The 102,933-nt window shown below is 42.6% G+C and overlaps 3 protein-coding genes across 8 annotated transcripts in view; 1 reads left to right on the top strand and 2 right to left on the bottom strand.

The window, feature by feature from the left end:
- The first annotated feature begins 13,223 nt into the window (after nt 1-13,223).
- Nucleotides 13,224-83,631, top strand: samd4a (sterile alpha motif domain containing 4A). Of its 6 annotated transcripts, none has more exons than XM_080438916.1 (13): nt 13,224-13,390; nt 15,051-15,925; nt 51,783-52,370; nt 57,133-57,411; nt 60,205-60,314; nt 62,141-62,227; nt 66,853-67,111; nt 67,424-67,509; nt 67,685-67,803; nt 68,526-68,730; nt 75,151-75,277; nt 80,458-80,541; nt 82,851-83,631. In XM_080438916.1, exons 2-13 carry the CDS (start codon nt 15,730-15,732, stop codon nt 82,877-82,879), a joined length of 2,169 nt encoding a protein of 722 aa, XP_080295042.1. In that variant the 5' UTR covers nt 13,224-13,390; nt 15,051-15,729; the 3' UTR covers nt 82,880-83,631. The 6 variants fall into 6 exon arrangements, with proteins under 6 accessions (XP_080295042.1, XP_080295040.1, XP_080295041.1 ...); XM_080438914.1 differs by having other exon boundaries at nt 60,205-60,338; XM_080438915.1 differs by having other exon boundaries at nt 57,133-57,426.
- A 9,595-nt stretch (nt 83,632-93,226) lies between these two features.
- Nucleotides 93,227-102,933, bottom strand: part of gch1 (GTP cyclohydrolase 1) — a 25,179-nt gene continuing 15,472 nt past the window's right edge. The window contains exons 3-6 of the mRNA XM_080435682.1: nt 99,297-99,352; nt 94,828-94,859; nt 94,606-94,690; nt 93,227-94,093 (exon numbers count right to left, since the gene is read on the bottom strand). Coding sequence (XP_080291808.1) covers nt 93,967-94,093; nt 94,606-94,690; nt 94,828-94,859; nt 99,297-99,352 — 300 coding nt within the window. The 3' untranslated portion in view covers nt 93,227-93,966. The remainder of the gene's footprint in view (nt 94,094-94,605; nt 94,691-94,827; nt 94,860-99,296; nt 99,353-102,933) is intronic.
- LOC308090473 (DNA polymerase beta-like) overlaps nt 102,632-102,933 on the bottom strand; it is a gene marked incomplete at both ends in the record, with an annotated part of 1,008 nt that continues 706 nt past the window's right edge. The window contains one exon of the mRNA XM_080435670.1: nt 102,632-102,933. This exon is cut by the window's right edge and continues 706 nt beyond it. Coding sequence (XP_080291796.1) covers nt 102,632-102,933 — 302 coding nt within the window.

Genomic DNA, 102,933 nt, shown 5'->3' with positions numbered 1-102,933 from the left:
CATCCTGATACATTATAACTAATAAGAGAAAATGCCCACAGATCGGATTAACATGCTTTTTATTGAACAATACGGAATATACGGGCACTTCTGTGGGGTCGTACATAATTGTAACATCCGTGGCCATGGGGTAAGCACTTTATATTTGAAATCTGAACGTTTATGCAGATGTACGGACCAAAAAGGGAGAAAGTGCAAACACTGTTTGAAGATCATACAAGACGTCTTGTGATCCAAGGGTAGGCATGTTATAATAGGTGAACATTTGACAAAAATAGTCGATCTACAAACTCACAAGCTTTGAGATCGGGTCTTTTCAGTGAAGAGATTTGGAGTAAAGGGATAAAACAAGGCTCCCTCGTAATAAGAGATCTTGTATCTCAATGGGATTTCTCCTGTAAATAAAGGTTAAATAAAAATAAAAGGAGGGTGTCATATGTACAGTATATATGTGGTTAAACTGCCATGTCCAACGCTTTGATAGTTTTTCCTTCTTTCTCCCTTTCTACAATGTTTTTCTGAAGAAAACATGGGTTCATGTTTCATGCTAACCACTTCTAACCTGGTATAAAAAAGTTAATAAGAAATGTACAAAAACAATAGAGTAGGGAGACTACTGTATAATGCAAAAGTAGTTTTAATGCCTTCAAACAGCTATACAACTTTCTGTTTTATGTAAATGAACCTTACAGAGTACTCAGTCACGTGTTTCGAGTGCTGATCCTTGTATTGATGCTTTGACTGCTATATGGATGTGTATTATGCTGCATATCGATTATTTTCTTAGTGATTATTCTGTCGATTACTTTTTAGATTAATCCAATATCTGAAATAATTATAATAATATATATATAATATAAATTATGTTCTATATTGTAATGTTTATATATCAACAATTCAATGAATCACTTAAGCATTATGTTGTATACTTCATCGCACAATGGTGTCATGCAAAAATATTTCAACTATCAATCACTGATTGTTGGAACACTGTATTGTCGCTTTTTTTTTTGCCTTTCCATTAGTACTAAAGTACCTGTTAGTAAGGGGTACTTTTTATTAGCACTCATGTTTGGAAAGGGCCTGGGTTGATAGCTAATAGTGATGTGTAAATGATACTGACCTGATATAACTGGTGTATTTGGCCCCACATACAGAGGCAATTTTTATGAACAGACAAAGCACCTGGAGCCAGTTGCACCACCTCACATTAAGTTCAAACTTGGCCTAGTTATAGCTTAACTCATCCGGGGACGCAGTCATTTTAGATTTCTTTGGCTATTCAAAAATGTTCATGTCTGGTCTTGAAAACTCACAAATTATGATATATATAATGCTCCATTCTGCCACAGTTTTTACAAACTACTTGCTTAGTACATGACTAGACTGGTTATCTAAATTCATAGAAACCGATTTCACATTCTTTGTGATAAATTGAGAGCTTTTCAGCTAAACACAAGTTCAAGGTACACACAAATAACTTGTCTCATGTGGTTGATATCAAAACAGAGACAATGAGTGAAAGATGGAGAGAAGAAAGGTCAAAGGTAACAGTACTATTCATGGTTTCTTACATCTGATAAAATAAGTATTTTCCATGTCACTTTTTTATTTAATTGAAAATTGCATTGCACTGCAGTGCATATATATATATATATATATATATATATATATATATATATATTTCATATATATAACATATTTCGTGTAATGTTATACATGTTTATGAAAATGTTTTATTAACTAAATCAATAGCCAAAAACAATACATAGCCAAATATTTTTCCAGTACGCTTGATAAATTCCAGGACCCTTGATCAATTCCAAACCGTTTCCAGTACTGGATTTTTTTTCACAGGCGCAGTACATTTCTTTTGCTGCGAGCACTGCCTGGGAGATTAGTGGGCATCTTGGAGTGTCGAGCAATGCGGGGCGTAACCTTTCGGCAGGAGCTAGAGCCGTGGAAAGGTTCCTTGCAGCAGGTGCAGACTTCGAAGCCGCAGCTGGCATGCATGCATGTCGCCCTCTGAGTCGCCGCCAGGTAGCCTACTTGGCAGGCGAGCCGCAGAGTTTACAAGAACGCAGAGACTCGTGCTTCTTTAGACTGCCGGCCGCCTGTCAGGGGGGAAATGACCACATATGTTAAAAGGGAGTGAAACGCTCAATGAATGAAACGCATTTCTTTGCTTGAACAAGAAGATTTGTTTTACACTGTGCCATAAGACTACCAAACCAGGTTTGTGATTGGTTGCCAAATTCACACTTATTGTCAATGTCATGTGTCGAAATTAGCCGACATGAAAGCCTACAATGCATTGCATCCGAAAGATGCAATGCGAGCTTGTAAATCGGCTATTTTTGCTGAACGTTCACCTAATGACATGCCCAGTTTTTAAAACATTGGCATAATTGCCTAGCCTGGTATCCAGCCTGCTTCGCTACGTTCGGCTGACTTTTTTCTCTCTCTTCGCTTCTCAGTCTGGAAAGCACCCTATTGACTCGTTTTGCATAGATAGGGTGCTGGGAAGCGAAGAGAGAAAAAAAAGTCAGCCGAACCTAGCGAAGCAGGCTGGATCCCAGCCTAATAATTGCCCTCATCAGTTAGGGCCAGATATCCCACAGATGGGGCTTTAAAAATAAACAATAGGCCTACTGACGCCATATAAACAACAACTCAAACCAAACTCACCTGCATGTATTCACTGAAGTGAGAATCATTGGACTTGTAGTTCGGGGTGGCTGATGTGGATGAGGAAGGGGTGGGGGACGCAAGAGACTGCATGCCTGGATCTCTAGTCCGAAGGCACCAATTCTCCTTTTCTATTTCTATTTGCCAGTTTCTGGACTTCTATGGAAAACAAATAATCAATGAGGGGTGATGAACACAGTGTGGTACAGCAATCAGGAATTAACAGGTGCCAGTTCAAAAGAAACAAAACAGTATGGAGGAATGTTGATGTGAACATTGCATGTTGGTAGTACAGTAGAGAAGCAATCAGTACTTGGTCTGTCCTGAGTTAAATATAAAATGAAGGTCCAAAGCATAAAGGGTCAGAGTTTAAGTTTACATAAGTAGAGGAGGAATCAAAGCAGTTAAAAGCAAGATAGTTTATTCAGATTCAGATGGATGTTTGACAAAGGGTTTTACAGGACAACTGTGCGTAAAATTTGAATTTGAATTTGAATTTGTGTCCTTACCTTCTGCATCGCCTGAGCCTGTTGACGCCTGTTGTGAGCAGCTGTATCTTCATCAATTATTTTCCTCCAGGACTTGCTCACCTTTCTACACCTGGGAAAACACACATGAAAACAAAAACATTACATTGCAGTACAAGATGTGGATGGACCAGGTATACAAATATGCACTATTAGCTAAACAGGATGATTCACAAGTCAAAACACCGTTCAAAGTCGGGGTTGTGGGAAAGTAGGAGACATTCGTTTTCCCCTGGTCCGGCTACAACAGTTGTAGTACACATTTTTCTGACCTCAATACAGCTTATACAATGAAATGAAAGTACTGCATTAGAATAAAGAATATACTTCTAATAATAAAGAATACATCTGTACTTAGTTTATCGACTTATTCTTGTTCTGCACGTTGAACATTGGCTGATAAATAACTCAAATTCAGGTTCCATAAAAAGTCTGTCAGCTAGCCAGATTTTCCACTCAAGCAACTAAACCTAGATTTCCAGTTGCCCCGTTACCTGATGAGGTCCTTGCCTCCCAGCAAAGCCAGTACGTCGGTCAGTATCACCCTCATGTTCATGGACAGCAGAGAGTCTAATACATCCACATAGACACTCCCCATAGGGCCTCCAATTACTCTGTACAATAAGTGGTGCTCTGCAACCTTACCTACCACACTACAGCCACCTGTAACATCACAAATAGAGAGCAGCAGGGTGTTAAAAGTTAAATAAAACCACAACTTTTTAAATGTGATTTATTTTATGCCAGTGATGATGACATGCAAGATATGTTGTTGCTGTTGCTGTGAGTGATGCAACTGTACTTCTTTCTTTTCTGAAATCCCTTTCCGAGCTCTTCACACGCAGTCTGCTGGACCTTCACTATGGGCAGCAGCAGGTTGTGGTCCAACTCGGACAGAGCAGAAGTGGATGCCACAGAGTTTTGTGACGGCTTCTTAAAGTTGCAGAGTGTCACGGGTGTGAACTGGGGTTTGGCTGGGATGTGTTCTTTCAATGGGGAGGTTTTGGTGTGAAGGATTTGATTAGCTGCTGTAGCTGTAGCAGACAAGTCTTTCTCCATGTTGCTGCCTCAGAACTAGATGCACAAATCATGAAGTCCACCCCTATAGGAAAAGCAAACAGAAATTGTGTATTAGGCTATTATACGCGACTACAATACTTTTTCAGTCTTAAACGATTTTGAAATCTGGCATCATCACACACTACAAGATAATCTTTCAAGATTCTCTTATCAGATTATCTTAAACATGCACACACTACACGATTTAAAGAATCGGGGGAATCTCACAGAAGATTATATCCAGATTCTCGGGCTTGCCCGAACACAGCAATAATAAATAATCAATAATATGTATGCATGTTTATGACACTTTTGAACGTATAGGCTACTATAACAAGTAAGAAGACTATCTGTGGCATTAGATAAAAGACTATCATAGATGTATTTAATCGATTTTGACATTTTTACATCTTATACATAGATACTAAAGTAAAAGTCAGACTCGATACAAATAAACACATCTATGATAGTCTTGATTACAGGGCTAATAAAGCAACATCAAGCTTATGTCATGGTTGCAGGTTCATTTGAATTTGTACTTCCATGTACTGTTGTTCTCATGTCTTACTATAAAATAAAGTACATCAATCAATCAATCAACCAATCAATCAATCAATCAACATGAGGCTCGTCTGTCATGGTATCATACCATTGGTATGACAGGCATGTCATGGCAGCTGTACGTTCTATAAAAACCTCTTACCTCGTCTTTATTAAAACAATAGTCTCTTAGTTCTTCATGTAACAACAGGCTCTCTGGTCTGCTGACTGAGCGTGAGTCCCGTTTCTAATCCAGCGCTGAAAGTCTGAACCAATGACAGTGTACCACACCCAGCTGCACGGGGTGCCAGATTTTGCGAGAGAAACAAGCAACCAGGTCTATGAAAACAAGCCCAAAAGAAGTGAGCCCTTCGCCCTAAGTTCAAACATTGGTTATTAGAACATAGCAGATCTACAAGATCTACCAAATCTACCAAAAAAACGTGGAATATTTTAACACAAATCTTGTATGGGGGTCCCTGGCTTATAATAGTAGCTTATAATAAGCGGACATGGCAACACTGCTAAACTTCTCGTTTATGCCCCCTTAACACACGCTGGCCGTGTTATTCTGGTGTAACACACGCTGGCCGTGTTATTCTGGTGTAGATCGGCCGTCATACTGCGCAAGCGTCAAACCCATTCTGTCAGGTCTCGCTAGGGCGCGCCTCACTAGCCAACACACAAGAGGGGGGGTTGTTTTTTCCGTTTTTTGATTGATTGGTGTACTTTTATTTAGTAAGACATGAGAATAACAGTACATGGAAGTACAAATTCACAATACAAGGTCTACTTAACTGGAAGACTCATTAAGCACTGAGCTTGTTTAAGATGAGAACCCCATGCACACAAATCATGATGACATATAAGAGACAGACAGATATACACACTACTATACAGAATGTCATACAATCAGCTTACAGGTTACTGGTATGAAGAGTGAAAAAATCACACCCAGTGTGAAGTGGGCGGTGTGGTCATCACAGTGGTCATCATAGTGATGGAAGCTCACTTCCCCAAAAAATGGATTTTTGGAAGTGCATAATCCTATTTATAGGTTATTAATGTCATCATGTGTCTCGCTAGCCAATCACAGTGCTGAATAGAGTCAGCCAATCACAGTACAGCTAGGGGTCTACTAATGGGCCAATCACAGTGCAGGAAACTAATACTAATGAGGTGTCCCAACCCCACTTATAGGGGCGGCTACACCGCCCAAAAATATATATACAAAAGAAGAAAATGAAAAAGGGGGGGGGGTAGTGGGGGGGTAGGTTAAGACTTAGACAGGGGCCATTTTCGAATTGCAGCCTCCTGAAGGTGTATCTTTAGGGCAGTTTTGAAAGTGAGTAGGGTTTTACACTCCTTTACTCCTTTTGGTAGGGCATTCCACATTTTTGATGAATAGCATGAGAACGAGTTCATTCCCTTAGTTGAGCCAAATCTGGGTTGAACATGATTTGTGGAGCTTCCTCTGGTGTTATGATCATGGACTTCATTAACATTTTGGAAGTATTTTGACAAATACAGGGGGATCCCAATGTTGTGGTGTATCTTGAAGACCAGGCCCATAGCAAGTTGCTGTACTCTGTCCTCAACCCACCTAAGCCATCCAATCCTAGCAAAATGAGCAGGGGTTATATGGGTTTTGTGATTGAGGCCAAGAAGTAGCCTTACAAGTTTGTTTTGGGATGTTTGGAGCCTTGTTTTTAAGGCCTTGGAGGTGTTGTGATACCATGAAGTGCATGCATAATCATAATAACCTAATAACATAATCATAATAACCTTTTAATAACCTTTAATCCGTGCGCCTCATGCAATAAACGGAATTTAAGTGTTTTTTTCGTTTTTTCGTTTCTGTTCTTCACGCAGGACCCGAATTATACTTTAGTACCCGACAGCGTTGAGAGGTTGAGAATTGATTGCATGAAACAATCACCTGTGCATCCAGTCTCAACGTTAGTAAACAAATAATTGGTCTATAAAGGTATAATATAACTAGAGGGCCCCCAGGCCCCAGCTATCATTTCAATGAATGTGCAATTTGTCATGACTATTAACAGCAGAACAAAATCTGTGAAGTCTGGTTTTTATTGACCATTTCTTCTCTCTTTTTGTGTTAGATTTGCATGATTTGACAAATTATTGTTACACATGATTTCACACAGAATTTTAAACATGATTTTAAACATTACGTAGAAAATAGTAGGCCTACCTGGCGCAAAACAATAAAAAAAAAATATAGCCAAAGAAATCTAAAATGACACAGATACTTTCCCGGCTAAATGGTTTAAATGGCTTTTTTTAAGCTATTGATTGATTGATTGATGTACTTTATTTAGTAAGACATGAGAACAACAGTACATGGAAGTACAAATTCACAATACAAGGTCTACTAAACTGGAAGACTCATTAAGCACTGAGCTTGTTTAAGATATATAACTACGCTAAGTTTGAACTTAGTGTGAGGTGGTGCAACTGGGTCCTGAGGCCCAGGCTGCTGTGTGAAAGTTGGTACTTGTGGTTGGTTGGTGCAAAATTCTATAAATATTTGCATATAAGTGAATTAAAAAGTAAGAAAAGATATGGCACTGGAACAACTTGTAGTATTCACTTTGTGCATTGGAGGGCGACAAAGACGGTTACAAATAATTTAACTACTTGAACATGAGTGTGCGTGTGTATAGGTGTAGGTGACTATAGGTACGTGATTATATTTATAACAGCTTTTGTATTCTTTCTCTGTTTTACTTATGCATGTCTTATGTTTTTTGATTCTGTGTAAGGGACCACAGTGGAAATGAGTTTTTTTTATTTTTTTATTCCTCGATTGTCTTTAAACCTTCTGTGTATAAATGGTGCATTTATATAGCGCTTTTATCCAAAGCGCTTTACATAGATTGTGCATTACATTCACCCATTCACACACACACACATTCATATACCGATGGAGGAGGAAACCAAGGCACCAACCTGCTAATGGAGCAGTTAGGGGTTCAGCATCTTGCTCAAGGACACTTCGACACTAACTCTGGGAAGCCCGGGCCGGGATCGAACTGGGAACCTCGCAGTACCCATCCGGACGCTCTACCGGGCCACTCTACCCCTGAGCCACCGCCGCCCCGTGTATGACGGAACAGGAGCCTCTACTCTCAACAGTAAAAAGTCGTAACCTGGCCTGGTATGGTCATGTCACAAGTCAAAGACCATCTTACAGGGGACAGTAGAGGGAAAGCGAAGAAGAGGCAGGCAGAGAAAGTCCTGGATGGACAACATCAAGGAATGGACTGGCTGCAGCTTCCAAACCCTGCTACGCACAGCAGAAGATGGAGATCCCTGACTGTCCAAGCATCCACCATGACACCCCTACGCCCCCCTAGGCCATGGGATGAGTGAGTGAGTGAGTGAGTGTATGACGGTTGCAAGCAATTAAATAAATACATCAAATCAAATCAAATGAGGGCCAGATGTCCCTGTCTAGCTATTTAGGAGGGCAGGAGTTTCTCACTGACAATAGGCTAAAGATTTCTCACTTGGTGAGAACTGAAAATAGCCCACTTTTAAGTTCAATTGCAAGGGCTCTAGTGTGAAAGTCCCCCAACTTTGTCATCGGTGACAAAAGCAAACATGTCTGACTGAAATCTGTGGCGGCCATCAAGCGGTTTAGGACTGAAATGTCTTTGCCGCCAATGAATTGAACAGTCGTCAAATGGAAATGACCATAAGTTTTAAATTGCCAACCTTAGTTAAATATAAACCATAAATAGCATATTAAAAAAGTTTATTTTATCTGTTTATTACCATAGTTTGCAGGGTTTACTTTTACATTGTTATAGCAAATAAAAAATTGTCTGATAAATACAATGGTATTTATTTATATTTTTAAGTATTCTAAAAATAGGTGTTTTCTGCTGCATGCCATGACAATATAGTATGACTGAAATAGATACTAATTTGACACACTATTGATACCTAACCTGATTTCTGGATTCTTGAATAAATGAAATCGTTAAATAGGATGCAGATCTTGTGTTACTTTCATAACAGCACTTGACCTGGGGTATGACATATATGACCTTTCTGCAGGAAGGTTTCCAGTTCGATATCCTGGACCAGCAGGAAGAATCTGGGCAGCGAAGTAAATGAACAACACTCACCCCTCAATGAATATACCTGCTGTTGAAGTGCCTTTAAGCAAGGCATCTAAACCTAACCGCTAAAGTGGAGATGCTCAGTGTGAGTGTGAACCAGGGCGTTGCTGAAAAAGAGCATTTGTGCTCAGCGAACCTACACTGGATAAATAATGGTTAAAAATATGGCAAAAGATGACTGTTTGACAGCAAGCCTGTTGGGGACGGAAACAGGACAGGTGGGCACCAAAACCATCTGGGCACTAGGGACAACTGGGTACCAAAACCATCTGGGCACTAGGGACATATGGACACCTGGACGAGCAGGCACTTAGGGGTGGAAATAACTGGGCACCTGGAGAGGTGGGCACCAGGACAACTAGCCACCAAAACCATCTGGGCACTAGGGACATGTGGGCATCTGGACGAGTGGGCACCTGAATTAGGATTTGTGTCCACAAGTGTTTTTTTCAAATAAACTCTTATATTGTACCACTGGCCTCGTTGTTGTGTTGTGTTTGGGGGTTTAAAGAACTGTGGGTTAAATATCACTTACCAACAACAAAGCAGCATGCTATATGTAAAACACTTGTTGGACACAAATCCTAATTCAGGTGCCCACTCGTCCAGGTGTCCACGTGTCCCTAGTGCCCAGATGGTTTTGGTGCCCACCTCTCCAGCTGCCCACTCGTTCAGGTGCCCAGTCAGCCCAAAAATATGGTGGCCAGGTGTCCCTAGTGCCTAAGTTTCTTGTATTCGTTGGGGACTATAGTATTAAAATCTGAACCAAAACAGCAGCCTAACATACTGTACAGGAGCCCCCTTCCCCTTTGTTGTCAAGGTGGGTGAAGGTGGCATTGTCAGCGGATCTGTTGGGATGGTAGGCAAATTGCAGTGGATCCAACATGCTGGGCTGAGATGAGCAGATGTAGAATAACTGGACTCAAAGCACTTCATGCTTTGAGAGACTATACAACATTGGAGGGCAAGCCATATCTGGCCCCTGGGTAGCCATGGTTCACATGACGCTTGTATACAAGCGTCATGGTGCCGAGTCCACCTGGTCTAAAGTTGTGTTCGATTTTTTCACATTGCCATCTCTCACATAAACATAAACGTTCAGATTTCAAATATAAAGTGCTTACCACCGAGCCACGGATGTTACAAGGCGATGCGGACCGCCATGAGTACTCGTATCTCCCGTATTGTTAAATAAAAAGCATTTTAATCCCATCGCCGGCCATTTTCTCCAAATTGTCTCCGATACTTTCAACCATGCGACACTAATGGTTGGGAGGTGTATTGCACTCTGATACATTACAAAACCAAAATTAAAAAAAAAAGAAAATGGCCGGCGATGGGATTAAAATGCTTTTTATTGAACAATACGGGAGATACGGGTACTCATCGCGGTCCGCATCGCCTTGTAACATCCGTGGCTCGGTGGTAAGCACTTTATATTTGAAATCGGAACGTTTATGTTTATGTGAGAGATGGCAATGTGAAAAAATCGAACACAACTTTAGACCAGGGGGACTCGGCACCATGACTGTCATGGTATGACAGTCATGTTTCAGGGCTAGCCCCTGGGCTGTAGTTTGGGGACCCCTAATTTAGCCGAACGGTAGGCCCATCACTCAACACTGCATGCATAAACTAGCTCACACACTGCACTAAAGTGTTTTACCGGTTCTGCAGCAGTCATGATGACTGTAGCAAGAGTGTGTTCCCCAATCCCCACCCTGTGATGATAGTTGACAAGACAGACCGACTGTACATGGCAGTGGTTTACTTAAGTAAAAGTATCAATACTGCAATGTAGAAACACTCTGTTTACAAGTAAAAGTCCGGTAATCAAAATTTACTTGAGTAAAAGTACAAAAGTATTGGTAATTTGGTATCAAAATATACTTAAAGTACAAAAACATGCAAAGTACTCTGTACTAAAAGTATTATGCAGAAAGTCCCATTTCACAAGTTTTCAAATGTATAGAAATCTTTTGAAAATAGTTGCGTTTGTAGATCGGCTATTTTCAAATGGACGAAATGTATAGAGCTGAAGTGGGTAATGCATGTTTTGTAATAATAATCTAAATATACAAAGTAACTAGTTACTAAAGTTTTCAAATAATTGTAGTGGAGTAAAAGTATATTTGCCCCTGAGATGTAGTGGAGTACAAGTAAAAGTACTGAAAATTGGAAATACTAAGTAAAGTAAAAAAAAATACCGCAAATTTGTACTTAAGTACAGTACTTGAGTAAATGTACTTAGTTACTTTACACCACTGCTACACGGTCGCCCTCTGTAGGGTGGAATGCACTCTGTAGCTGAGTAAACACACCGTGAAGAACTTCAGACAGGGAGAGCCGAGAAGGGCGTCACACTGGCTTCATTGATAGAAAATATGAAACACACTACATTTTTCCCGTTTCCCAGCATTTATCAAACAACTGGCCATAAATTGTATATTTTCCCCACCTTAAAGATACTTATTTTGAATGACACGTGTGTGTGTGTGTGTGTGTGTGTGTGAGAGAGTGATTGTGTGTGAGAAAGAGAGAGAGAGAATACCACCACAAGCCTACATTCGAGCTTGTATCCTTGTTTTGATTTCGAGTTGTTTGCTATGGAGACCTAGCTTGTTATAAAAAAAAATCTAAAAGGGAGGGAGAAGAAAGAAAGAAAAAACTTTCCTCTGTAATCCCTCTCTGGGTCGTCTCTTGTTTCTGGTTAGGCTGCTGTGTCCCTAAATTCTCCATTCTCTATTTCTGTGCTTCCTTGCTGCTGCCAAGCCCCTGACGTAATGCTCCACGTTAATTATTAGCATGTGGAGAGAGCAACGGGTATAGTCTAGATCCCATAGACTGGAGGTACGAATTTGTCGCGTTGTGATTGGCTAGTGTATTGTCAGGCAACCGTTGGTAGAACCTGTGTGATATCTACGAATGTATGAGTTTATTTACACCATCTCCCCTATTCAAGGATGTGTGACATTGTCTGTATATACAATGTTGGGTGTGATTCAACATTGACAGAAACATTAGCCAAGGCTAATTATTGTGGCAAATTATTATTGTGATAATAATATTATCACAATAATCAAAATATGCTTAAAACTCAAAATACCACTTTTGTTAACCACTTGAATCCCCAGCATTCCTATTCTGAGGGAAACGTTTGGCAAAAATAGCCGATGTACAAGCTCACAATGCATTGCGTAGATCTGCTATTTTGGCGATCTCGATTTCTGTAGTGTAAAATAACAGCATACCAAATGCACTCTTTACAGGTCCGTTTTATCAAGTATAGGGGGTTTATAAGTGGTACTGAATTTGCAGCTCAACAAAAGCTAATTCATCCTAGTGTATGAAGGAGCTCAATTTAACAATAAATTAAAATCTCCACGATACGATTATTGTGAGTGTTTTTTTTTTATCACGATAAATGATAATAACGATTATCGTCCCATCCCTAGAGCTCATCCTCATCCTCCACGGTCAATTAAGTATGAATCACACAGAAAGTAACATTGACAAACCTAAACTGTTACCACACACACACACACACACTGGACACGCTACACTCTCCAGAACATTGGTTCTTTAAGTGGGGTCCGGGGACCCCAGGGGTCCTTGAGGGGGTTCCAGGGGGTCCCCAGCAAAATGTGTGAAAGTAGCATCACAATAGTTTAAACCTTTTATACTTTGGCTATTCAAAAATAGCAGATATACAAGCTCATACCGAGTGCCGCGCTACGAGCTTGTAGATCTGCTATTTTTGAAAAATCTTGAAGATTTGTGCAAATCTTTGAATATATTTATTTTAAAGCACATTTAAAATATTTTAACACAACTCTTTGCTTCTGGGGGGTCCCTGGCACAACATATTTTCAGATGGGGGTCCCCGGCCAAATATATATCAATTTGGGGGTCCCTGCATTGATTGATTGATTGATGTACTTTATTTAGTAAGACATGAGAATAGTACATGACAGTACATAACAGTACATGGAAGTACAAATTCACAATACAAGGTCTACTAAACTGGAAAACTCATTAAGCACTGAGCTTGTTTAAGATGAGAACCCCATGCACACAAATCATGATGAAAAGGTTTGAGAAGGTTTGAGAAGCACTGCTCCAGAAAGTGTTGTCTCCCCGCGTCAGTTTGGTGGTTGCTCCGTCAACCAACCGAACAGCAAATCACGGCGCTGGTGGCCGCTCCGGGCTATGGGATGTGGATCCCACCAAAGCAATGCCTGTGCTCTGCTCTCCTCTGGTGGTTATTACTAGACGGAGAGAGTGGAGGAAAAGTTAGTCAAGATGGCAAACCCCACAGAGTCGTGAGAGTGAAGGGGCGCCGACCGCTGCCCCGTGTGTGTGTGCTGCTTCTTGAGAGTCTCCAGCCTCTAAAAGACACTACGGATGCATTTGAGCCAAGAAGAAGTAAGTAAAAAGCCTCGACTTTACTTTTGTTATTTCATATTCGCAAGTGAACTATTCATTCCAGCAAAATCTCGGGATAAAGCCAAGCCTCTCTTTTTTTTGACTCAAATGTTTACAGATCTTACAAAATATGACCTTTCGGGGCTATATTTTATCATCAGACATTAGACCTTAGGCTGCTTGCCTATCCCCGGATTCCGCATTTCACACGTAAAAAGCTATTTTGAGCTCCCTAAAAACGCAAGGGAAGGGAGGGAGGGAGCATTGAGTTTGAATTATTATAATTATATGGTGTATATTACCATGGTATAACGGGTTGGCTTGTATTATTCTAGACGGGGAGGTGAGATACGGTGGTGTTTTTTGTGCCTTCCTTCACGGCATGTAAGCACATTTATTGTCTCTCTGCTGATGAAGGCAAGTGACAGTTTTAGACAGCGGTTTATGCTGACTGACGGTCTTGGAGCAGCGTTGCCAGATTCTGTGAGAGAAACAAGCAACCAGGTCTAGGAAAACAAGTAAAAAAAAGAAGCGGCCACATGATGAGCACTTTAAACATAATACATCGGCTATTTGAAAATAGTCGATCTACAGGCTCACAACGCGTCGCATCGTGACACGTTGTGAGCTTGCAGATCGGCTATTTTCAAATAAAATCTTTGGGGAAAATTTACAACGCAAATCTTGTATGGGGATCCCTGGCACAAAATATTTTTAGATGGGGGGGTCGGGTGAACAAATACATATACATTTTGGGGCCCTTGACATGAAAATATTTTAGAGCCACTGGTTTAAACAACATTTAGGAAACAATTAAGCCCAAATAAGCAACTTTACAGGAAAAACAAGCCCAAAGTCGCTTATAATAAGGGAACATGGCAACACGGTCTTGGAGGTAACATTTCGATAGGCGAGATCCGTGGGCTGTCCTTTTTGTATTTATTCGATTAAATCCACCAGTAGAATGTCCGTGTTTACAAAATATGACTTATATAAGCCGAACCAGTTTAAAAATATATATACATACATATCGAATTGAAGTTTAGTGCTAGTCGAGTCACATGAAAGCACATACATAGTCCCTCCAAACGTCGCCATCTGTAGCCAGCAGCGACCCGGCGTCGTTCCTTTGGAAAAAATCCTGAGATGTGTAGAATCTACACACAGTATTTTTTTTAGGAATGGGGTGGATACGAAACGAATAGTTTTCATTTGGTCTCGGTGGTTAACGCCACAGGCCCCATGCATATGCGACAGCGAGGAGGTGACCTATAAATGCAAGTAGGACGGTTCTACTTTTTTTTTGTGTGCTGGTTGGGCTTTGGCTGAATGCATTCTTTTAAAACGGCTCCATTGCAGAAGTGTGCAGTCAGTGGTTGGTGTGTGTGTGTGTGTGTGTGTGTGTGTGTGTGTGTGTGTGTGTGTGTTTTAAGCAACAGGGACTGTCGCATTTCCATTACCTTAGGATTGTTAGCAGACAGTCAAAGTAGACTCTTAAAGCAGAAGACGTGTGTGTGTGTGTGTGTGTGTGTGTGTGTGTGTGTGTGTGTGTGTGTGTGTGTGTGTGCGTGTGTGTGTGTGTGGATGTGAGAGCCAGAGAGGTAATTGGTTTTGAAACACAATTTTATTTGTATGCTTTTTTTTTCTCCTAATTTTGCAGGCCTAGGGGGAATCCCTGAAGAAAAATGCCAATGTGGGTGAAACTGATGTGACAGGGCGTGTTGGAAGGAAGCTGACTCATCATAAATCAAGCCTTCTGGTGCAACTAAGTACCTGAGAGCAGCTAATATCACCTAATGCCAAGCTAGAAGAACACTTACAAGTGCCCTGTTGGAGACTATCAAGCAGTGGCTACTAGGCACAGAAGACACTGATCGCCTGTAGCTCACCCAACAATACATACAGGTCAATAACAACCACAAAAACATATCCAAAGGGCCTAGCAAAGGCTGTTCTTCTGCTGTCCCGCCATCACTGAAGGAGAAAACATGACACCCATCAGCTGAAACCCCTCGCAATCTTTAAAACTTCTTATGAATAAACAGCTCGACAAACAATCGGCTAGTAAGACCTCCTTCGCCCGGGCCTCACCGACAGCATCCTCTACTCATTTCGACCTGACAGCTGGTAGGCGACCAACCAGCCACCTTCTACCACTGAGATACAGCAACTGAAGGGAGGTCACTCTCTGAGGTCACTTCAGAACAGCACCAGTTCCACAGGTGGAAGGGACAACTATCTTCCACCTTATAGTAGGTCTCAGCGTAACATTGATCAGCAGGAGGAGGGCGTCCACACGCTCATAGTTGCTCCCCTACCCGTGCCAGTGCCTGCAGACCATGATGTTTCGTGACCAGGTGGGCGTGTTGGCCAGCTGGTTTAAGGGATGGAACGAGTGTGAGCAGACGGTGGCTCTGCTGTCCCTGCTGAAGCGAGTCAGTCGGACCCAGGCTCGCTTCCTGCAGCTGTGCCTGGAGCACTCCTTATCCGAGTGCACCGAGCTTCACGTGCTGGAGGGCGAGGCCAACAACCCAGGTAGGTCAGATGCCCTGCTGCTGTCCATCGTGACTCTTGTCTGATAAACGGGTCATGCATTTCTGTGCATACAGTACATGTACGGAGACATACTGCATGGAGTGCATGCACGCATACACGCGGATACGTTAAAACACACTCATTTGTGAACACCTTTTTTAGAATGTGTGCATAAATACATTACATGGACAGACGAGCAAAACATGCAGGCGCGCGCACACACACACACACACACACACACACACACACACACACACACAGACACACACACACATTTCCTATTTGATGCCCTCCACTAGATCTAACGTCATGTTAAGATCAATGGTAGCACAGCCTCCAAAAAAAGTCAACATTTCCAGATTGCTGACTTATTGATGATGCACGCTGCATTTAGGGACATGCTGCTATTTTTAGCATTGCGTTAGATGTAATGTTTGTGGAAAACCACTCTTATTTGAACACTGAGCACCCTTTTCATCCCATCACTCTTTATCGGATCCTACTATTTCAATTAAAAGCTCTGATCACCGGTTGATGAAACCGTGTCGGGCGAAAATTCAACACAGTCCCGCAACCGGATGTGGAGAGTGTCAATACGTCGTGTTGTCTCAGCTGGCACTGTGGCGGTGCTAGAGGGGTCAGTCCATCAGGCAGCCGGAGTGAGTGTCTGGCTGTTGCTCTGTATATGTACCAATCTCCAGGCTGGTAACACTTTCGAGGCACCAAGTGGGGTCTGACTGGGGTTGTTGCATCAGACTGCAGCGTGGCCATGGAAACGGGAAACCCTGGCAACTGACCTGGCTCATGAAAAATAGAAATACTTCTGCCGACGCCACCGGTGGCGTGGCGGAGGGCATTACTCCTCTGTCTGTCTGTGAGCGCCCATGGTAACCGCTGCACCAACACATCTGTCCACTCCTACAGAGCTTTCAAAGGAATTGGCATTATTATTAGTGATGAGGAGGACACAGAAACCCTCTGCTGCGGTATCTGTTACACACACACACACACACACACACACACACACACACACATACACACACACACACACACACTGCATGGGATTCCCACCGGGGTTACGGGGGACAGTGGCTACGGTTAAAGCAGCTTCGTCTTTATTATGTTTAGTACTTAAGGAAGTACATTATGAAGTTCATTAGCCACTTAAACCCTACATACTTCGGTCTATCCTTGGTCCCCTCGTTTTCTCTCTCTGTACGAAATGTCTTAGCCGAACATAGATGATCTGCAAGTAGATGTTCTATTCTTGCCAAATGTTCGCCAATTATATGACATGCCGAATAGGGACGCTTGGATTCAAGTGGTTAACCCATTAAGACCCATTAAAATGTAAGAAGCAATTCTTACATTTATTTTCTAAATCCTAACAGTTTTTTGAAAAAAAATCTGGAAAATATTTTTTCAAGATTTTTCAAAAATAGCAGATCTACAAGCTCATAGCACGGCACTCGGTGCCGTGCTATGAGCTTGTAGATCTGCTATTTTTGAAAAGCCAAAGAAATCTAAAGTGACACAGATGCGTTCCAGGTATTAATGGGTTAATTGTGTCCTACCCAGACTACTGTCAGTGAGGCTGATATCTACTGACAGGGATCAGATCAGAGAGTCAGTAGTGAGGGGCTGTAGATGTAGAGGAGATGCTGCAATGAGGCCATTTACAGCTTACCAACAAGTCTACAGGAAATACATCTTTTTTACACTGGCCACTGTGTGATTGGTGGACACTGGTTGGGTTTCTGTGGTGTGTTTGCCATCATTCCACCAGAGGAGATAACGCAGTCAAATTGTATGAATGTTTTTTTCAGAAATAATTTGCATTAAGGTGACAACTGGAGGAAACAGGCTAAGGCAAGCTAAGGCAAGCTTTACATGTGGAAAGCAATTGGTATCTAAATCTGAATAATATATGAGTCGTATTACTGCATTTCCCGTGAATGTTGTTCAGTAAAATATGTGAACTCAGGTATTTTTTTAATATTTTTATTCTGTATGTTATTATGTTTAACCTGGGTAAAGGGGAATTGGGGAGGGGTGATGATTGAAATTTGCTGAGCTTGAATACATTTATTTATTTGCGTTGATCTGTAGGCCTGAGACATTTCATAGCATCAGGATACTTTGTGACACTGCCTGCAATATCTCTCCTTCTGTAAAACAATGAAGCAGTGGACATTGTTGTAGTCAATATCATTTTTTATACACTGTATACGGTATGTGAGATCGTCATGCAGCCATACGTTAGTAGTTTATTTACAACGTGATGCCGCAAATTGAATTATTAACACTATGGCAAAAAGCTGAATGAAACACCCCATACCTCATGATTTGCCTACTCATTGTAAAACAGTGTAGTGCCAAATGATGTGGCATGTGGCATTTCTTTATCAATTAGTGAATTCAATTGTTTTCACGTGGATAGCTTTCTCCCCTTTGCATTTAGATTTCACAGTTCACTGAGTTCAGGAAGCTGGGAGCCTGACAGTGATGGAGAGGCACAGGACAGAAGGTCCTGATGGGATTCGATTCTAGGTCACTTTGGGGTATGTGTGTGTCTGGAGGTAGAGCTCCTAACCACTCAACCAATAACAGACATACAGTAGGCCTAGTTAATTCTATTTTAAACAGGAGCTGAGTAGCTGACCAGCCCTTGCTCTCCAGTTTTGAGGGACAGGCAGGTTTAGAGAGTAAGATCAGTCTGTGGTTTTAATTGTTTTGTAAAAAAATATCCATTGTCTTGGTTATTATTATTTGTTTAGGCATCTCTGCTTTAATTGACAGGTTGAACATTGATCCATCCTTGTCGCCCAGTGATTGCACACAGTTGGCCTTTTATCCACCTCATTTTGTCATTATCAATCCATGAAGCCTGATAGGATGGTGCAGATCAAGATCAATGCATCATATCGTGTGATTTAACGGGCGCAGGCGTGACATATACTAACTTTACGCTGCATATATTATTTGCACTGACTGCACTGTTATTTCATCCAAATGTGTTTGTCGAAATCGTCCCACTTCACACAAGTTGTCAGCAGCAGTAACTTGAGAAAAATGAAACTCCTGTAAGAGCACACATGACCAAAAGACATGCACTCACAGATGCACACTGTTTCCTCTGCCGTTTGGAAAACCTTGTCTACTGTAGTTTTTTATGTTGAACATTTTGAGTTAGCTATGCTGGAAGGTGTCACGGATTCAATTCATTTTGAGTTTGTATATCGGTTATAGAGAGAGCGACTGTCATACTACAAAATATAAATCAGGCTTATATCTGCCAGTCAACAAGATCAAACTGGACTGCAGGAAACAAGAATTTAACAAATTGATATAGACCTGTCAAAAGAGTAGCAATAAATTGAATGAAATTGTAAATGATGGATGCAAGCCAAGCGGGGAAATGGAAATGTATGTATGATGATTTTCACAGTCTGTGTAGCAAAGTTGCTAAAACGCATGATGATAACGTGATGCTTAATTTATTTTCCATCACGGGAACAGATCTACAAACTAACAACGACGCGTCACAATGCGACACATTGTTAGCTTGTAGATCTGTTCCCTCTGGCAAGCGACACCATCGTACTACGGAGTGTAGGCTAGATGGGGCATTACATCAGAGACAGACAGTAGGATCTTTGTTTATGTTTTGTGATGGATTGTTTGTGTGTGACACTGTGTGTGTGTGTGTGTGTGTGTGTGTGTTCTGTGCCTCCCCTAGCCATTTAATATTGCAGTTATGGACATTGTGGTGATCAGGCTGCTTTGGTTTGCATTATTGTCTCCACCAGGCCGAAGGCGTGGCCGAGACAATGTTTTCGCCCCTGTCCGTCCATCCGTGCGTGTGTGTGTCCGTCTGTGTACAGCGAACCTCCGGCACCGTTGGCCCGATCGACGTGAAACTGTGCGCACAGTCGCATACACACTCCTTGGATGCCAGAGCAGAACCTCTGCCCTAAAGGTTTCACATCGGCCTGTTATAGCGCCACCAGGAGGCCAATTTCTGCTAAATAAATACACACATTAGGGGTGATTTTAGGTTTACTTGTCTGGCTGATCATTCTGTGTTATTATGTTTCCTGTGCTTATTGATGTAAACGAAGCCCTCAGCAGCAACGATACAAAAGCCATACAGCAACTTTCGTTGTCCTGTGCCACAGCCGCCCTCATACCAAATGAAGCATGGATTGGCACATTCACATTGAAGACAGGGAAACAACCTTTTCTCTTTAAGCAACTGTATAGCCAAACACTCTTTGATTGATTGAATATTTAATTAATGTAAAACAGCACAAGTACAGTTATAACACTTTGTCTAAAAGGTCCGTCCAAAAAAGTCCTTGCGGTCTTGTTTCCATTGAGGTCCTTGTATTCATTTTATAAACACATAAAATAGCGCCAAACAGTTCAAAATCATCACAAAAAATACAGAAAAAAACGGGGGGGGGGCACTCTGACGTTCCCACCCCTAAAGTGTTTAGAAAATGGGACAAAATGTTTTTGCATTCCTGGTATACAACTCAATCATCCAAATATGAGATAGACTGTCTGAAATTACAGCAAACCCTTGCTGTATTTAACCTACTATTTACTGTACATTGTGGCTGAATCTCCTTTTATCAGTCTCTCAGATGTGCACTGGCCAGTCTGGCCACCAGAAAGGGCATAATGTTAAACAACCTTTGGCTGACCTGTGCATACCGAGGCATACATTCCCCCGTTTTGGCTAAAAGCATCAGTCTGGACTTTTGGTCTACGTCAAAGTTCCAATTCTCAACTTTTAATTCTTTGCAACAACCTTCATCCCAGAGGAGTTGAGCTATATTAATTTAGAAGATTGAAGGGACAGCTAAAAGGCAGCATTGGGGGACACACTGTGGGGAATCGATCCCAGCCATCAGGCATATTATGTGGTTCAGGAGACAGTGGTTTGAACCACCACAGTAACTCGCTAAAAGAGTCTTTGAGTTTTTCTACCTCCACGCTGACTGAGAGCCACACCTTACGGTCCTATCCCACCTGTGTCAGCTTGCGGTCGTTCCCCTTCACGCTGACTCAGCTAGGCAAGTATGACAGTATCAGCAGCCCTGTTCCAGCCTCTGAGAATAATTTACATTAGGCCTAATGCTCTTGAAATGTAGCAGAATGGTTGTCTGGTTACATGATCTCTCTGGCACAAGGTTTTCCGTTAGCCGGTAAATACCGGCCATGGGATGATTACAACTTTACTTGACCCGATAAATAAAATGATCCTCGGACACGTTGGCCAGCTGCTGCCTTGCTCCACGATATTAGTATGATTATTTGTGCAATTATTATTATTATTATTAGGCTATTTGGATATTAAATAAAGTAACACATTACAATTCCTACATTTTCAACAATTAAAATCACATTTAAAGTTTTTTTATGAGCAAACATTGACTGGTGAATCATCAGTGTTTTATTCTTCCTGCACAGCTCCTCGCAATAAACACAACACACAGAGACTCACACGGGACCTTTTGCCTGATATATGCTTCGTCGTACCACGTGGCTAACCAGCCTGATCTCCAGAGAATACCGTAACATTGCACGGAACGAGTGCACTTCATTCCGTGGATAGTCGCCTCGGAACTCCCAAATTGCGTGCATATGTACGGCGAGTCCCACGGTGGGCGTAACCAGTCGCAACACGGAAAAACCCGGAAGCAGAGCAGTCCGCACAATAAAATTTACGATTCTGTGCCTATCGGTACATAACTCAAACGGCGCTGAGTAGGCACAGGCGAATGTCACACCGTTCAGGACGGCAACTCGGTCGCCTTAGCTCCCTCGGTGGTCCTTCACGGGGTGACAATTCGCCTGTGACTGCGCGCCTCCGAAATGGTTTTGTCACAAGGCAGCGCCGTACCATATGCACGCAATTCGGGAGTTCCGAGGCGGCTATCCACGGAATGAAGTGCACTCGTTCCGTGCAATGTTACGGTAATCTCTGGAGATCGGGTTGGGCTAACAGAGCCGATCTACAAGCTCACACTTGTATAGTGCGTATGCTAGCTGTGTAACACCATCGTGCAACTAAGTATAAACCATGCTTGAGCTGGCTGCACAGTGGCATGGCTCCTACTTTCCTTGCAACATTGTGCAAAATGAATGGATTATTAATATCTGCTGTGTAGGCTACTCATATCGCTGGTGCAGCTCAAAAGTTGTCACAAAATGACAGTATTCATCAATTCATTGCAATAAGCGAGTCGCTACAATCAGTGTTTTGGAAAGTGATGGAAGAACACAGGCAAGTGACTAACTATGCTGCCATCATGTAGCAATGAATATGACAGTATAAGAAAGCGTATTATGTACGTTACTAGCCTACTTACATATTAATCAGCCGTTCATACAACCTCTTTGAACTTTTAGTTGAACGAGGTTGAGATGCATAGCCTGCCCTGAAACATATATAGCCAGTTTGTTTATTCTCTTTAATATTACAGCACATGATGCGGTGTAGCTTGCAGATATATCACTTGTCCATCCCAACCACTTCATGTTCTTTTTGGCAAGCATGATCGAGTAGATACATTATGCTTTTTGAAGCTATGGACAGACGCAGGAACAGCGCAGAGTGCAGTGCATCTGTGGTTGAAAAGAGCACGCAGCGCTCACGGGCTGTAGCGATCAGTTGGGTGGTGCACACTCACGTAAACACGTACGTGACGTGTATTAAATTACGGACGATTTATTTAACACCTGACCGGAATTTAAAAAAATCTGTTGGTCACGTTGGCCGGCCAGGAAAATGCCTAGCGGAAACCCTGCTCTGGCATGCTGGCAGCTTGTACCACTGTGTATCTGTTTTCCCGCATTGTTATTCTTTAAGTTGTAAAGACAAGCTGTTAATCACAGAAATAGTTCAGAAAAAATAAAGAGCATGACAACAAAAACACATAAATTACTCCTGAAAATGAACCAGCAAGACGTCTCCCCTCATTGAGAGATTGAAAGAGCATTTCTCCGATTGTAACCTCATGTCTTGTTTTTCTGAAGTGAGCAGACCAGAACAGACCAGACCAAGCAAATGATTCAATTTTCCAACATCAGAGATCACAGAGGGGAAAAAGGCGTTATAAGATCCTGAATCTTGGTAGAGGTGGAAACCCACTGGCACACACAGTGAAATCCTCAGTGTTCATTTATCCATAGAGTGTACATTTGTGCACTTTCTTAATTACAAATGGACGAATGAACAGATTGAACAATAAGGATTTTAAGACGCAGTTGAAGGGTTAACATGCAGCTGGGAGTCTTGAGTTGAGTGGAAAAGCGCAACTATTTGGAAAGTGGTGTACAAATGAATGGAATCCTCAATGACCTACTTCTTTCAGTGCCTGAAGAGGCTGCCTTGTTTCTGGGAACCGGCAAGTGATGCGACTTATTTGTTGGTTAAGACAGTGTTTTAGTCAATGGGGACACTATTGAAGTCAAAGACAGACACTGCTGAGTCATGTAGGATATGTTTATTTATTTTCTGTGAGTGTGAGCCTTTCTGTCATTTTGAAGATGTGACATAATGACAGTGGTGTACATTTACTCAAGTACGGTACTTAACTCCAATTTTGAGGTACTATTACTTTACTGGAGTATTTCCAATTTTCAGTACTTTTACTTGTACTCCACTACATCTCAGAGGCAAATATTGTACTTTTACTCCACTACAATTATTTGACAGCTTCAGTTACTAGTTACTTTGTAGATTTAGATTATTATTTCAAAACATACATTAACCACTTCAGCCCTATATACATTTCGGCTATTTGAAAATATCCGATCTACAAGCTCACCCATTGTGAGCATGTAGATCTGCTATTTTCAAAAGATATTAAAACGTTTCATACATTTGAAAACTTGTGAAATGGACATTCTGCACAATGAGTACTTCTCCTTTCGGTACTTTAAGTACATTTTGATACCAATAGTTTTGTACTTTTACTCAAGTAAATTTTGAATTCCTAACTTTTACTTGTAACATATTGATACTTTTACTTAAGTACAAAGTTTGAGTACTTCTTCCACCACTGCATAATGATTACCGTATACGATTTTGTTTATGAGAATAGCTGTTTTTTTTGTCATATATTTTAGCCACTGCTCTCATTATGATCATTTGTCAATGAGGAATCCCTACTTACTCTAGATCCCACACACTTCCTCCCAAACTATCCCAACTAATCCCACACTGTTATTATTTCAATAATGTTTTTTATCATTTGGATTTTTGTGTAATGGACCAACATTTGTATGAAAGCTGCATTTCTCCTGACTCCAAATGTAGGGGTCCCTTTTCCCCTTCAACAAAACATCTTTAAAGGGACATGAAAAGCAGACACACACACACACACACACACACACACACACACACACACACACACACACACACACACACACACACACACACACACACACACACACACACACACACACACACACACACACACACACACACACACACACAGTCAATTTCCAATACTTCTACTCCACTACATCTCGGAGGCAAATGTTGTACTTTTACTCCACTACAATGATTTGAAAACTTTAGTTACTAGTTACTTTTTAGGTATACATTATTATATTATAAAACATGCATTAACCACTATAGCCCTATTTTATACATAGGCTATTTGAAAATAGCCGATCTATGCGACGCGTTGTGAGCTTGTAGATCTGCGATTTTCAAACATTTTAGTACTTTTACTTTTGGTACTTTAAGTACATTTTGATACCAATACTTTTGTACTTTTACTCAAGTACATTTTTAATTCCGGACTTTTACTTGTAACAGACTACTTCTACAATGCAGTATTGATACTTTTACTTAAGTAAAACATTTGAGTACTTTTTCCACCACTGACACACACACACACACACACACACGCACACACACACACACACACACACACACACACACACACACACACACACACGCACACACACACACACGGTCAACACAACACACCACACGCACATAGACGTCTGGGAGGTGGAGTCCAGGGCTCAGTGTAAGAGGGGTGGGGTTAGCAGAGGACAGTGGGCCTGGTGTTCTGAATGACTAGCTTCTTTGGGATGTGGTGTGGTGCATGCACTGCTGACCTGGCTCTGCCTGCCTGCCTGCATGGCCTGCTAGGAAGACTGGTAGGAGGAGGGGTGTGGTGGAGGGACAGAAAAGGGAAAGGAGAAGAAGAAAGAGAGAGAGAGAGAGAGAGAGTCTGTCTACACTACAGGGAGTCTGTCTACATGTACAGGCAGCTGTTTTTGTGGGCCTGAGCAGAGGTCATCGATCTCTGTTTTAACTGGAATTATTCACAAATGTGACTCGTTGACCAGCAAAACATCAAAATAATCTCATGAAATAAAATGTGACAAAATGTTAAAAACTAATTTCTGAATAGAATCACCTTAAATTGATGTATTAAGTCAATACTGCTAACATTGGCTCCTTTTGGAATATGTGCAGTAGGGCTTAGTAGTTTCTTCCCTACTGGGGGGGGGGGGGTTGTACAGCTAATTCTGTTGTACTTTCATTCAACAAGAACTGCCTCAGCCTAAATGAGCATTCCAAACCAGGGTTAGGGAGTGCAAGACAGTCAAAAGTAACATGGAACTGGTTTAGAGTGATCTAATTACAAAACTGTATATAACTGTATTGGTTAGTGTAGCAGCAAAACAATCCAAAACTACCGTGAATCAGATTGTGTTTTTCCAAGGTTACTGATTACAATTTCAAGTAGCAGAGCTCCAAATTGCGACCGTGGGGTCACATATGCGCCCCAACATTCAATTCAAGTTATTGTTGTGGTGCGACCATAACAGGAAATCAAGTAAACGAAAACGAGTGCTCCTCTTCCCCTGCCATGTACGATCTCACCGGTCCGTGTGTCAGAAAGTATGTTTTTTTTACTTGAGAAACGAGACGGGTCAATTGTGTATAGAAAGTATCTCTCACTGTGAATGAGAGGCAGGGCTACTCTGTGTGTGTGTGTGTGTGTGTGTGTGTGTGTGTGTGTCTGTGTGCTCGTGCGCCAGAGCGTGCTGCTGTCAGAGCTGTTCCTCTTGTCAGAGACGCGAGTCATAGTAGATCGCACGGCTGGTAAATTTATGGTAACGGTGTGGGGGGGGATTTTGAATTTGAATAATTTTGGTGGGGTTTTTCAAAAGTTTTTTTTGGGGGGCTTTTATGCCTTTATCGATAGGACAGTAGACTGACAGGAAATGGGGAGAGAGAAGGGGGGTGACACACAGCAAAGGTCGTTGGCATTGGGAGTCGAACCCACGACGCGCTGTATAGCTGGATTACCAGCATATGTGGTATGCGCATGGACAGCTAGGCCAGCGGGCGCCCCATAATTTTGGTGTTTTGATCAACGTAATGACCTTCAGCTACTGTGAGCTAACACAATCATATCGTGAACGTCAGGCATTTGGTTTAGAGGCCTACAGTGGGAGATCATAAGTAATAAAGAAAACTATATTACTGCGTAGTCTTCCGTCTGTCAACAAAATGAGTGACAGACAGAGAAAGTGGGGGTGTTTGTAATAATAGCCTACTATTACTCTGCGGATTCCTCTCTTTGCATCTCACAGAGAGCTGAGCCGGGGGCCTCTGATGAAAACCTGGGCTGGAAATCAGCATTCCTGGCCGAGTCGGTAAACGGTTCCGGCGTTGGAGGGATACTGTCTAGGAATGTGGGCACGTCGGAGCGCACTGAGTCAGAGTCGCTCAGCGGGAATTGGAATGGAGTGTGTTCCCAATGAGCGGAAAAAAAGGCCAAAAAGACACAATGGAAAAGAAGGGAAAACCGATTCCGCCTCGAGTAGAGCAAAGGTCCCTGGAGTGTGTCTCGGTATGGGAGAGTGGGTGTGTGTGCGATGACCAGAGGGGTGGTGGTGGGGGAGGTAGTTTTGACTCGCATTCTCTCTGCTGCCAGACTCATTAGTTGAGTCGGCCATAGTGAGAAGGATTAAGGTTCAAGTTTTATCTGCAGGTTACAACGTTTTGCTTTGCGGTTTAGCAGTGGGAGAGACAGGTGATCCGATACCACATGCCATGCCTCGTCTAAAAGTCACGCTGCCTGTCCCAGCCTGTCTGCTTAGAGAGAGAGTGAAACATGGAAGGACAGAAAGAGAGGAGATAAAGAGACATAACGAGGGAGGAAGAGAGAGAGAGAAAGAAAGCTTGTCTCTCGTTTGGGTGTCAAACTATTTCATCGCACCCACGCATGAGCAAACAGTTTATTTCTGGAAGTCAGCGGCGTGTTCCGTGAACTCATACTGAACCTCAGGAATGGGGACGGCGAAGGCTGCCAAGACAACCGGGGGAAAAACCAAACGGTTGCCTCCTCCCAATCGCCGGCACTTTCTCTATTCAGCTTTCCACCGTGACGTAAAATGGACTCTTGGTCCATTTTTACACTTAGTTAAATTGACGAATTGGATGCTCATTGTGTGTGTATGTGTGTGTGAGAGTGAGATAGGAAAGATGTACTGGGAGAGCCCTGTCTCACACTCATGTTAGTTTAGTGGGGAGACAAGCTGCCGAAACGGACTTGGTGCTTCTTCTGAGATCTGTGAGGCTCTAGGTTGTATCGGTTGAGAGAACGGGTCGGGTGGTTAAAAGGATGGCGGTGGTCTGTGCAGTGCAAGTCGGTCAAGCATGTCCCAGAGAAACCTTGAGAAAACCTTTTTGTGAGTCAGACTGGTTTTAATTCTCCTCACACGTACTTGGACGAACACCGTGTGTATGTCTGTGTTTTTTACCCTCGACCACAAAATGAAGAGCTGCCCAGAAGAGACTGATTCATTCAAGTGGCCGATTCAATTGTGCACGGAGGAAGTGTAGACAGAATCCACGGAAATGTGGTAAATGCATTTTTTATTCTGGTCGATTGCTTTGCTATAGCAAGTGGGCCAATGAGTGCCAGCTGATGAAGCGACGTGTGTTCCTAAAAGGCTGAAAACGAGGCAATTAAGAAATATTTAGATCTTCTCCTGTGTTGTTTGGACACACGTCTGTCTGCCCGTGTGTCTGGACGATTGTGTCCGAGCGTTTCCTCTTTCGTGGGAACAGGTGATGGGGAGTGCAGATGCCAGCCTGTCTCGCCGATGGCCAGTTTGTCTCTCCAGACTAGACATACAGACATATAGTGTTTCATCATATATTATCCACCCTCCCTTCTGGCCCAGCCCTGCCCCCCCGTCTCTCCCCCCTCTTTCAGCCAGCTGACTCTGCTATACTGTGTGTTTCATTGTATGGAGGCTGGTTAGACTTGGGTGCCATCCAGGCCCAACTGTGCTGCAGACTGAACAATATGAGGTTGACTCAGGACAGGAAAAACATCATCCTATGGATTATATTCAGTATTTACTACTGCATTTCATTTTGTTGTATATGTATTATAATAACATATACAGTATATATATACCCATGGTAATGAATGACATAGATTCATGTGTACCTACACTAATGCTGAACTATTCCTGGCCAATATGACTTAAAGGTGATATCATACTTACTGCCCTAGCATCGATATTCCATTAGTCTGGCAGTGATGTTGAACCATTTTTAATGTAGTGAGTCACCCTGGGACCCGTGGGGGTCATTCAAGTGCATCCCAGGGAAATTGAGTGTGTCCCCTATAAACTCCATAACATTTTGACAAATTCTAATGTTTAACTCATGTTTGATTTAGGGCTGCACGATATGGACAAATTGCATATCGATATTTATGCAAATTATCTCGATAGTAATATAATATGACTTCAGAAAACAGTAAATAAAAATGTTTACTCTCCTATGGCATGATGAACGCTCTTATTTTGAAGGCCCACCGAAGCTAGACCGGCAAGACACATGCCGCGTACTCGTAGTGCTCACCATCACTTGTCTCAACATTGTATCAACACTATACCTGTATTGTTTCAGACTTAAATAACACGAAGAAAGTGAATGATAATCTCAAATTGTCATAATGGCTAATGTAGTAGAATATACTGTAAAATCCCCCATAAATAAAGAGTTCAAATACTAGGTCTTACAGCTGTGGTGAATATTGAAAAAATAATTTGTACATGCTGTTCATCTCTACCAAGCCATTCTGTTCATGTTTGGGAACCATGACTCACAAAGCAATATACCAAAGAAGATTTCAATGCTTTTTTTGGAAATCAGGCATGATTTATTACCATGTTTATTGGGTGCATATATATTTGAAGTTTACGGTACTGACCGATTGAAGAAAGTTAGTATATCAAAACATCCCTTGCAGGGCTACCATTCAAATGTCAGGATTCAATTCTAGAATCAGGACACTGCAGCATACATACATTCATTCGGACAATAGAATACGCAGACAACTGTATTCACTGTTGATTTGAAGAATTTGATGAGAGTAGATCAAATGCATTTTAATTACAATGTTCACGAGAAATGTTCTTGATGGCTGTAGGGACTGCTCACATTGAGAGTTGTCTCAGCTAAGGAAACAGCACAGTTTCAGCTGGATTGTCTTGGAGTCTTGCCTCTCCCCTGTCTTCACATGAATGGGGCTGACAGCAGAAGGACACAGCAAGGCGCCATCGGTCGGACAAGCTCACCGACCTCTGATTGGTTGACAGGGCTGGCCAGGAGGACTTGAATGACACCAGCGCAAGCAGCCGGTGAGACGGAGCTCTGTGGCAACGGTTACCGTGACTTCAGTTAGAACACAGGGGTCTTTGAGTGGGTGGAAATGACCTCATGTCGACTGTGTCCAGGAAGTTGTGTTCAACCATCCGCTTCCAGATGCAAGGGCTTCTTGCCTTCTGGCCAAGCTGCCTGCTGGATCGTTTGCCCCAAAAAAGTGAATTAAATGTGAACCATACCAGTGTGAAATGTTTTCCTGTGTGGCTTACCATGGATACCTGGATGTAGTATTTAGCACCAAACTTTTTATTTTGTGTTTTAGATTTTGTTGAGGCTTGAATTTAGTCTTCCTTCTATTGTACTTTTAATAATATCCTATTTCCTGGCACCTGAAATGACCCAATTTCAAGGAAGGCCAGTCTTGTCATATCTCATCACATCATGAACAAAATGGAGGTCATTGATTATTTTTGGAGAAGTGAACGTTAGGGATGGGCGATAATGTCACAATATTCCCGTCAGCCACCGTCAGCCCAAATATCGGCAATCGATCAATATATTCACGCGTGAAAGCAATTTGACGTGAGAGCAGCTCCCCAGTCCCGAGGGGCTCCCCAACCCCCGACACGTGCAGTGCTACTGTGGGTTACTATAGTAACGTGACGTTATCAATGTGAGGAACAGAGATGAACACAAATGGTACTCGTCATGAATGTTGAATTAATAGTGTGTCGAAGCAAAGTTAAAGCAGTATAGGTAGACTAGATCTTGCACCATTGACGGCAAATACGCTGAAAAAAACGCAGGCATTGTCTTTTTAAAAAGACAGACAATAATAAATCTGCGGGCTAATCACGCAGTTCTCTCTGTCTCTCCATCTTTCTCTGTCTGATGTCAGTATTTTCTAGTAGAAATGTTATTGTCGCGTAAAGGGGTCACTTGGATTCAGAAATCAGGGGAAGCGGCTTCTGATTACTGAAGCCAAGAAAGTTTGAGAACCACTCTAGAGCTAAGCCCTTTCAGGACCTAGCTCCGCCCCTGAGCCCTGGGCCCTCTAATGTAATAGGCTAATTGTAAAGCACTTGTCAACGTGAGCGTTTATTCACGAATAGCAATTTCTTATTGTGTCTAATAACCCATGTTGTCTATCAATGCATTCGCACAATACGTGGCATACGTTGTCTTTCCAGTGCACGTCTTCTGGTTTCATTTTGAGCAAAGAGGGATGTTGTACCATGTGCCACTGCCTCTGCTGGTGCTAATGAATATTGATTATAATGTTTTGTCCCCTGCGTGGGACAGAGGAGTTCTGCAGATAGGAAGGGAGGAGGTGTGGGAAAGCTGTGTAAGGAGGAGAGGCATCATTTCAACGTGGAAAAGCCTCCAAATCACAAGCGTTCTTGCCAAAAGCAGCAGTGGCCTAAAAGGTTAGAGAAGCGCACTTGTTTGCCGGAAGGTTGCCGGTTCGATTCCCCGTACCGGCAGGACAAATCTGTATGGGGAAGTGAATGGTCACCACTCTCCCCTCCCCCAACACCACTGAAGTGCCTTTGAGCAAGGCACTGAACCCCCAAGTGCTCCAGTGGAGCTGCTCAGTGGCCACTGGCCAACAGTATAAAACTGTGGTTGGGCTGGTCAGCTCCCAGGTTTTAATGTGTGTCTGTCTGCCTGTCTTTGTGTGTCTATGTGCAGGGCGCTGCTGAAAACGAGCACTTGTGCTCAGCTACTACCCTGGGTAAAATAAAGATATTAAAAAAAAGACAAAAATATTGGTTGTCCTGTACTGGACATCTGTCAAGAATCCAGTATTTGTGCAACTGGACGTTGTCACATACTTTGTGTAAAGATGTCATTCAGAAAAGTGTGTATCGAAGTAAAGCTATCTTGATAGGAAAATAATTATCATTCTAGTACAAATGAGGAAGGGGTTCTAAGCACAGAGACGAACAGAGAGAGAGAGAGAGAAAGAGAGAGAGAGAGAGTCAGAGTCTGATGGGCCCCTGACTGCCATTTCCTTAAATAGAGCTGTGGGCTTCTCCAATCCCACCCTGGCAGAGTCGAGGCTGACATTCCAGTCATAGCTGTGACTGCCACATACAGAGCCTCCTCAGCACTGGAGAGCTACACGGTCTTCCACAGGTACACTAGAATTCCTGCACTCTCCTATAGGCCGGCGTGTCTCTCTTGCCTATAATTGAAAAGTGATGACTTGGTGGTTTGGACTTTGGTCCATTAGTTCCAGGTCGATGTTCTGTGCGATAGCGGGGGGCATGTGTCTATAAGGATATTTATGGTGGACGCACTCATTTAGAATGGACAGGTGCCATCCTAGCCACCAAGACCTCATGTTCACTGTAGCTATAATAATAATAATGTATTTATATTTACTTAGGGCTGAGCTGGATGACCGTAAATCGTGCGATTGGCGGTCATCGAGACGCACGCAAAAAGACCGTCATAATCACCATTTCATGTTTTGTTTATTGGTTTGCCTGTTCGCGTGTTAAGCGATTCCCACCACTGTTCAGCTCGTTTTAATTCACTCAACGTCTCGCGTATGTTACAACAAATGCATGGCGACAGTGAAACACTAGACGAACACTAGACTTCTCTGAGTTTAATGTAGCTCACAGGTTAGCAGGCGCCAAGCTAATGATTGGGCTCCGTTTCACCCTGGATAGTAGGCCTATGACGTTCAGGAAAATTCCTGGAGTTGTTGGTAGATTGAGTCGAAAGAGTTTGGAGGTGGAACTAGAAAAATATGCTCCTCGAAGCACAGGTCAGCCAGGGGTAGCTTATTGTGGGCCAGCAATGTTTCACTGCAATCGGATGTTTCACGGCAATCAGATGTTCATGATTTGAGGCATTTTGTTCTAAACGGGCCACTCCTGCAAAGGAAGCCAATCTTGGAAGGCATATGAAAGATTGTACAGATCCGTTTTGACCCCATGACTATAGAGATAATGTGTACCGATTGGCGTGATGTTTGGACAAAATCTGTAGGAGTAATATATTTAAAAAGAAATCGGCCTCCTGGTGCCGCTATAACAGGCCAATGTGAAAAATTGTGTGTGTACAGTTTCACATCGATCAGGCCATCGGCACCAGAGATTAGCTGTACCCACACAGACAGACGGATGAACTCACACACACACACACACGGACGGCCGGACGGACGGACGGAACTACATTACGGGGGAGGGGTCACACTTTCTTTTGAGAAATGGGTTAATCTTGATCTATTGTCAAATACATGATTATGACTACAGAACCATGACAGATGTCTGTTAAAGGTGGTGTAAGTGATCATTTATGTTGAAATAAGAGCTACATACAGTAGCTCTTAATAGTATTCACGGCTATAGATAGAGTGTTTGTTCAGTAACGGGTGTCTCTCTCCCTGTCCAGCTCTTTAATAAACAGAAAATACATTTTCAGGTCAGGATAACAATCCTGATAACAATAATTAAATAACATTCAGCATTCATGACAAATTCTGTGTAGGCTATACACAACATAGTCATACTGTGATCAATATAGATTACACTCAAAGGTGATGGGCACAGTTGGGAGGACACAGTATCTGGATCACATAGGAAGGGCCTAAACGCCCGAAGGGCGCTTTTTTCTAGTCATGTTGAATTGGAGAGAGGCACAGGTCTTGTCTTGTCGCAGTTAGACGAGACGTAGGGTTGAAAAATAAAAGGCCAATAAGAATATTTATTTTCCTGTTCGAATCCCAATGGGATCAAACAAAGCATGTAAGCTTTGAAGTATTTGGGTCAGCCCTAATCAAATCCATAACATCAGCTACTCTTACGGAGCAGAGAGCAACGTTTTGGTGAGCAGACATATGGAGAACGGAGATGCAGTGTTTCAGAATAGATCCATGGAAAAGAGATGGCAAACTGGTTTGTAATATGTCACTCATGCCAATCAACAGGGCTCTGCCAACAGAGAAATGACTAAGAGTAATGTATTCACTGACATAGGCTACAGTGTACACACAGCACACTGCTACATGCACAGATATACTGTTAACTTCATGCTCTCAACCTCACCATCGCACACGCTCTCTCTCTCAACCACACACAGCATGCACCTACTCATACTGTCCATCAGGAGAAACCAAGGTGACATGAAGTGTGTTCGTTTGATTAGTTCCTCTTCCGCTAAACATACGTAGCTTTTCCCTTAATGTCGTTCATCTCCACAGCACTGCTGACACAATTGTTTAAGTCATTATGTTAATGTATTCAAGTCGTAGTTCACTTGACACCGAACTACTGACCAAGTACATGGACATATGGGACTCACACAATGATGATCAGTGTGATTGTTGAGAGTGGATGTTGTGGGCTGACATCAGGAAAAGCACTCTGCTGTGACGAGACCATTAAGATTGGACAGGAACGTGTGTAAGGTAGCGTTTCCTCTTCCCGTGGAAGTTGAGGACCCTCACTGAGCAACAAATGTGTTAAACTCATCGTCAGTGACTCAACAATGGAGAAGCAGTCGGACTTGCACGACGCACGCACACACACACATGTAAGCACACACACACACACACACACACACACACACACACACACAGACGCACACGGTGCCTGGCTGACTGTGCCAGGGCTACTGACAGAGGCAGGTGTTTCCCATGTTTTATTTGCCTGTCCAGCTGAGCTCAATAGTGAGCTACTGCAGCCTCCATCTCTCAACCACCTCCCACCCTGCATTGCCTCTATTTCCAACACAGACCTGGATTATATAAATATATAAAAGGAGCAACCAAGAGTAACACATACACTCTCGCTCACTCACTCACTCACTCACATGCACACAAACACGCACACAGGGGGGGTTGTCTGGTGCTCATAATACCCACTGCCTCATTTCCTCACTGTCACACACACACACACACACACACACACACACACACACACACACACACACACACACACACACACACACACACACACACACACACACACACACACACACACACACACACACACACACACACACACACACACACACAGAGTTGTGGGACAGATGATAGCAGTACTTTGTGTAATGTTCTATAATTTGACTGGTTGCTGGACTGCTATGAAAAGGTGTTCCTCTTCCGCTCTTATTATGGCTCACAGGACTCTCTCTGTGTGTGTGTGTGTGTGTGTGTGTGTGTGTGTGTGTGTGTGTGTGTGTGTGTGTGTGTGTGTGTGTGTGTGTGTGTGTGTGTGTGTGTGTGTGTGTGTGTGTGTGTGTGTGTGTGTGTGTGTGTGTGTGTGTGTGTGTGTGTAAATCAAACGTGATTGGTGTTGTCTGACAGTATGACTGCTTGTTTCCTGTGTGTTGGCCATACCTGTCTGTTACGTCCCTGTCTGATAGACAGAGGGAAGCAGGCTGTCTCATTAAGCAGGCTGTCTCACTAATTGTCTGGAGAGGAATGTTCTTACTCTCTTTCTTTCGATCTTTCTTTCTTTCTTTCTTTCTTTCTCTCCAGTATAGCTAATTGCGATATATATAATTATTCATTATTACTCACCTCTTCTGCCGTCCTCCATTCCTCTGAGTGTGTGAGTGCGCGTGCGTGCGTGCGTGTGTCACATACATAACGGAACTCACCAAAAAAGCATCCGCACACGTGCTTTATTGTGCGCGCAGGTTTGAGTGTGTCAGGGCAGATTGAGTCCAGGGGTCAGTCCCACTGTTTACTGTATGCATCTCTCTCTCGCTCTCGCTCTCGCTCTCGCTCTCGCTCTCGCTCTCGCTCTCGCTCTCTCTCTCTGTCTCTCTCTCTCTCTCTCACTTTCTTGTTTTCTTTATGTTAGCTTCCCTGTATGCTGCTGTGCCAGAATTGTCTTTTGTTTAGCTCTCCTGTTTTTACAGGTTCTGCCTAAAGAGGGTTGGTCTGTGTGTCTGTCGGTATGTCCGGAGCTAATCTCGCAAAAAACACTTGACCAATCAGCGGCACATTTCTATATGCTGTATGTACAGTATTATATTTTTTCACGTACGTTTTATACTTTTATTCTAATTACATTTTATAGTTGAAATGAATGGAGCTCAGATCTAACCTTGCCCAAATTTGGATTCATTCATCATTGATATGTCAGACAACTGACGTCAAGGCTGACCAGATTTAAGTCCGGCTTTGTAAAAAAACATCACTCCCGGAGTTCCCCACGACCCGCGAGTGAATCCAGCTGGTGTTGCTCGTCAAAAGCAGCCAATCCACAAGCGTCACGACTAGGGCTGTGAATCTTCTGCTATCTCACGATTTGATTTGATTCCGATTCTTGGGGTCACGATTCCGATTTTTTTCAAAACAAACGATTCTCGATTCAAAAACGTTTTTTCCCGATTCAAAACGATTCTCGATTCAAAACGATTCTTGATTCAAAACATAGGTTTCATACATTTCAGGATCTACTCCAGTCTGCTGGCATGAGAGCAGAGTACATTTACGTAGCTTTTATAATTGTAAAGGTTTTATCAACTAAACACACAAAGGTAAATCCAAGATTTAAAAAAAAAAGAAATAAAAAAGAATATCGAATATCGTGACCCCTAGTCACGACACATTGGGAGCCTGTAGATCGTCTATATTCAGTGGGCGACACCATCGGATTAATAAATTAGCATATTAACGATTACCCTACCTGACGTTGTTGTTGTCCTGCCACTCGTAGCAGAGCTCATTAAAAGTTGTTATTTCTGTCAGACCACTTCCAACAAAATACCCCATGACTGATTGTAGATAGGAACTCTTCTTTAAGCGTTGTAAGAATAACATCCTTATTCCTTATGTAGTGATTAAAATACCAGTGTTTAATTGCCGTAAACTAAACTTTGAAATGGTGTTATTCTTTGTGACAGTATTTCCCCGCTTCCCTGCACACATGTGAGGCATAGTGACATAAGGTGCATTTTTTTGCCTGGAGCATAATAATGAAAGTAAAGTCTGAAAATAATGAAAGGCAGAGAATACTGGAATGTGTCTGAATAGAAAACACTTGAAAATATTTCCTTTTTTTTACTGTACCGAAACCGTGAACCCAAAAACCGAGGTTTGAAGCGAACCGTGGGCTAACTGAACCGTTGCACCCCTAGTTGTTACTATAATGATTATACAATGAATATTCAGCAAGTGCAGAAGGAAATACATTCTCTAGCTGAAGCCAGTGAGGTCAAACCAGATATTGTACTATCTGACCCCGACTTTCTGTAACATGCCTGTTGTACATCCTTCACATCTGTCTCTCCTTCCTTAAACCCCCCCCACACACACACACACCTACACACAACACCTCCTCTAGGTGTGTGTGTGTGTGTGTGTGTGTGTGTGTGTGTGTGTGTGTGTGTGTGTGTGTGTGTGTGTGTGTGTGTGTGTGTGTGCTCAGGGTCCCTGGCCTGTAGAGGCCTGTCTATATACTACTTGTCAGGGCCTAGACCTCTACTGAGTAGAGTCTACTCTCTCTCTCTGTCAGTTATATTCTTTCCACTGGGGAGGGAGGGTGGGGAGCATGAGCTCATACAGGGCGCACACACACACACACACACACACACACACACACACACACACACACACACCCCCACCCACACACACACACACACACACACACACAACACACACACACACACACACACACACACACACACACACACACACACACACACACACACACATCTCTGTCTGTAGTAGCTCCTCCTCAGCCGTTCTTTCTTTTTTCTTTCTTTCTCTATTTCATTATTTGTGTGTATGTGCGTGCGTGCGTGTTCTCCTTAAATCTGAAGGCTGTCAACAAAAAAGGCTGTAGCTCTGTGTTGTTAGCTCTGTAGTCTTATAAATCAGTCCCACCCTATTCTTTGGAGTAGAAATGTGTTGGGAGGACACACTAAGGAATTATTTGTTAGGGTGGGGCTTGATGTTGACTAAAGGCCAAGTAGAGGCTCCAAGTAGAGAAGTATGTACAGTAGGACTGGGATTGCCTGTTTTCTGAAAAGTTACTTTGGTGTTTTTGAAGACATTTTGGGCCTCGATAGGGGGTGACTGATAGGGCAATATGCGTTGCATTCTTCAGTACGATGGAGAACATTTAATTGACATAATAAAAAAAAACAAAGGTCTGATTGATTTCAATGAGTGACGATGTCTAAAACTTAGCTGAATGGAAGGATGTTTAGAGAAAGGGTTTAGTTCTGATTAGAATGATCTTAGCTCAGTTGGAGCTCGGTTAGCTGCCACCGCTGTCAGTGTGTTAAGGCTTAACTCCTGGTATTCTCCACTTAACGTCCACGAGCTCCCCAGATGGGATGTCCGCAAACCAGTTTGACATCTGCACAAAAACTCCAGTACTTCAGTGTTCAGCTGTATGGAAATTTGTCCCAATACTTTCACCCAGGAACCATTTAGTGTCTGAACCCTGTCTCAAGAGGCTGAGCACTGACTGTTCTTGTCTTTAAAGTTTCGAACCATCAGACCACTCTGAGTGAAAGAGCTACAATCTCCAGATGGAGATTGAAAGCAACTGATATAGGACACAATAGACACTTTTAGCAGTGACGCTCTAATTCGCTGAGAGAAATGGCTTCCCTTGTCAAAATGATTTCTGAAAATCAGACCCACACAACAAATAAAGCAGCCTAAATTGAATGAGTTCTAGGGTGCGAGAGGGAAGTTGCTGTTTTGGTTTGTGTTTGAGATGAATGATGAGACGGACCGTCTTGAGTGAGAGAAAAAACAGTGGCCAGAAAAACAAGAGAGAGACATAGCTTGAGGGAGAGACTAGGTGAGAGATGATAATCTCTTGTGTGTACGTGAGAGGAAGAGAGAGACAGAGAGAGGAAGACAGGGATGAGGGAATCGGCAGAAGAGAGAGTAAAACCTTATTTATACTCGTAAGATGTAAGAGCCGATCTAACAGTACAAGCTAACAATGCGTCATGATGTGATTAGGCTTAACTCCAGTCGTGTAAAGTAACTAAGTACATGTACTCAAGTACTGTACTTAAGTACAATTTTGAGGTATTTTTTACTTTACTGTAGTATTTCCAATTTTCAGTACTTTTGCTTCTACTCCATTACATCTCAGAGGCAACATTTTTTTTTACAATTATTTGAAAACTTTAGTTACTAGTTACTTTGTATTTTTGGATTATTATTGTGAGCTTGTAGATCTTTATTTATACATTTGAAAACTTGTGAAATGGGACATTCTGCATAATGAGTACTTTTACTTTTGTACTTTAAGTATATTTTGATACCAATACTTTTGTACTTTTACTTTTTTAAGTACATTTTTAGTACCGGACTTTTACTTGTAACAGAGTGTTTTTACATTGCAGTAATTGATACTTTTACTTAAGTAAAAAATGTGAGTACTTTTTCCACCACTGCTTAACTCAGCGTCTGCGGGGCTCCAGACCGACACTGTGCTGCAACACAGCTCTGTAGAGAAACCATCCATTCTACAGCAGCAGTGCAGCACGCTGCCAACGCATTCCCCACTGCTGAGCTGGACAATCCACACGGAAAAAAAGACTTTCTCCTCCCCTACACTCCCCTGTCTTTCTTTATACTTTCTCTCTTCTCAAGTCTCTCTCTCTCCTCCCTCCTTCCCTTCTTCCACAACTTCCTTAACATAGTCCAAAGTTGTCTTTCTTCTCGTTCCCTCTTTCAAGTCTGGTCTTTTCCTTATGTCTGGAAACCTGTGTGCAAGTCTGTCTGTCTGTCTGTCTGTCTGTCTGTCTGTCTGTCTGTCTGTCTGTCTGTCTGTCTGTCTGTCTGTCTGTCTGTCTGTCTGTCTGTCTGTCTGTCTGTCTGTCTGTCTGTCTGTCTGTCTAAAACGCCTTCTAAATCCTGACCTAAGTTTTCTGAAAAACTTCAAATATTTATTCAAAAACTTTAAAAAATATATGTTGCTATATACTGTACATAGCAACAAGAACCCCAAAAGGGGTTCCCGTCCTGAAAGGTATAGTTACAAATAGGGGTTCCCGCCCAAAATACAGAGTGTGATGTCTGTCCAGTCAGTGTCTCTCTTTTAAAGCGTCGTCATCCATTCAGTGTCTTCTCTCTGCTCTCTCTCTCATTCTGAGTAAACACTACTCTATTTCTCTCTCTGTACCCCGCCTCTCCCATTTCACCTTTCTCTCTCATGTACTCTCTTGACTTACACATAGGACTTTACTGTCCACTCCCTCCTCTCACTAGCTTATAGTATAGTATGCCTCTTAACTTTATTTTGAGGCTCTCTTCCTTAGCAAACCCCCCCCTATTGTTGGTTATCCCCCCTTTCTGTCCCTGTCTCTCTCTCTGTCTGTCTGTCTGTCTCTCTCCCCCCCCCTCTCTCCCCCCCCCTCTCTCTCTCTCTTTCTCTCTCTCTCTCTCGCTCCTGGTAGAGTGGGACCAGTGGAAACATAGATCACACCGTCCAATGTTATGTTGACTCAACAGCTATAGAAAGTGCCGGTAGTGGGCCAAAGTGGGACGGCCACATGTTTGTTTTGCTAACAGGAGAAACACAGCAATGGGGTTTAGAGTCCCCCCCCCCCCCCCCCCCCACACACACACACACACACACACACACACACACACACACACACACACACACACACACACACACACACTACCACAGGCATATCATGCTGCTGCTTTATTTATACATATATATATATATAAAATATCATATGACCTTCATCTGCGTTCATACTGTATTTGTAATATGTTATCACTGGACCACTGGAATGTTATTCCAGTGGTCCCATCCATGTAGGCAGTGTCCCCCAGTGTCATGGTTTATACAGAATCTTATCATTTGATTCATATTGAAGGTCCAGCGTGATATCTTGTCACGGGGACCAACATTCCAACTTCCAAGCAGCTCCCCCCCGCTTGTGTGTGTGTGTGTGTGTGTGTGTGTGTGGCTGTGAGTACGATCTGACCAATTATGTGCTCCTTATCTGAATGTGTGTGTGTGTGTCCTGTTGACCGGTCTATATTTAGAACAAGGGGAATCATGTGTCCAACAAGCACGCCTTGTGCATTTGTGTGCGGAGCAGTGCCCGAGCATGTGCAATTAACCAATGTTTATAAGAGATTTGCTAAAACAATGGCATTGTTTTTGAATGTGTCACCCAATGTCAGCATACCTGCGAGTTCGTTGAGTAATGCTAGCATTTTATTTCTTGCAAATCCATTTTTGCTATCATAAAACCGTTGATGATGAGCACTCGGAAGCAGTCAGGGGTTCGTGCTCAGGGACAGTTGAACACAGGGACAGCCCACGTTCCCCGGGAGTGTCTCAGGGCTGGGAGGCGAACCGGATGACCTTCTGATTATCAGATGGCCTCTCTACCCAGCTATGGCCGCCCAGGTGTTCATTTGTGAAGATTATCTTGTGGAACAAGAGCCACGGAGCTTATGATCGCAATAATAAAACTAGAAAAGTGCACTCCTCGGAGCGCAGATCTCCGCCTGGCTGCGTTGCCTATCTAGGCCTGTGTCAGTTGTTGTGGGGTGCAGCTGTCAAGACACGGGGGAAGATGCGGAGGGCAAATAGAGTTTGTACGACAGACAGTGCAACTTTTCATGTTTGTGGCAGCACCTGTGGACAAAAGTGAAAGCACGTTGGAGGTTACTAAAGAGGGCACTCAACATGCAATTCCAATTTGGGTATGATTGATTGGATGTTGAGTTCATATAGCGTTTTTTTGTAAGAAGTAGAGTAGACCCTGCCCACAAATGTTTGAAGGCAATTACAGATAAATGCCAGTAGAGTATCAAAACCCTTAGACGGTCATTGTCACATGACAATAGTTGTCACATGACAATAGTTCCCAAGCTTTTCTGCTTGGAGCCCCCCTGCTTACTTCTGACAAAAGCTGAGGCCCCCCCACATGTGTGTGTGTGTGTGTGTGTGTGTGTGTGTGTGTGTGTGTGTGTGTGTGTGTGCACACACACACACACGCAAGGTTAGTGAAAACGCTCGGAATCGCTGACAAGGGCAGCTATGGATGATGTTTTACCTCTGGCGGTTAATGAGTTAAACAACTACTACGTCACTGACGTACCCTTTGGGAATATAGCAATATATATATAGTTTTATTCTCTGCATGTATCGTGTTTCACCTTTTCACAATAGCAGTGTAAGCCTTCAGGTTTCTTATCTCCCTCCGTTACGTACGTTGTTTTCCTTTCAGCTGGATAAAGCATGTCCATACATCGTTTCTTCTTTTCCGACCACCGAACCATTTAGTTGATGTTGACGCTGCCGCCATGGTCATCGCCAATCAGATGATTATCTTTTATTCTCCTAATTAATTACGTGCTCGAAGGCAACTCTTTTCATAACAACAACAACAACAACAACATCACATGTGCAATACACGACGCAAGCCGGTATCCTAACTAATCACAGAGCTGGATGTTGCTATGCGTCCCAGAACCCTCCCTATGATTGGCCACTAATCCCCCATAGAAATACACTGAAACACAGGGTCGCTATAATATCTTTAGCTTTTCGTACATTTATTAAACGTCTAATAGACCACCCAATAACGACCGTCTCGTCTCGTCTCGTCAAAGAAAATCAAACATACGTCTCGTTATATTTTCGTCATCAAAGAGCTATATTTAGCCATGGCTCGTCATCGTCATGAAAAAACGGGTCGTTAACTAAATCATGTCGTCATCTTCAGCGTCAACGAAAACAACACTGCTTCACAACGACGTTACATGCGGGAGTTGGCTATGTTAAAGTAACAGGATAAGACATTCTGTATACTGGACTGATATCACATCAAGAGCATATAGGCACAGACAGTGGATGGAAGCAAATGATTGCTTATACTTAAAACTTGTTGGACTACCTACCTACAAGGTCTCATGCACCCCCCCTGTGATCGCCCCCATTTGTGGTGCTCCCTGTGGCTGGTAGACTCTGCATTGTTAGAGCATGGGTCCTCAACAGGGGGTCCGGGACCCGCAAGGGGTCCTCGGTGTAACTACAGGGGAGCCTTCAAATCTTTGTGTGATTCAAACTTCTTTTATCTACAAGCACACAATGCGCAAGGCGTAAGGCGCAAGGCGCCTGAAAAACGTTGAAGACCCCTGGTTTAGAGGCCCCAATATATAAATGTGATTGAAATGTAGGATTGGTTGGACACTGCGTTCATGATTTTTTGGCATTTCTTGAAAAACGGACCCCTCTTGCAAACTTTGGATGCCGATCATAGACATGGAATGGGATATGGAAAATGTGACTGATATGTGTTGATCACATGACTCCAGAGATCATGTATACTGATTGTGATGTGTATGAGTTTTAGTTGCAAAAATGATGAATGAATCCCATTCAAGAGTTAAAGGCCTGTTATAGCACCACAGTGCGGGTGGGGGTCCTTGGCCTACTAGGAGTGTGCATGGAAAGTTTCACACTAAATCAGTGTCTGAGATTAGCTGCCCACAGACTGACAGATGGACTGGGGCAAAAACATAATCTCCGGCCCTCCCGGCCTTTTGGCCTGGCAGAGATAAAAATCCAATGCAAAATCCCATAGATTTTTGTCAATAGAACCAGGAAGCTGCTGACTTGCTTCCGACTACAGATATACATGATCCCTGGACCACTCTATAATTCAATCATACTCCAATATTATGCCAATTATGGAAGTGTTAGTGTAAACACATTTAACCCCCTGGGATTATCTTAATTAGGGTAATGGTCTTAATTGCAGCAAGTATAATCTTATCTAACACAGCCAATGTAGATACCCTGACGGGGAAAGGAGAGGCTACTTGTGTGTGTGTGTGTGTGTGTGTGTGTGTGTGTGTGTGTGTGTGTGTGTGTGTGTGTGTGTGCGTGTGCGTGTGCGTGTGTGTCAGGCAGACACATTTGGACACTCAAGGAAGGTTGAAAGTGCCTATAGCTGAGCTGGTATTCATTATGAAGGGGATGGCACATGCATGACCAATGAACAGGGACATACAGTATGTAACTATTACCTGTGCTATTTAACAATGAGAACCTATGCAGAGATTAAGATGTAAAGAAGTCTCCCCCCCTCTCTCTCTCTCGACTAGCTTGCTCCCACTCAAGACTGCAGAGACACCTGGTATCTCCCACTCTAATTAGTAGCCTCGTTAAATAAATTGTGCAGTTGTGAGGAACACGGCAATTTCCCAAAAGAATAAAACATACGCTATAAGTTCAATCATTTATTACAGTCTACAACTAATTGGTGTGTGTGTGTGATGGTTATCTGTGTTTTCTTCACTTTTTTGATGGCATTACTTGACTGCAGAACTGGAATCATCTGATAAAGTTAGGGAAGCTCAAATTTAAACCTGCCAATTTACATTCTAATGAACTCAATTGGTGGTCTAGTTTTAAATTGGCTTGTTCATTATGGTGCATTTACACATGCGCTGAGCCTTCTCCACTCAATGTTTGCTACTTGTGGGGTTGTTGCTCCGACTCTCTGCGTAGGATAGGCTTGTCAGGAACAGAAAGTGAAACGGTGAAACAATAATATGGGTGACTGTTTTACACAAAGTTGAATAAGACTATTAAACTAACCTATGCAACACAATTGTTACTGTTCTAAATGAACATTTCATTCAAAATTGGTTATTATTGGTACGTTGCACCAATAAAGACTTCTCTTGAACGTGCAAGTGGCAGTGTGTGGGTATATCTCTCCAGATTGATACTGTTTGTCGCCTACTCTGAAACTGACAGGGTGTGTGGAAGTCTTTTTCACTAGAAGATATTTTACATTAGGAAAGAGAAAAGTATTAAATAGGCTAAGGATCAGGATTTGAATGGGTCAATCATGAAGACAAAATGTCAGTGATTATATTGGGCCCACAAATCCTGATCAGGGCATCCCTACATACAATTAATAATAATAATATAATGATAATAATATAATAATAATAATGATAATAATAATAATGCAACGAATTGACATGGCACAATCCTTAGTGTTAGGTTAAAAATGTACCTGCAAGGGTCAATGTTTACACTCAGATTCAAACTAACACAGGACTTTACTGTGTGCAAGACATTAATATTAACCCATTAAGACCAGGAACGCATCTGTGTGTCATTTTAAGATTTCTTTGGCTATTCAAAAATAGCAGATCGACAAGCTGCTATTTTTGAATAGCCAAAGTGTAAAATTATGTTTTTTAGCCCCAAATCTTAAAATGACACAGTATGAGTTCCCGGTCTTAATGGGATAAGGAGCCATCTTGCGCCCCATCGGTTTGAATGGGCACAATGCCAGTCCTTAGCATGGGTGATGAGTGTGAGCGGGGTAGTGCCAGGGCAGGGTGGCACGGAGAGTTCACCATGCGCACATTGTTCGCATGAGGGAAATGCCTCGTCAGCCTCTGTTGCTCTCTCTCTCTCTCTCTGTCTCTTCTTGTTGTCTCTCGCTCGCTCTCTCTCTCTCTCTTGCTCTCTCTCTCTCTCTCTCTCTCTCACACATCAACACACACTGGCTGACATTGTCTTTTTCTTATACTTTGTTCCATTTCAATGTCACTGCACACAGCACCATGTCATTAGCTTGTTGCTAATACACATTACACACATGCATGCACTCACGTGTGTGTGTGTGTGTGTGTGTGTGTACACACACACACACACACACACACACACACACACACACACACACACACACACACACACACACACACACGTTTGTATTACTATTACTTGAGGACATCGAAATTTTAGGACAGCACTTTTATGAATGCCATTTAAAAAAAAAATTGGGGCATTTTAGCCGTAAGCCTAAAGCCAAAAAATAGCAGATCTACAAGCTCACAACGTGTCGCGCTGCGACACGTTGTGAGCTAATAGATCAGCTATTTTTTGGTGCATGACACTGGCAAACAACAAGTATATAATATGTATAAATCATGTTTAACTCTAATTCCAACCTCTACATCTAACCTCTAAATGTCTAATCCTGACCCTATAACCCCTACCTGAATCTTTTCCTTATTGTAAACATATCTCTAAAAACATTTCACACACACACACACACACACCAGCCTGATCTCCAGAGATTACCGTAACATTGCACGGAACGAGTGCACTTCATTCCGTGGATAGCCGCCTCGGAACTCCCGAATTGCGTGCATATGTACGGCGAGTCCCACGGTGGGCGTAACCAGTCGCAACCCGGAAAAACCCGGAAGCAGAGCAGTCCCCACAAAAAAAATTACGATTCTGTGCCTATCGGTACATAACTCAAACGGCGCTGAGTAGGCACAGGCGAACGTCACACCGTTCAGGACGGCAACTCGGTCGCCTTAGCTCCCTCGGTGGTCCTTCACGGGGTGACAGTTCGCCTGTGACTGCGCGCCTCCGAAATGGTTTTGTCACAAAGGGAGCGCCGTACATATGCACGCAATTCGGGAGTTCCGAGGCGGCTATCCACGGAATGAAGTGCACTCGTTCCGTGCAATGTTACGGTAATCTCTGGAGATCGGGTTGCACACACACACACACACACACACACACACACACACACACACACACACACACACACACACACACACACACACACACACACACACACACACACACACACAGTTGCTTTATGGTTTGCTGTCCTGTTGTCAGTGTACACAGTAAGGGTGCCTAGTAAACTGCATCAATTTGGAATTTGTAAAATGATTTTATGGCCATAGTAAAATTTTATGAAGTAATGCACTGAAAATAAAAGTGATGAAAACTCGATGCTTTTAGTATCAATTGTGGTCTAGCCTATTTTCCACTAATACAGAGTAAATCAGTTCATCCTGTCTAATTTTTCAATTCAATGTATTGTACATTTTTTTATTGATTAATCATGTAAAAAATAATCAATTGGAATTGTGGTAAATTAGAGATTTCATGATGCATTGAATCCTTTCTGAAAGAATCATAATTGAATTGAATCAAATGGCTTTGAGGTCACTACTATTACACAGCAAAATCATGAGTGTGAATTTACAATGGACTCTTTTGATTAGATTTTTACACTCTCAGATTAAAATCAACTCTCATAGTTGTACAGTGTATGTCTGTGCTGTATGTCAGTGTCTCATCATCTCACCGCCTCACTCTTGTATTTTCTCCTCTTATCAGCCTTCCTTTTCGGCTCCTCTCTTCCTCTCTTTTCTCTCACTGTGGCTCACTATCTTTCTTGCACACTCACTCAGATGTTTTCCCTTTGTTAGGTTTCTGGTGGTGCTAGCGGCTAACGTTTATTCGGCAACGTAATTGATCGGTTTAGATGTTTGACTCATCAGTGGAACGGGTACAGCTGAGACTAAACAGGCGTACGGTGGAGCTCCACGCAGCGCATCTTGAAAATCGGTGCCCTGTATTTGGCAAAATCCCTGCTTTTCTCTTTTGTGGAAACAGTTTTCCAATGAAGTGTGTGGATCTATCAGGCTTGTTATTTGCAGTGGACATCATACAAAACAAAAACATAACACATTCTATCAATGTCCAGCTAACTAGAACTATTTTTGCTTGATTAGCAACCTACCAATGTTGATTTGGACAGCAAATTTTGATTTAGTTTTAGTCATAGTCTTTTGAATAAATTCCATTTAGTTTGAGTCATATTTTAGTCATCTGAAATGTTTTAGTTTTCGTCTAGTTTTAGTCGACTAAATATCATAAGATTATAGTCTACTAAATCTACAGTTTGATTTAGTTGACTATACTGTATTTTGGCGGTGCCTTGATGGCATCGTAATGGCTGATTTTACACTTGGTTGCATGCTGAAAATAGCCGATCTACAAGCTTGTAGATCTGCTATTTTCAGAGTGCAACACCCGAGCGCAACCAAACAAGAAAATGACTTGTCTTTTAGTTCTACTGGATCTCTTCTCCACTAGTCCCTCACTAACATTTTAGTCTGGTTTTTATTTGTCGCCGAAATTGTCAATATATTTAGTCTTAGTTTTAGTCATCGTAGCTTAGTTTTTATCTTGTTTTTGTCAGTGAAAAAAGGTAGTCGACGGACATTTTTTGTCATACGTTTTAGTCGACGAAATCAACACTGCAACCTACCCATAACACCTTCACTGGGCCAAACTTCCAAGCGCCGCACTGCATCCTATGTAGGGGCGGCAGTGGCTCAGGAGGTAGAGCCGTCCCAAGGCCGTCTTGGATTCGGAAGGTTCCTGGTTTGATCCTTGGCTCCTCCTGGCTGCGTGTCGAAGTGTCCTTGAGCAAGACACCGAACGTAGAACTTCTCCCAATGAGCAGAGTGGTGCCTTGCCTGGTTCCCTCCGCCATCGGTGTGTGAATGGGTGAAGGTGAAATACATTGTAAAGCTCTTCGAACGGTCGGAAAGACTAGAAAGGTGCTATATAAATACAGTCTATTTACCATATCTGTAAAAAAGTATGGAATCTCAGCACTGACGGTAGGTAGAGTTTTTTCATGTACTAATGCAAGTTTATCACCCGCAAACTAGAGCCCCCAGGGTGCAAGAGTAGAAAAGCTTTGTTATAGGTCCCAGGGTGTTGAGGGTGTTTGACTACCAACCTAGAGCCCAGATTGGACAGGTGAGACTTGGCTCAAAGTACTTTAAAACGCCTTGTCTCTGGGAGCAGTTGGCTCTCATAAATAAATAAAACATCACGTGGATGCACCTGGGACGTATCATCAGTGTTGTAGCCTGGGGTCAACGGGTGTTTCGGGTCTCGCAACATACATCCTCGCCCAGGTGACCCAGCCGGGGTTGATCAAGAGCCCCGACTTACGTCCCAGTAGCCCTGTCTTGCCCTAAGAGGACTGACCGTGGGGGTCAGTCCTCTTAGGGCAAGACAGGGCCCATCAGTCCGCTTCTACGGAACTACTCTGGGACCGGGGGAGGCTCTGGCACGTGGAGGGACTAGGCTCCGTGGATGGCCTCCTGTCCGGGCCCCTCCTTCGTCTCACCAGGTCCAGGACATAACCTTACAGTGGCCGAGAGGGTGTGCCTCTCACAGACAAGAAAGCAAAGGTGTGTGTGTGTGTGTGTGTGTGTGTGTGTGTGTGTGTGTGTGTGTGTGTGTGTGTGTGTGTGTGTGTGTGTGTGTGTGTGTGTGTGTGTGTGTGTGTCTGTGTTATTTGCCGTTGTACATGTTTCTGTGTGTGTCAGTATTTGTGGTTGTGTGTGGGCGTGCTGCAGGTATGTGTGTATGAATGAATGTCATTTCAACATCATGAGGAAGATTTGACCTGTAATACTTAGTATTGTTCACACCTCTTCTTGCATGGATTGAAAAGACAAGAAATGTTCTGCTCCGAGACTGCAGAGCAAATCCAATAGAAATGTTTACCTTTTTAGCGCGGGGTGGGAGGGGTGTTGGGTGCACAAGCACACAACTGCTGCTCTGAAAACGTGGGTGACAGCAAGACGTAACAGTTTAAGACCGCAGACCGAGTCCATTACGTCCAATAATTTATATTCTCTCTCTGTGTGTGTGCTGTGTACCATAACGTGATGTTCGTTGTCTTCGTGCCATGATTTGTTTGTAGGCTATAACAACTAAGCACTTCTTCTGTCCACCTGGCATGTCCTGTCTCAGAAGGTTTAGTAGGCTACTTAGGCAGAAATGTGAGTTTGGCTAATCAGTTCAATTCCTCTGTCCTGTAACCCGTAAAGATGGAAGTTAGGTTTCAGTTCGCCTACTGCACGTGCGTCGCCTATACTGACCAAAAAGTGGGGCAAAGAAAGAATAAAAATGCAATTGCACACAAAGTAGACGATCCGAAGGCCAGACCCATGATCGATTTTCTTGTGCAAAATCCGGAGGCAATTGGACTGTGGTCTGCTAGGACAGTGGTTTTCAACCAGTGGTCCGGGGACCACCAGTGGTCCTTGGGGGGTTACCAGGGGGTCCCAAGCGAAATTAGTTAACATCACGTCACAGTCATTTGAACCACGTAGCTTTGGCTATTCTTTCAAGAAAAATCTTGAAAATGTGTGCATATCTTTCGATATATATATTTTTAAAGCAAACATTTTTAACTCAAATAATTGCTTCTGGGGGTCCCTGGCACAAAACATTTTCAGATCGGGGTCCGCGGCCAAATGTTTTCAATTTTTCAATTTCAATTTAGGGGTCCTTGACATGAAAAAGGTTGAAAACCACTTTGCTAGGAGATAGGAGAAGAGTATGATGCGTGCCACACAACATTCTCCAATTGTATTGTAAGATATGAAAGTCCCCATCAGAGTTGATGAGTTTGCTTTATGGTTTGCTGTCTTGGACGACATCATTGTTGCTCTTCTTCTCTACTGTAAACACGGATTAGATGGTATACGTATGCCTGTATGGATTCAGTACTGTGACATTGGTGTATCATTGGATGGTGAGAGCAACCAATCTATTTCTTGGTCTCACCTCTTACGGTTGGATTTAGAGACAAGGCCCTCGCAGCTGAATTAGTACACACTGACAGCTATGGTCACTGTAACGGCATGACCGCAGGGGTCACATGCAAGTAGGCACACACACACACACACACACACACACACACACGCACACACACAAATACAACCGTGGATCCTCAACAGGAAGTGCGGCCTGGCTGCGTCCTGTTACATCTATATTTGTGTCCCCGTCCAAAACCGTTGCCCTGACCTGGAGGTATCTATAGCTGGTGGTCCAAGCTGATAGGAATAAACTCCTCCATAAGGACGCACACACACTGGTACAACAATAGCGGCTCTAATGACCTCCTGCTTATGTAAAGAGTGGAACCATAAAGCTCAGCTACAGACTCTACAGGAGGAGGAACTGAGGGATAGAATAGAAGTATGATGAGGAGGATGACGATGCGGTACGCTCTGTGTCGCCCTGGCATCCTAGCTTAGTTCCTGGAACTAAATATTTGACAAATGATCACTTTAAAAAATATATAATCCAAGATTTTGCCACGAATTTTCACGATTTTTCTAAAATAGCAGATCTACAAGCTCATAGCGCGTTACTCGGTGCCGCGCTATGAGCTTGTATATCTGCTATTTTTGAATAGCCAAAGAAATCTTCCTGGTCTTAATGGGTTAACCGTTATGCGTTTGCCCATTTGAGACACCGAGACAGATGCTACAGTCGAGTTTCGGGGCTGTATTTGAATGTGACCCCCCGCCGCCTTCGCCCAGTTTGGGGGGCGGTGTCCTTGTTGTCTCGTTCTTGCATTCAGCCAATCGCAAGGGGAGGCAGGACAGGGCTTGGCAGAATCTAGTTACCATTAAATTATACGGTATAAGTCTCTGTTTGGATTGTCCCTCACTGTAAAATTGTCCGCGTCACATTTCTCTGAACTGTGTACGTTAATTTCATTTAAACAAAAATGTTACAAAATTGCAATTCTGACTGAGTAGATTGGTTTGAATATAATTTCCTGTTTCATGTCAAGGTAAAGATTGTTCCATCACAGCACGTATGAATGATTCATTTGATCTCAGCAGAGAGTGTGTTTCTCAGCACCAACCACCGCTGGCGCATAGAGAGAAAGAAAGAGGTGCCGTCTCGGTCTTTAAATTACGTTTTACGACGTACACTATTTTATATAAAAATAATATTTGTTTGAAAATCGATACATTTTGAATGATTCGAATATGTGGTTATTTTTTTTAGGAATATTCGAACTGATTTTTTTTGCCAATTTTTACAGCTCTGCATTGTATGGAGACACAAACGTACACAAACAATGCAGATTCTGACAATAGTACCTGTATATGGTATTTTTATTTTATTTTGACCTGCTGTCTTTGATTTCTCTCATGTTACACTGATATTGGTTGACTTATAGATTTCTGTGGCGCTGTGAAGTGTAATATAGTAGAACATGAATACTGTACAACATTACATTACATTACAGTCATTTAGCAGACGCTTTTATCCAAAGCGACTTACAACCATTTCACTCTCCCTAAAAGAAGCGATATAAGCTGATCCCAAGTCAGCGCTGGGGTACACGCGTGTCCAGACGCATATGTGTCAAGCTCTACACACCATCGACAGAAACACTGGGGTCTGTGTTCTCCACAGCATTGGGTTTGGTAAAGCTAAATGATGACTTACAGTTATATGATAGGCTTAATATTTCTCCTCTCCTTCCCCTCCCTTCATTTCTCTCTCTCTCTCTCTCTCTCTCTCTCAATGTCTCCAGTGGTGATCAGCCAGTGGCAAGGCGAGTCGAAGGAGCGCGTCATCTCGCTGGTCCTCACCCACCTCCCGCTGCTCAAGCCGGGCAACGTGGAGGCCAAGGGGGAGTACATGCGCCTGCTGCCCCGCATCCTCGCGCACACCATCGAGCACGGCCGTCACCTGGAGGAGTCGCGCCAGCTGCTGTCCTACGCCCTCATCCACCCGGCCACGTCCCTGGAGGACCGCTCCGCCCTGGCCCTCTGGCTCAACCACCTGGAGGAGAGGGCGGCGGCGCGGGGCGACTCCCTGGAGAGGCCGCCCCTCCACTCCTCGCACCACCAGTCCACTCCCCCGTCCACCCTCTCCTCCTCGGGCTCCTCGTCCTCCAACACCTCCTCGTCGGGGAACCTCTACCCGTTGCACCACCACCAGCAGCGCTACGGCTCCGACGACCGCCTCAACGGGTGGCAGGGCTCCAGGGACTCGGGGCTGGGCGGAGGCTGGCACCAGCAACAGCAGGGCTGTGAGAATGGACACCTAGCGCTCTACCCGTCCTCCTCCATGCCCTCCACCATTAACACGGTCGGCATCAGTGGAGGTAGCAATACCAGTGAGTAAACACCACTCTCCTCCTGCTTGATTTCAGTGCTATGCATTTGAACTCTCCTACTGAAAGGGATAATCTATCTATCTATACATTCACAGAATCTCTGTTTGTGTGTGTCTGCCTGTCCCGGGCTTATCTCGGGCACCGTCTGACCAATACACCTCAAACTTGGAGTGTGTGTCCCAGATGACCTGGGGGTGGGCAGTACCGGGTGTAAATTGGACCAACGGTTTCTGAGAACCGGAAAAACACGAATGTGTCTCTGAAACTGTCTGTCCACGGGTCTGCGGAGTCCCCCCACGAATCTTCATGTGTTTGGGGTGGGGGGGGGCGTGTAGACACCGGCTTCCCTGATTGGTTGAGCTTCGCGTCATGTTTTTGACGCTTTGCTAATATAAGTGGAAGCGTGCACAATCGAACTCCACTTAAGCTGGAGTGAATTATTTTAAGCCTTATATGCTGTGTAATACACGCACAGAGGAACTAGAAAGGGTGACATGCAACACAAGTCATGAGCCAGGATTCGAACCTATGACTTGGTGACTGTGCCTATGTTGTGTGCATGCACATTTTCTCAGCCACCGGCACCTGCAGTGTATCATTGCTTTTTTTTTCAGGTCCCGGAAATAGGTTGACGTGGGATTTTATCCCGGACCCACCAGATACAAGGACAACATAAACACTGTACTTTACATTTAGGTTACCGCTATCCTACTATATTTTAGGTCCATCTGTCTGAACATGTTTTTCTCCTCAGTGGGTTGAGCAATTGATCCACAAACTCAATTTTTCACTTTTCCCAAGTTTAAACCCATTAAGACCGGGAAAGCCTATACGTTGTTATACCTTTAAAACTGGGAAAGCTATGTTGCTATGTATATAGCAACAGGAGTTTATTTTCTTCTTTTTGGAATAAAAAATTGAAGTTTTTCGGAAAGCGTTTTAAAAATCGACCTCAGGTCTGAATGGGTTAAGCCGCGTTTTTTGTGAATTCTTCGGAGTTTGGAAGTTACTAAGCATGCACGGCCACAGGCTCTGTTGTCACGGTTACAGTCCCAGCCGGTGGCTGGACTTAGCTTTGGGTCTACAGAGTATACACATTTACACAGAGAAGAACGGCAACAATACAGTGTACAGACAACGCTAAATGAATAAACTTTGATTCAGGAGCCGTGTCCACACAATGCGTTTTATGAGCGAGGGAGCGCTTTGGATATCATGTCCGTAGCGCTCGCACAGAGCGTTTATTCACAAGCACAATGTTCACATGAACGTTGCGTTATTTGCACAAATAGCTTAGCTGCCTGAAACAACGTAAGCACGGACTTCTCATGGTTGTGGTGACGACTTACGACTCAACGTCAGGTAAATGACCGGGTTGTTGCACACAGCCTTGATCAAATGAGCAGCCTCTTCTCCTAAAGTTTAAAGGTTTCATGACGTTCAGTTTTACCACACATTAAAAGTCTTTGTCATGGTCCTTCAAACGTGTATAGAAAGTTTTAACAAAAAATTCCACTCCATTGATCCATGGCAGGTGTTTTTCTCTCACATTTCTAAAGCCTTTTTCAACTGCAATGAAAAAATTTATCTTTGCCTGCGGGTGTCGCTGGTGAGGGATTTTGCCTGTCAATCATCGCCTCTGCTCCGCCCCCCCCCCCCGAAGGAAAGGATAGGGGAGGGGAGGGGCAAGGAGGAGAGTGGGCGGGATTAATCGGCTGTGACCTCACTGCCGAAGGGCCAAGCTCAGATTACTTTTCAGCCTAATTATTCAGAAAACCCCAGACCACAGAAAATCCACTAAATGTTCAAAGTTCAGATTTTATGGGTGTAATTGAGGTCATAAAACCCCCAAAAAAACATAAAAAAATAAAAAAGTGAAAATGAATGTCATAGAACCTTTAACTAAGCATATGTACACAGCGCATAACCCAAAGTCTGCAAATACTTTGAGTGCGCACATTTCTGGGTATGGACTAGTTATTACTATTACTATTTTATTTTTTATTTCTTGACCAGTAGTACCCTACTCGGAAATTATGCAAGTTATGGGTATGCACGCCCAAACCCCGATCTTTAACCCATATCCGCTTATGCTCTCGCAAGGTGGAGTACACACGAAAGTTTGTTTCAGTTAAAATTACAACTTTATTAGCCATGCACAGCAGATGTGTGACACATTGCCCGTGGACGAGTTTCAGCTCGCTTCAGTATATACAGTCATACTATTGAATAGACAATTACCCAGTTACTCATAACCCAGTCATGGTTGTCACACTGTGGTCATACCAAATACACCCCCAACACACCCACACACAGAGTAACTGGAGAAGACGCGCTGTGGAAGAGGTAGAAGGTGTGTGTGTGTGTGTGTGTGTGTGTGTGTGTGTGTGTGTGTGTGTGTGTGTGTGTGTGTGTGTGTGTGTGCGTGTGCGTGTGCGTGTGCGTGTGCGTGTGCACTGTATTTATACACACATACAACTGCAGGGAGACAAGGGTCTGTTGAAATTGAAGATAACTATGGTTGCAGCAGGATATTTACAGACAAGAATGCGAGGGCTATGTTTTTTTTCTTGCTGGGAGATGAAGGAAACAGCTGAGGGTTTATAAATAAAGACACATTTAAAGCCCTTCGCTCACGGCTCCAAGCAAGATCCTCCTTATTCTGGACTGTCAGCAACTTCGGTCCCCACACACAAAAGACATGAGGATTTCACAACCGGCAAACTAGTTGCTCTTTGTCGCTGCCACTACTAGCATCTGCTAACACGCTGATCAGTCATTATGAACCACTTTTTTTTTTTTTTTTTTTTTTTTACTGCACACAGAGACACTGAACCAATGGAAGGTTCTTCCAGATCACTTATTGTCATGATAATACTCATGAGACGGAAAATGAATAAAAATAAAAACATTATAGGGGGGGGGGCATCTTTTGCATACAGTATTTTCAAATGTGAAAATACAGTATATATTTGCTGCATCCAGTAGTATTATCCAGAATATGTGAATATGTCAATTTAAATCAAATTCCATCGATTCAGATCATAGTCTGTTACAGGCAGCACGCTGTTGTTGAATAAAAGTGGGAATGTTGTTGATACATTTTAAGTAGTATCAAATGCCTTTGACGAGTGAGTGGTTGTATCAGCTGTTTGTACATTGAAGACAGTCACCACTTTGAAGGTGATATTATTCCTGGAGTATTTTATTCAGCAATCTTATTACCTAGAGATCAGCCTCCAGTGCCCTGAACCCCCTTTCCGTTCATACACTGTGTCCGTCTGGCTGTGCTAGTAGGTAAACACATCAGTGTAATTGTCTGAGCTCATCAACCTGCATGCTATGGTGGGAATGCTCATCCCCATCGCGTCGCCCTGTTTACCCCGCCCAGCACTCGCCTCTATCCCAAACCACAGCAGAACATACCACCCATCCCTTCCCATGTAAGGCTGCCTTTGTGGGGCACTGTATTTAGGGAAAATGGCTAATATTTAGGGACTGGAACTTGTAATGTTAGCTGGGCACCTATTTTAAACGGGGGCCGTGAAGTCCTATACATAGCGTCAGTAAGTGGTCCACATATAGGAAGGAGGAGACGGAGTGAGAGAGAGAGAGAGACTGGTGGCAGTTTACACCGGCAAAGTGGACACACATAAAGCTCCCTTCTCCTCTCCATCTTTGATTCTGTTTACCTCCCTCTTGCTGCTTCTGGAATATTCCATGATTCCAGGGCGGCTTCTGTCGGGTGCTATAGAAAGGCCTACCTGTTGTGTGTGTGTTTGTGTGTGAAGTTTTTTTTTTTTTTTGACTGACCCATGCACACAACCCAACTTCAGCGTTGGGTTTTCCAACCCCACAAAATCAAACAGGAAAAGGTTTGGTTTGGTTTGACCCCAAGAGCTCTCTGTCATAAAAGCAATTATCAAGTGAAAGAGAGCAAAAGGGAGCGACAGAGAGGGAGATATGAGAGAAAGACAGACAACCTTATTGTAGGGATGAATGACTGATGGCTTCTTTATACTTTGTCATATGATTTTCAGCCAACCATGTTGAAAATATTTTATATATATATATAATATATTTATTTATTTATTTCTGCCACGTGATACGTTTGTACGACAGAGTATAAATTGTGTTTAAGGCTTCCCTGTGGTTTCTGTGGTTTAGAGGTTTCATACCTAGAATATGTACAAAAAAAGAAATGTGCAAAGTGAACATTTTAATGAAACAATTCTGGAAGATATCCAGTTGTGAGTCTGGAATGTAACCAGCCAAGCACCTGGAGCATTTTTTCTTTATTTTGCGTTTAGAACAAAGATATCTAAAATCCAATTAGTCTTGAGCAGGAGGAGTTGTTATTGTCCACAGGTAGGAATTGCTTTCATGGCCATTTACTGTAGTATGACGTCTGCATGTTTCAGGAACGTTATTCATCCATCAAATTAGTCTGATGGTGACGGGATACGGGTAATGGGGGGGTCCCCCATTACTATTAAAAGCAAAAAAATAAGAACAATCATGAATCAACTGTTGTCAGCTCAATGTACAGTAGAGTAGAGTTGTAGAGTTGTACCAAGCCTGAGTCTTCTCCCTCTAAAACAGTCTGAAATTATTTTTATTTTTTTACAGTGAGTGAACACCAGTTTCCCTTTATATCACTGATGATTATATGATTGTAGTTATATCATTTGTTTCCCCCTCAAAAGAGCCCCTAACTAACGGTTGTGGCCTGCCTCTGTTGACTTTTGCTGTTGTCCTGCAGTTCTGTCGAGTGGCGGAGGCAGCCAGCAGCACAGTCCCTTGAAGCGCTCCGTGTCCCTCACCCCGCCCATGAGTGGCCCCAGCAGTCAGCCCCTGGGCCACGTCTGGCTGTCCCAAGAGGACCTACGGGCCCCCCGGGGCACCGCCCTGGACCACGCACCCCTCTCCCCCCAGAGTAGCATCGCTTCGTCGGGCAGTGGAGGCAGTGAGCATCTGGAGGAGGCTGGTCTAGGAGGAGGGCATCGCAGTGCGTTTCATGAGGAGGGCAGCGGCATGAGGGGTGCGTTGGAAAGATGTAGGCAGATATAGTCACTGTCATATTAATAATGATCACTGTGATGCTTCCTTGTTGGGGGGGATGGGGGGGGTCACCAACCATTACCTTTACCTGTCGTTTGGGCTGAAATTCGATACCTTTATGGCACTGAACTGCCTCGATACCATCGAGTACCGCAAAATGTCATGTCATTTGGTACCAAATTTGGATACCTAATTTACATTCCGTAGTACAACGGTGTCACGTGCCTAAAAGAACCGATTTACAAGCTAACAACGCATTCGCAGCGCTAGCCGTTGTTAGCTCGTAGATCTGTTCTTTTCACAAGACATGCAGGAACAACACTATGCTGTACACCCAGAGTCAGGGCTCATTTGTGTTGTTGTTGTATTGAGAGGGTGGACTACAGTGTGCGTCGCATAATGTGTATTAATAGAGTGCAAAAGTATGGGTTCATTTTATCAGGCTCGATGCCAATAGTGCACAATGCAATATGCATTATGGAAAAAGCCATCACTGCCAAGACCGGCGGCAACACAATTTGATGAAACACTTGAACGTACATTTAAGAGCAGAATATTGCTTCATGTTTGACTGACAAGAGGACAGACAGAACTGTACACATAAACTTTCCCCACAGATTGCTAAATAAATACTTCCAGGTTGTGCATAAAATGTCCACCTCTTTCATCTCCAACCAAACACAAAACCTTCACGGCATTTGTCCCCATGAGATTTGAGTATGTTTTCATCCACTATGTTTGCAAATGGAGAGGGTGGGGCTCTGTGACTAGGGAGTGTTCTTTTAATACATCCATGGTGGGTTATTCTGTTCTTTCTACTCATACAAGACTACATATTTATACTTTTTAGCTGAACAGGGCAATTAGTTCATTAAACCTTCGGCACATGAGTTAATAAATACTTGTGGACTGTGTACTATAGGCGCAACCGCAAAAAGAGCCGTGCTTCAAAGTTCCTAAACAACAATAGTTCCTATTGTTACAGTGGGGAGAGCAGTACTGCAGCAAAAACTGATTTTATTTCGGCTGCTTCTCAAAGTACTGTATTCTGCATGAAATTATTAATAAGTTATAAGATGTTGTTAAATGTCACATTTTGTTGACAAAGGGTTTAAAACAAGCAATTTATTTTAACAAAGTCACAGCAATGCTTGCTAGTGAGGCAGCAGTTGAATTACATTTTTTAAACAGTTAATAGTTAATATATAATGTACTGTAATGTGTAATGTAATTTTATATTTGTTAAAATGTATTTTATAAAATTGGTATTGGAAAATAATATCGTTCAGGAACCAGAACATTTTTAACGATACCCAGCCCCGGCCCTACCCTACCTTTTGCACATTCAAACCATCAGTTTTTTTTATGCCATAAGCATAAGAAACCTAAATTAAAGTCAGGCCCACAACAAGAATTTAAAACAACAACAACCTCCAAGCATCAAATGTGGTTGTGTGTCTGCTGTTGGCAAACTACACTTATTTATAAACTGTTAGCTTGTCACCTTTTCATTTACACGTTTCAGAATTACATTTCCCCACCAACTTAAGAAACAATGTTTACAAATCATGAAATGCAATGTCATTAACTCCAGCAACAGCTGGCAAAGAATCGTTAGAGCAGGTCACAGTCAGAGAGAGACAGAGAGACACATGACAGGTCAGTGGTGTGGGTGAACCTGATTCTACAGCTGTGTGCTGTGTGTGTCGTGGAGGCAGCCAGCCAGAGCTGTGAGAAGTGGTTTATCCAGCCAGGAAGCAGAGGGGACCACGCTGACCTCAGGAGCCCCCATTCTGGGCCTTGTGCTGTCTGCACAGAGAGCTGAACCTTTTTATGTTTACTCTCTCATTTTCCTCTACTTATAGAATTGCTCGAGGCGTGTTCTACAGTACATTTTGTCTGCCAGCTGCTGAAAACAGCCATTCATTCATAGTTGCGGCCACAAAGTGAGGCGCACACTTTGGGCTTATACTCTCCTTTGGTTGAAGTAAGAAAGGATAATACGGCTACTTTAGGACAAACAGAAGACCGTTATCACCCATGTTGACAAAAAAAACAACAACTAGTAAACTAAATTCAGAAACTTCAAAGTGTCCAGAATGAACAGTGCCAACTTTGTCTCCTAGACCGTTCCTGTCATCCACCTGCCTTTACAACAGCACAGTGTGGTCTGAACCCTTGTTGTAAGCATTCATACAGTACTACACTTTGGCCTTGCTAAGCAGGTTTTGCTTTCAATGCGACGTGAGTCAGACCCTGATCTAATTTGTTTGTTTGCCATAAATTCGCTTGCACAACGTTGGCAGGAACTACAGAAGAACCCATGAGCGAAACAGTCCGCTGAACCAAGTGCCTTGCTTTACCCCAAACTGCATTTTACCGCAAAGATGAGCAAAATGTCTAAAATACTACCAGCCACGCTGAGCATTCTTTGAGCGTTTTGTACCAGCTACAGTAAGCATTTCCAATAAACTGTGTCAAATTGAACATGTGACATCACTAAGCATTACCTTGGATGTCCGAGTTGGTCTACTCGTGAGCACTAGACTTTGAGAATTGGTTTGTTTGAACAATTTAGATGATTTGGTGAAAAACTGATGTTGTCGCTGAACTTTCATGTCTTAATGAACTAAAGACAAGGTCAGTTAAAGTTGCGTGTGTGTGTGTGTGTGTGTGTGTGTGTGTGTGTGTGTGTGTGTGTGTGTGTGTGTGTGTGTGTGTGTGTGTGTGTGCGTGTGTGTGCGTGTGTGTGTGCGTGTGGCCTGCCCCACAGATGTCCCTGCGTGGCTAAAGAGCCTCCGTCTCCATAAATACGCTGCTCTCTTCTCCACCATGACCTACGATGAGATGATGTCACTGACTGAACAGCAGCTGGAGTCACAGGTCTGTAGACATAAAACATTCATGGTGAGGACACTCTGCCTTACTGACTTTGTGCATGTCAATGATTTCCTGTGATGCTGTATGTGTGAATTAAAAAACAAACAGATTTTAGAATGCTCTAATGGCACCAAGATTAGGAAATATTTGTACATTTTGAAATGTAAAGGTTTCACTGGGTGAAACTGCTTCAATCTAAAGTTAGGAGTGTTTATTTAATTGAACTGTGTATGAAGTCTTAATAGCCGTGTATGAAAGCTGCTGTACAAATAGCGTTAGTAACAGTCAACATTAGAGATGTAACAATATTGTTGTTATAATGATGACGGCGATAACAAACATGTGTCGATATTATCGTGGGACTATGACGGCATCTACAGCAGGGGTTCCCAAAGTTGGGGTCGCGACCCCACTTGGGGTCGCGGGAGACTGGCGGTGGGGTCGCGAATTTATTTTGGGTAAAAAAAAATAAAAATCAACAGAATGGATGAAATACAACCTAAAAATGCGCACCGAACGTGCAAGTTTATGTGCATAGATTACCTCCAGGTTTAGGTGGGGTCGCGAGTCAATGGCCGCCTTATTTTGGGGTCGCGGGCTGAAAAGTTTGGGAACCCATGATCTACAGTAGGTATTCAGGCTGAGGTCGTTTTTGTTTGAACATCAGCAGAGTATACTGTTGAGAGTGAAACAGCCTGGTTTGCGAGGCTATGGCACTGGAGGGACCTTGTGTTCACGGCGATTATATTAAGTGTGTAGATAATTTGAGCAGATTCACTGATCTTTGCAACATCGCATCTGTAAGAAACCTTGGCGGATGTTTTGAAGATCAGCAAAACTGCACAAAATATCTGCCACGGATGATCGCTATGAACATAGGCTAGAGACTGAGACATGCTGACGTACGGTAAGCGTGTTGTGTCATTTCCTGTTTGAGTTTACTGTCGGTCGGCACTCGACTATATAAGTTGAGTATACAGTATAAATGCTCATTATTTTTTCTCTCCCCTCTTGTTGATTGTGTTAGCTAAACGACTAACCCATTGTTTCCGTCTGTCTGGCTGAATGACGTAGCCTAGCCATTTATAGCAACTTAGCTTATAATCTTATGTTATTATTATATTATCGTGTTGTGAGTATTTGGTATTGTTACATCCGTAGTTAACATTATCACTATCACTCCAAATTATACTTCAATATATGTATGTAGTATTGTCTAAAGATATTAAACTCAACATTCCTTACAGATACATTTCATCCATAGTGAATTTTACTAAATTCAGTTCACCTGTATCACCAATGTTTAATCAAAAGTAATCAACGATTGTCAATATGATTGTGGATATCATGTAATCATGAAACCTGTCAAATAATTAGTTTTATCTGGCCAGTCAAGGTCTTGTTGACCCTGTCCTCAATGCCACACCATTACACAAAGGGTTAATAACCAGAATGTTGTGCAAACCATCTCCCCTTCCATCAGACTCACAGAGGAATAATAAAATCACAGAGGCCATTACAAACCTTGACCAAAGATATAATACAGATAAGTACAATGAGACATTTAGAAATTATTAAAAAAAAACATCAGTAATCATAATTACAGTATTAAGTACCAAAAACAAATCTGGATTATCGTTATTTAGGCATTGCCATGTAGCCTTTCCCCAACACTACAAAACAACCAGTAGGACTGCAAGGATGAGCAGCACTGTGTTCAGATAATATTCCTGTATTCTAAGAACCATCAATACTAGAGTAGGACTGAAAAGAATGGTTGAAGGACTTATCCATACAAATTACATATGAAACTGTTTTTCCTCCAACAGAATGTCACCAAAGGGGCGAGACACAAGATAGTCATCAGCATTCAGAAGCTCAAAGAGAGACAGAACTTTCTGCGCTGCTTGGAAAAGGTCAGTGCGTGTGTAGATCTCTCTCTCCTCAACCCCGTACAGGAAGCCTGCTATTAGCTATGGTTACTACCATGAAATAAGCCCCTGCCTTGCCTCCTGTCTTCTGTTCCTCCCAAAGCTTGTATACGGCCCTGAAGAAACGTTGTAGAATTCATGACCTTTTTTTTTATGGCATGGCTCTATTAGGAGGCAGAACCATCCAGAAGAGGGTCTGTGTGTCTGTGCTAATCTCGCAAACCGCTGGAACGACCAGCGCCAAAGTTCTTATGGTCACTGCCAGTAGGCCACATAATGAAAAAAATACATTTGGAGTCATACGTTATAGATATGACTGATGTCACAGGCTGGCCACATGAAGTCAGAGAGCCACATTGGAGTCAGGCTGTTCCCATGTGGATCCCGAGATCCGTATGATTCTATTTTTTGTGTGTATGAGTTCAATCAAACACAAGACACAAACACAAACACAAGCCAGGCTTTCTTTCTAGTGAAGAGTGGACCGTGTTTCCTGTGTGTGTGTGTGTGTGTGTGTGTGTGCGTGTGTGCGTGTGTGTCTGTCTGCCTGTGTCGTGTGGGGGTGTGGGTGTGTGTGCACAGTCTTAGTAAGTGTTACTTTTCTGAGACGGCGACAACCAAGGGAACACCTAATCCAGGAAGGAGTGTTTTTGGCTGCGGCATTGCAACCGTGGTCACCGACCCCACCCACCCCCTGACCACACAGCCCCTCTGACGCTACTGTAGCTCTATCTGCCCAGCTCTGACAATGGCATCCAAGGGCATGCCACAGGAGGGTCTACTTGTACCCGCTAAATTCAGGCCTAACCTTTTCACCAAAGGCTTTGGGCTAAAATTTGTTAGCGAGTCATTCGTTGGGCCTGGGGAAATGGGACACCTGTTGGCTTGGTATTTTGGGTTTTACACACGACGCGCCTGAAAGGCACCAGGACCGGGTAAGTGGTGTCGGGAATCGGGATGAGAGCAATTGGGGGGGGGGGGATAATATGATGCAGCGATACACAAGCAAGAAACAAAATATGTATTTTTGGGATCACATTCTCTCTCTCTCTCTCTCTCTCTCTCTCTCTCTCTCTCTCTCTCTCTCTCTCTCTCTCTCTCTCTCTCCCCTGTCAGATATATTATTCGGCTCGTCGGTGATGGGTGGTAGAACTGTCTAGAATGATTCCCTTCGCGTACAGTGATCATATTAGCACTCCACAGCAGGCTGCTAAGACAATAATACCTCTTTATACCTCATCTCTCTGCTAATGGCCTGGGGGAAAGGATGTCAGGATTCAGACATAGTATTCAGCACTTTCTTGGAATTTGCCGTTTCATGGTTGGAATGAAAAATGAAACAAAACAAAGAAATGATGTGCACTTGAATATGAAAACAGAACCTAACAAATTCTTTAAATCATGTAGGGGGAAAACTTTAGTTTGTTTATTTACCACAAAAACATACTTCACTGCTACTGCTACCGTATCACAGGCAAGCGGATGTTTAGTACATATTCGAGTTAGAAAATGTTGTCCATTGTCAGATCAACCTACTGTATTATCACTCTGTGAGATTGCTGGTGGCCGATGCTATTGGTCGAGGGGGCTCCTGATGCCTGATTGAGCAGTACAGTAGGTGTGTTGGTTGTGTGAGGTTCAGAGAGAGAGTATGAAGTTAGCAGTATAGCTGTGAATGCAGCAGTGCACTGCATACGTTATACTGTTTAGGCTATTTATCAGTTAAAGAATACTTCTGCTGAGCTACTACTTTTCCAGGTCTAGATGATGATTTTTTTGCTGTTCTTATTGTTAAGTCATAGTGTTCTGTATATTTATAGGAATACTGTAATGAATGATTGGGCATCTTTGCGTTCCCAGTTAAATTGTTTACTTGTTTTATTGGTTGTTTGGTCACTTAAGGAGTGTATTATGCATTATCTCCACTGGATAATCTGTATGACGTCTGCTGTGGATGTTAAGGCTTCCCATGATGAGGTGTACATTGGTTGGAATGATTGGAATGCCACCCACAGCCTGTACTTAGGTGTGACTAATCACCCTGATTGTCAGACGCTGTTCATAGGTTCAGAGGTTCAGTATTTGTAGTGCGCCCCCCCATCCAGTTATTACACTGGCCCGGGGCGCAGTCCGGAGAAAGAGAAAAACAAAGGACAAGACAAAGAAGACTAGACGAGGACAACATGAACTCAGTCACACTGTCAGTCAGTCACATCAGGAGGGAGCAGAAACACACAACGAACCCACAAAACAAAACAACAAGTGAACCTAGGAGTCTCTACAGTGAATCTACATATCTGTATGTCTTCTAAATCTTCTAAAAAACAGGTTTCTGAAAAACGTATGTTGCTATAACAGTGGTGCTCAGACTTTCTCCATGTCAAGGACCACCCAAAATGATATGCATTTGGCCACGGACCCCCATCTCAAAATATTTTGTTCCAGGGACCCCCCCCCCCCAAAGCAAAGATTTGAGTTACAAATGTTCCTTTTAAAAAATATATATTAAAAGATTTGCACACATTTTCATGATTTTTTAATAGCCAAAGTATAAAACAATGGCTATAGCTCAAATCTAAAATGACACCGATGTGTTCCTGGATTGAATGGGTTAAGCATGTTTTTAAAAGTCCCTAGGGTGGGGGGTCAGCTTTGATCCTCAAAGGGAGTTTGTTCCACAACTTCGGTGCCAACACAGCAAATTCACGGTCACCTGTCCGTACTGTGCTTCAAATACAACTGACTGTGATGGGCATATCGATACTTGTATCGATATATCGTTTGGTATCGATACTTTAAAAAAAAATCCGGTTCCGTTTGGCACTTCCGTTTCCGGTGTACGGCCATTTCCGGTTCCGTTTCTGGTACGTCCGTTTCCGGTTTATGGCCATTTCCGGTCCCGTTTCCGGTTTGTTTCTGTTTCCGGTTCCGGTATCGGTATCGGTATCGGTATCGGAAAATTGGAAAACATCTGAGTGACCTGGAGCTTAGATTGGTCTAAGAGTTCAACAATATACTATGCAGGAGCAAGACCATTACAGGCTTTGAACACAAACAAAAGAATCTTAGATGTCACTCTACACTTCACTGGGAGCCAATGGAGAAAGACAAGGACTAGACAGGGGCGTCAGTAGCGGAGGAGGTAGAGCGGCCGCTTGGGAACCGGATGGTTCCCAGTTCGATCCCGGGCTCCCCCGGAGTTAGTGTCGAAGTGTCCTTGAGCAAGACGCTGAACCCCTAATTGCTCCCGATGAGCAGGTTGGTGCCTGGCATGGTTTCCTCCGCCATTGGTGTGTAAATGGGTGAATGTAATGCACAATCATTGTAGAGCGCCCTTGGATAAAGGTGCTATATAAATGCACCGTTTACCATTTACAAGGACTTGGTGCCTGTCACAAGTCTGGCAGCAGCCTTTTGGTTCAGCTGCAGACGTTTGAGAGTCCCATCAGCGAGTCCAGCATAGAGGACGTTGCAGTAGTCCAGCCGTGAGAAGATTAAGATTGATAGAAGCAGGACTGTACCACTGATGTCACTTGTCTGTCGAATTTGAGCTCTGAATCGAAAATAACTCCCAAGTTTTTGGCGTGGGGTTTGACCAAGGGGGCCAAGTTTCCCATGTCACTGGCGATCCGGCAGACTATGTTGGTGGACCCACAGGGGACAATCTCACTCTTGCTATCATTCAGCTGGAGGAAGTTCTGAGTCATCCACTCCGTGATGTCATAAAGGCAGTCTCTAAGGCAGTCCAACCCAGTGTGGTCATTGGCCTTCTGTGGGAGATACAGTTGTGTGTCATCCGCGTAAATGTGGAACAAAATGCCATGGCGTCCACCTGAGGGGGAGCATGTATAGAGAAAATAGTATGGGCCCCGGGAATCGAACCCTGGGGTACTCCACAGGTGAGATTTGCTTGGCGAGAGGAGCTGGCGGCTATGTTCACCGGCGTGAATGTTCTATTGTTAAGGTAGGAATGAAACCAGGACCAAGCAGTGTTTGTGATACAACTGGAGACGGTCAATGACGTATATAGGGTTTAACTGGTTAAATCAATCAGCTCAAGTTATGACTTTCAATCTAGTTTACCGTCTTTTTCCATGGATCTGACTCTGCATGTACATTTTTCTCCATATCTCTGTTCACCAAAACTTTCCGAGTCAACACCCTTAACACCCTGGGCGACAGTGTAGGCTGGGAAAAACAATCGTTGCTCATCCGTTCAATTGTCGATATACGATGTCATTGCCAATCGGCACAACACTTTTATATCATTGTGATGTCCATCAAATTTCAATATCAGAAGCAAATTACTCGCGTGGAGTGATATTAGAAACAGTTTTTCCTTCAAGATGATGATGCCAAACAAAGCTTTAGCCCAGAATGTTGCTTTCCCCATCACCACATACAGACCGTGACTTGTGCACGCTAATGACTCAGCTAGTTAGAGTTCATACACTACATCCAACAAACCATCACCTCATGACCAGTGCCACCCGTCACATCATGTCTCTTTTCTGTCTTTCTCTCCATTGTTACAGCAAAGCAGAAACGCCAACACTCAAAAAGAAAGGTTGACAATTATTTATTTTTTACTCAATTCCTGGCGTCCCCAGGACGTGCTGGAGGGTGGGAACCTGCGTGCACCCCTACAGGAGCTCCATCAGATGATCCTGACACCCATCAAGGCTTTCAGCGGGGGAGAGGAGTCCTCTCCACAGCGCTCCCTGCTCGGCTCTGAGGGCAAGAGTGTCGCGCCTGGCTCCCACCTAACTGGAGGGGGAGGAGGTGGAGGAGGAGGCGAAGGTGAGCCCGGAACCAGCCTCATCGCTGAGGGAGACCTCCCTGGCCAGTTCACACGTGTCATGGGTAAAGGTAAGCTAGCCAGCAGCCTGGATCCAGCATCCTTAGTTGGCTGGAGAGCCAGTGGTTTGAACTGTATTCATGATCAGTTGAGATCAGTGTCATTCAGTTTTGTTGTTGTTGTTGTTGTAGAATATCTTCAAGGCCTCATGGACTCTTTTCACACCCTAGTCCTCTCATCCATAATGACAGGATAGGGCCAATGATTGAAAACCGATATAAATCTTGTGATTTATTCATCAGTGTTCTTAATGTTTGAACTACATTCAATTGATCAATCTTTTATCATGTCAAATCCCCACTTATTTTTCACCCTTCCCCTAGTTTGCACCCAGCTGTTGGTGTCCAGACCTGACGAGGAGAACATCAGCTCATACTTGCAACTCATTGATAAGTGCCTTATCCACGAGGTAAACAACCTCACCACAGTACCATGTAGACGGTTACAATATTTTCTTCTACTGGAAAGAATCAGTCAGGCTTTGTGCTAAATAATTTACACTGCTACCCACCTTCTTCTTCTTCTTCTTCTACTACTTCTTCTACTTCTTCTTCTTTGATCCCTACAATCCGTCCCCACACCAGTCCTTCACTGAGACACAGAAGAAGAGGCTGTTGTCGTGGAAACAGCAGGTCCAAAGGCTGTTCCGGTCCATTCCCAGGAAAACCCTCCTCGACATGGCAGGGTACCGACAGCAGAGGAGGTACACACACACACACACACGCACACACACACACACACACACACACACACACACACACACACACACACACACACACACACACACACTAGGGCATTCACGAATAGTGATTTTTAGCATTCGACTTATTCGACCTATAAGTATTCGAATATTCGAGTAATCGATTTGATTATTAATTAAAAAAGATTTTGGGGGGGGGCCAATGGCATTGATGACTCGACTCAAGGAATGCGAGTCGACGTCAGGCTCCTCGCCCGACGCGTTGACTTTTAGGGGACAGCCCTAGGCACAACTTCACATACAGTATGAAATGATTTGACAACAATCAACCATGAATGGATTAGGAAAACTACCAACACCAGAGCTCATAGCTGCGTGTCTGATGAAGAAATGTTTTTTTTTTCTTATTTTCTTTTCTTTGAATAATTGACTTTGATGTACAGTGGTCGAATAGTGGTTTGATAGTCGAATATTTGAATATTCGATTATTCTGTTACACACACCACATACAATCTTCCTAATTTCTCTGGCCTTTCCTATCATTTCTGCACAACACCATTGGTGCAATGCTTCATATGAATCTCCTTGGAACATACTTGAACACTTGAACATAGCGCATGTATGACCAGTAACTTCAAGTACAGTACAACAACTCATTGAACTGTACATGCCATTAAAATGAAAGCACTGCATAACTCTCTGTGGGCCTCCTCCCTCTACTCCAGCCGAGGTTTCGGCCAGTCCAACTCTCTCCCCACCGCTGGCTGTGTGGGGGGAAGCGTGTCCACCAGAAGGAGCCTCCGTCAGTTCCAAATGCCTTCCAGGAGCCTGCCGGGGGCCAGGCTCGGCCTGCTGGGCACCAGCGGCCTTCTGGGGCCCACGCCGCGCAGCGCCAGCAGCACGCCCACCGGCCTGAAACAAGGTAGACAGGTGAGTCTGACAGGAAAGGGAGTGGTTGATGAGTGGATGGCAGAAAATCATACTTCCCTCCCCTTTGTTCTTTTTTTGTTTCGTTTTTTTTGGACGTGCTGAAATGCTAGCCTGGAAACCAGACGAACTCGGTTGTGATTGGATTTTCCCTGCCCCCGAAGTTGTGGGCCACCAATCAGGGCCCAGTATGCAAATATGGGGACAGGATTATCACCAGAGGCATTTTGTTTTTATCCGCTCCTTGGAAATGCAGGTTCCATACAGAGATTCCAGACTAATATCTATACAGTGATAGTAGTCTGGCCATGCCAGGCTACTGAAATGCCAGTAGCCTGTATTTGGATTCTTAGGCATGTAGAAATTGTTTGAGTGCAAATGGTATTTTGTAGAGGGAATTTAGAAGTATGGTGAATTGAGCATTTTCTCATGTATATTACTGACTTCAATAGCAATTTTATGGCATCAATATTATTTTTTAACTGAGTGAGAATTGTGTTAGCCAGAGTGTCAAGATACAGATAGCAAACAGATAAGCATCGTAGTGTATGCACATGTAGTAACCAGGTGCAGGACAAACAAAAGATCAACATAAAGAAAACATTGAGGTCCTCCCACTGTTTTAAAACACTGGGAGCATTTTAGCAGTGTGCATACTTAATTGTTGTCTTTAAGATGGAAAACAGAAACATTGTTGGCATGACATTAAAAAAAATGTTGACATTATGTTAATAACTGATTAAAAGCAGCTATAGGAGATTGCTTTACTTTGAAATCTCCAAATCAACATTGGAGGCATGCTTTCAGCTTCCACAGACAAGCCTTCTGTTCAGTGACAGACAGTGTCTCTCGGGTGTGCTGTCTGCACAGCGCTCTGACAACAAAGCACTCAGAGTGCACTCCAACACCCTTGAAGAGAATTATGAATACACCCTTGATCAAATGTGCCTTAATTCACCCAAAGACAAATAGTTGTGATCTATACTATGAGAAAATGCTGTAGGAATGAGAACAATTAGAAGAGATTGCATGTTATAGTCAGGGAAGATTATCAGAATAATGTCAAATCTTGGAATAAATTCCTTACCAAGAAATTTCTTCACCAATGTGTTTGTAAAGGTGTCTAGTAACACATCTCACAAAGACTGAAATGCAGTTTCCCTAGGGGAATTTTTGACAGCTGCTGAAAGTTGGGGTACCCACCATAACCTTATGCGGGGAAAAAAATCTAAAATTTATTCTGTTTTAAGTAGCATGTGAGGGGTCAAACTAGGGTGTTTTTATGATTCTGAATCCATTGCAAGCATTTTTTTTGCACCGAAACCACTCCTTGGGCTAAAAACGCCCCAATCTCAATGGGCTTTTTACACAAAAAATTACCTGAAAAAGGTTGGCTACGGCCGTTTTTAGCCCAAGGAGTGGTTTTGGTGCAAAACAAATGCTTGCAATGGATTCAGAATCATAAATCCATGGTGGGTACCCCAACTTTCAGCAGCTGTCAAAAATTCCCCTAGGGAAACTGCATTTGTCTGCATTTGTCTTTATGAGATGTGTTACTAGACACCTTTACAAACACATTGGTGAAGAAATTTCTTGGTAAGGAATTTATTCCAAGATATTTTTAATATCCCCTGACTATTATTGATCCTGCAGGGATAAATTAAGTCATTACAGCCAAGATACATAAGAGTACTTAAAGAGGACACAAAATGACCCATGGAAAGACAGAGCGATCTGATTATCAAGCACAATCAGTAGCCTAGTCGACACAATTTTTTTTAAATGTAATTCTCCACTCTGGAAATAAACATGAATCCTGTCTTTGTTTTTCCTTCTATTGACACGACTGTGGGCTCTACTACTTTGATTTATTTTTTATTTTAGTTTGACTTGACATGACTTGACTCTACCTGCTGGTACAGATTTAGGTGATATACTGCGGTGTGTTATTACCCCCACTTGACCTCCTGCTACTCCGTAACCTGGAAGAAGTGAAACTTGACTGACTCTACCATGTACACGGTGGTTCTTCAAGACCTGGCTGGGCAAAGGTCTCTCTGGCTGAGGTCATCTCAGAAATAGGTTGTAGTAAAAATTTAAGTATAGGAAAAGCATAGCTCATTATTTCAGGAATACAGTACGCTGTATTAAATGTCAACATAAAGTATATAGCTTGCTTCATATAAAGCCCCCAAAAGGTACTTTTGTCTTAGTATATATCATTTTTTGTTTTACTAAAGAAGAACCATGTAGTTTATTTATAATTAAGAACCATTTTAAACACGAAACATTTTAGGGGCTACTGTGCCTTCATAACCTTGTTTCAATTCACACATTGACACTGTTGTTTAGGTAGAAGGTGTATTAGGTCATTTGCTGAAACCCTTAACTCTTTCACTGCCAAGAGTATTTTCATAAAGTACTCCCCCAGTGCCAGCAATTTGCGTTTTTTTTAATTTTTTAATTTTGTAATTTTTCATTCAAATAAATGATCTGATTGGGTTTTTAAACCCATAATACAGTTCTACCAGTAGAGAGCAACAAATCGACACATTGATGACCTCGCTAGCTCACTCGCCCCCTCACTCGCCCCCTCACGTCACATCCGGTCATAACCGGATGTTGACATTTTCGACAATCGTTGATCGGGCTAAATTACGATGTGATACACGACTACGATGACTGATCGTCACCCAGACCAAAGAGAGTAGACGTGGACCTCTCCGTTCGTTTTTTATACCGTGTGGAAAACCGTGACTTTCCCTATTCTGGCCGAAAATGACCGCGGGAAAAAAATGAGAACCGGAAACGGAATCTGCGCCATGAAACCGGAACCCAATGAGTCTGAAGGAGTCAGGAAGCGAAAGTGATCATGAAAAATAAACAGAATAGCGCGACCACAGTCAAAAGTAAAAACTCGGTATTTCTCGTGCTGGCACGGAGGGTACTCGGGAAAAACTCGGGATATCTCGGGGCGTGGCACTGAGAGAGTTAATACATAGTGCAGTTTGTCACAACAGCCACAGAAATATTTGGAGACACATAGTAGGTTTTGGGCTCCAGGATGTTTACGGTAGGGATCCCAGATAACGGAATTCTTCCTGCAGCGTGTGTACTCCCCAAAAATAGGCATTTATCCCACGGTGGAAGAATGTAGGGCGAGGAAGGGGGAACAGTGGTGTTTGGCAGATGAGGCGAGGTGGATGGAACTCGCGGGCAGGTCACCCCGCATTCCAGAGGCCCCGCGTCAGAGCTCGACGAGCGGAACCGACCGCCGAGCTCTGCGAGCGTGGAACTATACTCTGTGTGTCAGACCCCGACACAACCGCCATCGTCTCAACCCCCGGGAACCAGTCCTGTCTTTGTCCTCACACTTTCTCTCTGCTGCAAAATCCTGAGCGTCGTCGATTTAACTCTTTGAGAGTCTAAAAAGTGACCTTCTGTCTCGCGTTATTTCTGTGTCACTGTTTCTCTCTCCCTCTATTTCCGTCTCTTTACAATGGAAGGAAATACCTACAAGTTTGTTCCTCCTCCCCGTTCCCTCCATAGTAGACTTCCCTGTGTGTTGGATTGTAGTATGTGTGGATGTGTGTAGAATGAGAGGGAAATGTGTGAGTCATAGTTTGGGAGAGGTAGCGCGCTGCGGTGCTGGAGAAGGAGGGGCGGCAGAGAGAGAGGGCAAGAGAATGTGTGTGTGTGTGTGTGTGTGTGTGTGTGTGTGTGTGTGTGTGTGTGTGTGTGTGTGTGTGTGTGTGTGTGTGTGTGTGTGTGTGTGTGTGTGTGTGTGTGTGTGTGTGTGTGTGTGTGTGTGTGTGTGTGTGTGTGTGTGTGTGAGAGAGTCAGAGGCAGTGAGAACAGTGGACAGGCATTTCCTGTTTTTCCCTGGCCCTCTGTGCCGGAGGGCCACAAGAGGGGGGGAGAGAGAGAGAGGAGGAAGGGAGAGAGAGGGTTATGGTTATAATGTATAATATGCAGGTTACAGCGAGGAATTTGCCTTGGTGAGCTTCCGAGCCAGTCATTAGGTGTAAAGTAAACTATACAGGGTATGGGGCGGATGGAGAGAGAAGGTAGAGGGGAAGGAAAAAAGGAAATAGAGAGAAAGGTAAAATGTTGAATTTCTTGAGGTTTCAATGCTGCAGTCATTCTAGACTGGCCTGTGTTTCATGTGCTCTATTGATTTATGCAAGAACAAGTGAGCTGAGCTGCAGATAATGTAGCAAAACAACAGCAGTTGTTGCGAGCAGTACGGTGTTCCACGGTCGTTTCCTGCTTTCCATGATTGCATGGAATTATACAGTAGTTCAGACTATTATTCAGTCAGAGCTGTATGTATTTTTTGTCACAGTAGTTTCATCGTGTTATTTACTGCAGGGCTACTGAACGACGAGTTTCCTCGCTGAACTTGTAACTATTTATTTTTCCTTATTTTTTGGAGGGGAGGAAAATGACATTCCAGGCATTTAGAGAATGCTGTCGTCACTGGATCACTTCTAGTGACGGAGTGGTTTGAGCTCACATGATGGTTGCAAGAATCAAATATTAAACCCTTGGGGTTCTAGGAAGCTCATTTGAATCTGTGGCCCGTCATTCTACTTAGCATGGCTGTTGAGTAATCCTGCTGTGTGTGTGTGTGTGTGTGTGTGTGTCAAACATGATTTGTGTAGCCTGTTTCATTCACAAGGAAAACTCAGCGGGATGTTAGCTCTGTCATTAGCTTAGTTGCAGTTTAGAGTTTGAGATGAGTTTAAACCTGCTTTGTCCCGTAACAAGTCACATGGTCCCTTGGACATAATTGCTGTGTCCTCAGAATTGCTCAGCGGCGGTTAGGCTAAACCCAGTTGCTGTGTCTTGTACAAATCATTTAAGTATCACGAGAGGTTACTTTATCTGAGGTGTACCAAGACAAAAATTGCTTGGTATACATAATTCACCCTTTTGAAAGTCACTATGCTGTTTATTTGATCTAAAGTTTCTGTTTTTACTCTTGATACAAGCCATTTAAAATGTGCGCATTGATATCAATACGCCTGGGGAAAAGAATCCTATCAAGTGCTGCATTTTGAAATGGAAATTCAATTTGAAGAGGCTTTTTAATGATGTTACAGCTTATGTTCACAAGAGTTTTCACGTACATTCTCTAACATTTATTGAATATGGATCCAACAAAACAAACACAAAATATAAAGACATTTTGGGGGAAATGGTCAAGGTATATGTAAACTATATGGCCAATGTTGACAATGTACAATAAGTTAACGTAGTAACACTGGTACAGTATGGTCCTTTAAGATGTCTACAGCTCAGATCATTTTAAATGTTAACATGTTTCACCATGTATGGTGTTACTAGAAATACGCACAGCTGAGATGTATAAGCTGTGTGATTAGAGTCAGCTACTGTAGAGCCGTGAGCTACAGTGTGTCCTCAAGTGTCTCAAACTAGAAGCTGTAAAGAGAACTGTGTTCAGCCCCTATGTACAGTAGCTGCACAGAAATCCGTTTGTGTTACTGTATGAATGTCTTGAATGGCATGGCAGCCTACAGTATAACATGAGGACATGCGTGCTGTGCACATGCCATGTTAATGGCAATGGCAACAATGCAATGAGTGACACATAAATCCTCTTGATTGTTGAAAATGTAAGTGTTAGACAGACTATTATTATGTGGCGTTCCTTTGAATTGCCTGCGTTGAGTTGATTGGAGTATTTTTTTCCTTAGGGTTGGTTTGGTCATTTTTCACCTGAGTATGCCACTTACAGACTCAAAACTGGCCATAAGGGGCACACTAGGATGGAAGTTTAGCTGTGGTTTGTTTTGACAGAGCAATCATGTTCACTTACTTACTTACTACTTACTTACTTCTCTAAAAGCACCGTTTAACTGAACCTGTTCTAAACCAAAGCTAAGCTTGTCAAATGTTAACTGAGAAATGGGCCATACATGCTTCACAGCAAAAACCTTTTTCAGGGCAAATGCTTGTGAAGGGTGGGGATGTGATATCAAATGTATATTTGGATACTTGATTCTTTAAATTTGGGGAATTTAGAGGTGTCTGGATGGCATAGAGCAGTGTTTCCCAAACATATTTTTTTATGTGTCTCTAGGGATTTATGGGTTACGACGAAATACCTTATTATTATTTTTTTTTTTTTAATTATTATAAAATAAAATCTAATGTCTTTCTTTCAAATGTTTCACTGATTTACAAATGTTTTGTAAATCAGCTATTTTCACAATTTTTAAGTGAAGGGCTTAAGTGATTGATGTAAACTAATTTTGTGTGGTTGGGTCCTAGGGAGACACCAAATTTCTCTTTTGGGTCTCGAGCTAAAAACGTGAGAATCCTTCGCATATGCAGTAGGTAAAACACTGGCCTACCTGAAGTGTAAGTAATCTACGGTATGTGTGTTTTTCCTATCAGGGCCTGTGGTTTGCCAACCCCGGGGGCAGTAACAGCATGCCCAGCCGGACCCACAGCTCTGTACAGAGGACTCGCTCCCTACCTGTACACACCACACCACACACCATGGTTATGTTCCAGCAAGCCGGTAAGACACCGCACAGCCACACACACACACACACACACACACACACACACACACACACACACACACACACACACACACACACACACACACACACTATTAGCACCTTTTTATAGAACATTTGCCAACCATGGCTGTCACATTTACATTTTAATTAAAGTTGGTACTTTCCACCACACTACCAGTGGTGGAAAGTAACTAAGTACATTTACTTAAGTACTGTACTTAAGTATAATTTTGAGGTATTTGTACTTTACTAGAGTATTTCCAATTTTCAATACTTTCACTTCTACTCCACTACATCTCAGAGGCAAATACTGCACTTTTACTCCACTACAATTATTTGAAAACTTTAGTTACTAGTTACTAAGCAGTATATTACATTATAAAACATACATTAACCACTTTAGGCCTATTTCATACATAGGCTATTTGAAAATAGCAGATCTACAAGCTCACAACGCATCGCGATGCGACGCGTTGTGAGCTTGTAGATCTGCTTTTTTCAAACATTGTAGTACTTTTACTTTTGGTACTTTAAGTACATTTCGATATCAATACTTTTGTACTTTTACTCAAGTAATTTTTTTATTCAGAACTTTTACTTTTACTTACAGAGTACTTCTAGATTGCAGTATTGATACTTTTACTTAAGTAAAACATTTGAGTACTTTTTCCACCACTGCACACTACTATACACACATTTATACTGTAACATTACTGGAAAGGTGGTTTGTTCAATTCTTACGTTGAGGAAACGCTGAGGGGAAAATATCATTTGTGGGTTGCGTGGCGGCGCTATGTACTAAAAAAGGACCCTCAGTCTTAAATGAAAACTCAACATTTTACAGTGTAGCCGCTAGCCGGTCGGACTGATACCCGCAGGTGAGGAGCTCCCGTCTGCTCTGTGACACACACCTAACCTCTCCTCTTCTCACAACAGAGAGGAGAGAGAGGGGAGTAGAGAATGGAAGAGAGAGAGGGGGGGTTGATGGAGTACACTGGCACACTATTCCTCCATGCTCTCTCTCTCCTACTTTTAGTGGTGCCTCACACCTTCCTTCCATCCTTTCCTTCCATCCGTCCCTTTGTTTGACGACCTGCAGAGTCCTGTGTACAATACTTTCCTTCTAGGGTGGAGCACAGTGAGAGTACACAGTAAAATCCTCATTACCCATTTCTACACAGAGAGTGTATAAACGGATAGCATTTTACTGTGTATTTTTCTCTCAATCTCTCCCCCTCTCCCTCTCTCTTTCTGCCAATGAACAGATGAAGGGATTGATTAAGCTAGAAAAAAAAAGCAATCTTTTCTCTTGTTTGTGTGCTCATTTGAATTTGTTTTTTTCTGACGTTGTAGAGTGTGTGTGTGTGTGTGTGTGTGTGTGTGTGTGTGTGTGTGTGTGTGTGTGTGTGTGTGTGTGTGTGTGTGTGTGTGTGTGTGTGTGTGTGTGTGTGTGTGTGTGTGTGTGTGTGTGTGTGTGTGTGTGTGTGTGTGTGTGTGTGTGTGTGTGTTGGGGTAGTAACCGTGAGGAGGAGCTGAAGTGGGAGAAGGGATTTGGAACCTATAAATAGCTCAGTGAAGGGCTGCAGAGGCCAGGCCTAACTCAGCTCTTCACTCTGGCTGCAAGGGGATTTGCACCGCCTGGCCTGGCCTGGCCTGGCCTGGCTTGGACCAGTCTGTGTTGACAACTCGGCAAAAACAGGGGAAGGGAAGGGGGCTGCTGTAGGCTCGTAGCCTAATCCAGATAGACCAACCCATCCCTTCTATCCTCTACTCTCCTCCCCATGTATGAAACCTCACGACCACATCTCAGTCCAAGGACACAACTGGACCTAGAGGAGAGGTGGAGGGGAGGGAAGGTGTGTGTGCGTGTGCGTGTGCGTGTGCGTGTGCGTGTGCGTGTGCGTGTGCGTGTGTGTGTGTGTGTGTGTGTGTGTTTGAGATTGAAAACAAAGTTGTGCGTGGTCCTGTGGGACAGATAGCTTTCAGCTTGACACGTGTGCCCCCTGCCCAGACCACACACCACCCTAATTAATGCCCACAATAACTATTGCCACTGTACACTGTAGTTGTGTCATCAATACAACAGCTTCATAAAGTTGTTTCTTTAACAACATTTTTATTGGAACAAAGGATTTTCAATACAAGACAAAAATAAGGAAAGAAAGAAAGAGATACAAAAATATAATAAAAGAACAAGACAATACAAAAAAAAAGAAAGAAAAGGCTGCATTCAACAATTGTTACAGTTATTACTCTAGTACATATTTGTTATACATTGTCCATGGGCTGAAAGAAGAAAGACCACTTTTCCCAGTTTTTGTGTAACTTGTCCTCTTGTAGTCTGAGTATGAAAGTTAGTTTTTCCATAGTGTAGATTTCCCCTACAATGTCCACCCAATTGTCTTTTGTTGGAGGATCCTGTTGGTACCAGCGACGCGTGATCGCTTTCTTGCTTGCTGCTAGAAAGATTTTGATTAGGTATTTGTCATGTGTTAAAAAATCTTCAGGGATATTCCCCAATAACAACAAGGAACAAGTCTGAGGTATCTCAGAACATAGAATAGACACTATGGTGGAGTGAATATCCTGCAATATCTTTGAATTTTGGGACACATCCAGAATATATGAGCGTGGCCCGCTTCCATGTGGCCGCACTGCCTCCAGCGTGGTTGATCTGTTTTTAGTTGCTTTGATTTAATTTTAGGTGTAATTTTAGGTGAAAAATCGAACTAAATTCTTCCAGCAGAACTCCCTCCACATTCTTGAGTTAGTGGACGTATATTGTGTTTTGCACATATTTTCCCATTCATCTGCAGTAATATTAATCTCCAACTCCTTTTCCCATGTACAGTAGTTTTAATGTACTCTGTGGAGTTAGTCCTGGCTGATACTAGGCCCTTATATAATTTAGACACCGTTCTTTTGGATTCATTTTCATAGGCCTGGATAAATACCTGTATAAGATCCTCTCTTGAAGCTCCAGGTTCCGGTGCACTCACCTCCCCTATATAGTACTAACTAAAGTACTTTTTTGAAGATTTACTTCAGATTTACTTCAGTGTACTTTAAGTTATTCTAATGGATGACTTTCAACTTTACCAGGGTTTTACTTTTTCCACTAATGGTACAGTAACTTTTCTTGTAGAACATCCACTGTGCATTTGACACCCTTCTTTGCTCAAGGGAAAACGAGTTATGCTATTTACTGTACATACATACAGTACATCGTTACAGACCTAACCATGTTACTCCATCCTCTCTCTTTCACATCTCTCTCCTGTTGCACAAATGATCTCAAGTCCCATTGCAAAGCGTATTTGTCTCTCTTTTGTGTTCAACTTTCATTTATTGGCTGAGATTTGGGTGTAACCATGGGCGTACATCCATTACACATTCTCTGTGTCATGGAAAACGCCATATGTTACATATGGCCTTTTCATCCCAGTTCTGTGCATGTGTTCTATTAGTTCTTCACTGGTTTCAAACTGGGACTTCAACTCTGCAATGTCCATAAAATCTAGACCCAATACATTAAATAATAACAATACTCCACTATTGAGGTTGCTTTTCACGTGCGACCCTGTCAGAATGAAGCAATATCATACAAGAGGAGAGCTGTTGTACTAGAAAAAACTGAGTGTTAATTTAAAGAGTATGCAAATGGAACCAGATGGACTTATACAGTTAAATTAAGACTCGGGATTGGTCCAAGAAAATCACAGCCCTGCTGACATTCAGTACAACAGCACAACCTTGAGTGCAATGTTTTAAATTTCCCCTCCGGGATCAATAGAATGCTATCTAAATTATTATAATTTTCTCATAGCAGTTATCATAGTTTTTTGTCTATGGTGAATTAAAGCACATTTCATGAAGCGTGTTTTCGTAAATTCACACCAAGGACATCGGAGCACACTCTGAGTGCTTTCTTGTCATTCGGAAATTCAGTGTGTTTCCATTCAGAAATTAAAAGGACCGTTTGTCTCTTGTTGAGAGAACGAACACACGCTAGCATCACTGAATCATATTGTTAACAAGCCTATAGAGCACCGAAGTCCTGACGTGACTCGTTCATCCCCAGGTTTGCGGAAGTAATTTCTCTATGGAGAATAACATTGGGTCATCTTAGAATCGTCTCATATAAGAATTGTGGTCCAAAAATAAACACCGCGTGTCGGCGTTATTGTCAGGGAGGGGGTTCTGTATCGTTTATGATAGTCAGTCACTTATATTTGATACAGTCTGTTTCTGGCGAAAATGTAACTAATTTGGCGGAAGTAACATTAGCGTTTTTTCACCGTCAGTTGATGCTTCATATCCATAAGAGTCAACACGCCGGGGTCATTTGTTTATTTTTGGAACACAGTTCTTATTTGACGCGATATTAAATACGTCTATGGGATTCAGAACGGGGGTGGAAAACTGCGAACCAGGTAGACAAACAAAGGATGTGTAAATGACGTCAGACTTCGGCGGTCTATTTAGGTCATACTGTGATACAAAACCATCACGTTTGGCAACTATCTTACAAAATTATTATTAATGTTATTACAAAGTAACATTTGTATTTACATAGTTTTCCTTGTTGCTATCTAGAACATCTCTAAAATAGAATACATTATTTTCTATCATGATAATAATGTTTCTGTTTTCCATCTTGACACTCTGGCTAACAAATTCTCTTTCAGATATGACAAAATAATAATTATTTTTTATTTTTTTTAATCTTTAACTGTTTTTTTTATTTATTTTGTTCGAAACATACAAATCTGCAACAATTTATTTTGTCATAAACATACAAATCTGTAAAAAATAATAATACATTTATATGTTGTTGAAACAATGATTTTATGTATAATTCACATTATGTTTAAAAAAAATAATAATAAAGAGAGAAAAAGAGTGAAAGAGAAGGTCTGAAAGTAAAAGTAGTAATGGAAAAGAAAATAAAAATGACAAAATAATTCTATACTCTGCCGTGCTCTGATTCTACAACAGAGCATCAAAGTGAATTTACAAGGAGATTATTTGCAGTAAAAATGGTAAATGGTGCATTTATGGATTTTATCCAAAACGCTTTACATAGATTGTGCATTACATTCACCCATTCACACACACATTCATACATTGTACATACATTGTGTTTTAACTTTGCTGTACTGTAACTGTCATTTAGATCTTCAGTTGCCAGTGACGGAACCAGACATCAACAACCGCCTCGAGTCTCTGTGTCTGAGCATGACAGAGCACGCCTTGGGAGGTAACACACGCACACACACACACACACACGCGCACACACACACACACACACACACACACACACACACACACACACACGCACACACACGCACACACACACACACACACACACACACATACACACACACAACTCAATTAAAAATGCAAAAAAAAGTCAATTCCTTAACTAAAGCTAAAACTACTTATGCAATTGTAAAATGAATTAAACCTCAAGCTAAAATTAATATTTCATAGTGCTGGTCAGAGCATCACATGACATTAAATAGCGTATCCCACACGGGACCCCCCGCTGTCTGCTGACCATTGTGTATGTGAGTTTGGGCCTTAAGTTTGTCAGGTCATTCATTACTTCATTCAGTATTGTTAGTGATTCACTTAATTCAGTCATACAAGTACAGTCAGTAGGAAGTGGCGGTTGTGTCCAGGCTGTTAGTGTAAAGGTTTTCTCCGGCCAGTGTTTGACCGCATACTGTGCAGAGAGAATAAGAGAAAAGATGGGTGGAGGGGTGGAGGTGAGTGGGCGGAAGCAAGGGGCAGGTTAAACGGAGTAACCATTCCCACGTGAAGTGGAGTTGAGCCTGGGGTAAGCCTGCCCCTGCCCCCCCCATCTCCCCACCACACTACACTCCCAGGCTAAAGACAGTGAGCCTCAGTGCTCGACAGAGAGCGGGCGGACAAGTGTTGCTTTGTGTGCACGTCTGTGTGTGCGTGTATGGTGGTTAGCAGCAGGGGAAAGGCAAGAAGCAGAGGTGGGTACAGAGGGAGGGAGTGCCCCCAGCTATGGAATGCTAACTCAGTCAAAAAATGAGGCGCAGTTTACGGAGCTAGTTCAGGCCAGGCAACTCAAGGGATTGGGCTAACCGATCAGGTGACTAAGTCACATGCACTCTTCTCCTGGTCGGTGAGTTATAAGTAATGCTCTGCCTACCTGTTCAGTCTGGTTGCGCTCTTCTGCTGCTCTGACGTGCGACGCTGCTGCTGCTGCTGCTGCCGAGATCCTGCCGGATCTACTGCCCTTGCTTGCTACGTATGCTGCTGACCATGAATAGTCTCATCCCACCGCCTCCCCGGCATCCACCTGTAGGCTCTGTTTCTAGATCCCATTGGGGGTTTAATTCATTCCCTGTAAATGCTAATTGGCATGTAACATTCATTAAAATGTTATCCTTACAGGGAATGAATGGATTCAGAGGCCTGACGCCAAACTATGCTTCCTCTTGTTTCTATACCATGCTCAAGCTTGCTAAATATATATTGCTAATAAATATATATTCTAATCCAATCTAAGAGTTGTCTGACTGAACTACAGTTCCGGTCTCTCGCTCTTGTCCACTGCACCCACACGCCTCCACCCAGCTAGACAGCCAAGCAGAGAGGGCCAAGGGAAGGCCTAGGAACTGTACTGGGCACAAAGCATATCATCGCTGTCAGGCATGCTGTCGCATCTCCATATTTAAACTTTTTGTCTTTTCATAAAAGTCAGTGTCACACAAAAGTAGCGAAAATAGCTGATCTAATAGCTCAACGCATTGCATTGGGACATGTTGTGAGCTTGTACTGTATGTGTCACTACTTTTGTAGTGACACATACAGTACAATGTGTGTGTGTCCCTTACTGAGCAACATAGGCTGTTTACAACATTGTGGCTTTGACTCATTGCCCTTTGTTGCAGGTTTTCTACCTCACTTCTACCTGTTAACCGTCAATGTCCTGTCCAGAAAATAATAATACAATCTAAATAATTGTAAAATAAATGAATAAAACGAAAAATTGCTCTAGTCGAGAAAGGCCTATTGGTGAATGATAGAACCTATGAAATAATCTATCTGATAGTGTTTAGAGAAGTTGTCAAAAAACATTTATGTGGAATGGTTATCCAAAAGGCTTCATCGCTTTGTTGACAGATGTTTTGCTGCCACCACCACGCAGGTGTGGTCTTTGGCCCCTCACTGTGCACTGAGTCTGAAAGGCCTCAGTCCATGACAGTAACAGCAAACATACTGTATATGAGCCAGCACAGTGAGAGCTGCCCTTTCACTCACATCTTCACCATCACAGTTGCAAATGAGTACACTACTTACACTGTGTGGGGATCAGTGGTGGACAAAGTGCTCAACCCCAGTACAATATTTGTCTTTGAAATGTAGTGAAAAGTCATGTCAAGTATCCAAAACACAGCACATGTACTTAAGTACAGTACTCAAGTAAATGTACTTTGTTACTGTCCACCACTGTTGGAGATTACTGGTGGAGGATTTCACTGAAAGTTAAAGTCTAATGCATTTTGTGTTTTCTCTGTCCTTGTTCAGATGGTGCTGACCGCACATCCACAATTTGAGATGAGGACCGGAGTGAGAGCAGCGCCACAGTGAACACCCAGGATGGATAACTCACCTGGAGGTCACCAACTCTCCCATTCCCTCATCCTGTAGCCAATGGTAGAGCTCAACCAATGGACTGTGGGCGGGGTCTGAGTGACACAACCGAGTCACTCGGCACACAAAGCTTACACAAGCTATCACATTGGCACCTTCCACCGGGTTGGACAAAAATGTACACTTCCTGCTATCCCAGTATGCTCTCATTCCTCTGGGTCTGGGTGGAGGGAGCGAGAAAAACCCTTGAATATGATCTGGACAGTGTGCTAAGATCGCCCTCTGGGAGGACGGAGGAAGTACTGCAGTCAAGTAGTCAGCCCCCAGCAGAACGGGACGACCCCCTGGGACAGGTCATGCCACAGTAAGACTGGGGTGTACCTGAAAAAAGCCCTTCCGCTTTCCAGACTCTGGTCCCCCCACCTATCTGAGCATGGTCATGTCCTGATCTCGTCATGGCAGTCAATGCGTTTCAAAACCCTTATAGTACCTCAGACCCAAAAAGCAAGGCAAACAAAGAAAAAAACACGGGAAGTTTGTTATTTTCCTTTCACTGTCTCGACCGTGGATTTGAGCATTAAGTGAGAATGGCTAGAAGCGTGGGGGAACTCTTCGCTCTGTATCGGGTGGCAAATCATTTGTATTTTGTATGTATGTATTGTTTACATAATGATGCTACTTTCAAAGGGTACAAGAACATGTAATGAATTTTTCAGGTATGAAAGTTTATATATATATATATATATATATATATATATATATATATATATATATATATATATATATATATATATGTATATATGTATATATGTATATATGTATATATGTATATATATATATATATATATATATATATATATATATATATATATATATATATATATATATACCCCCTTTTTATTTACAGTGTCAGCATTCTGCCATGGTTGCTTTAATTCTCATGCGGTAGCCATCATTGCTAGTTTACAACCAATGTGCTTATTCCTTATTTTGCTTGCCAATTGCCAAGTTATGTTGGTGTGAAAATGTAACGAGAGAGAAAAAGTGAAAGCACAGCCAATGTATGAAGAGGGATGAGAGAGAGAGAAAGAGACACGAGGAGTCAAAAGAAAGACACAGGAAGTACTGTAGATGTGGTAGGACAAGGAGAAGAATAGATGTGGGTGTTAAGGAAGTGATTTCTGTGGAGGAAGGGGAAGTGGATGTCAAAACAAATGAAATGAAATCAGAGGCAGGACCTCTAAATGGCTAGGAGTAATAGGAGAGGGTGATGTCATGTCAAATCACCTTTGGGGGCCTAATCGTGTGAATGATCTAAGGAAGTGAGTTCGGCACAGTTGAATTTCAAATTGTTTCTATATAGCATGTGTCTTTGAATTAATAGCCTTTGTAGGTGCTATACATTGGGAGTATAGGCTTTTATGTTTTAAATGGGAGATTGTGTTGTCAGGGGAATCATTATCCGTGTTGAGATAATGGCTGGTTGTACTTCACAAGCAGGGTGATGTGCCAAGGCTGCATGTTTCTGTCTTGGAAGAAAGGAAGACAGTGGATGAGCTACGATGAGAGCTGAAACATGGCAGTTAGAAAACAGCAGGAGGATTTGGGTGGTCATACAAATCATTCTTCCTTGAAAAGCAACATGATATCCGCTATAGTCAGTCCATGAAGGGTATTGCTCCCAGAGATTGTCTCTCATTTGTGTTTACCTCCATCTGCTGGCCAAAGGCAGTCTATGGACGGGGCGGACACTGAAGTCCAATAACATGCAGGCACTTAGAAGAGGCCACCAGTCTGGAGACAGGTGATGTTGTCAGTAAACAGTTATCGCAGAAAATGAGGACTAGGGGAATCCTTATTTTTAAAAAAGTCTGTGAGAACTGCCTAAAATGATCGATGATCGAATGATGTAATATGGCTGTCTGAACAATCTGTTCCGACAGTGTCAGCCTACCTTGAATTTTCTTTAGCATACTTATCAATGTTATGTTCATTCTGTGTCTTAATATTTATCCTTGGTTTATTGCGTCTGGAAAGCAGACTTTATAAAGATGGGTTTATGTTTAAATAAGCTGGGTCGGAAAAACTCCACTGTGTCGAAAGCACATGATGGCGTTAACCCGTGGGAGACGAGCTTGTCGCTGTTATAGAACAGTTAAAGGAGTTTTCACAGATATCCACCATTTGCAACTTTCGGACTTCGGAACAGTTTGAAAGGCTGTTGTGAGTTGTACTGTGGATTACAATTGTTTAGTTTCTTTATTAGTTTCTTGTAATTCTCTAGTATTTCCTTTTGTATTCTGCACACACACACACGCACACACACACACACACACACACACACACACACACACACACACACACACACACACACCCACACAAAACACTAATGGCCACACCAAATCACGAGACTGTACAACACCCATCCATGCAGTATTGTTACAATCAACCCGAGTCAATGGAGCTCTTCGCTCCATTGCGAAGAGGAGGTGTAATGCAGAGGGAGGTATAGGCCAAAGCTCAAACACTTGAACCTAGGGGGTGAAGTACTGTAGACAGTATTGAGTCCTACAGGAGAGGTTGAAAAAGGTTTAATGGCAAATGGAATTGGCACATGGGTTTCCTCCCCACCTGCCCAAGAGGCAAATCACACACGAATCTCTCCCTGATTACTGGGGGGGATGACCTCCCTTCCTACATCACAGTGCCCCAAGAACAAACCGATCGTATAGCCCTGTTAAAACCAGCCCTTTGCCTGGAACCTTGGAGTCCAAAGGTTTTTGGCCAAACCATCTTGCGTCGTTTCAAAAACGGAACGTTTGTTTGATCGGGACTTGAAAGCTGTTGACATGCAAACAGGAAAGAAGCTCATGAACGCCATTGCAGCATCCATGCCACTCTTGGTTACAACCGTTCACATACAGTACACACACACACACACACACACACACACACACACACACACACACACACACACACACACACACACACACACACACACACAGATGTTTGTGTGTAAATAACATTGTGCAGCATTTGAGTATTTTGAGTTGTGCGCATGCACAGTGCTTATAGCCCAGAAGAGCGAGTCCGACATTAGTTGAACTCTCTGAACTGTAGTGAGTGTACAGTACGTATGTGAAATGGGATTCCACAAAGCACGTACAGTATATGACACAGGTCCATTTTATCGTGAGTGGGCCGCTTGGCACGTCATGCTTTTCCATGGCTACGCCTTGGGACATGTATTCAAGAGTCTTTCAGTGTCACTGCCATATAAATACTAAGTAGATTCAAACTATTATTTATTCATTTTTGTTTTCCATAACTGTTGTGGAGGTGATTCTTATAGTCGTCAAGTGTATTATTATTTAAAGTACCATATGTATTAACATGCTATGGCTGGTGACCATACATACATCTCAAATATTAACATAGTTATTTTTGACTTTTTATTTTTTTTCGTTTTGTATTTAGATTTTTAATCTCTTCTTTGTATCTTTATCTTGGTCTCGTTGAGACTGATGTTTTTTTTGTTTTGTTTTTTTGGCTGTTGCTTTGGTATATAGTAGGTAGCTGCCTGCATGGCTGAATGCTGCCATTATATGTAAGAATCGGAGCCAGTCACTCATATAATACACAATCTTGATGCGTTTTTGAGGCAAGCCACCAGCCGATAGATAAGACAAGGGATGGCGAGGCTTTTACTATACCTAGAGGCCAACTATCGCCCCCTAACCCCCCCACCCCGAGTAAGTAAGAGGTGCATGCTGGTTTCTGACAGCAATTCCAAGCCAAAGCTAGAAGAGCATCGTAATCGCAGTGACAGCGACAGGGATAAGCGTCATGTTAGAGAGGATGTAGCAGTAGACAATGAGAGCTACAAACATTTATTCAGCTGCGTGCGGCTGCTGCCTGAAGGGCGGGGTATACTTAGTTGAACGACCCTTTCAACAATTGTCACTCAACGGACAAAAAGGTTTCAACTAAGTATAAATGAGCCTTTAGGCTAGGGCTGGGCAATATGGCAAAAATCTATTTTCTTTTACATTTTCCAAACATTTTCAAAATAGTGAAAATTGCAGATTTACAAGCTCACTACACATGTTGCGAGCTTGTACATATGTAGTCATATCACAATATTGATATAATGTTGATGTATTGCCCAGCCCTACTTTAGACTTATCTTTTTCAACCAAATATGTATCTGAACCCATAGAAAACTTGGGCATTCCCAGAGAGCTTTGAACACTGTACACACTGCAGTATTAACGTTTATGATGCCACCTTGATATTCCAAAAAGAAAAAAGAAATATTTATGTAGTTTAAATGAAGACCTATATACTGTTTTTTTCCTTTTCGCTGTCATTATGGGATGCCGAGACGCATTTTTTTTTTTTTTACATTTTTCCATAACCTCGACAGCACCCGTTCTGTAACAAAGATTTACCGCTTGACTGTGCTTCTCGATTTTGTTTTAGTTTTATTTTATTATTGAAGAGCCGATGTCCTGTATTGACTGCAGGCTTGCGTATATATTTGAAAAAGAAAAAGGAATATTGTATGTTTAATAATAAAAAAAAATGCAGAAAAAAGGACAAAAAAGTGTAGAAGAAAAAACATACAACTGAAAAGTGTAATTTATATTTTAGATTTGCATGCACGAGGCTGGGAAAGTCATATTTAGAATAACAAATGGCAGTGCCTTTTTTTGTACTCAAGACATTTACCCCAAATGTAAATGGTTTTTATATGGACTTAAAAACTGTAATAATGTTACAAGATGCAACCGGTGTATCAACCAATCCGCTGGCAAGAACCGTGATGACATCATACGTTCAGAATTGTTTGGTTTCGGTGTCATCTTGTAGTAAAACTTCTTTCAGCCGCTTGCCTTCAAGCTGGCAACATTTTTTTTCTGTACTCTGTAGGTACTTCTTTACGCTGATATGAAGTTATGAATTATACTGGCCTGTACAAAAAAAAAAGTTTGCCTGTGATTGTGAGAAAGAATGAGTGTTTATATATGTGCATGCACACGGGTGCATGCATGTGTTCATGTGGGGGTTCTTATGTGTGTCTTCCTGTAATTTTGTCCATTGTACCACAATGCTGTGACTTGGTATGCCCTTATCCATAAAAAGGTTGTAACTCCTTTAGCGTGTGTGTGTGAATTGACCAACGGTTCAAGAGTTATAGGCCCAAATGTGAATCGGCCTGTTATAGCGCCACCATGAAGCAGATTTCAAAAATGTATGTTTGCACTTCTTCCTTGGCCTAGTGGGAATGTGTGCATAGTTTCACGGCCTCAGGATTTGAGGCATTTTGTTCAAAACGGGCCACTCCTGCAAACTTTGGAAGCCAATCAGGATGGAATATGAAAAATTGGACAGATCCATCTAGATCACATGACTATAGAGATAATGTGTACCGATTTGTCTGATATATGAACAAAATCTATAGGAGTAATATTAAAAAATGTGTTTTGCAAAAATCTGCCTCCCGATGGCACTATAACAGGCCGATGTGAAAGAATTGGGGCAGAGGTTCTGCTCTGGCCTCCAGGCAGTGTGTGTGCAGTTTCACGCCAATCGATCCCACGTTGCCGGAGATTAGCTGTACACAGACGGACGGACGGACGGACAGACATAGTCGACAGACAAAAGGGCTGGACTCGGTCTTGCCACATGAAGATCATGAAATGATCACACACATTCCATGATGCTATGGAACAGGTAGTGGTTGAAGAAGTACTCAATTACTTGTACTGTACAATTACAAGTACTTTCACTTGAGTAAAAGTACAAAAGTATTGGAATGAAAATATACTTACAGTACCAAATGAAATGCACTAACATTTTTCAAAAATGTTTAAACCTTTTTGAAAATGACAGATCTAGGTCACTTGAAAAAGCTCAGGCTGTTTTTGAATAGCCAAAATATAAAATAGTGTTTGTAATAATGAAATAACTAGTAAAATAAAACAGTGAAATACTTGTAATGGAGTAAAAAGTACAATATTTGCCTCTGAGATGGTACTGGAGTAGAAGGATAAAGTATACTCAGGTAAAGTAAGTAATACTCGAGTAAAATAAAAGTACCCCAAAATTGTACTTAAGTACAGTTCTTGAGTAAATGTACTTAGTTACTGTCCACCTCTGGGAACAGGGATGCATCTTTGAGGATATCAAGTTGGTAATGTATTTGCCATCACACAGTTTGGTCCATGTCTCCAGCAGAAACCTCAGCATGTATTCATTCTAGAATCAAACCACCCCAGAGGGTGACGTGCGGTGGAATGGAATGTGATCATGCTCCACATGTAAGATTTTCAGCTGAGTCATTCCCCCTGGCCCTGCTACACCCCACCATTCTGTAACCCTCAGAATGGTGAACACAATGTAAAGTTTCACCAAAGAATTCCTTCATTTTAGAACTCTGTGCTTCGTGGTTTGTGAAAGTAGTTGCGTAATACAGTAAACAGAGAACTGGGCATTTGAGAGAATTTGGCAATTTTTCCAGAGAACTGGGCACTTGAGAGAACTCGTCCTGTTTTGGGGGGAGAACTGGGCACTACTTGGGGAGAAAACATTATGTTTTCTGTGAACAAGCACACAGCAGTCACGAGAATGGTTGTCACATGTATAGCTTTATTTGTTGTCCTTTGATAAAAAGTATTTGAAATGAAAACAATACAATACAATAGTGGTGAAGGGGCCAACAGTACTGGCCAACCTTCTCAACAAGGCCACAGATATTAAGAGAAGACCTGTCTATTCAGCTATAACGCTCATCTTCTCCCCATCCGAAACACACACGCACACACAAATAATACATACTGTACATACATAGACAGAACCCCAGTGTACTGTACACAGTAAAATCCTCAGTGTTGTGTACAGATGGAGCGCACAAAAACAAATTCACCCACTTCTTTACACCTGCAAACCTGTGACAATAATGATTGTGATTCTGAAATGGAACCACATGGTCCCCATAAAGGTCCATATGGTTCCATCTGTACTATCTTTAACTTAAATTAAGGATTTTACTGTGTATACAGAGGTTAACACTCAGTCTGGGAGCACTATATTTAATTAAAAGCTCAAATAATATGGATATAAAGCTACAAATCACCACATACACAAAACCTTTTCCACATTGTTCACGACTACAGTACATGAATGGTATTCTTCCACTGACAACGGAAAGCAATGTGTGTGTTTCTCAACGGTTTTCATGTCATGGATGTATACAGTATGTGACCGCGGAGCGGACCCCCATCTGAAAAGATTTAGTGCCAGGCAGGGACACATGAGTTGTGTTGCTAAGCACTTAAACCAATACTAGTGTATTTGTTGTTTTGTGTTATTGTGGGGAAAGCTTTCGCTGAAACTAGCCGATCGACAAGCTCACAAGAGCTTGTCGATCTGCTATTTTCTGTGAAAGCCTTCCCCACGATAAGGAAGCTGGGGTTTAAAATGTTTCAGAAATATTCCACATTTTTCAAACATTTTCAAGATGTTTTGGTGCAAGTATGTATAGGGTTAATGTGGTTGAATTGATTTTGATGCATCAAATGATTTTATTGGGGACCCCCTGGAACCCCCTCAAGTCTGACTTTTATTTATTTAATTACTCACTTAATTAATTAGAGGAGCAACTTCCCCAACAGGACACATGAAATGGAATAAATCATTTGCTTTCACTTGATGAGGACATAGTGTAAAATCAGGCTTAACACGCCTGGTTTGTTTTTTGGGGGGACAGCAAGCCTGGTGCTTGAGTAGCACACAGGTGAAATAGTAATTGTTTTCTTCTTTTTCCAAGACCATAGAGATGGGTAGAGGGGGCAGTGGTTCTCAAACATTTTCATGTCAAGGAACCCCCAAATTAATATGTATTTGGCCACGGACCACCATATGTGAAAGGATTTTGTGCGAGGGTCCCGCGTGGATGATTTGTGCTGTTAAGATGTTTCAAAAATATTCAAAGGTTTTCAAAACAATTTCAAGATTTTTTGAAGATATCTGATCTACTAGCTCACTGGCATCGAGATGTGTTGTGAGCTTGTAGATAGGCTATTTTCAAATAGCCGATGCATAGGGTTAAAGTGGTTAAACTGCTGGGGACCCCCTGGAACCCCCTCAAGGACCCCGGCCCCCACTTTGAGAACCACTGATACAGTACAGATGGTTGAAACTGAAGCCCACAGAACAATGAGAGTACTTCCATTTGAACCACTTTCACCCTGGCCTTTTTTCAAAAACCTAGGAAATAGCAGGTTTCTACAAGCTCAAAAGACACCACATCACAACATGTTGTGAGCTTGTAGATCGAGTATTTTTGATTGGCTGTAGACCAAAATCATCATAATGTCAACAACTAAAACATGTATTTCCATGTGGATAATGCTGGCAGCGTCGCATGGGGGCAGTCCGTTAATTTATTAACGGACTGCCTTATTTCTGGAAGAACAAAAAAGCGTATGATATTGTTATCTACACAGACTGTGAGCTTGTAGATCGGCTATTTTTGGCAAAGAGACTTTGGTGTAGACAGAACAAAGAGCCCCAAGTACAGTTTCGACTCGAGGCCCGTTTTTACCAAGACTAGTAGTGGGTTTAAGTGGTTAAGTGGAGAACAGAGCTTCAAGGATTTTCCAGGACACAAATGATCTGTGAGCTAGGAATGTACAGCAGGGCTGCTTAAAGTGCAGCGTACAGCACGGAGGACACTGACACACATCAATAGATACACACGTACCTAATGCTGACCGACAATGCAGAAATGCTGCAGTAGAATCATCTGATTTCACCAACCATTGGCATTGACTGTGCTGTTCTCTTTGTGGTCAGGTGACACATCAAAAACCTATTATAATAGGTTTGTTTTTATCAATCCAGTAATGTCTGTCATTTTAGAGGGTTGAGAGACACACATACTGTGCTATTGACCATATACACAAAAAGGTATGTTTAATTGCTGTATGTGTTTTAAAATGTATATATTTTGACTGATCAAAATATTAATTTCTTCTCTAATGAGGCATTTTGAAATACCAAAATGATTCGGTTTTTTGTCTTCTTCTTTTTGCTCTAGGGGTCTATTTCACTGACTGTTATGTGTTATACCTTCATGTGTTATACTTATGCACCCTGGCTGTCATTATCAGGTATTAGTTTAACCAACTTAAAAACAGGACAAAAATAAACATTATTTTTTTGGTGCAGGCAATCACAAAACACAAATGATGACACTGCCCAGAAACATCTATACGTTTAGATATTTATCTCACACACTGTGACATTCATATTTAGAGCAACTTAGATTAAGGTCATTTCATTTCGGTGTCTTGCACAAGACCATTTGTCTCGCTAACCGCTAACACTACACTGTCCTGTCACTCTCAGACATTAGGATAATTAGTTTAAAAACTAAAGTAGCTATTAAACCATACTGTAACTTCACAGGATATCGCTACATATTTTACAACCAAATGTGGCCTTGTGCGCAGATACGTTTTAATAGTGCACGCTCCTTTTACGAGTCATGCATTTAGCACAATTAATCACAGTCATTTCCTCAATGTTAAGTACAAATGTAACCAAATTACAGGTCAATTTGGTTACATTTGTATGCTCTCTGAGTTACAAATGGATACATGAACACTGAGGATCTTACTGTGTAAAAAACTAAAGCAATGTGATTCCAAGTGTAAAGGACACAATTGCATTTCAGAAGGGACAGGTCATTTCTCAGATACCACTTCTCATTTAATGTCATGGAACTCTTTTGTGTGTCTGTTTGATTTCAAAACCACACACACACAACACCAGATATCACAGGATCACTGGGACAAAGTCTGCACCGTCTGCTACAGCAAACAAACCTGTGAATCAACACAGAACATCACCGTCTCCAGCCTCCACCAAACTATCTGTGGAAAGTTCAGGTTCACCTTTTGAACGAGACCACAATAGGCTCACAGTCACACGACGGGATTATCTAAAAATGACTAGGTGATGATGATGAAGTACAAAAACACACACCTTTGTCATTGTGTGATAGTACAGAACATCGATAGATATAGAAAAAACATCATGCATGTAGACACAAGCAAAATATAGACACACAGACACAAAAACACACCAACCCCCACACACATAGCCTGGTAAACCATCCCCCTTCCGGAAATCTCATTTGCATTTGATTTCAGGAATTGGTCTGGCCTACAGGCCTGTATGAGCAATGTGACTGTGGCCGGGAGCTGGGCGGGATTAGTACCGTTGACTGACAACCCCTTCAGCCAATCAGCAGTTCGTTCCCCTTCAGCCAATCAGCAGTTTGTTTTCCCCACCACCAGCCAATGTGACTTTTGAAAGGGCCATGCCGAAAATAGGTTGCTTTATTCGGATACATGCATGTCACTGCCCGCCCCTGCCGGTTCTCTGAATTTGTATTTTTAAATAGGCTCTGTCATGATTATTTGACCACATATATGAAGTTAAACAAAAAAATTCTATCCGAACGATATCTTAAAAGTAAATTCCGTGCCTCAAAAAATAAGTTTGAGAGCGTTTTCAAGTTTTAAAACCAAAACCAAAAACAGCAGACAGAATTTCAATGGTGGCCGTTCCATTTTTGTCGGCTGCACTCGGCTCCATTCGGGTTCACTCGGGTTCCACCTGATTGGCCTATCTCCGCTTTCAATCACAGAACAATGAGCGAGGACGCTGATTGGAGAGTTCATGTTATGAACTCCGCAGAAACGCCCAGACAGGCCTGTAGGCCAGACTCACTCCTGATATCAAATGGAAATGAGATATCCGGAGGGAGGGGTTTACCAGGCTACCACACACACACACACACACACACACGCACGCGCGCACACAAGCACACAGGTTACATGGCAGCATAGATGAGGTTAACCCCATACAGGCAACCGGTCCGGAGGAGAGAGAAAGACAGAGACAGAAGGATAGACAAAGTGACAAGAGTGTAAGGAAAGAATGTTTTTGTTGATATGGAGCCCGAAGCCGCGATCCCTCAACTCCTGATGAGGGTGAGGAACTCGTCACGTGTTTTGGGGTCTTCACGGAACACCCCCAACATGGTGCTGGTCACCGTCTTACTGTTCATCTTCTGAACGCCACGCATCACCATGCACATGTGACTGGAGAGGAGAGGAGAGGAGAGGAGAGGAGAAAGTATTTAAAATCACTTATGAAACATTAGCTTACCGCCATTAGTTTGTCACAATTATTTAATTTCATCAGTGGCTGCATCTCAGGTCATGTAAAGAAGGAAAGGCCATCTACATGACGGTTATATTTCATTTGAGCGCTCATAAAATGCAATCTACACACATGTACATTGAAATTTTATCCTGCATTAAATATTCATACACATGTAAATTGACATTTGAAGTCACAAAGAATAAACAATTATTGTGTTGCAACTGTCTATCTACACGTGTGTGAATTATTTTTCTTTGACTTTTTTTCTTTATGTGTCTGTGCATTACACAGGTTCTTACAGGTTCAAATTCCAGTTTGAGTGCTCGAATCAAATCTACAAGCTCTCACATTTAATTGAGAGCTTTAATTATCTAACATCATATACTGTTATATATATTTTTTTATTATGTACTTTATTTTTGATAGATATTTTAAATAGATGACCTACGTTGCCTCAATTACAACCCCAACCCCGGCGGGTTGCAAAGCTTCAGTGATCGCCACCGCGATTTGTTTGGTCAAGCGCTCTTGAACTGTGAACAAACAAGGATCAGACCAAAATAATAAACGTAATGTAACATGGGTAAGTTACATTCTTTTGTCACAGACAAAAGCAGGGAATAATTACTTTATGTACACAAATACTGAAGCAAAACAATTCCATGGGTACCTTGTAGCCGCCGGCTGTAGATTTCAACAATCCTAAAGGAGACCCAAAGAGACAGAGGAATGTTTCATTAATTAATTCTTTGTTTTTAATGGGGGTGTAATGTAGGATGCTAGTAATGACAAATGACGAAGCCTCCCTCTCAAGTCTACACTATTCTGGTTACATTGTAGGTTCAAAAATGTGATGGTCCATTTGTGACTCAACCCACAAACTTTTGAAGTGTAGTCTAGCCTAATGAACAAAACAGAAATCACGTAAACAAATCAAACAGGATGGTTTGATTTGCTAAATGAAAATATTTGAGAAGATGCACATTTTTGTGTAAAATTCCCACCATAATCAAAGATTTGAAATAGGTGTATTCTGTTAAAAAGTGAACCCCAAACCCTGGCAAAGCATCTGCTCTTAGGTAGACAATAGCAATATGAAAACATGTAGCTACTGTATATAACACTGCAACAGGCACACTGTCTACAGGTGATTCATTAGGTCAGACATCAGATGTTGGTCACAGGATGCTTTTTACACGGTCACAGACAAGAAACAAATGTTGTGTTATTATAACTTTGAGGCCTGACTTCACAGTCAACACAAAATCCCGGGGTGGAACAATTGCTCATAAACCAACAGAATATTTTAACTCAGTGATTGTTGTTCAGGAGACAACAATCTGTCAAACAACCCCATTCTGACCTGAACTGCTGCTCATTCTTGAGTATAACCCACTTTGACCAACTGTCATCAAGCTCGCTCCGTAAAATGTCACAAAACATATTCAGGTACAAATACAGCAATGTATCAACACTGATACGGCTAATCTTTTTTTAGGGAATGGACAGGGCAATTGCAAACTATCTGCAGCCTTCATTTCAAATGAGAATTGATAAAAAAAGTAACCTTTTGCAGAGTAGTGAGTGAAGCCGTCACCGCGTGTGCATGTGCGTGTGTGTGTGTGTGTGTGTGTGTGTGTGTGTGTGTGTGTGTGTGTGTGTGTGTGTGTGTGTGTGTGTGTGTGTGTGTGTGTGTGTGTGTGTGTGTGCGCGCACATGTGCGTGTGTGTGCTTGTTTTCCTACTTTTACGAAGACCAAAATGTCAAGACAATGATCGCGACTAGCGCTACTAATATCACTATACCTACAGTATTATGGTTAGGGTTTAGTTTTTAAGTCAGGTAGTATAGGCTCTGTTAGACAACTCACGTGATTATAAGGAACAATATTTGATTGGTGATATATGACATACGTACATGCTGTCAATGTGCTCCTGCTGAGCGTAAGGTGGATGACCAAGCAGCAACACCATTTTAACCTTATTTATAATCTTATCCCTAACCCGTACTTGTACAGGTGACATTCAGACTTTACTTGATGTCGGTCTAGTGTCTAAACACATAGAGTACATGTACCTAGAACATCTTTAATTTGATAGATGGAGAGCTTTGGGGGTTTAGCGCTATTGATTAACTGACCTGTCATAGAGGTGTGGGGTGTGTGTGTGTGTGTGTGTGTGTGTGTGTGTGTGTGTGTGTGTGTGTGTGTGTGTGTGTGTGTGTGTGTGTGTGTGTGTGTGTGTGTGTGTGTGTGTGCGTGCGTGCGTGCGTGCGTGCGTGCGTGCGTGCGTGCGTGCGTGCGTGCGTGCGTGCGTGCGTGCGTGCGTGCGTGCGTGCGTGCGTGCGTGCGTGCGTGCGTGCGTGCGTGCGTGCGTTCAGTACTGGTATAGTATGGGGTGTTACTGAGATAATTAGGTCTAGGTATTGGGGTCAGTGGGATCAGATTGTGTTCACACACACACACACACACACACACACACACACACACACACACACACACACACACACACACACACACACACACACACACACACACACACACACACACACACTATAGACTCACCAATGCACACACAGTCAGATTTTAATCAGCTTAAACATACACTCCAACAGATACAGTACCAAGACAGACAGACAACACATAAACACACACGCACACGCACACGCACACGCACACGCACACGCACACGCACACGCACACGCACACTATAAAGTTACGCCTAATTCACAAACCGATCGAGAGACATTTGATTGAGTGAGCAGACATCTGTGTTCAGTTAAGTGTAGTGAGTAGTAGGATGATGGGTATTACAGTAAGTGAAGACAGAGTTGGATGATGGGTTTTGTAGTAAGTGGAGAGAGTTGGATCATGGGTATTGTAGTAAGAGGAGAGAGTTGGATCATGGGTATTGTAGTAAGTGAAGACAGAGTTGGATCATGGGTATTGTAGTAAGTGAAGACAGAGTTGGATCATGGGTATTGTAGTAAGTGAAGAGTGTTGGATCAGGGGTATTGTAGTAATTGATTGATTGATTGATTGATTTAATACTTTATTAACAGTTTGCAAAATAAAACCACAGAAAGTACAGTTCTATACAAGGTCTGCAAAAAGGATTAAACCCAAGAAAGCGCTATGGCTTGTCTCCATTGGGGTCCATGTGTATTCAATTCATCAAAACATTTAATGACAGACAAATATACAATACAATGCAAAAACATCATATAAACGAGTAATAATCAAAAAGAAAATATGTACAGTAAACAGTTCGGGGGGGAGGCTTTTTGAGCGGTACTTCCATATAGACACGCTGTAATGAAAATGGAGCTACATGGGGTGTTGCAAAAAAAATCTTTTTATTAATTAATGTTACACAGTATGGTTTTAAAGTTCTCTTTCCTTGGCCCGGACGGCTGGCGTAGCGGTCCGGGCACCGAGGCTGCTAATGCAGCGGGTTCGAATCCCGATCCCGACAACGTTTGCTGCGTGTTACTCCCCATCTCTCTCCCCATTTCCTATCAGTCGACTGTATACTATCAAATAAAGGCAGAAAAAAATATCTTTAAAAATGTCTCTTTCCATGCATCACAGGGACTGATTCCTCGCTATGGCTGTCTTAAACCCAGTCATGTCCGTACCATCTCAGTCTGCCTCTCCTCACCACATCCGTTCTTGCCTCTAGTGCCATCCTGTCTCACTTCTGCACTCATCTTGATCTCCCTCAGTGACACACCACACATCCATCTAATTATCCTCATCTCCGCTCAGTGCAGCTTCTCCTCGCGCTTCACCCTCAGGGCCCACGTCTCAATTCTGTACGTCACGCAGCTTCTGACGCAGGTACAAAGTAAAACAAATTCAAACACATTTGTAGTTTGTTTTCCACTTCAGGTGAAAAACTACAGCGGGGCAAAAACATGGCAGGCTGCCATCTTTGAACCAACAACCTTTACAAATGCATGCCTCTGACATACAGAATCCCCTGTGCCACAGAGGGACTGCAGGTCACTGTGACAATTAAATCAACATGCAATTACAAACATATTTATTGGACCAATGTTTTGAGCGTCGCTTTTTCAGGGTCTCACCAACATAAATATAAAATGACCACATTTTCTCTGGTAAGTGCCGGGTTGTAGGAAGGTGAGGTACTGTATACATAACAGTACATCATGTTAGAGAACTAACGCTTGTTCTTGAGAATGAAGAGAAAGCAGATATGAGATACTAGATGTTCGGGCCGCTATCTGGCCCTCACGCCTTTGTCACACCACCGATCCGACCGATATGTCTGAGTCATAGTGTCTGTCTGTGTCCCTTTTGTGCCTATATATGGAGATCTCTGTATCTGTCTGGCGTTGTCCCTTTTATGCCCATATATGAAGATCCCTGATGTCATCAGTATATGGCCATACCCTGTATATTGGCATACCCATATATGGACATATCGGTCGTTTTTGCGGTTCTGGACAACCGCATTTTCGAACGACTCGGCGGTGGGCACAGCACTCCCTCGAGTCCTTGCCTATGCGCGTGCCGAGTTTGAAGTCAGTCGGTCCTATATATGCACGTGACCAATATATGGTCGGATTTGTGGCTCTAGACAATCAGATCTCCATATATGCCTATATATGGGTGTATCGGGTTTGTTTATGGTTATCTCTGAGTAAGAGACGCCACCTTTGAGTGTAATCTATATTGATCATGTTGTATTGATGCCAGGGGCTCCTCCCAGCTGTCTCCAACCACCTTTGTAATCTATATTGATCATGTATTTGTAAACATGCAGAAAGCATTGTAGTTTAATTTGTGAAAATCAGAATTCATTAGAGAATGTGTTAGGAATGTAGAATGTTCCAGTATCCAGTATTTCATTATCAAAACAAAGTTTTCTTTCTGTTTTGAGAACAAGAAAACAGCCAGCACCTTAAGACTTTTATTTAATTCGGAGTGTTGCAGGCATTCTGCTTTAAAGTGCATTAGCTCTCTGTTTTATTTAACACCACAGTTATAAATATCGGTAGAAGGAAGACACATGTACAGTACGTCATGAGTCTAAGTCACCAACTGGCTGAGCCAACTGGAGACTCCGACAGATGCGTCACTGAAGCAATGTGTCATACATTTGACATTTTACTTACCTAGCCAGTTTGCTGAGTCCGAGGACCCTCTTGTTAGGGAGGTAACCGATATGAACCTGCACAGAATGGACACACATAACATTAGCTTTACTGTGGAGGAAGATGCAGTATTACTAGCAAACACAAAATATGAATGATGTCATTCTACTCTACTGTACATTTACGGTACCAGTGGTGGACAAAGTATATACTCACGTAAATACTCAAGTATTCAATATTATATTCATAAGTACAAATTACAAAGTACGTTTTCAGAAATGGTCAGAAATTGTCAAAAATAGTGAAACGCGCTGATACGCGTTGTAGCTTGTAGATCGGTGGTTAATTCAAAATATATTTTTACAAGTTTCAGTTCCAAGCCCCTCCCTAAAAATGTAGAGGAATCAAAAGTACAGTATTTCTATTTAAAATGTGACGAAGTGAAAGTCAAAATGTACCACAAATGGGTACAGTCCTCAAGTAAATGTACTTAGTCTTTTACTGAAGCAGCATTTTGCTTCTATGGGCCGACTGCTTGGAATAAACTCCCAATATACCTAAGACAGGCCCCCTCCGTGGATAGCTTTAAAGCACAGCTCAAGACTTACTTCTTCACTCTTGCTTTTAGTTGATCTTTTTCCTATGTAGCTATGTTGCTCTTTATGTCTTTGCTGTTTGCTTGATTCACTGCCTTATTTTTATACCATTGCTATTATTTCCTGTCTTTTTATATGCCATTGTTAAACTGCTTCGATGTTTTTTCTCTGCATTGTTGTTGAATTGTGTTGCTTTTTCTGTAAAGCACTTTCGCTTTATTTTATTTTCTGTATTTCACCCTGTAAAGCACTTTGAGCTGCATTTATGTATGAAAGGTGCTATATAAATAAAGTTTATTATTATTATTATTATTATTATTATTATTATTATTATTATTATTATTATTATTATTATTATTATTATTATTATTATTAGTTACTGTCCACCACATTTAGTTTTTGATCTAGTAGTTGATGCTCAGTGATTTTCAAGTGCCACCGTAGAATAAGATAAAGTTACTTCCTTACAAGCAACCAATAGTAAGGACTGCATCACTGCAATGATGCTTCTTGTAAACTGACAAAAAGGGCAACAGCCTATCCAATTGCAGACCCAGCAAAGCTACAGAGCGCAGCAGAAGTGACTGAGGACATGGATGTTTTAAGACTCCTACATCCTAATACTGTCGAGATGTCACAATATTAACAAGAAAAGTGTGCTCCTCGGCACACATACAGTATCTCTGCCAGGCCGGGTTGCCTACCCCGGGCTGTGTAGGTGTGGTACAGAAGTCAGGACACAAGGATGCTGCTGGGGTAAATAAGAGTTTGTACGACAGACAGTGCATCTTTTCACATTTGTGGCGCCCCTATGGGCAGAAGTGAAAGCGCTAAACCAATGTGATACCAAATTGGGGATGATTGGATGTTGCGTTCATTACAATATTTCTTGGTAAGAAATAGGCTCCCCCCACAAATCTTTTGAGGCAATTACAGGTAAATGGTATGGAGTACAGTGACATCTGTAGCATTTGCGGTGCCCACTATGGGTGGAAGTGAAGTCGCTTTTGGCTCTGTGTTGTTTAGAGGCCCCTCAAAGTGTGTTTAAAATTACAGGTAGATTGGACATGGTTCATGATTTGTGAAGCTTTTTTTGTAAACGATGCCCTACTGCAAATTTTGGGAGCTAATCGTAGCAAATCAGAATGGAATTTGAAAAATGTGACTGGTACATCTTAATCACATGACTCGAGATAATGTGTATCGATTTGTGTGAGTTTTCGACAAAATCTGTAGGAGTAGTAGTAGCCTAAAGCAACAACGCTAAAAGTCTGAGACTAAATGGTTCGCTCACTAGCTGGTTGAGCCAACAGGATACGCTTCTACTCTCACATGCAGAGACGGAGGGACAAAGCTGTAATAAGGAAGCAAAATGTGACAGAGTGGCTGTGCTCAGAGGATGTGAGGAGAGTAGATAAACAACAGATGAGAAAAGGGGAGGGGGCAGAGAGGCCGGAAAGATGAGAGGAGGTGAATAAGCTGGTGAATTGCTATTGTCGATTGCCTGAGGACCGCACGCGCACGCGCGCACACACACACACACACACACACACACACACACACACACACACACACACACACACACACACACACACACACACACACACAACCACTCAAATGTCAAGACGCAATTTGTTGACAAGTGTGGAAAAAGGGCAGCAGCAGCAACAGGCATGCAAAGATCTCTATTGCTTCTTTTCCCTTCTCTCATCTCTCTCCCTATACCTATATAATTGGTACATACAGCAAGATTCAAGTCCTCTTTTACCCGGACATGTCCTCTTTTGGGGGGCTGTCCAGCCTGTTCGGGGGGGATTTATATAAATTCCTTCAAATGTCCATGATTTTGGGCGTATCACAGTCACAGACCATTAAAGCATACGCATTTACAATGCACATTCAATGGTTCGTTTGGAAACACTCTGAGAGGAGGATTTCCACCCCGAACCATGTGTATTATTCATAATACTCTGCCCTGCGCTCCTTCGCTCAGATCAAAGAAAAGGCTCGCTGCACTGAGCCGAACGAATGCACTGAAAACGCAAAGGAGATTTTCTCTTGACCCCTTGAACCCCAGCATCCCCACTCCCAGCACGTCACAATAGGTGAACACTCGTCAAAAACAGCAGATTCACACGCCCACAATAAGCCACGACGCAACGTGAGCCCACAGATTGGCCACTCTCGGTGAAGAGACTTGAGAGAAAAAGGAGTGGCGAGTTGGACCCCGGTCAACAGAGCACACAGGGTCCAAGCATTCAATATCCATGTGACCTACCCAACTTGACATGCTCTCAATTTCCAGTGGTAAATAAGATAAATATCTTCATTCATGCTGTACCGCTGTTGGTAGAATACCCTGCGAGGTATCCATTACCACAGTACTAATCAATGGGTGATTTATTAACAGGGACTATACTTGGTGTGCTTGTTGCTGAGTACCCATTGTACCCATGTCAGAGTCACCAGTGCGGTATCCACTAACATACGACCGATCGACTAAGCATGGAGATAGGGATCCCTCATATCGTCAAAAGCTGCTGACAAGGTGTTAGTGACATACATGGGCATTGGGCATAAATGGGAGACAGACCCACAGATACACTCATTTTGTGCATTGCCCTGTAAAAGAATGGAGTTGTAGTGCATGCTACCACTTATATTGGTGCTGCAGCAGCACAAAGTTCGTCCAATCCGTGAAGCCCATGGGTTGAGTTGACCAAACACAGAGCTTTTTCCTGCAGAGTCAGCTTTTTTGGTTCACTCGCTGCGGTCCTTTGGCTCTCTGTATCTATACTGGATGTAATCAAAGATGTCCCACTCACTGTGCACCTTCAGAGGCTCGCCTGGCACTCCGGTGACCCCGAGTTTACGTATGGTGTACTCGTTAAGAGTGAAGCCTTTCTCCAGAGCATGAGTTCTCATGTTCTTATTAAAGATATCACTCCCAGTGAAATACAAAACACCACAGTAGTACTGGTCCTTGGGAATTAACCTGATGTCAAAACGCCTGTGAATGTACTCTGTTACTTTGTTGCTGCTCTGCAGCTGGCAGACACCCA

This window comes from Gymnoscopelus braueri (genome assembly GCF_963280865.1).
Source record: "Gymnoscopelus braueri genome assembly, chromosome: 1".
Taxonomy (NCBI): domain Eukaryota; kingdom Metazoa; phylum Chordata; class Actinopteri; order Myctophiformes; family Myctophidae; genus Gymnoscopelus; species Gymnoscopelus braueri.
Note: the sequence above shows the minus strand (reverse complement) of the source record. Positions and strands in the feature narration are given on the sequence as shown.

What these genes read in the sequence shown, in the direction of transcription:
- samd4a (XM_080438913.1), top strand. Translation starts at nt 15,730, where the DNA reads ATGATGTTTCGTGACCAGGTGGGCGTGTTGGCCAGCTGGTTTAAGGGA. An exon ending in CAGTGGAGGTAGCAATACCA is followed by an intron (nt 52,371 to 57,132) that starts GTGAGTAAACAC and finishes GTTGTCCTGCAG; the next exon opens with TTCTGTCGAGTGGCGGAGGC. An exon ending in GGTTATGTTCCAGCAAGCCG is followed by an intron (nt 75,278 to 80,457) that starts GTAAGACACCGC and finishes ACTGTCATTTAG; the next exon opens with ATCTTCAGTTGCCAGTGACG.